Below are 144,179 nucleotides of genomic sequence, written 5' to 3'. Positions count from 1 at the left end.
GGCAGTTCTCAGTGAGCTCTATCAGAGGCAATGGGGGGGATATGTCAGAGACTTACTGACACTCTTGATGTTGGTCCAATTACATTGTTGAGTCACATTGCATTTCTTAGTTATAAAGATTAGAGCTACAAGAAGTAAGTTTAATATAGCTGCACCTTGCTTTACTATAATGTAGGATGCCAGAAGAGTGCCATGCCAACAAGAGCAAATGATTTGTGTGTTGTCTCAAGGTTCACTCCGTAGTATCTTTCTACTAAAGCACAGCTGTGTTTATATAAAAGTTTTGTCTATAACAGTGTTCAAAAAGCAAATATCCTTAAAATACACAAGTTAAATACCATGCAAGGAAACATATATGTTAGTGGGTGAATTGTGCGAATTATGTTTATAAATACGAATTTTGGTGCAGCAAGCTTTGTTGGCACACTCCCCATCTAATCTCAGAATAAAGCAGTTCTGTGGTACGCAACACAAACAGCAAGTGCCTAGATAAAGATCATCCTGTTTGTTTTACACAGGGTCTCACTAAGTAGCTCTGGCTGTCCTCCAACTCACTATGTAGACCGAGCTGCCCATGAACTCACAGATATATGCCTGCCCCATGTTTCAAGTGATTAATAAAGGCATGCATCACTATAACTCCATGGTCCTACTCTTATCTGTTGTTTTTTATTTTAAGTTATGGGAGCACGAATAAATTTGCTTCAAAGGGGCTCAGGGAGAGAAGGGATTCCCCAAGGAAAAAGGTCCCCATGGCAGGTGAGCAGCAAGCCAGGGCAAGACACTCTGGAGAGCATCAAAGACCAAGCTCTACAGTGCCTCCTGTGGCTGCCTGCTGTGCATCAGAGAAGACCAGGAAGCAACAAACCCCTACCTATCCCAGAATGCCTGTGAACTGGAATCTCCAGGCAGTCATTTGAGGTAACAATAAAAGCTGGTGAACACAGTAAGTAGCCACAGTGTGTGTCTTGGGCTTTATTTAGAAGGATGGGACATGGTGGTGAGGGATCCCAGTTGGGAGAGCACTAGGTACCTGGAATCTATGTGAGTGGCTGAGTCCCCAGGGGAGGGTCCAACTGGCCTCTTGAAAGCAGCACAGACACCAGTAGGCAAGATCTTCAGATGGGTGTTAGTACAGGGCATCGGTCATGTCAGAAAGGGGTTTTGCTTACTGACACTGGGCTTCAAAAGGCCTGAGTGGACTGGGATTTAGTGAGAAAGGGGGTCCATGTTGTGGAATAGTAGTTTAAGATGTTTATTCTGTAGAATATTTGTTTAATGATGCAAAGATGTGTTGCATTCTTTTATGTTGCATTTGTTTAACTCTATAAAGCTGTTACTTTGCCTGTCTAAATAAAACACCTGATTGGTCTAATAAAGAGCTGAATGTCCAATAGCTAGGCAGGAGAGGAATAGGCGAGGCTGCCAGGCAGAGAAAATAAATAGGAGGAGAAATCTAGGCTCAAGAAAAGAGAGAGATCAAGAAGTGAGAAAAGGAGAAGAAGAAGATGCCAGGTGCCAGCCACACAGCCAGTCACAGAGTAAGAAGGAAAGGAAGCTATAGAGAATAAAGAGAGGTAAAAAGCCCAAGGTCACTGGGTTGTGGTGGCACACACTTGAATCCCAGCACTCAGAAGGCAGAGGCAGGTGGATCTCTGTGAGTTCAAAGCAAGCCTGGTCTACAGAGTGAGTTCCAGGACAGCTAGGGCCACACAGAGAAACCCTGTCTAGAAAAACAAAACAAAAAAATCCCAGAACCAAAATGTAGTTAAAGAGAGATGGGATAAGTTAGAAAGCTGAATAGAAACAAGCCAAGCTAAGTCTCCATGTATTTATTTGAGAGTTGGGTGGCAGGCCCCCAAACAGGAAAAAAAAAAAAAAAAACAACCAAAACAAAACTACAGGTGCATAACAGCATAACAACATGGAGTCAGGAAGGAGACAGAAAAAAGGAGAAAGTGACAACAGGACTACAAGAAGTCAGTCTGTCCCTTAAAGCCCAGGTAACAGGAGAACAAACTCCTAGAGCATGCTGGTCTTGGTGGTGCATGCCTTTAGTCTTGGCACATGGGAGGAGAGGCATGCAGATCTCTCTGAGTTAACTGCAGCCTGAGCTGCAGAGTTCCAGGCAAGCCAGGGCTACATACTGACATGCTGGCTCAAAGAAAGAAGGTGGGTTTAAATGCAGGTCAATTACGTTGTAAGTGAGAAAATCCAAGGAGATGACACCACTGAATCATCATGCCTATGTCCCTGGAACCAAGGACCACACTCTGGTTGGATGTCTATAGACTCCATAGCCTAGATTCTCCAAATGTATAGCAAAATCTTTTTTTCTCACCACACAGGTTGTGCTTGCTAGTCATAGAACAGGATATTGTTCTGGGTGACCGTATGTGACCCATCAGTTAAGGAGGGAAGATTGGGAAGATCCAGGCCCAGCTTGAACTTCTCTTTCAGCCACTGGCTTCTGTACCTGTCAGGTGCATCTCTCCTCATAGCTTAAATCTATCTTTATTCCAGGAGTGGGCTGAGGCAGCTCCCAAAATGTCCCAGTAATCCGGTGTCATGGGCACAATCCTGGTACTGTGGACTGAGTCTTTTCAATATGTATTAATTATTCTCATGTGTTAGCCAGTATTTTACCCTGAAGAAACTTAATAAAATTAGGCCCATTAGCCTTTTACCTGAAAATAAAAAGGAATTTATGTATTGCATCCTATGTAACAAAATGTGAGAAGCATACCTGTTGTTATATTTGGGATTAGGAAAGTAATTGTGAAGTTTTGTTTTGTTTTGAGGTTTTTTTGTTGTTGTTTGTTTTGAGATGCTTCTCTTGAAGGATGTGTCTGACCATACTAACAAAATACAATTCTTGGACCCACATTTGAGGTACTGTTTAGAGCTTTGTGTGACTGTGGATAAACTGAGGCTCCATCTCCTTCCTGTTCCTGGCATTCTTCCGATTTACTTTGAAGTCCTAGTGTAAAGCTGTTCATGAGAAAACATGACCATCTTCAAAGCTGAAATCCATCAGTACCTAATTATAATTGGATAACTGTCCTCGGGGGTTTTTATCCCCATTGCATGATCTTGCCTTTGGTAACCCAGGGTGTTGAAAGTGTTCTTCTAACTTCTGCATAATGCTACATCATGAACAGTTTTGTCACATCTACAAGTCACAGTTCTGCATCTGCCAGTCAGCAAAGGATCCAAGGGCTGCGTGAAATAGTTTCAGACATGATCCTTAACCAAGGACTTTCTGCCTATTAAGGGCAGGACATACACAGACACACATGGGGTAGTATGTGGTCTGTGATGTCTGGACATCTGGATGTCTTTGGAATGTAGAATAACAGAATACTTCTCACTCAAGTGGTAAACCTATATGTTAAAAAATGTCAGCATGATGGCTCAGCAGGTAAAGGCATTTGCTATCTGGTGGACTGAGTTTTGTGGGTCCCTGGGACCCACAAAAAGGTAGAAGGAGAGAACCAACTTGGAAAAGATATCCTCTGACTTCCACATGAGTACACACACACACACACACACACACACACACACACTAAAATAAAAAATTTAAGTCATGACCATCTGGCCAACCTTTGAAGAATGAAAGGCCTTCTATTGGTGCTAGGGATGGAGAAGGAATTTCAAGCTCTGGACTAATAGGTAATAAGATGCCACTGAAGGGTTTAAAAGAGACATGACATGAGTAGACATGGTTTCAGAGGATGGCTCTGGATAAAGTTTTGCTGTGCAAGCATGAGACCCCAAGTTCAGATCCCTGGTACCCATATAGAAGCCAGTGGTTGTGACATTTATACCACAGCATTAGTGAGACAGAGACAAACAGATCTGTGAGGCTTGCAGTCCTGCCAGATAGCCCAAAGGTGAGCCAGAGGTGCCTTAAAAACAAGGTGGTGAGAATAAGATCTTGATGTTGCCCTCTCTGCAGCCTCCACATGTGCTGATGGGGGTGTGCACATACACATGTACACTAAATGAATAACATGTAAAGGCTTAGAAGGATTACCCAGGTTCCAGTGCACAGGACTACAGAGGAAAGAGAATTTACTGGCAAAGACATGCTCCTTAGAATAGTGGGGACATGGAGATTAGCACTCACTTACAATAGGCTGGTGGCTTTCCATAAACATAGTAATGAGCATAATGAGGTAGTGACTGATACTTCAAAGAAAAATATACTTCAGGGGTTTAAAAATAACTAAAATTTAATGTCTGTGTTACTGGAAAGATGAGTTCATATTTTAATCCACTGGGTTTTGAGGTAGCTGAAAACTTACTCACATAGAAATGTAAAGCAGTGTTGATTATAAAATTATAGATGAAACTAAGACAAAATGCAACCACCCAGTCTTCACCGACTGCCTGCTCTGACAAGTGTAAAGGCGCACTCTAAACCAGAGGCACAGATTCCATCTCGAGAAGGGTATAACACTGGGAAGCCAAAACTGTTAGCAACTAGCTGTGCCAAAAGAAAGGTTAAAAACAGCACTGCAGAGATGGAGGGGGGATCAAAAACACCAGCAAGCAAGACAATCTTGTTCTTGGGATGGAAAGATGAGGACACATACTGCTAAGGAAGCAAATATAGTAAATGCTAATTGTAGAATCTAGATGGTAGGAATACGAGAACCAACTATATATCTATCGTGTCTTAACCTTTCTCAGAGGCGCAGGTCTGTGTGAGACACCTCAGACAACATACACTTGCTTTGTGAGAAAGCCTGTCTACTCAGTCGGCCTTTCTATCTGTAAAGTCCCCAGGTGAACCTGGTGGCACAGATTATAATCCTAGCTACTGGGAAGGCTGAAACATGACAAAATGGCAAGCGCAAGGCAACCTGGATAATTTAGTGAGAATTTGTCTTGAAAAATTAATAAGCAGGCAGAGCCTGGGAACACAGCTCAGAGGTGGAGAGTGTGCCTGGCATATGTGGGGCTCTGGGCTCCGTCTCTAAAAACATCACCCTACCCCCCCAAAAAAATCCCAAATGATAGTCAATAGGACAAAAGTTTCCTCCACTCCCCAAGTAAGGTTAGTTTACTGATGCTGGAAATCTGATCCTGAAAATAGCAGGCTCGTTTCAAGGGAACTCACAGTTGTACAGCTGCCCAGCGTTCTATCAAAGTGTGATCTGAAAATTACCTGAATCAGAAGTTCTTTCAAATCACGTTAAAGTGCAAATTCCTGCATCTACCCTAGATCTCCAAGAGTAGGGAGGAATTCATATCTTGTTTGTTTTATTGAGTGCTGGGAATTAAACCTATGGCTTCACACACATTGGGAAAAAGTACTCTACCACTGAGCCGTCTCCCCTAGGTCTACCTTTTTAAAAATAGTTTCTACATGTACTTATCTATTTGGAAGCAGGACCTGTGCATGCTATGATGTGTGTGTGGATGTCAGACAATGATTTACAAGAGATGGTTCTTTCTTCTCACCATATGGGTTCCAGGGATCAAACTCAGGTTGTCAGGCTTGGTAGCAAACACTTTCACCAACTTTCCCATCTTGCCAGGCCCAGAACCTACATTTTAACAGGTACCCAGGACCCTTACACAGACTCATATGTGAAAACTGATTGTATTTGGAGTACAATTCTGAACCAAGAGTCAAGAGTCCTCTAATTCTGGAGTCCTAGCTCTCCTGTAAACTCTGGGCTACATGATATCTCTAGAATCTATCCTAACAAGGAGGGGATTTTACTTGACAAATCATATGACCCCTTTCAGTCTTAATGCTTTTGGGGAATTAGGAAAACAGAATTGTTTTCTATTTGGAGTTAGTTGTACTTTAATCAAACAAACTGAAAAAAAATGTTAAAATTTGTATTCATTTAATTCAGCTAGAATGAACTTGTAGCTTGTGAATGTTTGTTTGGATTTTAAGGTTGAACCTCAGAAGAAGCTGGAGACATTGCCCACAGCCTTTTGGTGATTTTATAGTTCTGTGTTTTCCCTGTAGTTTAACATTCACATAAGCCAGGCCAACTGGAAGGGCTAACTACCCATCATTCCTCATCCACCGTTAATGAGATCATTCATTTCCTCCTTGATGGGAGATGTCATTATGTATATATGTTTCTCATACTGGTTAATAAATAAAGCACTGTTGGCCAATAGGAAAGTAAGATAGGCGGGACTAGGAGACAAGGAGGAAAGAGGAAGTAGATAGGAGGAGTCAAGATGGAGAGCCTGGAGAGAACAGAACTGCCATTCCAATGCTCTTGGTAAGACCACATGGAAATACATAGAAATGGGTTAATAATTAAGACAGAGCTAGCCAATTAGAAACTAGCACCTGGCCAGATTAGAAACTAGCACCTGGCCAATAGCATTGTATCAAATACAGAGTCTCTGTGCATTATTTGGGGCTGGCGCGGTGGCGGGACAAGACCAGCAGCGGCGGGCGGAAAAAACCATACTCCTAACACCTCCTCCTATTTAAAAACAAACAAAAAACATGGCTTCTCTTTTCCGAGTCTCAGCAGAAGTCATGGCAAGTTTTAAAGTTCTGTTTAAAGTTAAAGATGAATTATCTAGACTGGACATGGTACCTATCCTGTTAATCTTAGCACTTGGGAGGCAGAAGCAGGTGGATATCTACAAGCTGGAGAATAATCTGGTCTCCCCAGTAAGTTCCAGACCAGCTAAGCCATGGCTACTTAGCAAGACTGTGTCTTTAAAAGGGAGAAGAGGAGGAAGAGAAGACCGAGACAAGAAGGAGAATTAATGTCTGGTAGTCCTTAAGTAATTATTAAACTATAACAGCCCTCAGCTACCTTTTTGTTAGCTAGTTCTTTTTTATCACTGTTAGTCAAGGCCTAATCTTAGCCTCCATATGATTTCAGAATATTGTTTAAATTACATCTCAGGAAAATGTGGCGATAGCCCAGCCTATAAGGTGCTTAAGGACTTGAATTCCATCTCCAGAGCACACACTTACAAAAATCTGGACGCGGTAGTACCCTTGTTATTGGAGCTTTTCAGCTGGAGACCAGTGGATCTATGGGGCTCATGACTCAGCAAGCTCCAAGCCAATGAGAGAAGCTGTCTCAAAAACTAGGGCAGATGGTTCCACATGGCTTCAAAGGGCATACCTATTGCTGTAGAAGCGTCCCACAACCTATACATATACTAGAAGAGTCTAAATGGAGTCACCAAATAATAGGGGAGGGAATGCCCCAACTAGACATCTTATGCCCCCAAGTAAAACCTCCAGTGCCAGGAAAGGGTTACAACTTGATGAGTCATTGTCCAAACAGGTCCCATGGAAACCCCCAAATATCACACTGGCTATTTCCAAGGCTACTGGTTACTCTCCACAACCTGTTGTTAAGGCCCTATTGCTCAAGACAACACTTACATATGCCAGAGAACACGGGGAAGTTCATATGGTGCCTAGCTAGCAGCTTCATGCCTGTTGACTAGTGTCTATGGCACTGGAAGGTACACTGCATGAAGAAGAAAAGTAATCATCAATATCTCCAAGACACAGTCCCTGTAGTTATTACAGTGACCTATCTATGAGATATACTGGCACACGTGCTGTGGGAGTGACCAACCAGTGGACTCATGGCCCACTCCATGAGATCGAATCCACACATGACACTGCTAAAGTGGCCAAGAACCTGAGAGGAGATAACTCATGGGCCTCAGGAAAAACCCAATACTACCATTCTTGTAAAGAAACATAGCAATAGGCTGGGCGGTGGTGGCATACACCTTTAATCCCAGCACTTGGGAGGCAGAGGCAGGCAGATATCTATGATTTTGAGGCCAGCCTGGTCTACAGAACAAGTTCCAGAGCAGTCAGGACTGTTACACAGAGAGACTCTGCCTTGGAAAACAAAGAAGGAAATGGAAAGAAGAAAAATAGAAATTAGCAATAAAATGACTCCTGATGACATAACCTATGCCAATATATCAGTAACTTGCTCAAACCACATAACAGAAGCTTCTTGAAGTAGATGGGAATTAATACAGAGATCTACAGCTGGAAAGTGTGCAGAGAATGAAAAACTTTGGAATATTCAGTCCTAAATGGGATGTCTTCATCAAAACCCTCCTGTCAGAGCTAGAAAAACAAACAAACAAACAAACAAGCATAAGAAGTGAGTTGAAAATAGAAGACTCACCAAGCATGGTGGCATACACCTACAGCACTCTGTAGGCAGACACAGGTGGATCTCTGTGAGTTCGAGGCCAGCCTGGTCTACAAATGGCGTTCCAGGACAGCCAAGGCTACACAGAGAAACCCTGTCTCAAATAATAATAATAATAATAATGAAGAAGAAGAAATGGCAGACTAAGTGAATATTTAAGAAATGGCTAAAAGACAATATCAAGAGAATAGCCAAAAAAAAAAAAAAAATGTGAAGAAAAGAAAAAAATTCCAAGAGAATGATTTCATGGACTCCTGAGAAGAGTTAAACTCTAAGTAGCTTGAGTGGAAAAGATCCAATCCACTGAAGACTTGGAATAAAATAAAGCTTTGGTAGGGGCATAGCTCAGTGGTCCAGTACTTGCCTTGCATGTGGAAAGCCTGGGCTCACTGTTTAGCATCAAAGACAGAAAGAGGAAGTAAAGAGGAAGGAGAAAGGGGAAACAAACAGGACACTTGGATTGGTTTTTTAGGAGGTCATTATGAACATTGAGTGCAATTCTCTTAGAATTATGGAAGACAAATTATGTTCACAAATGGAAATTTGAAAAATTTTTTATAAGTATAGATAACCTTTTAAAGATGGTAGCGATATAAAAAGAATCAGTAGCTTTTAGGAAGGCAGTAGTAATGGGCCATACTTTCAAATTTAAAAGATGTGGGGCTGGAGAGATGGCTAAGTGGTTCAGAGCACTGGGGGCTTTTCCAGAAGACCTGAGTTCAATTCCTAGCATCCACATGACAGCTCAGAACTGTCTGTAATTCCAGTTCCGGGGTCCAATACCTTCTTTTTCTGGCATCAAGCATGTATATGGAACATGGACATATATCATACAAAATACCCATATACATAAAATGTTTAAAATTAAAATTCAGAAAATATGAGCATACTTCCAAAGGAAGTAAAGAGAAATTTGAAGGGGAGAGGCAATATGGATCAAAATTCCATATCAAATCCAATGGAGGGATGATTTTGGAACACTTAGGGCATCCTCTGAAGATGGGAGGAAAAGATGGCCAGTCTAGGGCGACTAGGAAGCCTTTGATAATGAGTTCAGATATGAAACCCTCCACTTTTGCTGGAAAAGCAAAATCAAAACCTCAATCATGTGGGGAAAAGGAAAGTAGTAACAGGAGGTCAGGAGTGACTATCCGACATAGCCACTGTGAGACACGTAGGTGAGCCAACCAGCTGAGGCTATGCTATAAATAATTCAGGGAATTTCCTGGCAGTCCAGGAACAGATTGGCAGAAGCAGATGGCTGTGCTGATCCCAACTCAGGGACTGGCAGAGATGCAATGTGCTAAGGTCACAGAGTTGAAGAAGATGAACACCAGTAAAAACAGCATCGAAAAACTCCTGTCACAAACCAGACTGCACAAGGAAGTTTAAAACCAGCAGGGAGCTAACAGGCTACAGGGATCAAAACGCCTGCTGCATTTTGGAAGTTAGAAGGGGTTCCTTGACAGGAGCAGGGGAAGGAGAAAAAGGAAAGCCAGATGCCCCTCCTCAGAAAGCTAGCCTGCAGCCCTTGCAAGTCTCAAGTTTTGGTGAGGCAGCGATTTCTCTGGCAGACAGGTTAGCAGTGCAAGGGAATCCCAATTACCATTCTGAGAGGGTGCCTGTTTGTTTAAACTAACCTACCCTGGGGCCTGAGCACAGGTGACAACTATGGGTCAGAGAGCCTGAATTTAACGTCCTGAGCCTTAGGGTGAGAAACAACCTTGAGAGCCAGTTTTGCAGATCAGGCTGGCTTCAACTCTGAAAAGTCAAAATGTACAGGCAGGAGGATGCTCAACCCAGGCAATAAAGTGTGTAGGGAATGACAGACCCATCTTCGATGACTGGCAACAGGTATCATCAATTGAGAATGACTCAGGAGTTTGATATCCCTAAGCCTGAACCAACCTCCAGAGCCAACCATCTGTTGTAGAACGCTCAGACGCTGAAGCTGCAGTGGTTTACTTAACATCGCAGCAGCATCCTTCCACTAGGATGATTAATACTCAGGAGATCTTGAAAGTATAAAGACAGGTCCTCTGTGCAGACCACACTCACAATGCATTCCAGAGACATCCTACTACACCACTAACCCTACTAGAGGACCCTACTAGAGGAATTAGCCACAAGAGGGAGTACCATCTGGGAAGTCTTGGAGAGAACTTTCCCAGCCTGGACTGCAAAGCTAAATATGTCCAGCAGAGGCTCCTGGCTCACATGGAAGGTAAGACAATAAACATGTAAAGAGAAGACAGCTCTGGTGCACTTGTTCAAAACAGACTGGACAGTGTCATAAACCATAGGAATGAAATTAGTTCACAAGTTCAACTGCCTTCCCCCAGTGCAGCTCACACACATTCTCCAATTTCCAAGGACTCAATGATTCAAATACAAACAGGGCACAGTGGTGAAATCTACATTCTAACATCAAGAAAGGAAGGGAGGGAGGGAGAGAGGGAGGGAGGAATTTAGTTCAACGTGTCTACAATATCCAAGAACCCTGGAATATTATCAAACCTAAGAACAATGGGACACAAAGAGCAGAGATAAAAACTAAAGGCAAAAAGAATCTATTCGATGATATTAGGACAGGAAAGTTTCTAAATCTGGAGAAAGAAATGGATGTTCAAATGCAAGAGGCATTAAGAACCCTCAACAGACAAGACCAAGAAGAACATCTTGGCACATTAAAGACAAGATGTCAAAACACAGCAAGCAAACAATATAAAAAGCTACAAGAGAGAAATGGCAACTTGCAAAGGAAAAAACATTAGATGTCTCTTCAGTGATTTACAAGGCCACAAAAGTGTGGAATGATACATTTCAAGCCTTTAAAATAAGTGCCTGCCAACCAGAATTGCTATCCACAATGAAGCTATCTTTCAAAATTGATGGAGAAATAAGAACATTTCAAGGCAAGCACACACTAACACAGTTTGTGACACCAAGTCAGTGCTGCAGAAGACCATTAAAGGGATACTGCAGCCAGGGGGAAGAAAGATGGTCTCAATGGAAACAGCACAGGCAAGAGTGACTTTCTGGAGAGAACTAGGTTAACAAAGACTAGGAAAAGCCCATGATACTCAATACAGTAACCAACAAACTCCTGATCCTAGCAGAGGAGAAGGAAAACAAGACAACAGCCAACAAGATGTTTGAAATCAGCAAGAATCCCCCAGTAACAACATTATATTTAAATAGCCTCAAAAAAAAAAAAACCACTGGAAATAGCTGATTTGATTAGGAAAACTGGATCCAGATATTTTCTCCAAGGTACCCACAGTCAGAGAGTCAAAAGATGGAAAACAATCTTCATATGAAGAGAAACTGAAAATAAGCTGACATAGCTACTCCAAGACCTGATAAAGTACACGTCAAGCCAGAATTGGTGAAGAGAGATAAAGAAGTCTGTTTGTATTAATAAAAAAGGAATTCATGAAGAAGGTAATTATAAGTACATATGCACTGTTGGGGCTCCCAATTTATGTCAATGTTAGTAAAATATTAGATAGGCCCTAATATAACAATAGGCGATTTCAGTTCCCTAGTCTCATCTAAATACTAAAAACAGAGAAACTTCCACTAAACTACAGCATAGATCAAGCAGATTTAATACATAGATACAGTAGATTTGACACATATACGGAACAACAAATACGGAAAACATCCCACAGAACTCTCTCTTGAATAGACAACATTTTAGTTCACAAAGTAAGCTTTAACAAATATGGAAGAATAAAGATGATTCCTTGTATCTTATTAGATTACAGTAGAATAAACTAGAAATCAGCAACAAGAGAAACTGCAGGAACTTCATAAATACTTGGAAGCTAAACAATGTACTCTTGAATTGAGTGGGTCATTGAAGAAGTCAGGAAGTTAAAATTTCCTAGAATCCATGAAAATGAAAGCGCAGCATACTAGAACCTTTGAGATAAAAGTAAAATTGTTCTAAGAATAAAATTTATGTCTGCTGTGTTGGATATTCTTGGTTTTCAACTTGACTATATCTGGAATGAACTACAGTCCAGAAATGGAGGACACACTTGTAGTCCAGATCTTGAAGCAGGAAGACACACCTTTAATCTGGCCACACCTTCTGCTGGAAGTCTAATGACAATGGAAGAAGGGATTGTTTATTATTCACCTGCTTGCACCCACTTGAACATCCTTTCCTTCACTGACATTGGAGCCCAGCATATACAGAAGACCAACTGAGACACCCATCCTCCTGGGTCTGAATAACTACTGTATTCTTGGACTTTCCATTCACAGCTAGTCGTTGTTGAACTGCAGCCTGTAAGTCATTCCAATAATTGTGTGTGTGTGTGTGTGAGAGAGAGAGAGAGAGAGATTCATTCCTATAAGTTCTGTGACTCTAGAGAACCCTGAGCTGAGTGTAATACATCTACACATGACTTATGTAAAAAATTAGAGAGACCTCCCAGCCAGTTGGCATATGCCTTTAGTCCCAGCACTCAGGAGGCAGAGGTAGGTGGATCTACAAAGCAAGTTCCAGGACGGCCAGCCAGGCTACACAGAGAAAACCTGTCTAGAAAAAAATAATTAGATAGACTTATACAATATCAAGTCAGCCAAAATGCTGGCTTAGATAAGACTTCTCACCTGCTGCCCCACCCCTCACTACAAAGCTATTGGAGATGGGTAGTTGTTGGGGGAGGAAGAAGCACTCCTTTTTTTGAAGTGGCATTGGTGGGCTCCTCACATATATATAGGCAACACTAACTGGATTTAGTAAGTTATCAAAAAAAAAAAAAAAAAAGATGAAGTTGGGAGAGGAGCATTTTGGGGCACATGAAAGGAGTTGAAGGAAGGGATTGGAGAATATATGTGTCCATATTTCATTATACAGGTATGAAATTCTCAAAAACAAAAAAAAAAAAAAGGTAAAAACCAAATGGGGGAAAAAATCATAGAGATCCCAAATGAATAACCAATGATGCATCCAGAGAAACAAAAGCAATCTAATTCCCAAGGCAGTAAATAGTAAGAAGTAGATAATACATATCAGGACAGAAGTTAGATGGAGACTAAAAGAACAATACACTGAATCAAAAATGTGGGTCTTTGAGATCCCATTGCATTCCATTCAGAATGTCTGCCATCAAGAAAACAAAAACCCATCCTCACAAGGGTGTGGAGAAAGAGGAGTTGTTACTCACTGCTTGTGGGGGTGTAAACTGGTAGAAATCAATATGTAGCTACCATATGGCCCAGCTCTGCCTTTTTTTAGGTAAGTGTGTAAAGGACTCTTAATTCTTTAGCCACTTGCATCTCCAAATTCACTGCTGTACTACTCACAATAGATAAGAAATGGGACTAGCCTAGATGTCCACCAGTAAGTGAATGGATAAGGAAAGTGTGGTGCATAGTAACAATGGAATTTTATTCAGCCATAAAGGAAAATAAAGTCATTATATCTGCAGTAAAATGAATGAAGCTAGAAATTATATAACAAACTATCTCAGATGTAGAAAGACAAACAGTGCATGTTTCCTTTCATATGCAGATCCCAGGTGTGTGTGTGTGTGTGTGTGTGTGTGTGTGTGTGTGTGTGTGTGTGTTTCATAAAGCTAGAACGAGGACAATGAAATTGGGGGAAAATCTTAAGGGAACATTGGTGAGAGGAGGAAGAGGATAATAGAATACACACAAAATGAAACAAAAGGGGGGAGAAGGGGGACTATTGAAGGGGAGGGGAGGCAGGGCAAGGGCCTGGTGTAGGAGAAGATGACTAACAAGAATAAAGAATTCATGAAAATGCTATGATGAAACCCCACTTTGTATGCTAATTTTTAAAACTAATAAAAATGAGAAAAACAAACACATTGGAAACAATTGGAAAATCTAGAGAAATGGGTAAATTGCTAGGTACATATTATCTGTAGAAATTAAGAGGCTACTGACAGTTTATACTGAACCATAACAACCATAAAAATCTCCCCACAAATAAAATCTCAGAGTTGAAGGAAACCCATCAAACCTTTAAAGAAGATGCAATGGGAGCTGGAGAGATGGCTGAGTGGTTAAGAGTACTATTGACTGCTCTTCTAGAGGGCCAGGGTTCAATTCCCAGCACCCATATTGCAGCTCACAACTATCTGTAACTCCAGTTCTGGGGACCTGACATACATAGCAAAACACCAATGTATATAAAATAAAAATAAATATCTTTTTTAAAAAGGGGCCAATATCAATGTTCTCTCCTTAAACTGTTCCTTAAGATAGAAAGGGAAGCAACATTACCAGACTCAGTCTGTGAAGCCAGCATTGTCATGATACCAAAGCTGTATAGGAATACAAGAAAAAGAAGAAAATGATAGACCAATTTCCCTGATGAACACACACATGGACAATCCCATCAAAGTACTTGCAAACCAAATTCAAAAATACCTTAAGATCATATTATACAATCAATACATTTCATTCTAAGAGTAAGTGATGGTGAGTTTCCAGCCCTATGTGGGACATCTACATCAATTCCTCCAAGATTCAGGTAACATCTCCAGAGGAGGCAGAAGAACAGATATAAGAGCCAGAGAATGGATGAAAACGACTACTGTAAAATTCTGTCTTCTGGATATGACACGATCATTGTACATGTGTCTCACAATGAATGTGATTACCTGTACAATATCTGCACAAGATCAAGCCACTGGAGAGTCCAGCATGGATGGGGGAGGAGCCTATGGGGCCCCTTTTCCTAGCTGAGAAGCTATTGGTAGTTGATGGCTATTAGGGGTAACTTTGGGCAAGTCCTAGTAAGTTGCTTGTGCTCCACTGGATGGCCTCACAACAATGCACGAACAGGCAATGCTGATTTGATTCACTGGGTTATAAAACAAAAATGGAGACGTGAATTTGCAAGGAAGTTATGTAGGGAGGTCTATGAGGAGTTGAAGGAGGAAGTAGAGATGTATATGATCAAAACCCATTGTATACTTGCATGAAATTCTCAAACAGTAAAATTATTATATTAAAAAAAGAAGAAAACTATGTTCCACAACATTGGAAAACTGAAATGGAGAAATTTATATGTTTATGGCCTAACAAAATTAAAGATGAGACAAAAAATTTAGGCAGACCTATAAGGAGCAATGAGATTGGCCAGGCAGGGTGGTGGTACATACTGTTCATGCCAGCACTTAGGAGGCAGAGGCAGGTAGATCTCTGTGAGTTCAAGGTCAGCCTGGTCTACATAGTGAATTCCAAGACAATCACGGCTCTTAGAACGAGCCTGTTTAAAAAAAAAAGAAAGAAAGAAGATGAAAGAAAGGAAGGAAGGAATGAAGAAAGAAAGAGAGGTGGGAGGGAGGGAGGAAGGGTGGGGGGAAGAGAGAGAGAGAGAGAGAGAGAGAGAGAGAGAGAGAGAGAGAGAGAAAGGCAGCAGCAACAGCAATGAGATTAAAAAATAAAAATAACCTAGCAAAAAGTCCAGGACCAGATGATTCGCTGAAAAAAAGAAAAAACTACTAGTCTTTCAAGTAAGAATTAATACCAAAAAGTTATTGTTTTATCATAAATAATACATAAGAAAATGTCTTTCTTGATTTTGGTCTCAGAATTTCAGCAAGAAATGGTAAGCAAAAGGAGAAAATGTGCAAGCCACTAAAGCATTCTTAATACAAGCAAGGATGACCTATAAATGGATTTGTGCTCTGTCCTGGCAATGCCTGTAGGTTAGTAAATTGAGTTCATGAGTGCATAATTCTATTCCATATTATTAACATTCTTCTTTTTCTTCCTGATGGATGACTCATGGTCTACAATTTAGTGTAACCATATTTCATGAGCAACCTAATTTCTAGCTGTTGTTCATACTGGTCAGTTGAACATTCATACCCAGATAAAGTTCTGCCCCCTAAGTTTTGTTGCCAGTTAAGGAGTCTAACATATAAACTCATGTTTATTGGACTCTGCCTCAAGAATGATGAGCTCTGAAGAAGCTGGAAAATTATATTCATTAATGAACAGTAGTTCTAAACCCTTGGGTACACTTGTTAATTTGTTTTGTTTTTTGAGGCAGGGCCTCTCTGAATTGTCTGGCTGTCCTGAACTTTGCTATGTAGACCAGACTGGCCTTGAATTCATAGAGATCCTCCTGCCTCTGCCTCCTGAGTGTTGGGATCAAAGGTGTTCACCACCATGATTGTTGTGTATTTTCACAATTTTTATTTAGAAGGAGGGGGTCATGTGTGTGATGTGTGTGAATATGAATGAAGGCATAGCAGATGTATGGAGGTCAAAGGACAACTTTCAACAGTTCATTCTCTCCTTTAACTGTGGGTTACAAAGTTAATTCAGATGGTTGGGCCAGCACAGCGAATGCTTTTACTTGCTAATCTAGTTCACTGGCCCTAAACCACAGGTTTTGTTTTAATTATCAGAGAGAGAGAGAGCCCACAGCCCTGAATCATGGGATTTTAAGAACGATGTTTATATACTTTTTCTTTGTATTTGATAATTTGGCAAAAATAAAATTTATATGAACCCTATTCTAAGTTCAACTTCTGAGCTAGACAAATACAATTAATAATCCTAAATTGCATTCTTATGAATTATTTGGGCCTTAATATCATCGTGTGTGTTATTCCATCACATTTGGTTTTAAGTAGATGTTCCTCTGTCATGAGTTTCAAATTCACATGAATCCAGTTGGTAAATAAGATTTTTCTGGGTGCCTTCTCTGCTGCTTGTAAAGAATGAAGTGCTCTTAATAAAAGCACTGACTTAGTTTTAAGCCATCAATACATAAACAAGCAGCTTGCCTGTGGCGCTTGCAGCAGAAGTAGAGGGCTTATGTGATACTCATTATAGTCCTCAGCTCCAGCTCCCTGGCCTATTCCAGTCCCTGGGTTCTGGCTTCTGTTTAGAACGCAGCTGCAAGTGTTATCAAATTTTGTTCTTTCACCTTGATAGATGAACTTCGTGACTAATTTGGCTCAGGATGGTGCTTCCTGTGGTTTCCATCAGGGACTTTGTGGTAGGAACAAACTGACAAGCAGACCAAGGACTATTTTCTGATTCCTCTCAGCCCCACTTTGGTGATGCCCACAGACACCAACATTTTCCCATAGTCTGCTCTGGATCCCATTACCCAGACTGCTCTCTCTGACCACTGCAGCGGTGTTGCTGCCAGGTCCTCCTCTTGCTGCTGGAACTTTCTGTCTTGCTCCTTGCCCTTTTGGGGTCACTTCCTCCCCATCTTCCAAGGTGCCACTGTGGTATAGCTACTTGCTAAAGACCAAAGTGCTCCTCTCCCATTCTTACAGTATCCTTCCTCCTCCTGGATTCTTATAGTCTGAAACTGCTAAGCTACAGAGACCTCCTGCAGACTAGCTAACCCTATGCTGTACCTAATAAACACACAGCTTGCGTGTTTGTGTGTGTGTGTGAGAGAGAGTGAGTGTGTGTGTGTGTATGTGTGTGTGTGTGTGTGTGTTTTCTTCATTCCTGATCCGCCTAGCCAGACTTCCAGGACTCAAGGATCACAGCGTAGTTTCTTTCTTTTATTCTGATTCAAATATCTTGATAAAAAGCAGCATAAGAAGGAAAGGATTTACTTTAGCTCACAGCTCAAGGTGGCAAGAACTTGAAACAACTAGTACCATCTATAGTCAAGAGCAAAGAGAAAATGCATGCTTGCATGCCTACTATTCAACTAATGTTCTCCGTCCACACTTATACAACCTAGGACCAAGGGAATTGTGCTACCCACAGTTCTCTGGGTCTTCTGACATCAATGAACATAATCATGATAATCCCCCATAGATATGCTACAGGCAAACCTGATCCAGATAATCCCTCATTGAGACCTCATCCAAGGAGATTCTAGATTGTGTCAAATTGACAAAAATAACCATCATACCAGGTGTAAGGGAAGAGAAAAATCATAGCTGATTATAGAGCCATTCTGAAGAGCACCTCACTGTTTGTCAATTATATATGTCTATACATAGGAAATGAAGGTTCCCCTTCCCAGTGTATTGATGATGAAATTGATTTTCCTTTCCTGCCAGGCTTATGTGATTAAGTGCTAGCAACATTATATCCATAAAGTATTGTTTATATGATCAATAGCAATGAAATAACTATGAGTCCAAAGTGGATATGCCACATGTACTCACTGTTCACAGATGCGTAAATGTTTAAAGAAAGCCAAATAAGTAGAATGAGTGTCCCAGGGTAGTGGGATTATGTTCAAGTTGATGTTCATATTTTAAAATATTATTCCATGCCTTTAAAATACTTTTTCATACTTAACATTTGAGGTCCTCTTAAAGAGTAGTCAATGTTGCTGTTGTTGTTGTTGGTGGTGGTGGTGGTGGTGGTGGTGGGGTGTGTGTGTGTGTGTGTGTGTGTGTGTGTGTGTGTGTGTGTGTGTTTGATAGGGTTTCTCTGTTTTGCTCTTGGAACTAGCTCTGTAGAACAGGCTGGCCTTGAACTCATAGAGATCTGCCTACCTCTGCTTTCCTATGTGCTGGGATTAAAGGCATGCACCACCAATGCCGAGCATAGTCAATGTTCTTAACCACTGAGATATTGCTCTAGCACTATAAAGACTTTTTAAAAAGCATCAGTGCAATACATTTTACAGAATGTTGAGTACATGTGCTGTGATAACATGGCAAACAGCCAGCCATGAGTCAAAAGGCCTGATTTTAACATTGGAAAACTTTCCTTCTGGAATCTTACTTCAAACATGCACAAATCACTTCATTTTCTGAAATGAGTCTTTCTCTGTCCTGCCAGCCAGCTCCCAAATAACAACACAAAAACTTCTTATTGATTATGAAAGCTCAGCCTGTAGCTTAGGCTTGTTACTAACTAACTCTTAGAACTTAGCATTACCTCTCTTTTGTCTTGCACTTCCTGTTTCCTCTCCATCTGGCTGGTGCTCTGCCTTCCTTCTTCCCAGAGTTCCCTCTGTCCCCGGAAATCCCACCTAACGTCTTCCTAGTTATTGGCCATTCAGCTTTTTAATATGTCAATCACAGCAATACATTTTCAAACAGTGTACAAATATTTCACAACAGCTTTCTGGGCTTATTTCTTCAAAATCACTGCTCCTTCATTTACCTTAAGGAGCTCTTCATGTTACAGTAACCATAGAAACATGATTTTATAAAGTGAAGAGAGGCTGTCTCAGCACAACACGTTCATTTTCCACAGGAGGAAAATTCAAAGATAGAGGTCAAATGCCTTACTTTGGAACAAAATAATAAATTCCATGTATTGTGTACTCTATTCCTTCATCTGATGAGAGATTGAGGGTTGGGAAGGAACCCAAGTGCCTTTAGGATCAAATAGGAATGCATGAGTATATGATGGGGGATGTCCTGATGTATGCTGTGAATATGTTTCTCTTATTGATTGATGAATAAGTGCTGATTGGCCAGTAGCCAGGCCGGAAGTATAGGTGGGACTATCAGACTAGGAGAAGGCTGGGAAGAGAAATGCAGAGAGTCTCTAGGGAGACGCCATGCCATTGCCAAAGGAGTAACATACCCAAGCATTATGGAAAAAGCCACAGCCTCATGGCAATACATAGTTTTATGGAAATTGGTTAATAATTAAGAGAGAGCTATCCTATAAGAAGCCTGCATCTCCAACCAAACCGTTTATGATTAATATAAGCCTCTGTGTGTTTATTTGGGACTAACTCTCTGTGGGACCAGGACAGGACAGAAACTCCTCCTTCAACTATATGCATACTGGTGGACTCCATGAGTACGAATACACAAATATTTTCTAACTGCATCAAATTGATGTGGGCTGGGCAGTAACGTTGCTACCACAGCAGCAAACAAACCTCTTGCTGCAAGATATAATTATCCATTAAAAGGAATGGGGGCTTCTCAAGAAATTGCTGCATTCACCCCAGTGAGCCTGGGATATCTTAATTATGCCAGAAGGTAAAGTTGTGCCAAGAATATGGAGACATGTCTTCAAGGGCACAGAATCTGGATGATGGGCAAAGGGTATGCATAAGGCTTACAATGTGTTATATCTTTTAAAATGTCTAGCCACAGAATGTTGGGAAACAACTCAAAACACAAGGACACACAGAAGCAAGAATGAAGTGCCTACTGAGAAAACTTAGGATGAGGAGGCTGGAGAGTACGCTCCATGCTGCTCTTACAGAGGACCCTGGTTCAGTTCTGACATCAGCAGCTCATGGCTACCTTCAACACCAGTTCTCAGAGCTCCAATGCTCTCTTCAGACTCCCATGGGTATCTGCATGCATGTAAAGACAAGCACACATACGTACATATAAACAAAACAAAACCGGAAGGAATGGAGATAAGCCCTGAGTCATTGTATATTACTAACATGGGCATGGCCATGTCAAGGACCCAAGGCCCATGGCAGTGGCAAAGCCCTCTTCTGGGTGGAGTATTTACTAATGACTGATGAATATGTGAAAAACTAGCAACTGTAGCTGATAATGCTGCCTACAGAGACCTCCAGTGAAGACTAGCTAACCTGTCTCCCTGTGCATAATACATGTGCTAGGTTCCAGTGGGCTGTTGCATAGTTGGTGCCAAACCATCAGAATGCTCACGACCCAACTTACTTCAACTTTTCTGCACCTGGGTCTGTCCTTTCTTCATTCCCTCACTGCCCCAATCAGGTTTTCTAGGACCAAGCTGTATACGATGCAGCACAAAACAAAAAAGAAAGACACTCACTGCTCTTGCAGAGGACCCAGAGCTCACCACTGTTGGTAACTCCAGTTCTGGGGAATCTGGTGCCCTCTTCTGGTCTCTGTAGGCACTGCCTGTATGTGGTGCACATATACTCATGTAGATAGATACACACACTTAAATAAAAATAAATATGAATGTAAATGTAAGTAAATAAATAATAGAAATATACTATAATCAGCTTAATGAAGTGGAAAATTCTGGATCCATTGTTATAAGTTATAAATTTCTAAACAAGGTTATTTCAGGTACCTTGAAATAAGAGAGCTTCAAAACATCTTCCTCAGAGATTACATATTAATTACAAAGATGGAAAACATAACTTTACAGTGCCATTTAATGAGAAGTAATGAAAAACAAACATAGATTCATATTAACACACAATCACTTGTGAGAGTCTTCCAAGATACCTAGTTTAAATCTAATCATGAATAAGCATCAGGCAAACTTAAAATGGAGGCCTTTCTATAGAAACACTGTTGTGTCAAGGTTGTAAAAGTCAAAGAAAGACAAAGGAAGTACTCCAAATTGAAGGCAGCTAAAGATATTAATTGCAAGTTTCTAGAACACTTGTTTTAGAAATGAAGACCTTTAGTATAAAGAACACCAATGAGACAACCAGCAAAACGAATGTATCGAATAAAGTTTGGCTAAGATAGTTATTATGACTATGTAGAAGGTGCTCAGGCACAATGTGGCATAATGTTAGCAACTTAATTTTCAGAACTGTTCAGGGGAATAATGTTTTTGTACTGTTTGCAACCGTTTTGTAAGCTTGTTTCAAAACAAACAAACATTACACTCCTGATTCTAACTGGGAGCCACACATTCTGAGTGCGATCTTCAAACAGTCCTTCTACACTTTCTCATCAAGGTTCTTCAGGATCATATCCTCCTACAGCTCCGACTCTGTCTGAATTTTTCCAGCCTCCTGGAGCGTCTTTGCCTTCGAAGCCCCAAAGCTGCAACCATAGATCCTGACTGGTGACAAAAACAGACGAAAATAGTTGTGGCCGGAAATCTCCGGAGTGCAAGACCTAGGACGCTGTCCTAGCCCCCATCGCTCTCTCGGCGGTGGAGTAGTCATGCCTGCCACAGTGTGCGCTCTCCAGCTCGGCGGGCGGCTGGCAGGCCTGGGCGCGGGAGGGGCCGGGCGCTCCCTCTGGCCGCTCCCGCCGCGCTGTCAGCCCCGCCCGCCCGCCCGCCCGCACGGCCCCGCAGTCGCCTGCGGTGAGCCGGGTGCCGCTGTGCTGTCGCGGAGCCGGTAACGTGGCACAGCCGGGATAGGTGTGAGCTCAGGACATCTCTACAGGCAAGCCGGGGCATGCGGGGAGGCGGCTGGGGGCGGCGCGCTAAGGGGCTGGGGCGGGGCGGGGCGGCTGGAGCCGGCTGGCGCGGGACCCCGGTGGGCGCGGTGCTGGGGACCCGGCCGGGGTGGGACGGAGCCGAGGTCCTCGGGGTCCCGGCAGCAGCCACAGCCCGGACGCAGGGGCTGACTGCGGCGTGGCGGGTTCCCCCCTCTGCACAACAGGTAGGCGGGGACGGCGGCTGCGGGGCCGGGACGCGGGAGGGGTAAGTCGGGGACCAGGTCAGGTCGCCTGCCCTGGGGCCGGGGACCCGCCCCAGCAGCAGGGAGTGGATGTTGCCGTGTGTTGCCAGAAGTTTGCACGTCTTCCCAGGAAGGAAGGAAAGCCTTCGCTGGGGGCGTTTGCGTAGTCCGAGGAAACGTTTCGTTTGTATTTTTATTTATTTGCTAATTTTTATCTTCTGCACGCTAGCAAGACATCATTTCAAGTGATTGTAAATCTTCAGGAACTTCGTAAATCTCCTCGTGGTACTTACTAACCTTAACCTGTACCTCTGGCAAGTTAAGGTAATTTGAACAGTCAGGTCAGATAAATCAATGGCTTGCGGTCCTTCTGGTTGTGTGTGTTTTATATGCATGCTAAGCGCCCTTAAGGAACTTGAACCTAGAGATGTCGAGAAATTTAAGGAAGTAAAAAAGGCCCTATACAGTTAGAAACTTTGAAAAACAATACTGAGAGATTCACTTAAGGAAGGAATCGTATTAGGGCTGGGCTTTTAAATGAACGTGGTCAGAATTGTCTGTGTTTATTTCCCAAGCATCTTAGGAACTATGTCTGAGGATGAGGTTTGATTTACTATTTATTTGTTTACTTATTTATTTGAGACAGGGTCTCAAACCTGCCTCTGGCTCCAGAACATTGGAATTAAAGTAGTGCTAACACACTAGGGCAGAGAATGAGATTTTAGATAGGCATGCAAACTGAGATTTACCTTGTTTTAGAACCTTTGGTTTTTTTCTTTAACAAGTAAAGACGGGAGTCGTATCTCACACATGTAGTTTAGTGTTAGGATGTTCCCAGCCAACCTTGGCTTATGTAGAGGGATCCAGACCAGCTTAGGCTAAGTAGTTTCAAAAACTGAAATCAAGGAGTCAGCTTAATGTAATACTAAGAGTCAGGGAAGTCTGGAAGGTTTGGTTTGTACCTTGGAATGCAGATATTTTACATAGATAGCTGTAGGTTAGGAATAAACTCCTGACTTTAACCTTTGATACTTTTTATGGATTCCAGATTAGGGCACCTTTACTTGCTTTTTCATTATTTTAGTGTGTGGGGGGGGTCGTGTAATAGGCACATGTATGTGCAGGCACTTGTACCCATGAATATAGGTTGAGATCAGAAGACCGGTGTCCTGCTCTCACTTTCACCTGTTTTGAAACAGGGTCTGTCCCTAGACTGGGAGATAAGGATAGTGGCCTATAGGACAATCTTCCTCTCTCTGCCCACCACATTGAAGTTAGAAGTGACTGACTGCCTTCATCCTCTTTTTATATGGGTTTGCACTCAGGTCCTCATTCTTACCCAGCCAGCCTTCTTACCTGCTGAACCATCACCCCAGAATCCCAAAGTACCTCTAAAATTTTTTAATTATCTAAAATTAATCTCATCCATTTAAACTAATGAATGTACTCTCAGTGGGAAAAATTAAGGTTCTTTGTTTTTGCCCTGTGCATTTTAATCTTCTCCCTCCCCCCTTCCAGCTATATGTCTAAAAGGGTAGTTGCTAACAACCTATATTAGCCTTTCTTATGAATAAAATAAGGAATTACCTTCTGGATATTCTAAATTCTTGATTACCTGTTTAATGACATCTAATCTTGTGTGATGCATTAATATTTGCGTGACTTTTCCCTGAGACCATAAAAAAGCAAAAGAAAGCCAAAAGTCCCTTCTGAGGATCCTCTGAATTCTAGGTCCAGTATAGTGCCATGAGGCTATGGCTGTTCTGCTGCAATTACCTAGTTTATGGTTTAATCATTTCAGTTTCTTGGGAGTGAAGAAAAGGTGAGGGGCTTTTTATGTTTTGCCAAGTGATTTTTAATTTTAATTTAGATCTTGTTTGTTTGATTGGTTTTTGTTTTTTAATTTAATCACCAATCTCCATCTCTCTCTCCTCCAGTACTGGGAACTTAGTTCAGGGCCTTGAGCCTCATCCCTCAGCTTTTAATATAACAGTCGTGATGTCTATCCTAAGTTAGTTTTGCTGCAGACTTCCCTCTAGTCATAGCTAATGACAGTGTTGGATTACTAGATCCGTTAGAATATTATTGAAGTGTAAATGTAGACCTGAAATTGAAGGTGTTTTATAGCAAGAATCAAATGGGATTGCTTCTTGGCTTTTTGGCTAAGATCAAGTATAAAGCAGAATGGGATATTACAAGTCTGAGTAAATACTAAGGATTGAAATTGGATGATTCTCTAAAATTATGGGTTTTTTTTAAGCACCTGTTTAAGTACAGAATCTCTCAATGTTAATTTCAAAGTCCAAAAGACTATGAAATTTTTTTTTTTTTGATCTCATTTGTTAGCATGGCTTGAACTGATTGATGTGCTGTTTGTAGTCATTATGTATCTCACTGTATGTGGATATTCTTTTTTTTTTATGCTCAGTTTGATTGATAGAGGGCTTCCCACATCAATGTGGGACTGTATATCTACTCTGTAAGATGGGTGGGCCATGACAGAAGCTGCTGGAAGGCAGAGAAACAAGTTATTCCAAGGAGCTGTCATTGCAAAATGAGGTGTCTTGCTGGACATCTGGCAAGGGAGTGAGAAGCCGTGTCTGCCAAAAAAGCCTTTAGGGAAGTATAGCTCCAAGAGGCCAGACATATGCGAAGTTCTGTGCTGGGTGTTGTGGGCAAGTTGTGTTACAGATGACACTGTGGAACCATGATGCATAACCATGGAACTGTGGAGCCATGAAGATGAGCTGGAATGCTGGACCACACTGTAATAAAGGGTGGATCAGGGTTAACTAGAATAAGAGCTGTAAACAGGGGAAGGGAGAGAGGAATCCTAAATAAACCGCATCTAATGGTGAAACACGAAAGCTCCAAGTGACAGATTGTGCAAGCAGCAAGTACAGGGATAGAGTTTCTGAGAAGCCCTGGCTTGCAGATCCTGCCGTGCTTGGGGATGGTAGCATCTCTTGTACCTTACAGTGCCTTGCTTCTTGCTTTTAAAGGTGCCCTTAGTGAGTAGTGCTCCATTTCTTCCATCACAGTTAGCTGCCTGCTCCGGATTATTCCTCATCTCAGGGGGTTTGCCCTTTCACGTTTAATGTAGTGCACTATTCCACTCTAGCTACAGTTGAGATAACTGGATTATTAATCATGTCCAAATGGAATGAATAGGCTTTGGGGGGTTTATATGTCAAATCTGTGAGTTCTCAAACAATGAATTGCTATTTAGACCTCTTTGGTTTTTTTACTTTCTGGTACTGAATTTTCAGCTAGGTACCAAGTGGCAAGACTGCTGGACACTGACTTTTAGGAGTGGGGGTGCCTTTAGGTTCTTCGATGTCCAGAATGAAATCTTCCATCTCAAAATGAGATGTTATGTGAAATGGAGAATGGTGTGTTTTAAGGAAATAAATATCAAGGAATATTAAAGCTGCACTAATACTTTAAGTGCTTACTGAACTACCGCCCAAGTTGAGACAGCTCTCTGGAAGCTAGTGTCTTTGAAAAACCTCGCACTTTATGAAAAGTTCCAATGTACTGGAGACATAGCAGAGTGAAGAGGAGAGAAAGAACAGCGGGCTATAAAGTTTATTAAGAAGCATCAGCAGCTGTGGTAGTCGTCCTCATTAACAGCAGCCATTAGCAACAGTGTGAAATAGTTAAAGAACATAGACACTGAAACTGGACATAGATGTTACTTTGTTCTACATAAATAGTATTTTAGCTTTGAATAGATGTTCTCCCTCTCCTCTGCCTTGGGAGGTTCTTCCTTCCTTTCCTTCTTTGCTAGTGATCAATCCCAGGGTCTCATGCCCTCTGTAAATGCTATACCACGGGGCCACAGCCCCAGCCTTGAGACAGAGTCCTTAACCCATTATCTTTGTCTATACTTAGAACTGGGCCTGTGCTACAGGTCTGTACTACTGGCTGCTTTGGAGAGCTAAAGAGAGAGTGAGCTGGTTAGCTCTGTCGACTTGACAGAAATGAGACTCAGCTGAATCGGGACCCTCAACTGAAGAATTGTCCTGACTGCTGATCGATGGAGGTGGGCTTATGAACTGTGGCGGTGTTATCCCTAGTGGATGTAGGTTGTATAAGAAAGGTGGCTGAGCAAGCCAGTAAGTAGTATTCCTCTGGGGTCTGCTTCAGGGCTCACTTCCAGGTTCCCTACGTGAGCTCTTGCCCTGGCTTCTCTTCCCTTAGTGATGGCCAGCAATAGAAGGATGAAGCAAATGAATCTTTTTTTCTCCAAGTTACTTTTGGTCAGTGGTTTGTTTGTTTGTTTTTGTTTTGTTTTGTTTTGTTTTTTTCCAAGACAAGTTTTCACTGTGTAGCCCTGTCTGTCCTGGAATTCACTCTGTAGACCAGGCTGCCTTCAAACTCACAGAGACCCTCCTTGCCTGCCTCCTAAGTGCTGGGATTAATGGTGTGCACCTCCACTGTCCGGCGTTGGTCAGTGTTTTAGCACAACAACAGAAAGTAAAGTAGGACAGAAATTGGTACCGGAGGGTGGGATGCTGCTGTGAGGGACCTGACCCTGTGGACTTGTGTGCCTTGGTTGTTTTGTGGAGGATTTTGGAAGTTTGCGTTGGGGAAGCCATTGAGTGCTCAGCACTAAGAAGCTGTTGGGGAATTTAGAAGGTTAGAGTGCTGGGAGGAGTGCAGATGGATAGTGGAGACTGGCTTCTGAAGTTTCCCAAGGAAGTTTGAGAGTCTAAGACTACGAAGGCCACTTGTGTGATATTTGAATAACGAATCTGTGGAAATAACACCTTTGATTAACTGAGACAGTAGATAGTTGCTGGTTAGCTAGGACTGAAAAACCAGCTGTGATCAGCAAGAGACTAGTATTATTGAGGTGAAACTTTCTGGGGAGTATTTCAGAGGGGTTCAAGGCTGCATCTCCAACTGGCAGCTCAACTCAGTGATGTGTGTTTCCTATACAGTACTGGTTTTAGAGGCATGAAAGTACAGGATTGGGGGGGAGCGAGAGAAACTGAGGCTTGGCACTGTTTAACAACAGGTCAGAGTCCCTGAAGAGAGGCTAGGAGGCCATTAGTGAAGGTGCGGTCTCTGGCATATTAGCCAGCATATTAGCAATACCAGTGCCATGGGGTGACCGCTAAGAACATCAGCAGGCATGGAGTGGAGCTGTCCTGCGCCTGTGAGACAGCGTGTGCGTGTGCGTGTGCGTGTGTGTGTGTGTGTGTGTGTGTGTGTGTGTGTGTGTGTGTGTGTTGCCCAGAAGATTGTGAGTTCCAAGTGCTGGACGTGGAGCTAGGGAATTTGCCAGATGTTTCTGTATTGACTCGAGTGTAGCTATGCTTGTTTTTCCCCTGTTGGAATAAGTATCTGACTTATCTTTAATTATACATGAGCCCTCAGTTGAGAAATGTTGGACTTTGTTTTTGAAATAAGTTCTCCTATGTATCCCTGGCTGTCCTATAATTTATTATGTAGACCAGACTGACCTCAAACTCAAAGATCTTCCTGCCTCTGCCTCCTCAGTTTAAAGTACTTATTTTAAAGGTATGTGCCGTGATGCCCAGCTTTTTTTTTTTTTTTTTTTTTTTTTAGGCAGAGGGTCTAATAATATCTCCTTGGCTGCCCTGGGATTTTGTATTGTTTACTTTTCTGTTGTTGTGATAAAACACCACAGCGTAAGACAACTTAGAGAAGGAGAATTTATATGGGATTACATACAGCTTCAGAGCAATAAGAGTCTATCATGTCAGGGAAGCATGGCAGTAAATAACAGGCATGGGGTCAGGAACAGGAAACTGAGGTTCACATCTTAATACAAGCATGAAGCAGCAAGATCAAACTCCGAAGGGTGTGGTGGTTTGAAAGAAAATGGCTCCCAGACTGCCGGTTAGGAGGTGTGGCCTTGTTGGAGGAAGTGTGTCACCGTGAGTGCTCTCTTTTGCTCAGTGTGATACTCTGTCTACTTCCTGTTGCCTGCATATCAACATGTAGCAGCTACCTCTCCAGCACCATATCTGCCAGCATACCACCATGTCCCACCCTGATGATAATAGGCTGAAACTCTGAATTGTGTAAGCGAACCACCCCAATTAAATACTTTCCTTTGTAAGAGTTGCTGTGGTCATGGTGTCTCTTCACAGCAACAGAAACCTTAACTAAAACAAAGTAGCACAAACTTTTAATCTCAAAAGCCCATTCCAGTGTTGTACTTCTCCCAGCAAGGCTACACCACCTAAATCTCTAACAGTGCCACCAACCAGGACTAAGTGTTTAAATGCCTGAGTCTGTGAGGGGACGATTCTCATTCAAACCACCCTAGATAGGACTGGAGAGATGGCTCAGATGTTAGGAATCCTTAACAGCTCAGCGGTTATAACACAAATGAATAAAGACCCAGAGACTGTTATTCGTGTTCAAGCTTCAAGCCCAGTATCAGAAAAGCAAACCAGTTGACCAGTAGCTTCTTACCTTTACCTCAGGCTGAAAGGGCTGATCCTGTCTCCATGAGCTCTCACCAAGCCTCAGACTGTAACCTTTCTTCAGTGTGGCTGGAGAATGAATGCCTCTCTGAGACATTGCTTCTGTCTTATATACTTCCCTAATGTTGGGATTAAAGGTGTGAGATGTAATTCTCTTAGACTGACTCACTCTTGTGTAGATCTAGGTGGCCTTTGACTCTCAGAGATCCATCTACTTCTTAATCCTGAGTCCTAGGACTAAAGGTGTGTGTCACCACCTCCTAGCTCCAGCTGCTGGGATTAGAGATGTGTGCCTGGCTTCTATAACTTGTGGCTGACTTTGCTTTCTGAATCTAAAGGGAAGCTTTAATAAATCATAAATAATATATCACTACAAGTGGTTCATGCCAAGAACCTGGGCTCAGTCCCCAGCATGGTACTCACAGCCATATGTAACTCCAGATCTTGAGTTCCAAGAAATCTGATACCCTCTGTGTGTATGTGGGGTGGGGGGGGGGGAGGAAGGGGAAAGTGTTACTAAAACACTCATACACATAAAATTAAATTTAAAAAGGGAAGAAGAGAAACCACCACAGATTCAATATAGATCAGTCTGGCCTCAAGTTCCCAGAGAGCTGTCTGCCTCTGTCTCCCAAGAACTAGGGTTATCACCCAATAGAGACATTGGATTTTTAAAAACTGGAGGACTTTTAAAGTTGAACTGTGGGAGGTGTGTGTGTGTGTGTGTGTGTAATTTACATGAAGTCTAGGGACAAACAGGAAAGGAAAGGTTATGGTTAAATATTGAAGTGTTTGTCAAGTTGGTAAGTGGTCAGTTGTGCATTTAGTTTTGTCAACTTGACAGAAACTAGATTCACCTGAGTAGGGAGACTCAACTAAAGAGTTGTCCCGATGTAGTGAGCCCAGCCCACTGTAAGTCATAATGCATGACTGGGAGGTGGCCTTAGCTGTCTGTATAGGAATAGTAGCTGACCAAGCAGTAAGCAGCATTCCCTTGTGGTCTCTGCTCCAGTTCTCACCTCCAGGCTCCTTAGTTAAGCACCTGCCTTGGCTTGATGATGGACTGTGGTGGAAAGATGAAGCCAAACCTTTTTTTTTTTTAACCTCACCAAGTTGGTTAAAACAGAAAACACAGGATTACAAATCCCAGGCCTATCTAGACCATAGCGAGGCTAGCCTTAGCATTGGTGAGACTGCCTCAAAATAAAAAGTAAGAGGGCACATTCAGTAGTGTGTTTTCCTAGCATGTGCAAGTCCTAGGTTCAACTCCCAGTTTTTGGTGGTGGTGGTTAGCTAAATTTCAGTGTTAGGATTAAATGATACAGTGTATGTAAAGTTTTAGCTAGTAGATCCTCTAAATAAATAAATAGATAGATACGTGGGTGTGTTTGTTTTGTTTTCATTTTTGTTTTTTTTTTTTTGTTTGTTTGTTTGTTTTTTCAGTTTTCTCTGAGTAGTCCTGTCTGTTCTGGAACTCACTATATAGACCAGGCTAGCCTTGAACTCACAGAGATCCACATGCCTCTGCCTTGAGAGTGCTGGGATTAAAGGCGTGCACCACCATGCCTGACAGACAGTTTTTGTTTGTTTCTCCTTTTTGCATTCTTAGGGTTGGTTCCTGTCACTCAGTCTTCCCCAACCCAGAATACTTCCTTGTACTCATTAGGGCTTCTGTCTGTAATCTGGACAGAGAGTGACCAGAACCAGCTGTCCTCCAGTTGGAATTCCCAGTGGCAGTCTCTCTTCCTTAGATCTAATTTGCCATTTTCTTATCCCTGCCAGTAACATGCAACACGTTGGAAACCAAGAGAAGAAAATAAATTGTGTGCCTACCTTTGGTCCTTTCTCACTCTAACTTCTTTCCCGTTCTTTGTCCATGTGACTCCGTTTCTTTCCTGTCCTACCCCCTTTCTCTGTATGGTGGGCTGTCCCACGGTTCTTGGGGCATTGTGTGTGTGCTGTCCCCTTGCCTTGTGTTCTGAAATGGTGAGAAAAATGTTCTTCCTAGTCCTACCAGGTTTGAGGAAAATCTTGAAGTCTCTGTGTAGCAAATGAATTTTTACTACACATGTATGTTGTTGTTGTTGTTGTTTCATTTATATTAAAATAAGGTCTTTGACATTGGGAGTATGGTAAGAAAACACAGACCTATTTGGTTCCATGGGTGTATATTCAGAATTCAAAATTTAAGTTTGTGATAGCAAACCATTTTCAATTTGGAAAGGGTGTGAACGTGCAGTTACTTTAAAATAGAAATAACAGGATTTGGGGAGATGGATTGGTAGTTACTAGTGAATACTGCTCTGCCTAGGACCCAAGTTTGGTTCCCAGCACCCACTTCAGGCATCTCATAACCATCTTTAATTCTAGCTCCACGGCATCTAAGGTGAGCACCTACATACACTCAAAGCTATATAGCCTTCACACACATATGCATAATTTAAAACAGTATTTTTTTTTTTTTTAATGTACAGACAAAGTGGCTGAAGTTGTAGCCGATTGATAAAGTGCTTGCCTAGCATGCTTGAGACACTAGGTTCAAACCTTGGCACCTAGCAAGCAGGAATAGTACAGACCTGTAGTAGGTGTGGTGGGTCTAAAGTTGTTGCTGCCATTCTTTGATTGCAAAACAAAACCAATTGCAGCTGTCTATTGACAGCTTCTGACTATATCTAAGCACACACAGTTTATTTACTCACTCATGGTTTTGAGACAAGTTCTTCTGTAGCCCAGGTTGGTCTCAAAGTCTGTGTGACTAAGTGTAACCTTGAACTCCTCATCCTCCTGTCTCCATCTCTTTTATAGCAGCTGCCTTAGCAGTATCCTCAGATCTTCCACCTCTGCAAGCCCTTCTTAGAAACCACTCAGAAATTGACTGAAACTTTAGGTGAGCAGGAGTTCAAGGCCACCCTGTCTCAAAACCAACACAAATAAATTGTTTGAAGTGTCAGGGTCATACCCCTTGGCAAATTTACACAGAGTACACATGATAATATTCTGCCTCGTGGCTTTTAGGGTCTCTTTTATTGGCATTTTTTGCACTTTTCCTCAGTGAGGCACAGTTACTCAGTACCTCAACACACAGTCAAGAAGAAAGCACCTCATTTCTCTCTTCCTGGCAAAGCCCTAGCTAATGCCTTGTGTGCCTCGGGAGGTCCTGCTAACAAAACCAGAGAAACTAAAGGCAGAGGTTGACCTGAAGCTTTTATGGTACCTTTTGAGTAGTGAGGAAAGTGTTTGAAATTTAATCCCAAGTGTCATGCAAGACTCAGTCCCTTCTGTACTCGGTTCCATTCCATGTAGGTGATTCCTATTCCCTAGGGAAAACACTGACAGGCCAATCCAGTGCATTTATCTTGTGGCTGATATTCTCCTTGTCATCATTTTACTTTCTCTCAAAATAGTTTTAAGAGACCAAAACAACTAAAAAGAGTATGTGTGTATTTAGGAAAGCTACCGATTTTCCACCTGAGTTTTCTCATTTGTTAAGAGAGGCAATAAAAATAACTACTCCAAGGGCTAGAAAGCTGGCTTTGTGCTTAATTAAGAGTGTGTGCTGTTCTTGCAGAGGGCCCAAGTTCAGTTCTCAGAAAAAGCAAGGGGTGGGGGAGATGGATTGGTGGTTAAGAGTGCATACTGCTCCTGCAGAGGACCCTAGTTTAGTTTCCAGCACCCACTTCAGGTAGCTACAGCCACCCATAACTCTAGCTCCAAGGGATCTAATATCTGTGGCCTCCACAGGCATTCATATGTCCACACAGACTTAAAAACTAATAACTGTTTGAAAAAATAGCCACATCATCAACATTTTTAAGGTTTATGCAAGGAATATCTTTCGCCGTAGTAAGTGATCAAATAATATTAGCAACTGTTAAAATTGCTGTAGGCATTAGAGTTGAAGCAGCAATTTTATTAAGTCGGTTTCTTCAAGCGACTATTAACTGTACTTGGAAAAATAGATCCCAACTAGGTGAGGTGCTATCGGCTATCATCCATGCTACTCAAGAGGCTAAAGTAGGAGGATTGCAAGTTAAAGGCTAGCTTAGGTAGCATAGAGCAGGACTACACCTAAAGAAAGGAAGTATGTGTCTAAACATGTGTTCACTTTCAGTAGATAAATCAGTTCTTAATCACAACAGAAATATGAGTAGAAGAGGAATTAGGAAAGTTCCTCAGTGTATGTAGGGTGTGGCTGAGTTACAGTTTAAAGGAGACAACACTGACTCTGCAGCCATCTTCGTAAAGCCAGACTTCAGGCCAGAGCCTCTGTCTGCACAGTGTGCTCACCTCTCACCTTCAGAGTGCTGGAGTGCGGATCTCAGGTGCAGTGGAAAGGTGAGCCCGCTGGGAATGGCTGCTGCTTTTAAGAGTGGTTGGTGTATATGAGGGCTGCATGGGAGGGAGGCATTAGTGAGAACTTTGTGCCCTGCTTTGGAGCTCGAGCTTTTTCGCTGAATTATTTATTATCACATTGTATTGGCCATTTTTGCTTCTTGATAGATCATTTTACACCACAATATTGCTGCTGTCTGAGGAGGAAAATCGTCTTCTCAGCAGCTCTGTCAGCCTCCTGATGACAGGGTAATTTGATTCTTAAGATTGTCACTTGCCCTGGTGATTACAAGAACATTTTTTTCTCTGTGCACTGAGGTTATTTTTCCCTCTAAGTCACAGATGTGGAGGACAAAAGGACTGTATGCTTAGTAGGTTTCTGCTAACAATGTATTCCTCTAACATTCCCAAGTTCTAGCATTAATTGGGGATATTTTAGCCAGTTTGTTTCGATAAGTCTTTTTCCTTGTGTGTGTGGTGTGCATGTATTATAAGCATGTTTGGGGCTGGGGAACATGTGTGAACGGGCTGTTCAGGCAAATGCCTGAGCATGCCCGTGAAGCTGAAATTTGACTTACCCTATTCACTGAGGCACAGTGTGTCAGTGAACCCAGAGTTCCTCATATGGTTAGTCTGGCTAGCCAGCTTTGCTCCAAGGATCACATTTCTCCCTCCCAAATGCTGGGATGATAGGCAGGTCGCCAGGCCACCCCCATTTACAAGGATAGGTCTGGGCTCCTAACTGACCATCATCACACTGTGTAGCAGATTTACTAGCCACTGAGCCACTTCAACAGCCCCATTTAATTTAACCAACAGAAGAGCTTTTTAAGCAAGAGCTAGAATTCATGTTACTTCTGTAAACATTTTAGCAGCATTGTTTTATTGTTCTTTTTAGTTTGTTTGTTTGGAAACAGGATTTCACAAAGTCCAGGGTAGTTCAATATAGCTGTGTATCTAAGGGTAGATAATCCTTAACTACTGCCTCACTTCCCAAGGAGTGGGGTTACTAACCACAGCACCGTGCCTTGATTTTTGTCTTGTTCTTTGCCCCTTAAAAGTAACACTTCCAAAATGACTCTAGGTGCCATGCTATGGACAACATTAGGCATGTTGGCAGAACTGATTGGGAAGAAGCCACTGATGTGAGAAGACAGTTTTATAGCTGGACAGAGGTGATTTTTTGATCAAGGATATGTCCTGAAGTCTAGACATGGTTCTGTAGCAGCTGATATAAGTAAGAAAAAGTGCGGAGTCTTTTCGCTGGCTTTTCAGATACCTGGGAACTGTGGTGGTCTGGTAGGAAGCACTGAGGAAGGAAGAAGACACCTGATTTTCTACTATATCCTACCGGCTTTTCTATCAAAATAGTTTTGCTTAGGGAAACATGAGGCATTAATTTTTAATATTTTAATTAGCAGCCAGTCTATACTTTTGTGAAACATTGAACTCATTTCGTTTTGATGCCTTAGAGAACTTATCTGTGTATGTTCCTTCACATGTACTTCATGTCGTCACCCCCCACCCCCCACCCCACTCCCATCCCTGCCCCGTGTTGTGCCCTTCCCCCAAACAGGGCTTCTCTGTGTAACAGCCCTGGCTGTCCTGGAACTCCCTCTGTAGACCAGGCTGGCCTCGAACACAGAGATCCACCTGCCTCTGCCTCCCAAGTCCTGGCTTGCTTTGCGGTCTTGCTGTTTCGCCTGCTGTGGCTTTGTCTCCTAAAAGGGGTCTTGCTGTGTTCCTAAGCAGGCATGAGGCTCAAATGATCCTCTCTCAGTAGCTGGACTAGAGATTTGCATCCTCACACTGGAGTAGTAGTATTTTTTGTTTTTGTATTGTTTTGGTTTTGACACCGGGTTTCTCTGTATTGCGGCCCTGGCTGTCTGGGAACTTTCTCTGTAGACCAGGCTGCCCTTGAATTCTTGGAGATCTGCCAGCCTCTGCCTCCCAAGTGCTGGGATCTAAGGTGTGTACCACCACACCCTACTACAGTAGTAGTATTTTTAGTAGAATTAATTTATTTGGTGTGTGTGTGTGTGTGTGTGTGTGTGTGTGTGTGTGTAGAAGTCAGAGGACAACTTGCAGGAGTCAGTTTTCTCTTTTCAAGGAACTGAAATTAAGCTGTCAGGTTTGGTGGCAAATTACTTGTTGAGCTATCTCTCTGACCCTCAAATAGTATTGTGTATTTATTTTGTAGACAGCTCTTAAAAATTACTTGAATAATTTTTCTGCATTTTGTTTGTAATCTTTTTAAAATAACAAAAAATATAGACTAGCTAAATGATCCCTCTCATATCCACTACTTAACATTTTGCCATATTTTACATTTGAGTTGATCATTTAAAAATACATTACTGTAACATCCTTAAGTACAAACTCCTTAGAAATAAAGCCATCCCATGCTATGTCACCTGTTAAATTTAGTGTGAATTTCTGTATGTGGTGAGCCATCTAGAAAGGCTTGGTATGCCAAGATGCCGCTAATGCTGGGTCTGGGTCACACACAGATGTTAGCTGTGCTTTATAGTTCTGGAGAAATACCCCCACCACCACCCCCCTACTCCCCCACCCCCTCCCACCCCCCTTACCCCCCCACCCCCGCCATGAGCCATCAGAAACAACCATACTCCAATAAGCTGACTCTGGTGGTGGAGATGGGTGGTCCTAAAATGCCTCAAGCTGCAGGTGGTAATTGATTGGACAAGAGCAGACAATCCAAATCAGAGTAGGGAAGTGGTCAGTTTGCCTACAGGATTTTAGTAGGATGGCTAGCTATTTGGTTACTTGTTAAATTATCTATGGCATATTTTAATAAAAATGTATTTCGGATGCACTGAATACTGAAAATCTAACCTCAGTTGACCCTGAAACTTGGAGAGCTTAAGTGTATTATCTCTTGGTTTTAGCGATTTTGTTTTGTTTTTGCCTGTTGACAATCTGCCCTCTTTGGCCTGTCTGTCCTTTTGAAAATAGATACTGAATGGGAAAATGAATTTGGGTCAGCTAACTGGAACTTACTGCTGGGACCTTTCTGGGATTCACCCTGCAGCACTTCTAAAGATATATTTAGCTATGCTTTTACTTCTTGTAGAAATTTCCAGCATTCTGCTTGCCTTTCTTCTACTCACCTTTCAAAGTGTGTTGTTTTTCCATTGCAGGTTTTTTGTCCTTGGGTATATTGACTGTGTTTATAAATGAGAAGACCCGTGACCAGCTAAGAGAATCTGCTGCAAGGAATGGAATTAGCTCATAGCCTGCTGCTCAATGAAGAAGCAGTCAGTCAGCTAGGCGAAGTTCAGAAGGCTGAGTTTATTTTTGAGTGGCTGAGATACTTGGAGAAGCTTTTGCTAGCAACCAGCAGGGTGGGTAATATGGCAGAAGCTGCTTTTGTTCTGTAATGTGCCAGCAATGTTTGGTTCCATTAGTTTGTTTTCTTGTTCTGTCTATAGTTACCTATTAGTTTTGTAAAAGGTACAGTTTCTTAAGACTTAGCAGTGAAATGGGATAGATTCCTTGCCCCTTCTGAAATGTCATCATTTTGAACTTTACAAGTTTAAAACAGCAGAAAGAAATTAGGCCATTTTTGTTGTATTTAAAAGTACATGTAACACTTGTGCTGGGAATGTAGCTCAATAGTGGTGTACTGACCTAGTACTTGAAGCCTTGAGTTCAGCCTCTAGTACTGCAGAGTGCAAACGCGCATGCGCAAACTCAACACAGAGGCACAGACACACACACACACAAAGACACACACACAAAGACACACAGACGCACATATACATACAGACACACACACTCATACAGACACACACACACAGACACACACGCACCACTTAATCACAAGCACTGGGTATTGTATTTCATCTTCATTATATTTTGCATCTTGTATTTCTCAAATACATAAAAGCCCTGATGTCCTATGGTGCTAAAGAATCCCATTGGAATTTTACTTTCAAAAGCTGAAAGAAGTGTGAGGAGAATATGAATCAAAAAGCTCTTTTATACTCCCTCTCATAAAGCTCATGAAATAGATGCAAAGAAAGAAAACCAATTTCTCATGTTGTGTGCCTACACCTTTGACCATGTTGCATTCATGGACACTCTAGTACCTATCTAAAGTAAGGACTTTTTATATAATCACAGTGTTATATGTAATACAAAAGTGATATAAACATACTGCTCATGAGGGAGGTCTGAATTGTACATACCAGCATACCAGCACCATACACACACACACACACACACACACACACACACACACACACACACCCACATGAATATGTGTAGGATAGGATTTAACAAACGATACATGTTTGTTAATTTAAAACTGATTTTAAATCATTTAAAAACCCTTTTAGTTATGAAACAATGTGTTTTTTTTTCAGGCTTTATAACAAAATATTTGATAAATTTGCTTATCTTCAAGACGAAATTAAAAGTAGCTTCTAGGTTTGGGAAAATAAAGATAAAATTTGGGGACTGGAAAGATGGCTCAGTGGTTTAAAGCACTGGTTCAAGTCCCAGCACTCACAGGGCAGTTTACAACTGTCTGTAACTCCAGTCCTAGGAGATCCAGTGTCCTTTTCTGGCTTCCAGGAGCCATGTAACATGTGGTACACTGGTACGCATGAGTGCCTGCGTGCAAAATGCCAATATACTTGAGATTTTAAAAAAAGACATCTTTTTTGTTTTTTTCTTTAGACAGGGTTTCTCTGTGTGGCATTGGTTGTCCTGGAACTCACTCTGTAGACGAGGCTGGCCTCAAACTCAGAGATCCACTTGCTTCTGCCTCCTGGGTGCTGGAATTAAAATCATGTGCCACCACACCTGGCTGGATAAAGTTTTTGTTTTTGTTTTGTTTTGTTTTGTTTTTTTTTAAAGATAAAATTCTGTCTACTTATTGAACAAGTACTAACCTGTGTAATTGAGGCCCAAATGAGCACCCGAGTGCCATTAGTGTGGCAGTGACTTTTTCAGAGAGCACACAGGTGAAATAGAGTGACATTGTTAGCATTTGTATGCATCCACTTGTGAGATGGAAGTTGTGCTGGCCTTAGGAAGATTGAATATATCAGGAAGCCACTACATGGTTAGCTCTTGCCTGGGCTTGGAGGCTGCTGCTACCTTACATTGCTCACATAAATGAATGGATGAGTTGGCTCAGTAAGAAGCTATAATCACAAATTGTCTGTCTTTCAAGTAGACTTAGAAGAAACAGAGCCCTGTCTTTTTTAATGGATTGTAGTGTGTTTCAGAGTTTCCGTCTTAGTGACAGCAAAGCGAAGAACCACTTGTTAGTTTAACACAGTGCCTGACTCTCCAACTTACTTGTAACCTGAATTCAGAATAATATAGAGTTTTCCTAGGGAAGATTTGTGCTGGGCAGTCACAGGTAGTTATGTTAACTTTCTATTGTCTTTTTTAATTCCTTTGTAGAGCGATGTGAGGGAGAAGCAGAAGACTCTTGTTGAACAGCTCTTATCCTTACTGAACAGCTCCCCGGGGCCTCCCACACGAAAGCTCCTTGCTCAGAATCTAGCCATACTTTATAGTATTGGAGACACATTTTCTGTTTATGAGACAATCGATAAATGCAATGATCTTATTCGTAGCAAAGATGACTCTCCAAGTTACCTTCCCACCAAACTGTAAGTTAAACATTATAACCTATCTAACACTTATTTTGAAAGTGAGCATAAATTCATTTTGATTTTTCTCTTTTTAATTTTTGTTTTATGAGACAAGGTCTCTTTGTAATCCTGGCTATCCTGAAATTCCCCATGTAGATTTGGCTTACCTTGAACTCAAAGAGGTCCTCTTGTGTCTCTCTCCTAAGTTCTGGAATTAAAGGCCTTTGCCACCATCCCCTGCTTGATTTCTAATCAATAAGAATAACAACATTTATCTGGGCAGTGGTGACATACACCTTTAATCACAGCACTTGGAAGGCAGAGGCAGGCGACTCTGAATTTGAGGCCTACCTAGTCAATAGAGCAAGTTAAGGAGAGCCAGGGCTACACAGAGAAACCCTGTCTTGAAAACACAAAACAACAACAAAAAACCCACAGAATTTTCCTGTCAAGTAAGTCCTTTTAAACATATTTTAGGGGAGCTGTGGAGATGGCTCAGTGGTCAGGGTCTTTGTTGCTCTTGCAGATGACCCAGCTTCCATTCTCAGCATCCATCAACTACAACTCCAGTTCCAGGGGGTTCAGTGCCCTCTTTTAATGCATGTGGGGTACATACATACAAGCTGGCAAAAGACCCATACACATAAAATAATTCTTTGAAGAAATTAGGGGCTAAGGATTTATAACTGAATAGAACACATGCCTAGCATTCAGAAGGCCCTGAATTAAAAAAACAGGAATAAGATGGAATGTCACTCATGGTGTAGCATGCACAAAGGGCCTTGGCTTCAATCCCAGATGCATGTAATTAATAACAACAACAACAACAACAACAATGACTAGTTAAGACATGGCAAGTGTAGCTTTGAGATTGAAAATGTCTTCCTAAATTTTTGGCTGATGAATGTTAAGGATGTATTTCTAGTTCTTCAGGTTTTGTTTATTTTATTAAGTTCTTAGTAGTAAACTAAGACAAAAGAAAATATCAATGAGTGGTACGTCATCACAGTTAAAAGCATTTTAAGGAGGTGGAGAGATGGTTCAGTGGTTAAGAGTGTGAGCTACTCTCCAGAAGACCTCAGTTGGGTTCCTAGCACCCATAGTCAGGCAACTCACAAGTTTTAATGTCGGAGGATACTCCCCAAAAAGTAAAAGTAGAACCACCAGACTGGTAGAAGTCTTAATAGCCACATTTGTTTGCATAGTTTTAAGATGTTTATGCCACCACCTTTCCTCCGTGGTCGTGACTTTGTTTCTATTTAAATGTTGTTTCAGTGCTGCTGTGGTGTGCTTGGGTTCCTTGTACAAGAAGTTGGGTAGAATACTGGCTAACGCCTTTAGCGATACAGTGGGCAATATTCTTAAGGCTATGAAGAGTGCAGAGGTAAGAGCAACTGAAGAACACCATGAGAACATCCTATGTGATTGTGCTTTCTGGAGTTAATAAAAGGTTTTTTATTAAGCATGCAAAGATATCTGTGTAACTTTATCTGTAAATTCAATATATCTAGAATATGTATGAAAATATATTAACTGTTATCCTGGCATTGAGAAGAAATAAGCAGTGTGTAGCTGGAGGGAAAGAGCATGGGGGTGGGGCATTGGGGCCTAGAGGGCCTTTTAACGCCAGGCCCACGGAGTATAGCGGCAGCTTTTTCCTCCTGATACTGCAGCGTTACTCCCCGGAGCACCTTTGGTCTTTAAGGCCAACTAAATCTAACTTCCAGGATCCTATAATCCTTCAACAACTATAGTTTTACCAGTTTTTAAAATTAAATTCATATGTTAATAAAAAATTTAAGTCCTAATATTTAGGACTAAATATTAAATCCCTAATATTTAGGGTATAATGCTAAAAGAGCACAACAGTTATTCTTTCGTTAGAGAAGCTGTCTAGAAAATAGCTCTGAAGTCATTGAGATAGGCTGAGCTGGACGCTGGTGGTGCACGCCTGCAATCCCAGCACTCTGCAGGCAGAGGCAGATGGATCTCTGTGAATTGGAGGCCAGCCTGGTCTACAAAGCAAGTTCCAGACAGCTAGGGTCATTACACAGAGAAACTCTGTCTCAAAAAACTAAAAAGAAAGAAAGATAGGCCAACTTCACATTTCTGAAATGTAACAAGACAAAACATAAGGAAATAAAAAACAAACCATTAAATTTAAGATTTGCACTAGAGTCAAAACCTTAAGGTCTGAAGTCTGCATTAGCAAACTGGTGAGGGATCTACAAGCAGATTACTTCTCAGCAGTGTCTTCCAAGAGATTGATGATGTTTGGGAAGGCTTTCTACATGGATAAATTTGGTTTTATTCATGGAAGGGGAAATGCTTAACAGACCCCACCTCTAGACAAAGAATTTATACAACTGATGAGAGAGAACTCTGAGAGAAGCATTGAACCCCTATTTGTTATCCAGTACCAAGTGTCAGCCCTGACGTCATGCATATGAGCAAGCTCTAAAAGGACTCAGTAGGGTACGTGTGTGCGAGTGTGTTTAAGAGTTGTTTATTTTTATTTTGTGTGTGCGAGTGTTTTGCCTACACGTGTGTATGTGTACCATATGCATGCCTGGTTGGGGCTCTTTGGAGGCCAGAAGAGGGACTGGATCCCATGGAACTAGAGTTATCGATGCTTGTGAATGGGTGCTGGGAACTGAACCTGGGTTCTCTGCTAGAGCACCCAGTGCACTTAACCGATGAGTTATCTGTCCACTCTCCTCCCCCCTCTTTGTGGTGAGATTGAATGCAGAACCTGGTGAATGCTAGACAAGAGTTCTCATCTAAGGTAGAGCTGTACCCAGGTTTGAGCCTCATAGAGTGCTTGGATTCTATTGTATTGAGATGAAATATGTACAGATAGTACTTTTTAAATAGAAAATGGAATGGTTAGTGTTTGGTTTGGTTTGGGAGGGGGATTGTTTTGTTTTGTTTTGTTTTGTTTAAGACAAGGTTTTTCTGTGTAACTCTGGCTGTCCTGGCACTCGCTGTGTAGACCAGGCTGATCTTGAACTACCAGAGATCTACCTGTCTCTGCCTCCCGAGTGTTGGGAATTAAAGATGTGCACAACCACAGCTGGTTGGTATTTCTTAATGTTAGAACAAGTCAGTACATAAAGAAACGTGCATTTTCTTAAATCTAAAATAAGCACAGTGTTTCGTGTACCCTCTGTGTGGAGTTTCCCTGTTCCTTCTGTTCCTTACATTGCTCTTTGCTCCCTGGCAGTCTCAAGGCCGGTACGAGATCATGCTGAGTCTGCAGAGTATACTGACTGGACTGGGTGCCGCTGGGGCACCTTGCCACAGGGATATTTACAAAGCTGCTCGGTCCTGCTTAACAGACAGGTCCATGGCTGTCCGTTGTGCTGCTGCCAAGGTAAAACTGTAACTGCCACTTGCCTAAACTGTGTACGAAGAGAGAAGTCTGCCCTGAAGGCATTAGGCTCAGCCACCTTGGAGTTAGAACTATAGCCTTGGGATTCAGCTCACAGGGTCTGGTGCTGACACGTGAGGAACCGCAAGCCAGAGGGATGGGTGGACTTCCCAAGGTTCACAGCTCTACCGTATGCACTGACAGGATAGGAAGGTCAAGCTTCCACACTCACACATGCATTCTGATTGCATGTGTCCCCTCTCTACATGTGTGAACTAAACATGTTATGTTAATGTTGTTATTGTTCCAGACTATTTTCATTTTTAAAAAGTTATCCTTGACATGGCTGAGTGGGCAGTACAGTGGAGTCATTTATTATTGCTTCAATCACTACCACAGTTGTCATATTTAGTTGACTCTAAAGGTTTTTTGTTTGTTTTTTGGGGGGTTTTTGAGTTTTTTTTTTTTTTTAAATGTGTTCTGGAATTAGAAGGGGATTGTCCACTCACCTTTTTTGTTTTTACTAGCATATATGAGTTTTAATAGTTCTTGGCTTTTCCTATAAACATATAAAATACTGTGAAATTGTGCTTTTATTAAACCATTATATTTCTACAGCTTACACATATCTGAACCTGACATTTATATTTTGTGGGGTTTTTTTGGTTGTTGTTGTTGTTAATTTGCATGCACATTTCCATAGTGTCTTCTTGAGCTCCAGAATGAGGCTGTCTTCATGTGGAGCACAGACCTGGACAGTGTGGCCACACTGTGTTTTAAGTCCTTTGAAGGTTCCAATTATGATGTGAGGATTTCAGTTTCAAAGCTACTGGGCTCAGTGTTGGCTAAAGCTGTACTTGCTAAGCATCCAGGAGCGGGTAAGTTTGTTTAATTATTTTCAGTGTCTTCTTTAACTCTTCTCTGTTGATAAATACAGGTAGCATTACAGCTACCCATCCTTAATATTTGAAAAACAGAATGTGAATCAGGGCAGCTCATGAGCAATGCTATAGGTCTGTCAGTCTCAAACAATTCAGTAAAAAATTAGAGGAAGAAATCCAAACAATGTGTGCTTTACTCTGCTTTAAAAAGGGAATGTTGGCTAGGTGTGGTGCTGGCCTTGAACTTGTTATACAGTCAAGTATCATCTTGAGCATCTGATTCTCCTGCATAGGAGCACAGGCATGTGCCATCATGCCAGTTCTATGCAGTTGTGGGATCAAACCCAGGGCTGTGTGCCCTTGAGCAGCCATGGCCTGACTCACTTTTTATATAATGTTCTTAAAATCTATGCATGTTTTGTCATACATTCCATAATCCTTTTTTTTTTTTTTTTTTTGAAGACTCAATTTTATTCTATTGTGTTTATTCTATTGTGTGTATCTGTTGATGGTTGTTTAGATTGTTCCCACACATATCTTAGCTATTGAGAATAGTATTGCAGTAAATATGAGAGTACTAATCTCTTTGTATTTTAGAGAAATAGATGTGATAAAATAAACATATATATTAAAAAGGGATTTATTAGAGTGGCTTACAGGCTGTGTAGCCTGTGTCCAAGTAGTTCAACAATGACTGTCTTCTAGCAGAAAGGCAGGATCTGGTAGCTGTTCAGTCCACAAGAGTGGATGTCTTGGCAGTCTGGAGTCCCAGGGAGATCCTAGAGAACTGCCAGTTTTCAGTTTACATTGGAGGCCTGAAGGTTCTAACACCAGTGAAGGAAATGGCTCGGCAATAGGGTTGATGAACTTGCCAATAAGAATGAGGGCACACAGAAAGCAAAGCCTTCCTTCTTCAGTGTCTTTTTATGTGGTCTTCCACCTCAAATAATCCAAATAAGAAAAATCCTCACAATGTAGGCAAAGTTTTTCTGTGCCATCAGCTGCTCCCAAATAAGCACATAGAGGCTTATATTACAAATTACAAATTACAAATGCTCAGCCAATAGATCAGGCTTGTTACTTGCTAACTCTTACATTTAAATTAACCCATATTTCTCATCTACACTGTGCCACATGTCTCGGTACCTTTTCTCAGCACGGCTTGCCCATCTTCTCTCTGCCTCTGCTGGTGACACCCTTCTTCCCCCCCAGCATTCTCAGTGTAGCTCTCCCACCTAACCTTATACCCTGTTCACCTATTGACTAGTCAGCTTCTTTATTAAACCAATCACAACAACACATATTCTCACAGGATAAAGGAATATTTCCTATTGCAAGTGTGCCCAGCTACTTGGGTTTTAGTTAATTCCACTTGTAGGCAAATTGACAACCAAGATTAGCCATCATACTTTGGAATCCCAATTGGCTTCAGTTCTTTTAAGTAAATATTCACAAATGGGATGCCTGAATTGTACAGTGCTTCTGGTTTTAGGTTTTTTTTTTTTTATCTTGGGACTTGTGCCCTGCCATGTCCAGTATATCCAGCACTGGGCATGGGCATGAAACGTAGGGCTTTGTCTATGCTAGGCAAACACTGTATCCCTAGAGCCCTCCTTCTAGGTACTTAGTCCAAATTTCATGGGTCACCTTTGACTCCCCTGGCACTGAGCATCTGTTGAGCTGAGCTATAAGTGCATGCAGACTTGAGGCTCTGAGCATGCTTAGTTCTGGGTGGAGCATAGAAAGTTCAGGATGAGCCTTGAGCATCTTGGGCCAAAACCAGGGAGGTTCTTTGTTGTAGAGAGCTGTCTCCTGGTCAGACCCAGGGCAGGGTTAGCATCAAAATGGATAGTGACAGGAACTTACATAACCTGTTGGATAAAGGGATCTATGAGTCCATGCTGAATCTAGGGCAGTTGGGAGAAGGCATGGTGGCCACTGCAGAAGGAAGGAGGACGGAAAGGACTCTCTGCAATTGTAGTAACAGTCAACCCAGGTATTCCCACAGGTTTTTTGGATGGAAGTACTCTCAGACACTCTCATGGTGGATACATCGAGAAGGCTAACTTACTCAGATGTTCAAAGCTAAGCTCCTGAGAGAAACAATTACATTAAGTGCTTCTCTGCCAGAATTCCGAGGAAATACCAGACTTGCTGAAATCAGAGCTATTCTATGAAACAACTGGCCAGAGATCTATTCTTCAAAGTGAGAAAAGAATGAACTATGAGGAGCCTGGGTACAAAGTGTTTGGAAGTTGACTATACCCTTCTTGCAGTTTTCTTCCTTCCTTCCTTCCTTCCTCCCTTCCTTTCTTCCTTCCTTCCTTCCTTTCTTCCTTCCTTCCTTCCTTCCTTTCTTTTAATTTTGTAATTGGAGAGATTTTTAAAAATCAGAATGTCACAGATGTAATCGTCTGAGACCCACACTCCCCTTCCCTGACTCACCTTGGTCCCTTAGCTTGAATTTACAAGTCACGTGTAGTGGTTCTGTCTCCTGGCTGTGCCCTCTCTGTATCCTGGTGTCACCTGGTTCACTGTAGTGATCTACACCGTCAATGAGTTCTCTCTCTGTGCTGTGCTCTCTCCCTGTCTTCTACTCTGACCTTCATGGCTCCATCCACACTGCTCTGCTCGAACTCAGTACCTAAAAGAAAAAGCCTCAAGACTGTTTTCCAGATGTGCACATTTTCACTTTGTTCCCATTGCCCTTTCAGTGAGTCTATCAAAAATCACACCATCGCCTTCTCTGCTCTGTGGCAAGTCACTGTTTGATGGACAGTAGATTGTGTCTTATTTGGACACACAGGGAAGAGGGTTTGTTTTGTATCATTTACTAGTGTTTCTCCAGATTCCAACATAAATTTTCATATGCTTCTGGTAGTTTTCTCTTCTTCAGGCTCTAGAGTAGATTTTAATGAGAGTTAATTTCTCTGCTACTGTATGGTTTGAGTTTATGGGATCTGAGCTTTTTACCACTAGTTTTCAGATGGCAAGAGAAAATGAGTGTTTTTAAGATTTTAGTTTTCAAGATGTTCATAATGAGAAATTCACAAGTATCAGACAAAAGACAGGCTTGAATTCCTGCCCTAAGTGGCCTTTTAATTGTTAAAGCCTAAGAGCTAATTGGGTAGTTGTAATGATAACTAAGATTTTGTTTAAGAGACTGATGAAATAATAAAAGTTGTATTTGCCAGTTGAGAAGTTTTAAAAAGAAAGCTACTTTATGTAAATTTCATTAAAAGTTATAGAACAGTTGAAAAATTCATGTTTTGGTTTCTTTAGTATTTCTGTTTTTTAAAGATTTTTTTTTAAACTTATATTTTTAATAGTATGTTGTATATGTGTGGGAGTTGGTGCCTATGAATGCAGTTCCTGCAGAAGCCGCAAAGGGCTCTGGATCTCTTGGAGCTGAAGTTACTTACAGCCACCTGAAGTAGATGCTGGGAGCCAGTCTTGGGTTCTCTGCTAGAGCAGCATCTCTCCAGTCCCTTCTTAGTATTTCAGACTCTCAGAGCATTAGTGCATTTTCATTTGTGATGATGCATGTTTGTTTATGTTTTCTCTCGTTTTGAGAGAAAGCAGTGGAGCAGGATCGTAAAGTTTCATAGACTGTAGGATGTCCATGAAAGAGCACTTTGAACTTTTTCCTGGGAGCTAAGGATTGAACCTACAGCTCTGCATGTTCTAGACCAGCATTGTACTGCACAGTATATTCCCAGCCCTTCTGGGGCTCATTCTGATGGACCATTAAATCATCACGTGACTTTTTTGTTCATTAATGTGTAGAGTCTGCTGTGGATTTTGCATTACATTTGGATTTTACTTCTCTGTCAGTATGCTTGCTTTTGGCATATAGAGGCTGTGTTTAAATGTAACTGGAGGGACAGCTCAGCAGCAGAGCGTGTGCTTAGCATGTACAAGTCCCTGGATGGATCTCCAGCCCAAACAAATAAAGATTGCACATTAAAATTTAATCTTTAAAATATGAATTGCTGTTTTGTTCTTTGTCATAGGAGCTTTGAGGCAAAATGCTCGCAGAGTCTCTGTGGAGGAAGTTCTGGAATTGCTGGGAACAGGGTTTCTGCGTGGGAGTTCAGGATTCCTTCGAGCCAGTGGAGATATGCTGAAAGGAAGCAGTTCAGTCAGCAGGGACGTTCGAGTTGGAGTTACTCAGGTCAGAGTCACAAGTCAGTTACCCACACATAATCCCGCTGGCCTACAGTGACAGTTTAGTGTCTGACTCCACAGTGCAAGGCTACTAGTTATGCTCATGTTTACAGATAGATGTGGTATTGCTAAAACATTTTTTGAAAACAAGGTTACAAGTGAAGAGAGTCTTGTAATGCAAATATGATTTTAATTTTTAGTAAGGGGCTTTACTTATTTCCTTTAAATCATAACCGTTTTTTCCTCTCCTGATGCTGTCGTGTATCTTATGGCTTAACATCTCTTCCATTGTGTTTATGTATGTTCATGCAGTACGATTTAAATATTAGTACTTATTATTTAATGTGCTAACATAATGTCTTATATGATTTTTTAACTCCTACAAAAGATTATGACATGCAGTCTATATTTTTGCTGGGTGATTTTTCTGTCCTAAACACAAATTTTAAAGCTGAACTCTTGGAAAGGTTTCTGAGAAAAGAAAAAAAAAAAAAAACAATGCAAAGGCACTGCACCCTCCCATGCCATCTTTTCCCTAAGTGTCATGATTTGGGAAGTCCGCGTGGGAGTGGACGTGAAGCTCAGCAAGCAGGGGCACTTGCCTGCCACGTATAAGATCCTTGCTAGATCCCTAAATTTTACTGAGTCCAGCCAAAATGAAGTCAGTGACTGCTGAAGATTTTAAATAAACAATTTAAAATAAATTGTGTCCCGATGGATTGTGCTGTATACGGAGTTCGTGAACTTGCGAGTTCCCCAGTGTGACTATAAACTGTTTTCTTGTCATGTATACTTGAGAAGACTACTGTCTTTGCATCTGGACTACCACCATGAGCCCTCGTAGAGATAAAGGGCAGCAAGATCGTCACTGCAAACTCTCCTTAGGTGTCTAGAACAATCCTTTTGGAGTATGGTATTGGAGTGTAGCTGATAGAATTCAGCCTGCTTCCTAGGAAGGTTAAATAGCTTGAAGCCTTTTTCTAGAAGCCAGGGACGTGTTTTACAAAATCCCTGGCAACATCTGTCTGCTGAACATTAAACAGAGCCTGACCAAAGTAGAACAGAGGTGCAACATGTAGAGTGTGCATTGAAAGACTGTAGCTTCAGTCTTGCCCCAAACAAACAAAAACTAATGCTACACTAGCATGTATCGAATGACTAAGTCAGAAAGGAATACAATGTGTAGGGGAAATAAAAAGTGTTGATTTGTAACTGAAATGATTAAATTTTGAAGATGAAATTGCTTTCTTTTTAGGCTTACGTGGTATTTGTTTCAACGTTAGGAGGAGCTTGGCTAGAGAAGAACTTTGCTATCTTTCTTTCTCATATCCTAAGCCTTGTGTCACAGTTGAATTCTAAAGCCACCCAAACTCAGATTGATGCTGTCTGCTGTCGCCGTTGTGTTTCATTTATCCTTCGAGCGACTATAGGAGGCCTTCTTGGAGAAAAGGCTCAAATTGCTGCTGCAAAGGATATCTGCCAGGCCATCTGGAAGCTGAAGAAAATTGTGGGTATGGATCTGCTAAAAGTCTGGCTTACCAGTAACAGAGGAACCACCCCTTTGAAAAAGCAATGCTGTTTTATTACTGTATCAACACAAACACCTTTTAAAAAAAAAAAAAAAAAAAAAAAAAACAGTTTATTATTTATTCATGTGTATGTATAGCCATGGCCATGTGTGCTGTGTGCACACATGCTTGTGGAGTGCCAGAAGATGGCATTAGATCCCCTGAAGCCTGAGTGGTTGTGAGCCACCCATTGGGTGCTGGGAACTCAGTCCCCTGGAAAAGCAACAAATGTTTTTAACCACTGAACCAACCACCTTTCCGGTCCTGAAACAAAGACCTTAAAGGCTGCTCATGACAGCTCCTCAGAATTCATGTAATGGTTCCTATACAAGTTAAAATTGCTCTTTTTAAGCAGGCTACCTATTTCAGGTTATATATTGTCCACTCTGATCACCCTGAATTTTCCTACACTTGGTCTTAGCTAAAAGATGGAGAAGTGTTAATCCTGAGTTTTCTTTTTCATTGTATAGCTGACAGAGTAACAAGGGATCTGGTCATGTTGCTTGAATCGGATCTTAGTTCAGAGGCTAGAGGGTTGGCTCAGTGGCTAAGAGTACTTGTTCTTGCAGAGGACCTGGGTTCAATTCCCAGCACCCATGTGGTGACTCGTAACTGTCTGTAACTCTAGTCCCAAGGGATCTGACACCTTCATCTGACCTCAGGTGCCAAGTATATGTGTGTTGCAAAATACTCAGATATGTAAGAAAATAAAAACAATGGTCTAAAAAAAATAATTCTTAGATCTGAGTTCAAGGTCAGTTCCTTCTATGTGTGCTTTTGAATTTAAACATTCCACTCACCACCCCAAGGGTCTTCTGCTGATTAGGTAGACATACCATATATTCACTGTGGCTCTTAGGCTTTTCTACTCCTAACACTGACTTCCTATGATATATGTTTATAAAAGGGATGCATAAGTAATTCCTGTGTTTCTGTCAGATGCTGTATTGAGTGATGGTAATTTGGAAACCCGGCTCAGTTCCACGGATGTAGCAGCCAGCCAGCATACACTGGTTTGTGCATTACAGGAACTTGGAAATCTGATACACAGTCTCGGCACTACAGCTGCACCTTTGCTACAGGATTCCAGTACAGGTAGATCTGTTGTTTGTGACCATCTCCAAACTGTTTCACTTGTACTTGAGGAAGAAATCTCCTTCATATAAATAAGCTGGAGCAAACATACAAACAACCGTATCTGGTGACTTACAACCATCTGTTAACTCTAGCTCTGAGGGATCCGGTGCCCTCTTCTGGCCTTGAGGGCACCTGCACATACATTCACACATAACACACACACACACACACACACACACACACACACACACACACACACACACACACACACACACACAAAATAAATCTTGGATGGATGGATGGATGTTTGAGGGACTTTCTGGATTTTTGGATTTGGTGGTTTGTCTTTTTTGCCTTTTTTTAGTTAGTTAAAGGTTGTTCTCTGGCAAGGTGTGGTGAGGCGCACACCTATAATCCCAGCATTAAGAAGGCAAATGTTACCTAGTGAGGTCCTGTCTTTACAAAAAGATAAAAGGGTGGTTTTCTAACTCTCCTCATTCCTCTTTCTGAAGACGTTTACAATAGTGGAAAAACTTCGAGAGAAGAAAGTCTGGCCCTCTCTCCCCTGCAATGGAAACCTCACTATCTGTAGGGTACCTCAGAGATCTTTATTTAACAAGGAGTCTTTATTTCTCTTTGAAAATAATTTTCTGCCTTTGGGAATAATTTGTCAACATTGTGATATCTTCAGATAACAGGAAGTTCACTTCTTTATGCAACTCAGTGGTTTTGTGAGTTCACAGTTGTATGACCACCACCCCTGCTTAACTGCAGGATGTTTTTATCATGCCAAAAGAGAATCTGTCAAAGGCTATGTCCACCAGCCCCTCCCTGCCCCTGATGACTACTCATCTACTCAACAGTTCTGTCAGTTTTCCTACTTAGGACATTTGGTCTCAACGAAATCCTATAAGATGTGGTCTTTAGTGGCTGGTGTTTTTTGTTTGTTTGTTTGTTTGTTTGTTTTATCCTTTTTTGGCTTTATTATTTGTCATTATTCCTGCTGAGTACCTTTGTGTTTACATCATATTTTTGTTTGTAAACTCTTTAAATTTCTATAGCAGTTGGTTCATGTTTCAAAGAAGGTCTGTCTTGAATTGTAATAAATAGAAACGTGTTTGCTGTTCATGTGCTCCATTGTTTTGTGAGTTCCTGGGTTAGACCACTGAGGTCCTGGTGAAACCTTAATTTTCAGATTTGCTGTCAGTTAAAAGCCATGCAGTAGATAAGTATTTTGCCGTGTCTGTAATGTGCTAGAGATATTTTAACTTTTTTAGAGGCATAAGTAAGCTGGAAGATGGCATAGAGGTTAAGAGCATAACTCAAGTTCCATCCCAGCTGCCATGTCAGGCCGCTGACAACTTCCTGTCACTCCAGCTCCAGGGTATCCAGGGCCTCAGTCCTCTGAAGGCACTATGCTCACATGAGCACACACATAATTAAAATTAACAAAAATCATCTTTTTTTTTTAAGGGGGGTAGGACAAGCTATGACTTTTTCAAGTTGGTTTTGTCCTGTATTGGTTTTAGTTCCTAGCACAATACTGAATTACTAATGAACTCAAGGTAAAGTAGGAAAAACATCAAGAAATAAGTTTTCTTTTGGCCAAGAGATGGTGGTAATACACACCTTTAATCCCAGCACTCAGGAGGCAAAGGCAGCCGGATATCTGTGAGTTCAAGGCCAGCCTGGTCTACAGAGTGAGTTCTAGCACAGCTACAGTTACTGCGCGCGCGCGCACACACACACACACACACACACACACACACACAAAACCCAGTTACAAAAAAACAAGCAAACAAAATCAATTACATCTCACATTTTTCACTGTAAATTGGCTTTTCATAGAAGTGGTATATTTTATATACGGGCGGCTATCCAGTGTCCTGGCTGTCCTGTGGCTTAAATGAGTTTTCTGTATACAGAAGCCATGTGTTTCGCTCTGTGCTTGCAGGCCTTCTGGACAGTGTTGTTTCAATGGTTCTCCACCCCAGCATTTCTGTTCGGCTCGCAGCAGCCTGGTGCTTGCACTGCATTGCTGTGGCATTGCCTTCCCAGCTGACACCTCTCTTAGACCGATGCCTAGAACGGATCACCATTCTGAAGTCTTCACCGGAAGCAGTGACTGGCTTTAGTTTTGCAGTGGCAGCCTTGCTAGGTGCGGTGACACACTGTCCTTTAGGAATTCCTCATGGAAAGGGCAAGGTAATGATTTCATTCTCCATGTGGTAGCATGTTCAGATTTTCCTGAAAATGGATTGCTATTGGTATGTGCCCAGTTGAAGTCATGTGGGGCAGCTGTCTCAAGCAGTTGCCTGATTATTCCTAAAGTTGCACACTAGCAACAGTCTCTCTGGAAAATGATGGTTGTCCTCACTTTTCTCAAGGAATATTTTCTGACCTAGAATGGGTAACTCACAGGGAGTATTTGCCTACTGTGCACAGGTCCTGGCATTGACCCCACAGGGGCTTTTATTAGAAGTATCTCTGTGTAATACCAGAATTTGCAGCATGCTAGTCATGCTATGTATGTTTATTTAAAATCCCACTGCATACTCAGGTTCTCAATAGTATATACATCTCTTGCCCTTTAAAATACCATTCACCTGTAAGGCTATTAAAAAAGATCAGGAGTTGGCCAGTGGCCTGAATTATTTAGTGGAACCCTGTCCCAAAAAAAAAAAAAAAAAAAAAAAAAAAAGCAAAGGACAAATTGACTTATGAAAGAAAAACCTGAGTGTCCATTGTCAGTATTGGTGTTTTTACTTCTAAATTAGTTTAAAAATACTTGTATAAAGTAGATAAATAATTTTTATGAGCCAAGAAAAAAGAGCGCTATAGTTATAGAATCAAGAAAGTTAAATAAAAGCCCATATACTAAATTGAAATTATCACTATGAACTTGTCTTACAACCTCATTCTTTCTACTAAATGCCTGAAAAGCGGTACTTACCAGTAGCAGGGAATGCCGTAGTGGTGAAACTGAGACATGAAATGCTTTTTCACCCCCTCCAAAAGGAGTCAGGGTTCTGTTAAGGAGTTAGATAATATATCCTGTATAACAACTTCAAAATTTTCAAACAGATCTTTAGTATCATCAGTGGCATTGTAATAAACGAGTTGACATCTTGGTGAAGTACCTTTTAAATTTTTATCTTATATGTACGAGTGCTTTTCCTATGTGTATATATTCACACCTCATTCATGCTTGGTGCCCGTGGAGGTCAGAGGAGGGTGTTGGATCCCGTGAAGGTGTAGTTATGGATGATTGTAAGCTGGATGTGAGAGCTGGGAACTGAACATGGGTGTTCTACAAGAGCAGTAGGTGCTCTCAGCTGCTGAGCCATCTCTCCAGCCCCTCCTCTTTTAGTTATAATGGGAACTAACACATTATCGTCATTGTGGATTAATTATCCTCAAATCTCATTAATTCTGACTTCAAATGTGAAATTTCTCCTGAGAAATGCCCACTTGTCCTGATTTGACTAACATGGCCATTTGGCCTTCCTTTCAGTGTGTTATCTGTTAACTGTAGAGGCTGTGCTTAGCCTATAGGAACTGTCCTTTAGGAGCTGTATATACAGCTCTTATGCTTACCTCTGTCCAGGGGTGGTTGGTAGCAGATGCTTTCTCAGGCTCGGTATCCTTTAAACATACACACATGTGAATGCCTGGTTATTTCTCTGTTGTTTACACCATTTTATTTAGAGACTTTTAAAATACAACATTTTGGTGGGATCCTGCTCCACTGCTTTTGAAAGGAGGACATTATGAGCCTTTAAGGTATCAAGTTTGAATGTAGAATTTTATTAAGGCAAACTTATGTAATAAAACTTTTTTTAGCTATTACTGACCAAAGAGGTTAATTGTGTAAAGCAAGTAAATGAGAATTCTAGACAGGTACATTTTGAGTAGCCTACAGCGTTGTCACTTGTGCTTCACAAACAATTGTGACTATCTGTGTCCAGTTTAATCTTCTAGTAGTTACCCTTGAAAACTTAAAATTGTTTACTGTGTGCTATCTATCGTGTAGCCTGCACAGTCGGCCATTGTTGTGCTTTATCATCAGAGCCTGTTTTCCAAGAGACTGTAATTAGTTTCTTTCACTTGCCTGCCAATTTGTAAGCTGATTTTTATTGCTTTGTTCTGTATATACACAGATAATCATGGCACTGGCAGAGGATTTGCTGTGTTCTGCTGCTCAAAACAGCCGCCTGTCACTTCAACGCACACAAGCGGGATGGTTGCTGATTGCTGCTCTTATGACGTTAGGTAACAGTTCCTTGGAGGGTTTCTGTAATGATGACATGACTTTGTTTTCTGGATCTAGGGGCTGCTTTTAGTGTATATCAGAATTCAAATAACCACACAAACATTTATCTTATACTGGCTTTAAGGGGGCCGGTGGTGGTGGTGCACCCCTTTGATCCCAGCACTCAGGAGGCAGAGGCAGGTGGATCTCTGTGAGTTCCACAGCAGACATGGCTTCATAATTGCAGGCCAGCCAGGATTTCATAGTGAGACCCTTCCTGTCTGAAAAAACACCACCAAAAGATACCTGACACAAACCAATCACTGCAGCCTAGAAGTAGCCTAAAAGTTCAACAAGTCTGGGCAGCATAGGGTGATCTTGTCTCAAACAAAAAAGTAACCAGGCAAACATTACTCCTTTACTCCCTAAAGTATTTGCAGTCTTGGAGCTGGATAATGGCAGCAATGTGTGGAGTGGCTCAGGAAGTCCAAGGTTTTACAAAAGAGACTGTTGCTCCCTAGAATAGATCATCATGTTGCAATGTTTATTTGGTGATTGGTGCTGTTTCTGCCATGCTGATGGTGCTGATGGGTTAAATGGGAAAGTAAGTTTTTGTTTTATTTTATGTGTATAGGCATTTTGTATACAGATATGTCTATATACCATATGTATGCCTGGTGCCTACAGAGGCCAGAAGAGGGTGTTAAATCTCCTAGAAAAGGAGTTACAGATGGTTGTGAGCTGCTATGTGGGTGCTGGGATTTGAACCTGGGTCCTCTGGAAGAGTGTCCAATTCATTTAACTACTGAGCCATCTCTCCAGCCCACCCTCCAAATAAGTTATTTGCTACTGTATTTTATGTGCATGCTTTTTCACTGTATGTGTTTGGGGGGGGGGGTTGTGGTGTACAATGTACATGCCTGCTGCCTGTGGAGGCCAGAAAGAGGGTATTAGGTCACCTGGAACTGTAGTTAGAAAGAGTTGTGAACCACCACGTGGGTGCTGGGAATTAAACCTGGATCCTCTGGAAGAGCAGCTGAGCCATGTTTCCAGACCACCCACCTCCATTAAGTTACTTAAAATGGGTGTGTGTAGGGGTGCATACCTATGTATGTGCGTGTTCAGATGCAGATACCTTAGTGAACCTCAGGTGTTTTCCTCTATTTTTACCCCTTTTTCATTTGAGGCAGGATCTCTTTTTGAACCTGAATCTTGTGGGCTTTTTGTTGTTAAGCTGGCAGCCAATCAGCAAAACCTGGTGGTGATCCTCCTTTTCCATGATATGAATTCCATCCATGGGGACATTCCCCTCTCTTACATGAGTCCAGGGATTCAAATTCCAACCCTCATACATGTGCAACAAGAACTCCACCCCTGAATTTTCTCTTTGGCTGATAAATTCAGTGTTTTAGTAAAACCTTTTATATCCAGTGTCATTGCATTGAGGAAGGTTATACAATGTTCTTTTCCTTGAAAGATTGGGCCTGGGCTAGTAAACAAGAGTTTAGTCGAAAGAGAGAGAGAGATTGATTTGTACATTGTATTTTATTGTATATTATAATCACTACATAAAGTTATTTTTATGAATATTTAATTACTGTGTTTTCTGGGGCTCTATTTTTTTGTCTTTACCCCCACCTTTGTATGTGTTTATTGGGTTTGTTGTAGAGGAGGTGAGCATGAATGTGGACACTAGAGACTGACATCTGGTATCTCAGCCACTCCACTGTGTCTTTAGAAGCACTATATACCACTGGACCTAGAGCTCACTGTTGGCTGAACTGACTGCCAGCTCCATAAACACACACGAGATCACTCACGCACATTCGTGCACGTGCGCGCGCATGCAAGCGCGCGCGCGCACACACACACACACACACACACACACACACACACACACACTGGTTACACACACCATGCCCAGCTTTTTACATGGATGCTGGGCATCCTAAATAGATCCTTATGTTTGTTATGCAAATGTTAACAACTGAACCATTTCCCTGGTCCATACTCATTTTCTTTGTTATCAGTTTTTAGAATATTCTAAAATCCTAGGGCTAGGGATTTACTCATGGTAGAGAGCGTATACCCAGTACTGCAAAAAAAATAAATAAATGATATCCTAGCAGCTTCTAAAGGAGGTGAGTGATGATTTTGCTTTCTAATAGCATTATAAACTCATGGAATATTATGTTTGCATGTTTCAAGTCAATGCAGTTATTATTCCTTTTGACCAGCTGGATGGAGGACTTGGAGGTTCTGCAGTTTGTTCATATGCACTCTCTGTCTCCCCCCCCCCCTCAAGCAGAGTTTCTCTGTGTAGCCTTGGCTATCCTGAAACTTACTCTGTAGACCTGAAACTCACTCTGTAGATCAGGTTGGCCTTGGACTCAGAGACCTGCTTGTCTCTGCCTCACGAGTGCTAGGATTAAAGGCATGTGCCGCCACCACCTGGCTGGCTACATGTCCTTAATATAAACCTGACATCTCTAGTTGTTAGCATTATAAAATGCCCTAGGCATTGCACATCTCCTTCCCAGTTGATTCTTTTTTTTTTTTTTTTTCAAATCAAATGATTCTTTAAATTATTTTACTTTGAGTGTGATGCTTTATACATCTTTAAACTCAGCACCCAGGAGATAGAGGCAGGCAAATCTCTGAGTTTGAGGCCAGCTGGGTCTTCAGAGTGAGTTCCAGGACAGCTAAAACCAAACAAAACAAAACGTAGAAAGCAAAATGCCAAATCATCATCATCATAATAATTGCACACCAGACATTACATAAGTGCATACCTTGAGCTAGTACTACTATTTACATGAACTTGTTAAATCATGGAAACTCCTATGAAGAAAATACTGTTGTTTCTCTTACTAGAAATGAGGAAACTAAGGCCAAAAAAAAGTTAAGCTATTCATCCAAGTTTACATATCTAAGTGTGCAGAAGCAGAATTAACCAACAGAAGTCTCCTGACAATCCCACTGCAGTCCTCCATACTCTCAATACAGAGAAAGACACACATGCATACCCACCATGGAATTTTGTAGAATACTGTTTGGGAAGAAAAGCTGTGAGTTTTAGTTTTTATGCTTCCTAGGGTGTTTTGTTTTGTTTCCAAATGATATTATCATCCATTGTATATTGCCTTAAGTTGTTTGCTTTATTATTGTGAGGAGTGCACATGTGTGGGGGTCGGAGAACAACTCTGGAGTTGGCCATCTCTTGCCTCCTTCGTGTGGGTTTTCAGGATGAAACAAAGGTAATTTTTGTGTTGTTTAGTAAGAACCTTTACCTGCCAAGCTGTCTCATCAGCCTTTCATTGCCTTGAATTGCTTCTGAATTTTTACCTGGAACAAGTTGTTAATCTGCACTTATCCCTGAGAAGCTTGGTAGGGTGACACATACCTGTAATCTTAGTACTGGGAGACTAGGGCATGAGTTCCAGGCCAGTCTGAGCTCCCAAGTGCACCTCAAAAATAAACTGGAAGGCTAGAGAGATGCTCAGAAGCTAGGAGTGCTTATACTTTCAGAGGAGCCTGGTGCTGTTCCCAGCACCCACATGGTGGTTCACAACCATTTGTAACTGTCTTAGTTATTGTTTCTATTGCTATGGTAAAACACCATTAGCCAGAGCAACTCGGGGAGGAAAGGGTTTCTTTCAGCTTACAGTTTGTGAGGACTTGGTGAAGAGGCCATGCAGGGGTGCTACTTACTGACTTGTTTAGCCTGCTTTCTAACAGCACTCAGGATCACCAGTGTAGGAGTGGCACCACCCACAGTGAACTGGGCCTTTCTACCTCAGTCATCAATCATGAAAATATACCACAGGCTTTCCCACAGGCCAGGCCAGTGGGAGCATTTTCTCAGTTTAGGATCCTTCTTCACAAATGATTGCCTTGTGCCAAGTGATGTAAAACTAGCTGGCACACTCCAGTTCCTGGGGATCTGGTGCCCTTTCTGATCTCAACAGGCCATCAGGCTCTCACCTGGTACACACACACACACACACACACACACACACACACACACAGGCAAAGCACTCACACACATAAAAGTAAATAAGACTTAAAGACTCCTAAATAAACAAACAAACAATAATAGTCAACATTAGGAACCAGATGTGTTAGCATTATACCTCTAGTACCAGCCCTTGGAAGAATGAGGCAAAAGAAGTTATGGGGCAGGAGAGATGACTCAGCATTTAAAAGCACACAGGGACTGCTCTAGCAGAGGACCAGAGTTTGGTTTCCACCTCCCATAATCGGGCAGCTCACTGCTGCCTATAACTCCAGCTTCAGGGATTCAGCAACCTCTTCTGGCTTCCATGGGCAACTGCACTTATATGCAGACCCAAGCACAGGCATACATATATGCATATAATTAAAAAAGAAAACCTTCTGAGGATTGTTACAATGTTACTTGTTGCTATAGCAATAGTACCATGTCTTGAAAGGCATCTATCACAGGAGACACAGTAGCTGAAAGTTAACACCCCAGCCAAAGCTTTGTTTCTTTTTCCCTCTTGCAACACTTCTAATAGTGATTAACTCAATACTAAATTCATCTGGCACCAGAAAACAAAAAAGATACAAAACATCACAGTTGTGAATTAAACTGTTCTGCTTGAGAACTTCAGTCACTTTCTGTTCCTTTTGCAGGCCCTGCTGTTGTCAGTCATCATCTTCCCCGAGTTCTGCTGCTGTGGAAGTGTGTCTTTCCAGTGTCTCCCAAAGATCTAGAAACAGAAAAAAGCCGAGGGGATTCATTCACGTGGCAAGTAACCCTGGAGGGCCGAGCTGGTGCTCTCTGTGGTAGGTTGACTGATATCTCCTCATCTCCTGGCCAACTTCGGGGCTAATTAAATCAAATCCTTACAATTTACAATAAGCCTAGGTACATACCCTCATATCAAGGCGGGATGAGGCAACCCAGTAGGGTCCCAAGAGGTGGCAAAAGAGTCAGACACCCCACTCCCACTCTCAGGAGTCCCACAAGAACACCAGGCTAACAAACATAGCATACATGCAGTGGACCAAGTACAAAGCCAAGCAGGCTCTGTGATTGCTGATTCCGTCTCTGTGAGCCCCTATGAGCCCTGCTAGGTTGAACATGTTCTCCTGGCGTCCTAGACCCCTCTGGCTACTACAGCCTTTCTTCCTTTCTTCCACGGGGTTTCCCCAGCTCTGCCTAATGTATGGCTGTGGGTCTCTGCATCTGCTCCCATCAGTTGCTGTTGAGGCCTCTCTGATGGCGATTGGGTTAGGCACCTACCTGTTCTGGCTAGCAGGAAATTCTTGAGAAAATACAGAGATGGAAGATACTAGCTTTCTTTTTTATGATTAGAGCTTCAAAGATTGCTTTTTTTTGTTTTAAGTACACTTCCCTGTAACCTTGCTGATGCTACACATAATTGAATACTCCTGTCTCGTGGCTGAATTACACTGTGCCGAGTAAATGTCTGTTCTTGTTTTCAGCTGTCAAGAGCTTCATTTCCCACTGTGGTGATCTCCTTACTGAGGAAGTAATTCAGCGTCTTCTGCCACCTCTTCCCTGTGCTGTGGATTTGCTGACTCAGTAAGGATCAGCTGTTCAGACTGGTAGAGTTTTCTAAGAGCAGTTGCTTATTACCCTCTGTATGCTATCCCTAGATACATTGATGAAACAAATTGATATGGCTGGTTCTTTTGCAGGGAAGGCAATCATTTAGATGTGTGACTTTTCTTTTTTTTAGGCTAGGATCTTGAGAGGAAATGCATATTAAAAGGGAAGTGAATAATATACCTTCCATACAGGCAGATTTAACAAGAAATTAAATCCTAAGCCTGCTAACCTTTGCAGGTATGCATTGTATTGATTTGTTAGTGCTGTTCTATGTTCCTAAGAACCAGGCTTCTGTGTGTTTATACTTCTCCTAAGTTAATTTAACATCTATCTGATAGAACACAGTGGGGGAAAGGCCAACAATTTTTATAGTGTGTGTGTGTGTGTAACTTACAGTCATAAGCACTAATTTCCCAGTTAATACAGTATAAAGAAAAATCTTTCTAGAGATTTTTAATGATATACCATTTTATATATAAAGAAAAATACATTTAAGGTATATCCTATGATAATAGAGTAAACATCATTGACTCAAACATGGGTAGAGTAGGGACTATAGACATTTGCTGTTAAGGGCCATAGTAAATATTTTGAGCTTTATAGGCTATGAGGTCTGCATTGAAATTGCTCAGCTCTTACAGCTCAGAAGGAATCACACATGAGCCATGAGTGGAGAGATGGATGTGGCTCTATCCCAGCACAACCTCATTTACAGAGACAGACAGCTGAGCTTGTCTAACACCCAGTGAGAGCATGAGCTACAGGCATGCCTTTGAGCTGATGACTTTGCCTTTTAGGTTGGTTTACTATGGCTATTCATTAAAGTACAAAGTGAGTTCCAAGACAAGCTCCAAAGCTACACAGAGAAACCCTGTCTCAGATAAGCAATCAATCAATAAAATACTAAACTAAAATACTTTTTAATAATATGTTCTTAATTTAAATGTCACATCTTTTTACTTCTTAGTTGGTGTTGTTTTTTCTTTTTTTTTTTTTTTTTTTGAGGGAAGGGTGTTGGTTTGGGTGTTTTATTCTTTGGTGTCTTAAAACAGGGTCTCTTTATGTGTCCCTGCTGCCCTAGAACTCTGTGTGACCAAACTGACCTTGAACTGAGATCCATACCTGCCTTTTCTCTGAAGTGCTGGGGTTCAAGATGTGTGTCACCACATCAGCCCCCATCTTATATATTTTCCCTTTGATTTTCTTACATTTCAAGTTTTACCTTTCATACTTAAGTTTTTAATCCATCTTTAGTTGGATTTTCTGCCTTAGTGTATTTATACTGCTGTGACAGATATCCCAGGTGATTCACAGAGACCAGAAATGTATGTTTGCAGTTCTGGGGACTGAGAGTCTAAGATTTAAGTGCTAACAGAATAACAGCTGATAAGAGCCTGTTCTTCATCTCCAACATGGTACCTTCCTCCTCCATCCTTTGAAGATGGTGGATAATGGGTCCTCATGTGACAGAAGGGATAGAAAGGCAAAAGGGAACCAAACTGCCTTTGTCAAACAATTTTGTAAAGTCACTCATCATTCATGAGAACAGAGGCAAAAGTCCCAACCATCCAACGGCTATGGATTAGGGACTAAGTTTTTATTAATTGATTTCTTTGGGTTTAATGGATAGCATTTTTTAAATCAACTACCTCTGTGTGGCTTTAAGCCACCAGGACACATTTAATCTTCTCTCACCTCTCTTCTCCTGGAGAATTTGAAACCAGAAGTGCTGAGGCTTGCTGTAATCCCAGGGATGCAGAGGCATGTGGACTTTGAATTTAAGTCTGGTCTACATAGCTACTTCCAAGGCAGCCAAGACTGCATGGTGAGATTCTGTCTCAAGGGAAAAGGAAAAAAAAAAAAAAAAAAATGGACTTCATGATGAGGCTGTTTCTGGAGCTTCTCAATCTCTGGAACTTTACAGAAGTCTAGTCACGCCATATCAGCAGTGTAGTGCCTCCATTCTTGTCCCTGGTAACATTTGCCCTTATCTGCTAACTGACCAGTGCCCACAATTTATTGAGGTTAATGGCAGAAGCTATGGATCCTCTTCAGTAGGAATGCCTCATAGCATCTTCCTCAAAATCACCTGGCTAATGCTTGTCAAAACTGATGCTGATGATACATAGCATTCCTCCAGCACCTGGTTGCATCCAGTGTTTGCAGGTGTGGCTGAGGCTATCCTCTTTCTGGACCGCATGTCCACTGCCGAAAAAGGCAGGGATTGAGTAGATGTTCAACACGTGAGTTTTCAGGACAGAAAATTCAGACCAGACCAAGGTCCAATTTCATTTTTCTTTTTTCATGTGGAAAGCTCACTAGTGCTTTATTTTAACAGTCTACCCTTCCTTCTGTGATTACCATAACTTATCTCACTATTACATCCCTAAGTATTCGTGATTCTGTGTACGTCATTGTTACCATTGGTCTGTTTGGCTGCCTCTGTGACAACACATTATCTTTATAATACATTATACCTTAAAGCAAGCTCTTTAACCTGAATTTTGGCATCCATATGCTTTGGATCACCTGCTGTTAAAGTTTTGTAGTCTATACACAAATTTGAAGAAAATTTAAATTTTTATAGTACTATGATGTAATGTTTCTCTATTTTCAGGGTGTCTTACAAGATAAAAACTCAGTTCCCAGCTACACTTTTTTTTTTGTTGCAGTTATTAAGTGGTATGTGTATATATGATCTGTTCATTGCTACTGTATAAAAATGTAACTGAGCCAGGTAGTAGAGCCAGCACCAGGAGGTAGAGGCAAATGGTTCTCTAAGTTCAAGGTCAGCATAGTCTACAGAGTGAGTTCCAGGTCAGCCAAGGCTACACAAAGAAACCCTTTCTCAATAAATAAGTAAATAAATAAATAAATAAAGTCAAAGAATGCAACTGATATTTTGCCAGCCGCCTTGCTGAACGCTTCTATGTACAGAACAATTTGTAGGACTGGATAGATGCCTCAGAGGCTGAAGCGTTTGCTGCATAAGCTTGAGAGCCAGAGTTTGGATCCTCTCACTCCATCCTAAAGCCAGGCAGGCACACTCAGGAGACAGAGATGGGAGATCCTAGGGACAAGCCATCTAGTTAGACTAGCTGGAAGTGGCAAGCTCTGGGTCCAACATTAGACCTGCCTCAGTAAGGGGACAGTAAGAAAACATTTGATGACAACTTTGGGCTTCTATAGACTATGTGCACACATACCAGTGTACCCCCACATGTGCTGACACACATGCCATACACACACAGTTAAATCAAACACATAGGTAGCAAAAGGACCATCACAAATTCAAAACCAGCCTGTACCACAAAGCAAACTGCAGGTCATCCTGACATACATAGTTGACATTATGTTTCTAAAAAGCATATAAGTGTACTGGAGATGGTTGAGCAGTCAAAAGCACTGGCTGCTCTTCCAGAGGACCCAGGTTCAATTCCCAGCAATGACAGGGCAGCCTGGTCTACAGAGCGGGTTCCAGGACAGGCTCCAAAGCAATACAGACAAACCCTGACTAAAAACCAAAAAGGAAGAAAGGAAGGGAGGGAGGGAGGGAAGGAAGAAGGGAAGGAAAACTTACTGATCAATTTTATAAGCTTCTGGATGTGGTTTTGTTATGGGTTTCTTTATATTTAGTCATAGGTATTCTGTCCTGTTTCTTTCTTATACTATCTTCCTCATGAAGTAGTGAAGTGTTGTTAACCTCTTAGAGTAATGTTTCATCAAGAGAGTAAGTGTGATTGGAGTGATCTGCCATGTGAGACCATCTGTCTGAAATCTCTACATGATTTTCTTTTAAATGCTGCAAAATCCATTTCTTTGTTTCTGACTTTGTGGGGTCTATTTGGGAATGTTCTGTGCTCTTTGTTTAAGTAAAATTTGTCAAGTAAATTTTTCAAAGAGTTTTCCTAAGACATCCTTATCTTTGGAGGCTTTAGCCTGCATTGTCTTTTAAAATCTTACCTTTAACGTTTTCTATAACTGCAGTGTCCCTTCATTCTGGGGAAGTATTAATTATGCTTTTTCTTGTCTTTCCTGTTGAGTCTCACTAAGCTTACCTGTTAAGCTTTGTGAAAATTAGCCTTGCTCATGTTGAAATTTGTTTTTTATATCATTATTCTCTATAACTTCTTTTTCTTGAAGTATTGTTCTTTTTTAAAACCTTAACATTGACTAACCTTTCCCTCTAATGGAAGCAAAACCCAATAAAAACAATTTCCTAGATTCTTACTTTGTTCTAATCTGAGTTTACAGGAACAATTTATAATCTCTAAACTAAATTGTATGTATTTAAACCAAGTAAACGATGCAAAGTTCTAAAAATATAAGGGTCATTTTTTAACATATAAATATGAATGGAATTAGCTATAATTTTTTGATCTGGCTTTAAGGAAACTCAAATATAATGGATTAGCTTAATTTGCATAACTAAAATATTCTACATGAGGCTTCAGAACTGTTCTGTCATGATTATCAAGCTGAAGCTTGTAAAATAGAACCAGTATTTATTTTACTTTATTATTTATTGAGTTAATTTTCTACCTAATAGATTTTTGTTTCTGGCAAATGCCAAGTAACTTGAAATTTTATACTAGGAGTTTAGGGTTTCCATTATAATAAATATTTAACAGCCTTTGAAATGAAAACTGACTTTATATTTTCACTTTATAAAGTATGTCAGAAAAATGATTGTTCTTGTTTTATTTGATTGTTTTGTTGGCTTGATTTCAATGCCAGGAATGAAACCCAGACCTCATATGTTAGGCAGGTACTCTATGCCTGAGCTTGTTCCTAGAATCCCACGTGGACTTACGAGGCCACCATATTTTAAAAACATAGATTAGCACTAATGTTCATTAGCTTGTGGTTATATGTTGACCTGTTCTGTGTTTGTACATTTCCATATAACATACACACTTAAGATTCGCTTTTTCTTTTGTTTTAAGGCTTTCTTCAATACTAAAAACATATGGAAGTTCTTTGAAAACACCATCAGTAGTTTATAGACAGAGGCTTTATGAACTGCTAATTTTGTTACCTCCTGAGACCTATAAAGGTATGTGCCTTAAACCAAAATATTTTATTGTTTGTGACTAGTTTGATATCTACAAATCAATAGTTGTTAAACCCTTGCCTGAGTGAGTGAATGGTGGTGACTATTGTTTTTTCTTATATGTTAGAGTACTGCCTTAATCCTCAGGCTCACTGTTTTATACTAAATATACTGTGTTTTTTATAAATCTAACTTCTTACTAAGTATGGCAGCACACACCTGTAATTCTAATACTTTGGAGACCTAGGCAGGAGGATTATTAGTTTGAGCTCCATGAGTTCCAGGCTAGTGGTGTGAATTACACCATACGTCTCTACCCCAAAAGGAAGAGGAGAAGGAATCTAGTTTTTGTGTCTTTTCATATGTCATTTGCATCTCCCTTGGGAAAAGTACCTGTGGTCCTACTGTGCACAGGCCTAGTCACAAAGACTCCAGTATTTTTGTTTGCAAATTTTATAGTGCAAATCTATTATAAATTTGACTCTTGGTTTCCTTGTAGAATGCTATTGATAGAACATATTCCTTTCCATTTTTCTATATTATATTCCTAACTCTTTTCCAGGCCAAGAATAATGTTTACTACTAAACCACCAATGTAGAATTTATTTTACAAAGTTTATAATACAAATTTTGTTCTTATTAGGTTCAAAAAATGATTTTGTAAAAGTGAGATTCTGCAATTGATAAGATTACCTTGGGTTTTTTGTAGTTTGTTTTGTTTGCTTTTGACAATTTCATATAGCCCAAGGTAGCCTCAAATTTGCTATGTATGTAGCTGAGGAATGACCTTGAACTCCTGATCCTCCCGCTTCTGCTTCCTGTGTGCTGGGATCACAGGTTTGTACTATTGTGCCTGGTGTAAAGCATGGTGCTAAGACAATACATTGCTTCTCTAACTTAGTAATTGAAGGTATTTATTCTAGAAGTGGAAACTTGACATTTGGAGGAAAGTTATAGTTATAACTGTCACCCAGGCCTGGTGGCACAAACCTGTGAAACTGAGTCAGACTGCCTGGGCTATAGATTGTGGTCATGCTAGCCTCAGTAATTAGTGAGACCATGTCTCAAAATAAAGTAAAATGTGGGTGGGGACTACAATTCAAATGGCAGATTTCTTCCATAACATGTGCAGGCCCACCCAGGGTTTAGTTCACAGCACTGCAAAACCAAATGGAAATTCTCCATAGCAACTTCAGTGCACCTTCAGTAAATGAGAAATTCAGCCCAGTGGTTGGCTCTGGTTCAGCCCGGCTGCATTCTCTCTGGCAGTAGTACCCTGTTCCTATCTGCTCATCTGACCTCAGAACATTTCTCTTTTGTTGTTGTTGTTTTGTTTTTTTTTTTTGTGTTTTGAGACGGTTTCTCTGTGGTTTTGGAGCCTGTCCTGGAACTAGCTCTTGTAGACCAGTCTGGTCACGAACTCACAGAGATTTTCCTAGCTCTCTCTCCCAAGTGCTGGGATTAAAGGTGTATACCGCCATCTCCCAGCTCTCAGAACATTTCTTAAGAGGCTCTTTTGTAAGCTGGTAGGACATTTTATAGCACCTATTGTCTTTAACTCAGTCCCTGATTTTTGTTAAACCAGTCTCTTCCTGCCTGTCTACCTTTCTTTTTCTTTTGAGATGAAATTGTGTAATGTCCAAGAAGGCTTCCATCCAGGTCCTGGGCTCAAGCAGTTCTCCTGTGTCAGCCTCCTGGGTAGATGGGACTATGGGAGTATGCCATCTTGCGGGGCTAAATTCTCCTTCCCTGGTGCTAATGAGTGAATCTAAGGACTTAAACATGCAGAGCAAGTGCCATACTACTAAGCAACATACCCAGCCTTGTTTAGTTGTTTTATTTATATGGAGACAAGGTCTATATAGTCCTGGCTGTCTTAGAGCTCACTATGTAGAGTAGGCTTGCCTTGAACTCACAGAGATCCTCCTGCCTCTGCCTCCAAGTGCTGGGATTAAAAGCATGTCTCACCATACCCTGCTAGGTGTTTTGTTATTAGATGCTTAAGGCATGAAAGAATTGTACTTCATTACTTTTATCTCAGTGGTAACCAGTACTTACTGCTTGCTATAAGTGTATATATACTTCACATTGTCATTTCACTGTCCTTAGCCTTGGGTGTGGTGGACACAGCTGAGCCATTCCTGTGTAGTATGGTTACCAAAGATGAAAAATAGAGTCTGTAAAGTTGGGTCACCTGAGCTTTCTTTTATCCCATAAAAGCTAGTACTAAATCGCTAATTGTTCTTTTCCTCTGACTCCATAGGGAACCTCAGTGCTATCCTCAAAGAGCTGGCTGCTGAACTGACTGCTCCTGACACCCAAGCAGCAGCTTCTGCATGTTTACTTCCAGCCCTTTGTCACCCAGATGACCTTTTGATATTAAGTCCTTTGCTGCAAGAGACTGACCATAGGTTTATTGAAGAACAGGTATAGTAGTTTTAGAATAATTCTTGAGGAGGTTTTGTCTTGAATGGTTCTTTTCAACTGTTAACTTCCTTTCCCCCCCTACCCCCCATCTAGCTCCTGCTTGGTAATGGTGTTGCTTGTGGAAGTCTAGAATATGACCCTTACTCTATCTATGAGAAGGACGTAGAAGGAGACTCTGTGCCTAAGCCCCTACCCCCAGCACTGTCAGTTATTAGCTCCGCATCCAAGCTCTTCGGGGTTGTCTGTGCTCATGTGGGAGAGGCCCAGAGGTAAGTCTCTTAAGTAACTGCTTTCCTGAAGTGTGTTCTGTCTAACAAACACATTGCTGGTGGGCAAGAAGGGTGCCATCAGATGACCTCATTAGCCTAAGAGTGTCACCTGGGACAGGTGAGGTTAAGCCTGTTTTCATGTAATATTGATAAGAAATTGCTAAATGCATCTGCCATAACCCTGGCACACAGGAAGAGGAGGTTTTGAAAATACCAAAGGCTGCCGAGCGGTGGTGGCTCACTCCTTTAATTCCAGCACTTGGGAGGCAGAGACAGGAGAATCTCTGTGAGTTCGAAATCAGCCTGGTCTACAAGAGCTAGTTCCAGGACACTCCCCAAAGCCACAGAGGAACCATGTCTCGAATAACTAAAAAAGAAAGAGAAAATACCAAAACTAATGAGTGATTTCTCATTTAAGATGCCAGGTTCTTACCTGATGACCTGGACATACACCTATGTTAGGGATCAAAGTCCACTACCTAGGAAATAGTGTTCTCAGAAACTAAATGGCTGCACTGATCATGAGTTTACAGATTAGCCCCATTTATCCACCAGTGTTCTTTCTCCTTCCCTTTTTGCCCCTAACATTTCACTCTAAAACACAACGCATTTGACTTAGATCATGGTTTTTATTCTGTCATTTCATCTAATCATGTCTCCTAGTGAATAGCCATTCAATAGGAATTTTATCTCAGTCCCTTAGTGAAAACTTAACAATAGCCTGGTTATGAAGATATTTCTGAAGCAGGTTTGGTACAGTTCACTTATGAATAACCACATCTTCTGCAGGCCTTTTGATAAAAAGATTGTACTTCCCTTTACAGAAGAATGACATTTTTCTTGTAGACAAGTTTCTGATCTATTATCTAGTTAGATGTTCATGATGTCTTAATTTTATTACATTTAATGAAATTTAAATTGTGCTCATCATTTTCCTTACCTAGGATATAATAATATAATGAATATTCAAGTATTTGAAAGCAGGTTTTATTTGTTATAGTTAAAATGTTCAGGCATGACAAAAACAACCTGTTATTCTGTTTTTATTTTTTCTGTTTTGATTTTAAGTGAATAAAATGTCAGGTAGTAGTTTGAGGTTTTTTTTGTTTTGTTTTGTTTTGTTATTGATTTTTTAAAGGAAAAGGCATTGCAGGATCCCAGAAGCAGAAAGTAAGCCACTGTAACTCAGCAGCCTCTTGAGGGGGTCATTAGAGAACCAGAGAAGAGAAGCTATGTGAATAGAGTATCTATCTAGTCTCCTGTTGTCCCACCTTGAGCTCTTAGTCATGACAGGTCTGACTGGGTTCATGTGCGTGTGTGTATTGGCCAGAGGATAATCACTGTGCCAGTTTTAAGGTCACAAGCTACCTTAATTTAAGTCTCTCGATGACCTGGAACTTCCTGTCTCTGCCTTTATCTGCTGGTTACCTCATGGGCCTGAAATTTTCTTTCAAACTAGGCAAGTCTCTGTATTCTGGCTGCAGAAATCTAAAAATAAGAGTTTGCATTGCTAGTATTAAAGCACAAATGTTAATGATTAAAGGGGTTTATGGGGGTGGTTTGTATTGTTCATTTTAAGAGAATCTTAAATCTTATACAGTCCTGACTGGCCTGAAGCTTACTGTGTAGCCCCAGCTGGCCTCAAACTCAGCAATTCTCCTGCCTCAGCTTCCTGTGTGCTAGGATTACAGGTACCTGTTTATGTACCACCATAAACAGCAACCATATTTTTAATAAGAAAAATTACAAATGCCCTAAAGATCTCAAACTAAGGAATTGACAAAATTAATTATTATATTCATAGACTAGTGCTAATAGTTATTTAAAGTGTTTCTCTGTAATCATTAATAAAATGGGAAAATGTATGACAGTATGCTTGAGAGAGAGAAAGCCAAGCCAAGTACACTGTAGGCCCAGTTTTCTGAAAATTATTTCCATAATCCTGGGGTGGGGGTCTGAAAATAAAATCAAAGATTCTGAAATGTTAATGATAACTCTTTCTAGATGCCAGGGCTATAAGTGAACTTGAGAGTAGTGAGATTCTCTCAATCCTTCATGACCTGCCATTTTTATTATACCTTTTTTCCCCATCAAACTTCTTGCACTATTGTGCTTTTAAAAGGAGCAACACCCATATCTCCTTTGCTTTGATAACAAAATTGCTACTGGACAAAACTAAGTCCTGTGTCCTCAACATTGTGATAGAGATCTGGCCTGCAAGATGGCACAGTGGGTAGAGGCTGCCATACTGATAACCAGAGTTGATCATGTCAGAGTGCAAGAAGAGAGCCTGAAGGCTGCTTCTCTGACTATACACATGCTGTGACAGACACATGCACTCCCTAGGAAAGAAACAAATGGTAAGAGAGAACCTACTCCATAAATTTGTCTCCTGACACCCCCCCTCCCCAGACACACACACACACACACACACGGAATTTTTAAAATGCTAGAGATCTGATTCAGCATTCAGGGACATTGGATTGGGAGTGTGCTGGAGTCATGTAAAGCATGCCTATCTGCCTTCTCCGCCCCCCCAACCCCCTCTGTACACTGTTTGTTCCTTCCTGATCCAATTGTTCTTTTTTGCTGGTGTGATGGATACATTTGACCGCCTGCCACATGCCTAACACAGGGTACTAGACATTTCAAGGTACTCTTGTTGACATCTTAATTCACAGCCCACAAAATACTCATTAGTGTTGTCTCTGCTTTCTTAATTTAAATGGGGAGAAAGTACTAACCTCAGAAGCAGAGTCTTAAGAGAAAATTGATGGACAGTGGTATGGCTTGTCTCACAGGTAAGTCTTGAATCTCTACATAAGGAATTAAAACCCTCTGATTTTAAATGTCATTAAAAAAAGAATGCAAAACTTTGTGTGATTGTCAACACTGAATATATATGAATTAGGATATTCTCAAATAATAGTATTCAGTTTATCAGCTTTCTCTGAACCTAATAAATAATTGTGATAATCAGTTTATAATCAAGAAAGAGTTATTTTTGCTCACAAATTTAGGGCTTCCAATGAATAGTTGAGCCGGCAGAGGGATGTCATTTTGGGACTGACTGCCAGGGCAGAACCACCCACCTCACAGCCAGGAAGCAAAGGATATGGAGACCCAGTGGCCCAGAAACCTCCCAGTAGTCCCTACTTCACCTGGGCTCTGAGCTAGGGACCACAAGGCCCTACCACACAGCCTTGACAGCACCAGTTCCTGGATTGTGTTCTCACAATCACAGCTACCGGGGTAACTCAAGGAATACAAAGTATGTGTTATACGAAAAATAAAAGACCCAGAGACTGATACTGGGATTCAAACTTCAAGCTGAAGAACAGAAAAGCAAAGTAGCAGGCCACTATCTCTTACTACTACCTCAGGCTGAATGGGCTGACCCTGCTGCCTCTCCTCAGCATGGTGGGAGAACCCTGAGACTGAATGTCTTTCTATCCTCAAGGTGGCTGGAGAATGAATGCCTCCTATCCTCAGTGTGGTTGGATAATGAACGCTTCATACTGAGCCCTTGTTCCTGTCTTATATACTTCCCCAATGCTGGTATTAAAGGCATTTGATCCCAGGTGCTGAGATCATCTTTGTGTGAGCTGTTTGTCTTTAGGACTGTACCAATCCTGTATAGATTTGGGTGGCCTAAGACTCACAGAGATCCATCTACCTCTTAAACCTGAGTCCTAGGATTGAAAGTGTGTACCACCACCTCCTAGCTTCTGGCTATTGGAATTAAAGGCTTCTATGACTTCTGGCTGACTTTGCTTTCTGAATCTTCAGGCAAACTTTAATAAATCATAAGTATTATAATCACTACAAGTATGATTTTCGAAATGCTAAGAACTACTGTTTCTTAAGAGTGTTTGCCCCATGATTCAGAAAGAATAGACTGGAAGTTAGGAGAAGTGGGCAAAAAAAGTTCTGTAAACTACAGGTACTGAGGTAGCAGAATATTCCCAAGAAGAAACAGACTTTGGTAATGTTTTTCATAAAATAATGCTTTCTTCCCTGCTGCTGGAATGGCCATCAAAAAGAAACATTTTCCTATTGGTTGTGGTGTGTGTGTGTGTGTGTGTGTGTGTGTGTGTGTGTGTGTGTGTGTGTGTGTGTGTGTGTTTCTTCTTAAGCTGTTTAAAGGTATTGGATAACAGTTTCTCATCTTAGTAGTTGCCACAAAACACAGTAACAGGAGAATCAGCAGAGGTGTTTAAATGCTCTGCGCTGCGTTTAACTCTTGTGGCTCTTAATTTCAGGTTTCAGATACTGGAGCAGCTTTTGAACAGCATAAAGCATACCAAAGGAGCTCGTCAGCAAGCAGTTCAGTTGCACGTTGTTTGTGCTGTTTCTAATTTATTGAAGGTAATTTTACTTTTTATCTTCTAAGTAAGTTTGAAACTAAGTAGGCTTTATGCTGATTCTTCTAGAGAAATTCATTATTCATTTTTCTTGATCTCTGATGAATATGTTTCAGGATTGGGAGTTGTTCTTTATTTTTTTTTCTCCATATAAAACTTATTAGCATCTGACCTTGGCTTAGTGCCATGCCTTGGCTAACTAAACAAGATATTCTAGGACAGGTATCTGTGAAACAAATCCAACTGTGCCCTTACAACGTCTTACTGTTTCTCAGTAAAACATGATAGTGTTCATTAGTCATTTGTTTCATGGACATCGTGAGTAGTGATTTCTGTGTTCTGTGTTTTTTAAGTGATGAACATACTTGATTGACAAGAATATACATCTTAAACTAGATCAGAACATTTGCTGTAATTGTGCGTTTTAATTGTTTTCATATACTTTAGTATGTGGCTGGCTCTAAACGAAGTTTAGGTCCTGAAGTAAGAAGACTTGTCCTAACACTAGTGCTGGGAGCCCTAGAAAGTCCCAACCCCCTTTTGAGATGTGCAGCTTCGGAAGCATGGGCTAGATTGGCCCAAGTGGTTGATGATGGAGTTTTTACGGCTGGATTAGCCCAAGTTAGCTTTGACAAGTAAGTGAATTTCTTAGTGGGCTGTTAACAAAAATGGGATATAGTTTGCTATTTTTTGGAAGTAATAAGAATGTTCTGCAGTTTAACTGAAAAAGAAAAATTTGATGATGTGGATGTTTTCAGATGAAGGAAACCCTCTTGGTCTCTGTTATATGGATGTTATGTTATAGTTGGACATATATACTCAATAAATAGAGTGGGACAGTTCTGTCATGTAAAGTACATAAGATAAGTAGCCCAAGCAGTCTGCAGGAAGGGAAAACTGTAGACTACAGACCACAATACCTTTGTAGCTTTGGGGAGGTCACTTAGTCCTTCCAGCTAATTGTCTCAGACTATTCTGAAGAGGTAGTCAGTAATGTGGTCCTACTTATTTAACTGTTTAAGGGAAAGGGCTAAAATTTGAAAATAATACTAAAACAATTACAGATAAAGTCCACGATTATACCTGCTATGGGAGCACATACTCATTCTCAATGAACAGAAGCAAAATTGCCACTGGTTTACTTTTGAACCAACCTGAGCTGCATAACAAGACTCCAAAAAAGTGCATGCTTGTAGGTTTAATGTAAACACAATCAATTGGTTAGTAGTTGTGATGGTAATGTGAGTTCTTTGGCCCTGGTTCGAATCTCATCTCTACCATATTACTCTGTGTTACTCCAGCTGTCCTTTTGAATCACCAGTAAAATGCGGCTGTTGGGGGGGATGAAGAGCTGAAGTGCCTAATAGCACTTAGGACATTACCAATAAATAATAACTTCTCTTATAGTTTTAGTCTCAAAGTTCTTGAAGTAAAGTGAGGGAATTAAAATGTTACCTAATAATAAAATAGTATTAGTGCCAACCCTATACACTATGTGTGTATACATGTATATATCACATATAATGTATATTTGTATATGTCATATGTAGTGAGTGTGTGAATATATGTCATGTATTATATATATATATATATATATATATATATATATATATATATATATTTTTTTTTTTTTTTTTTTTTTTTTTTTTGGGTTGTTCGAGACAGGGTTTCTCTGTATTGCTTTGAAGCCTGTCCTGGAACTTGCTCTGTATACCAGGCTGGTCTCAAACTCACAGAGATCCTCCTGCCTCTGCCTTCTGAGTGCTGGGATTAAAGGCATGCACCACCAACGTCCAGCTAATATATATTTTAAGTAGTATGTGTGTATCTCTGAAATAGTATAGTGAGAAAATCATAGAGTATGGTGGTGTGGTGCACACCTTTAGTCCCAACACTTAAAAGTCAGAAGCAGGTGAATCTCTGTATGTTCAAAGCCAGTCTGATCTATATAGTGAAAGTCTCTCTCTGTCTCTCTTTCTCTCTCTCTTGGAGTGGGGGAGAAAGGCTTTTTGAGACAGGGTTTCTTCATGTAGCCTTGGTTGTTCTGGAACTAGCTTGTAGACCTACTTTGAGTACTAGGATTAAAGGCATAGATCACCACCGCCCATCTTGAGACCCTGTCTTTAATAAGTTTTTTTAAAAAAGGAAAATGAAATGTCTTAGGGTTTCAGTTGCTGTGAAGAACACCATGACCGTGCAATTTTTTATAAAGGAAACTATTTCATTTGGGTGGCCTACAGTTTCAGAGGTTTAGTCAGTTATCATCATGGTGGGACACAGTGGTGTGCAGATAGACGTGGTGCTAAAGCAAGAGCTGAGAGTCCTAGATCTTTCACAGGCAACAGGAAGTGGTCTCTCTCACTAGGCTTGGCTTGAGAATATATGAGACTTCAAAACCCACCTGCACAGTGACATACTTATTCTAACAAGAACATACCTACAACAAGGCCACATCTCCTAATAATGCCACTCCCTTTGGGGGCTATTTTCCCTCAGACCACCATAAGATACATTTCTACTTTTCTAACTAGTCTTGTGAAAAGTTTTGCCTATGTAGCAAGTTACATGTATTGAAATATATTTATTTTTTATGTATTATCTATGTTTATACAAGTGTGAGTAGTGCACATGTATGCTTGTGATTCCTCATGTATGTGTGTAAATGCATATGCAAGGGTATGTACATGCATATATATCTATGTGGGTGTTCGTGTATGCATATGGTAGTATGCAAGTATGTGTGTGGGTCTGCATGTGCCACAGCATGCATGTGTGTGCATGTGGAGCTCAGAAGACAATTTGTGGAAACAGACCCTCTCATTTTATAGATTGAGTCCTAGGGTTAGACATGGGTAGTCAGCCCTCACAAACTGAGCTGCTGCGTGCATGAGTTCTGTTTGGGTTTAATCTTTTTTGTCCTTTTTTATTTCTATAATTGCAGATTGAAGTCAGCAAGAGATGTGGTTACAAGAACAGGCCACTCACTGGCTCTGGGATCCCTGCATAGGTACTTAGGGGGCATAGGTCCTCAGCACTTGAGTTCTTGTATTGGAGTCCTTTATACTTTGTCTCAGGACAGCACTTCTCCTGATGTGCAGGTGAGTCTCCTCACATGACACCTTCCTTGAAGTCTGTGACTTATCCATGATTCAGATTCTGCTTTCACTGACAACTAATACTCCATGTTAAATGGCAAAACTGTTGTTCCGTTTGATAGATTTTTAAAAATTCAAACCTCTCTTCCACTCATACTCAGAGTGCTCGCACTCAGTCCGATTCGGTGTCCTTTCTGAAGATTGGAGCATTAGACCGATAGATAGCACCTGAGCTTGTTAGGCACCAGGCACTGTGCAGTGCTCTTCTAAACACACTGGCATAGTTGGTGCTTGTAATCATGTAGGGCAAGAAGTCCCTTAGAGGGCGTCTGAGGCTTTCAGAAGCCAAGTACTTCTTCATGGCTGAGAAGCTAATTGCGAATGAGATTTTAAAAAACAAACAAACAAAAAAAGAAATCAGGTTAGAGACCGAAAACCCACTTTGACTACTGTACCATCCATTTGTGTGTGACTGCTGCTATCAAGTTCACCGTTCCTCTGGCATCTAGCTAGAGTGATTCTGTTCTCCTAATGATTGCTTTGTTTTGTTCTGGTTTCTTTCTTTCTTCCTTTCTTTCTTTCTTTTTTTTTTTTTTTTTTTTTTTTTTTTTAGGCAAGGTTTCTCTGTGTAACCCTGGCTGTCCTGGAACTCACTGTGTAGACCAGTTGGCCTAGAACTCAGAGATCTACCTGCCTCTGCGTTCCAAGTAATAGAATTAAAGTGTGTGAGGTCATGCCTGGCTGTGGTTTTTTTTTTTTTTTTTTTTTTTTAAAGACCGTACTCCATTCATACATCCTTAGGGTCTCTTTGTTTGTTTCATTTTGTTTATAATAGTCGTACTACATAGTTCTGCCTGGCCTCAAGCGTGTAATCAATTATGCTGCCTCAGCCTCCTAAGTATTCTCCTATTTTGTTTATTTTCCTTATCTCTTCCCACTTGTACATATATCCCTAATTTTTTTACAGTAGCCTCCTAAAAGACTTTACTGTTTTCTCATTATTTTTCTTTCCAATCTTTTCTAAATGTGAAACCAGATTTGTTTAAAATGTATTATTTTGCAACCTTCTTGCTGAAGAATTTGTTGTGTTGCCCATGGTTTTGTTTGGTTTGGTGTGTTTTGTTTTTTTGTTTTTTCAGGTGGGGAATTGAACCCAGGGTCTTGTGTATGCCAGCAGCCAAGTCCTCTGCCAATGACCCACATCCCCAGACTCTTGTTACCTTTAGATAGGAACTCACTAAGTTCCCCAGCCTGGCTTTGAACTTGTTACCCAGGCTGGCCTCACTGCCTGAACCACCAGAAAAACTGAATTTACAGGCTTGTGCTATCACCTTGGCATTTTGTTTCATTTTACTTTGTCTTATTTTTATTTTTGAGGTGTTGCCTTACTGTGTAGCCCAGGCTGGCATCAAACTCATGATCCTCCTACACCGCCATGCCCCTCCTAAGCAGCTTCCCAGCTGACCCAAGACCCATCTCTGCTATTGTCCCCCCAAAACTGACTTCTGTAGATGACCTGCCTGCTTTGCTCCTGTCACTTTCTCATCTTCACTTCAAGTTTTCCCTTTTGTTCTTCCTCCTCTTATCTGATAACCCAAGTCCTTTAGTGTGCATCACTGTGTATTAATTTATATCATGATTGCTTTGTTGTGACATTTTTCAATTTTCACACATGTATATAATGTATGTTGATCATCTTCGTTCCCTTTTACCATCTCTTGTTCCCCTCATGTCCTCCTCCTCTTCTTCTTCCTCCTTCTCTCTTCCTCCTCCCCTTCTTTCTTCTTCCGATGAGTTTGATTAGGGTTGCCAGCAGGAATAGGATGAGGGTTGTTAGAGAAGGATGAGCATCTTCCACTGGGGTAAGGTGTCTTTTCCTCCCCACTAAGTGTTAGCTGCCTATAGAGACTCTGGCAGTGTGGGAGGTCCAGTTTAACTGTCTTGACAAATTTCAACATCTATACTCTAGTTATATTATCATATTCTGTGTAAAATTCTCCACATCATGTAATGCTTAACTGAACTGACAAACTTTCCATTTTTCATCCATCTATGTAGCCAAAGCTGATCTTGAACTGGTCCTCCTTGCCTCCTCCAAGTGCTGTTAATTACAGGTATGTGCTACCACATCCAAGTCTTCAACTATCTTTAATTATAGTACTTTGCCAAGAATAGTGCTGGGCACCTCTGCTCTTGGTGCTCAATCATGAGTTACAGGCCAACTTGGATTGTATAGAATGTAAGGCCATCTTGGCAGCAAGACTCTCTCAAAAGCACCAAAGCACAAACAGCCAGGCTCTATAGCAGTTGCTTAGGTAGAAAGATTATGGATTCAAGGCCTGCCTAGGCTATAGGATAAGTTCAAGGCCAACCCAAACAACTTAGTGAGACCCTGAGTCAAAGAGAAAAAATTTAAAAAAAAAAAAAAAATTTGGTTTAGAGATATAGTCCATCCATTGAATGTCTGCCTAATATGCATGAGGTCCTAATCCAATCTCTAGTATTAGCACAAGAATTAACAATATTATGTGTTTTCTCTGTTAGAATTCTTTTCACTCTTTGAAAATATCTTTTCTAATGTACATAGTTTTATATTGATTTTATGCTGTTTGATGATTAATTTAAATGCTTTTTTGATGATTTTTGTCATCAAACTCAAGTCATCTTTGGGTTATGTACAGCTCATTGGTAGAGTACATCTTTGTACAGTTCATTGATAGAGTGTATCTATTTACATCATTGGTAGAGTGCATGTATGTACAGCTCATTGGTAGAGTGCTTCTGTGTACAACTCATTGGTGGATAGAGTGCATCTATATCCATCTCATTGGTAGAGTGCATCTGTGTACAGCTCATTGGTAGATTGAGTGCTTCTGCTCATTGGTGGATAGAGTGCATCTGTATACAGCTTATCAACAGAGTGTATCCATATCCTGCACAAAAGAAAACTGAGTCTTTATGGGTTGCTCTTACCTCCCAGCTAACAGCTAGGGACTCATTTTTGTAGCATTTAGGCTTTGTAAGAAATAGATAGCCAATTGATGTGTTGATGGAAGGAGAAATGTCTGGTTCACATCTAACAGAACTCTTTGTTCACTTCATGTAATGGAACAGTCAAGCATTCATGAAAGTAGAGAAATCCTGTGGTGTGCCAATTCCTTATAATTCAAGTTCAGAAGTTAGCGTGACAAGGCCACTTTTGGTTTACCTAAACTAGAATATGCATTGTTATATGCAAAGGTTTTAGTGTACGTATCTATGAAGAAAATGCATAGACTAAAAACCCATCACACACACCTAGATCAAAACGCTAAACATGGCGTGCCCTGGACACTGTTGATGCTGTCTTATAGTGCCTGTGCCACAGAGATAACTACTACCCTGTGTGAGACAGTACAAACTAGCTTTATCGCCTTTTATATTTTACATAAATGGAATTATACAGAGTATAATCTCTGATGCCCAGCTTTCTTCATTTTTATTATTTATATGAATAGTAAACAAACTAAATTTATGCAAGCTGTCTTTGATATTCTTACTGCTCAGCTATCTCTAGATGGATCATTCTGAATTTGATGATTGTCTGAATTAGTTTTATATTTGATATTTAAAGATAAGGATGTTCTTGGCTAGAGAGATGGTTCAGTGATTAAGAGCAATTGTTTTTCTTGCAGAGGACCTGGGTTCAGTTCCCTCCACTCACAACCATCTATCACTCTAGTTCTAAGGGACCCAACACCTCTTCCAGCCTCTGTGGTCACCAGGCATGCACGTGGTACACATATGCACATGTACACAAAACATTCATATACATGGTATACAAATAAATAATATTCTTTAAATGAATTTTCTTTTTTTAAAAGATTTATTTATTAGGTATACAGTGCTCTGTCTACATATGCCTGCATGCCAGAAAAGAACACCAGATCTCATTACAGAAGGTTGTGAGTCACCCTATGGTTGCTGGGAATTGAACTCAGAACCTCTAGAAGAGCAGTTAGTGCTCTTAACCTCTGAGCCATCTCTGTAGTTCCTAAAAGAATTTACTTACTCTTTCCAAATTAGTAGTGACATACCCAATGCTTTTCCTTTTTTTTTTGTCCAGACAGGTTTCTCTGTGTGGTATATATATAAAACCTTGGCTGTCCTGAAACTCCCTCTGTAGACCAGGCTGGCCTCAAACTCACGGAGATCCACCTGCCTCTTGAGTGCTGGGATCAAAGGCATGCACCACCACAGCCCGGCTCCAATGCTTTTTAATTTGCTAAACAAAGAGCAGTTTAGTGCTTTTTTATGTTTTGTGGTGCAGCTGTGGCCTGTTTATTTCCTTTTTGTCTTTACAGACCTGGGCACTGCACTCTCTCTCCCTGACCATTGATTCTGCTGGTGCACTCTATCACGTACATGTGGAGCCTACCCTGTCCCTCATTACCATGTTGTTGTTAAATGTGCCTCCAACTCATGCCGAAGTTCACCAGAGTCTTGGCCGATGCTTGAACGCCCTTATTACCACATTAGGTCCAGAGCTACAAGGTATGCAGAGGTTGCTTTTGTGGTGTTTTACAGGAAGATACACACATGGAGATAAGTTCATGTATTGGTCTCTGTGCTTAGCGTGTAACAGGGGTTCATTATGTCTTGCTAAATGAAGACTTCAGTTCAGCCAGCCTGTTGTCTCCTACCTTGAAAAAATTAAAGTGGCAGACATAAAGTACACTAGCATAAAGAACTCTGCTCTCCAAGAAATAAATAAATCCAAACTTTCAAAGAGTCAAACCTCTTGAAATCATTTGGTATATGATTATAACATATGAAAATAAACCTCAGATAATGCCAGCAGAGCTAAGTTGATTGGCAATACCTAGTTCTACTTTTTACCAAATCTTACTTTTCATGAATATTTAATAACACTTGTAAATAGTTTTGGATTCTTCTAATAAACATTTCAGTTAGAACAAGCTAATTAGGCTGATGAGATGGCTCAGCAAGCAAAGGCACTTCTCACCAAACTTAGCAACCTGAGTGTGAGCCCTCAGATCCATTTGGTAAGAAGAGAAAACCAACTCCTGCCAAGTTGAACACTGACCTCCACACACTTGCTGCTGCATGCTCACACACCTACACGCATACACACAAAATAAGTAAGGAGCAATTTATTTATTTATTTTGGTTTTCGAGACAGGATTTCTCTGGCTTTGAAGCCTGGCCTGTAACTTGCTCTATAGACCAGGCTGGTCTTGAACTCACAGAGATCCGCCTGTCCATGCTGGGATTAAAGGTGTGTATCACCACTGCCCAGCAAGAGTAAATTTTTAAAAAAGTTTTAAGAACAAGATAATTTATAAGCATGTCACCTTACTATCCTTCCCCTGAAGTAAGTGTGGGGGGGGGGGCACGCTCACTCACTTGCTCGCTCATGTGAGAGGTACAAAGGCTTCCCACATATTGAGCATATACTTAACCACTGACCCATGTCCCAGTCCATCTCTGCTCAGATTTTATTTTGACAAATCTATAAAATGATCTTAATGAACTTTAAAGCTTCATATATATTTAAAGACTAATGGTTTTATAGGCCAATTGTTAAAAGCTCTGGCTTTTAATAATTTCAGGTAACAATACTTCTGTGTCCACCTTAAGGACCTCGTGTCTGCTGGGTTGTGCCGTGATGCAGGACAACCCAGGCTGCCTGGTTCAGGCTCAGGCCATCTCTTGCCTTCAGCAGCTTCACATGTTTGCTCCACGACATGTCAACTTGTCAAGTCTGGTCAGCTGCCTCTGTGTGAGTATTAAAGTATAAGTGAGATCCTAGTTTCTGAGACTTCAATTTATTCCAGTTTATTTTCCAGCCTATGTAAAAATTGTGCTGTATGTATGACTTTTCTTTCAGTCTGTTTTAGCAAGGGGAAGGACCACTTTCATCTGCTATTAGTGTTGACCCCAAATCCTGGAGAATTTATTCATGAACCAGAACACTTACTGAATACTTACACTATCGGAGTGTCTATATAATTGCTGGTGGACCTGCAAGTGTTTCTTGTGGTCCTATCTATTTTTTTTTCTCCTCCTCTAATTCCGTCAAAAGTTCTGCACAGATGGATAAATGAGTTTGGAGATGGCTTAGTGGGTAAAGGTGCTTACTATGTGAGCATGAGGACATGAGTTCAGCTCGCAGCACCCACTTAAAAGCATAGCTATAACTAGGGTGTAGAGACAGGTAGTTCCTGCAAGCTCGCAGGCCAGCCAATGACATTGAAATATCAAAGTCTAGGCTCAGTGAGTCTCAAGGGTATCAGGCACAAAGTAGTAGAATAGGACACTGGAAACCGTCTTATGATCTCCACAGCTTTTGCATGCCCACTCACACACACAGAGACAGAATGAGAAATTAAAATGCCTTTTCTTAACATTTGTATTAACACATCAATATCAGGGTCTTTATAATATATCTAACAAATGTAGAAAAATAAAGCCAGCCAACCAAAAGTTCTGATGAAGTCACTCATAAACCATCTTCACTTTTATGATTTTCCTTGGGCATGACCAGTATCTGTCTAAACTTGCCTCAAAAAATTGAGCTCTGGTATATCTATAAATGTGGTCCAACACAAAATTGGAAACCTACCTAAAATGTTATGTGTAGGTTCTTTTGTTGTTGGTGTGGAGGGGTGTTGTTTGTTGTTGTTTTGTTTTTAACTTAATTGTGTAGTTCACCAGCATGAATGTTGTGGGTGATGTGTCACAATGCTTAACCTGTTGGACAAATGAATAGGCAGGCCTTTAATTTTAAAGCTTAAGGCAAAATAAGTAGTATTTCAGAGCTTAAAAGATGCATCCAAAACTGTCAAATTATCCCACCTTTTGTAGAATGTTGTTTGTATCATTAAAGCCAGTCGTTGAAAGATAGTCTGATTAAAAAAAAGAAAAGATAGTCTAAAGACACAGCCTCAAGCAACTTACTGAATGTAGTCATGACTTAGTGTAATCTCCTCTCTCCTGAATTCCTTGCCCAGTTGCCATCTTCATTATTTTATTACTGCCCTTGTAAGTTTTATGGCTTGACCATAGCCATCCTTTTATCACTCCTAGTTGTGTAATCTCCCATAACCTCTTCCAAGCTGGGCTGCTTCATTTGTTAAATCAAGGATCACACAGATGCTGGATATAGTGACACATGAACCACACATTGAAATAGCATTGATGTGTCTTAAGCAGTGCATAATATTAACTATTGATGCTAATTATCATATAAAACCTTAAAAACATGATATAGTTAGCTATGAGTTGAGTCTGTTGTGTGTTAGGAGGAACAGCAAGGGGAAAGATTTTATATTCACCACTCAAAGACAACTTCTCCCAAGATAGTAATTTCTACATTTGAAGAATTTTTGCAGAACTCAGTTACTCAATAAAATATTCCATTCTATTGCAAGTTGATCTGACTTTAAGAAAATAGTAGTGCTGCTGTATTTAAATGGAAAGTAAGTTTCCTTACCAGATAACGTGAACTCACTTACTGACGTTTACTGAGAAACAGGATAAGATTAACACCCACTAATCCTTGACATATAAGATCTCATAAATCTGTTACATTTAAAGTAGAAATCATATTAAAATGGTTTTCATTATATTATGCTACAGTGTTTTAGTAATTTGATTAGCAATTTATCCTAAATCAATAGATTGAGTTTATTATATTTTACAATATTTCCCTAAGTAAAGAATTTGTGTGTCTTCATTGGGCAAGAATCGTACATTAAAGGCTCCCTGCTAACCTTCGCATTATCTCGCTTCTGTCTGAACTTGGACTTAGCAACACTAGCACTTCTGAGCACTCTATTTTAAAATTTTAAAAAAATCTATAATTGATGTGAGCTGAGGTTTATTGTAAGCACAGCCCAGCTTGCTCCTCCCACAGATATAATCTACTGGGCCTGCTCTGGATCTGAGGCATAATAAGAGCTTCAGGGAAAGCCTCATTAGTCAAGTGGAAATTCAGTCCTTGCCTGGTTCTTTACATCCTGAAATTTGTAATTCATTTATTTTCAAGATCTTAGCTCAACTCTTATCAAGTTAGAAAACAGAATGTTTATAACTATGCTTTTAGACTGAAGCTAAGCCAATTTGAAGGATAACTCTCAGCCTTTATATTTGAACGATTAGCTGATTGTTGTCATAGTCGTCCTAATATTTATCTTTTGATTTTGTCATGACCAGTCTGTCATTTGTTTTTTGTGCAGGAGATCTTGTTGGATAATTCTGTGTTGGTAGGTCCCTGACCCCTGACTCCTAACTTTGTTGAGGTTTGCAGTGCTGTTTTTTTTGTATTGTTTTTGGTTGCAGATGTTTTCCTCTGCATCTCTGTGTTTAAGCTAACCATTAATGCACAATCCAGTATGCATAGCATGTTTCTTGGTGTTTATTTAATACTGGTGTCAACAAATCCTTCCTAACCTTCTCCAGCTGGTGCACTTGCTCCTTGCACTAAATTTTGCAGTATTTTGATTTAATGTATTCATTTCAGAAAGAAATTATAATTGTGGCTTTATTTGATGTCTGTGTTTTGCCTGCTTTGTTTGCCTGCTTTAACCCAGCCTACATTCCTTTCCCCAGTTGACATGCTGGAGAATGACACAGAGATGTGAAGCCTCCCATTTGCTCTGTGTGACAGCCCCCAACCTCTTTTACCAAACACATGAAGAGTATTTCTAAGCATGCTTTTCTTTTTTTAAGGATTGTTTAACTGATGAATGCTGCACCTTCCTTGTGTTACGTCCTTGTAAAACTTTAATCAAAATAACTAATACAATATTCATTTTCATTTAAATTTTTCACGTAGAATGCTGTTTTTAATCATTGATATTAACTACACCAATAATCTTGAGAACTTGCTCTTTATATGTTAACTTTTGTGTGATCCTATATACTAGTTCCTAACAATAGAAGTCTTAAACCTGACTGGTAGCATTACCTTGAGGAGTCTGTGAATTGCATTCTTCTCCTCCACTTTTAAGTTTGAAACATGAGTGTCTAATAAAACATACTTACAAAGCAGATCCCATCTTGTGTTTCACCTACCTAATATCTTCTGCTTACAAATGTAGAACCCACCCTTTCTTGCATGTGTTACCTTATACAGTGGACAATACCTGCTGCCACCTGTTTTGTTTTTCTTAGACTTTAGCCTCACTTTCTGTAACAAATTCACCTTCTACAGGTCCTGTTTTTCTCGTATATACCAAATCATCAGATCGCTATCATAGCTATGCCATGTTTGTCAAGTTTTAACTTGACAGTCATTGTGGCAATGGGTAGTGTGGGCTAAGGCGAAACACTGTAGAAAACGAATGTGAGGCTTGGGTTCCATTCTTCCACTCCTCAAAAGAAATATATAAATTATTGTAGGCCATACCGAATTGGTTTTTGTTATCCTAGTTAAAGGAAAAGTAAATTTTATATCTAAATTTTATATTGCTTAGGAGATCATTAAGTGAGACTTTGTATCCATGGTAGTATATGTCTATAATCAGGAGGCTGAGACAGGAAAATTGTGAGTTTAAGGACAGCCTGGGCTAGATAGCAAAATTCCCACTTAGAGAACAAAAATTAGCCTGGTGGTTGTGGTGCATGCCTTTAACCCCAGCACTTAGGAGGTAGGGAGAGATGGATCTCTCAGTTCAAGGCCAGCCTGCTCTACAGAGCTAGTTCCAGGACACCCAAGGCTACATAGAAAAACTCTGTCTCATAGGAAAAAAAAAATGAGGAATTTGTATCCAGAGACTTCTGACTTAGAATTATTTGAAGTACACTGCCAAGCTTATCATTTGCTATAGATAAAGCTGCTGCCAAACCCATTGTGATTTACTTGTATTATGTGTAAATATATGTTGCATGTATGTAAAAGTAGCTGTTCTTTAGTGTTACTAAAGAATTTTCTTGAGAAGCTAGAAAGGTGGCTCAGTGGCACTGGCTGCTGTACCAGAGACCCGGGTCAATCAATTCCCAGCACCCTCATGGCAGTCACAGCTGTGTTTAACTCCAGTTCCAGGAGACCCAACACACTCACACAGACATATGTGCAGGCAAAGCACCAGTGCATATAAAATAAAAAGAAATGAGTAGTTCTTAAAAATAATTTATTTAAAGAATGTTTCTGATAACTTTTCTGTGTGAAATTTATTTGAAAGTATACTTTCCCTATAATCTTCCGAGTAAAATAACTGTTGGGAGGAGTCATATCCGTAAGTCCCTGAGTCTGTGAGTGTCCCTGTTTGTGGCTCCTGTGGCCAGCTCTTGGCAATAATTCTGTGAAAGCTAAGATCCAGAGAGGCTAAACATCTTGCTCAGGCTCACACAGCAACTGATAGATGAAGGGTTCACACTGAGGCTTCTGTCTAGAGCTTCCCACTGAACCCGTACACTTTTTTGCCTATATCACTGTAGTTGTGTTCATTTCATAGAGAACCATGAACATAATTGCATGAGTACAATGTGTAAGTCCTTTCAGTTGTTTCTTTTATCTTAAAACTATTTTTATCCAAATTCTTTGTCTTCTAACTTTGTCGAAACTTTTGCTTGTCTCTGTGTATATATAATACATAATTTAGTACGCATATTATTTGTTGAGCTGTTTCTAGTTGTAATTTTAAGTGTGTTATAGAACAGTTGAAATAGTTTCAATGTATTTGATAAATTGTGTCCAGCCTACTAATGAATTAAATGGAATCAGGAGAAAGTCCAGTGACTGTGTACTGAGTGCCACCAAGAGTCTTATATGTGTTAGACCTACTGAGTGCCACCAAGAATCTTAGCTTTCATTCCCCAAATCTCATCTTTCAGGGGAATCTTTGTAGCCCCTACCTGTTGCTGAGAAGAGCAGTTCTGGCTTGTTTACGGCAGCTGGTGCAGAGAGAAGCCGCTGAAGTTTCAGAGCATGCTGTCCTGCTAGCCAGTGACAGCAGGGACCTGGCTGCAGGTGATTCTTCTTTTCAGTATTAAGAATGTCCATACATACATGAATTTTTTAAATGATGAGTGTCTCGGAGTGTCTATTGCTATGAAGAGATACCATGTGAGAACTTGTTAGAAATGCCTATTAGAAGGGAGGAGCAATAATATGAACAAAGGAGTCAAGACCATGATAGGGACACCCACAGAATCAGCTGCCCAAAGCTAGTGAGAGATCACTGACTCAGGTCTGGCAAATGGGGAATCTGCATAAGACCAAACTACACTCCCTTAATATGGGTGACAATGGTGTGACCAGGACAATATATGGGGCCACTGGCTGTGGGTCCAAGGTCTAACAGTAATGCACAAACTGACTTAGTGGAGCCCATTTTATATGGAGAGATACCTTGCCCAGCCTAGACACTGGGTGTGGGGTTTGGATATGTGCCTTGGTCCTACCTCAGCAAGATGATGAAGCAGACTTAGTAGACTTCCTAGGGGAGGCCTTACTTTCTCCAAAGAGCAGATGGGAGTGGGAGGAGAGGAGGGAGGGAGAACAGGGATTGGAATGTAAAAAATAAATTAATTTTTAAAAAAGATAAAAGCCCTGCAGTTAGGGTCAACAACAACAACAACAACAAATGCCTATTAGTTCTTACCACAGCTATGAACTTGAAATCTGGGAGTCAAAGTCTAGCAAGCTGTGTTTCCAGGAGTTGTTTTTACAGCCTTTCATTGATAGTTCAAGGATCCTACTCACCGCAGCAGTATGTCTGAGCAAAAGATACTTGCCATCAAGCTTGATGACCTGAGTTTGATCCCACAAATTGTCCTTTGCCTGCCACAAATATTCAGTTGTGCCCAAATACCACTAAGCAGACAAACATTTAAAGCATTTGTAAAAGATACAGGATATAGTCATTTAGTCCTAAAGTAATTTTTCGTATGTGTGTGCCTTCCTCCAAAATAACATTTTAATAAAATGTAGATATATCCTGCTACATGTTAAAAGATTTTTTTTGTTCCTTCTCCATTGTAGAGCAGAATTCAACATTGCTTAGTAAAAATTGTGTTTTTTCTTTTTTAATTATATGTATAATTGTATGCCTGCATTTAGGTGTTTGCACATGTAGGTGCAGGTGCCTGAAGGGTTCAGAAGACATTGGACTCCTTGGCAGTAGAATCAGAGGTGGTTGGGAACAAACCCAGGTCCTCTAGAAGAGTGGCAAATGCTCTGAACTACAGAGCCATTTCTGTACCCCAGTAAAATTTAAATATATATCCAGTTTTAGTTTGTACTGTGCTAAGAGTAGAAGCCAGAGACTCAGGCATTCTAGACAAGTGCTCTATCACTAAGCCACATTCCTGACCCATATCCCTCCCTTTAAAAACTGATAAAAGAAATTCAAACGGTCCTGTAATTTTGACTATAAGGCACAATGTTGCCATATTCTTGTATGTATAATTTCCAAAGTCACAGCTTTTGCAAAGCTTCTCAGCCTAAAGCTGTCAGGCATATAATGTATTATCATGTCAAAGAATTTCCTGTGTAGGTTATCCTATTAAAACGTTTGTGCTGGAGGAAGGTAGATCAGAAGGAATTAGGAGGAAGAGTGAGAGGCTGAGCATAATCAAAATCATTGTGTGTGTGTGTGTGTGTGTGTGTGTGCTGGCCAGTTTTACATCAGCTTGTCACAAGCTGAAGTCACCTGAGAGGAGGGAGACCTCGAATGAGAAATTATCTCCATAAAATCCGGCTGTGTGAAAACCTATAGAGCATTTTCTTAATTGGGGGCTCCACCCATTGTGGGCGGTGCCATCCCTGGGCTAATGGTCCAGGATGCTACAAGAAATCAGACTGAGCAAGCCAGTGAGCAGCTCCCCTCCATGGCCTCTACATCAGCTCCTGCCTCCAGGTTCCTGCCCTGTTTGAGTTCCTGTCCTTACTTCCTTCAGTGATAAATAGTGATGTAGAAGCCAGGTAAACCCTTTCCTTCCTAACTTGTGTTGGTCATGGTGTTTCATCACAACAATAACCCTAACTAGGGCAGCATATATGAAATGCTCAAAAAGTTTAAAAAAATATATCTTACATTTTGGAAAAACTGCTGGCTTAGGTTACCCAACATGACTGTTAGTACAATAATTTGGTACTAACCATCAAGACCTTTCCCCAAAGGAACTTTTCAATTTTTGTTTATAACCAACATTATCTGTATCTATTTCTTTAGGTTTTGGTGATGTAAACATGTTTTTAGAAGTGTTGAGATATGTAGCTGGAGAGATAGCTTAGAGCTTAAGAGCACCAACTGCTCTTCCAGAGGACCTGAGTTCAATTCCCATCAATCATAGGCATCTATAATGAGAGCTGGTGCCCTTTTCTCTTGTGAGACAAACATAATAAATAAATATTAAAAAAAAAAAAAGAAGAAGAAGAAGTATTGAGTTTTTCACACAGAAGTAGAAACTTTGTTTTTGTTGTTTTTCAAGACAGGGTTTCTCTGTGTAACAGCTCTGACTGTCCTGGAACTCCCTCTGTAGACCAGGCTGACCTCAAACTCCCAGAGACCCACCAGCCTCTTCCTCCTGAGAACTGGGATTAGAGGTGTGTTCCACTACCTGGCAGGAAGGCAACTATTAGTGAGCAAAACTCAGGAAGAAAAGAAGGGACTGGCAATATGGTCACAGCATGTTGTATACACATACATAGTCATCACGTAAAGGACTACTATTTAAACAATCCGACCAGTTCTCTCTTAAAAATTTGTGGGGGCTACAGAGATGTTTCAGACTGACTTGGGGAGGACCAGGTTCCATTCTCAGCACCCATATGATGGGTCGCAGCCACCGTAACTCTAGTTCCAGGGACTCTGACGCCCTCGTTTGGCCTCCCATCTTTTGCGCCCATATACTTACTATACATAAAATCATGCGGGAACATGTACCTAATAAATGAGCGAATAAAATACTCTGAATTGATGATTTTAATAAATATTGTCAAACTATTTTCTTTTTTTTTTTTTTTTTTTTTTTTTTTTTTTGAGACAGGATTTCTCTGTGGTTTTAGAGCCTGTCCTGGAACTAGCTCTTGTAGACCAGGCCGGTCTCAAACTCACAGAGATCCACCTGCCTCTGCCTCCCAAGTGCTGGGATTAAAGGAGTGCACCACCACTGCCCAGCTCAAACTATTTTCTAAAAGGCATTAACAGTCATTCATGAAAATCCTTTCCTTGTGTTACTGACAGTGGTAGGTATTTTTTTTTTTTTCTTTCTTTCTAGCTTTCTGTTTCATCTGATCTAAAAGGCCAAGAAGCAGTATCATTTCTAACAAATTTTGACACTCCAGTAATAACACCTTACTACTAGATGTAATATTTTTTTAACTCTTTAGACCCTTTAGCTGGGTTTGGTGGTACAGGCCTGTAATTTGCCTGCTTGGGAGACTGAAGCAGGAGGATCTCAAGTTCAAAGCTTAGCCCAGATTCATTCCCCATTGACACCCAACAACAAATCAGAGCCTGTTTACTAGAACAAGGAAATGTATTGGTCATGTTTATTGATTTGAATTTAACCGTAGACTGAAAATCGAATTCCAATACAAAAGTGTATGTATACATTCTGCATTGCTGCATTGAACATTAATTAGATAATGTTTATCTAACTGAGGTAACATTAACAACATCTTAAATTTTTCATTGCATTTATTTATTGTGTGTGGGCTTGCACACATGTGAGGTCATAGTAGTCAGCTGGTCCTGCCCTTTCCATCATCTGGGTCTCAGGGTTGTCAAGCTTATCAGCAAGCATTATCCACTGAATTTTCCAGATGACCTGATATCATGAACTCATAAAAGATTTAATAAGTTTCCTTTTTTTTTATTTTTAATGGCTATGCAGAATTGTAAATAATCCCAGAAGTTGACTGTGAATTAATCTCAACTTCAGTATATTAGGGGAAATATCTAGGCTTATCTTTAAAGTACATTGATTGTGTTTAGTGACCACTGAACATGTGTGTTTCTCATGTAGCAGTTCTGTTCCCTGTGTTACTTACATCATCTGCTTTCTTCTCGCCAGATGCTAACATCAGAGAAGTGGGCCTTGAAGGGGCACTGCTGGCCTTACTAGATAAAGAAACAGACAAACGCCTATGCCAGGATATCAGAGAGACTCTACATCATATGCTGACATCTATGGCAGTGGAAAAGCTCTCCCTTTGGTTAAAGCTTTGTAAAGATGTGCTTGCTGCATCGGCTGGTGAGTACTGGGAATCGCCGGTTACAACAGTAAAATCAGAAGAAATGTAGAACCATTGACAACTGGTTCACTTACCTGTTTATTTGTAATTATTGTGTGGCCATTGCTTTCTTCAAATGAAGATTCTACTTCTATATCTTTTTAGAATTCTTTGGAATTTACACAACATAAATGTAATGATTAGGTTTTGTTTTTTTTTTTTTTTTTCCTTCGTCTTAAATATAATTTTTTTCTGTGACAATTCTTTCTTGTCTTTTTGAAAAACTATGTATATGTGACTGTGTGGTGATTTGTGCACATATGAATACAGTGCTCTCCAAGTCCAGAAAAAGGCATTGAGTTCCCTAGAGCTGGGGTTACATGTGGTAGTGAGCCACCATATGGGTGCTGGTAAGCAAACTTAGACCCTATGCAAAAGTAGCATGTGCTCAAACTGCTTAGCCTTCTCTCCAGCTCTTGTTCTGCCTGTTTTTTGTTTTGTTTTGAGAAAGTTTTAAGATGTAGGCTGGTCTCACAGAGATCTGCCTGGTTTTGTCTACCAAATGCTTGGATTAAAGGTATGTACCACCACAGTTGACATTTTTTTTTTTTTTTTTTTTTTTTTTTTTTTTGGTTTGTTTTTCGAAACAGTGTTTCTCTGTGTAGCCTTCACTGTCCTGGAAAAGCAGGCTGGCCTCAAACTCAGAGCTCTCTCCTGGTGCTGGGTTAAAACTGCCTAGCAGCTTTTTTTTTTTTTTTTTTTTGCTTTTAAGCAGAATTTTATGTTCTGCAGGCAGGCTTTAATCTATGTGGCCCAGAATGAACTTGAACTCCTCACCTGCCTCCACCTCCCACATACAGTGTTATGGGAATACACCACCATGCACGGTTCTTCTATAATGAACCAAATAAAATGCAGTTACAGTATAAACAGCATAACTTATAGTTTCTCTTAGGGTTTTATTGCCTTGAAGAGATACCATGCACATAGCAACTCCTATAAAGGAAAATATTTAATTGGGGCTGGCTTACAGTTCAGAGGTTTAGTCTACTGGGAACATGGCAGTACACAGGCAGGCATGGTACTAGAGAAGGAGCTGAGAGTTCCACATCTTGATCCACAAGCTGCAGGAGACTGCTACACTGGATATAGCTTGAGCGTATGAGATCTCCAAGCCTTCTCCTATGGTGACACAATTCCTCTGACAAGACCACACCTACTCCAATAAGACCATACCACCTAATAGTGCCCCTCTCTGTGGGCATGTAGGAACCATTTTCTTTCAAACCATCACATAGTTATACCATTTCTTTGCACATACTATAAATGATTGAGAGGTTGCTACATATCAACATAATAGAAAAGTTACCATAGTTTTCATTCTGTGATGCTGAGGTCTTGCACTGTACAACAAATTAACAGCACCAACATCTAATTGTGGTTGTTGGAATTTTTTGTTTGTTTTACTCTTTAGTCTTTGGGGGACCTGCCACCCAGATCCCAACTAAATCACATGGAGAATTATTCTTTCTTATAAATGCCCAGCCTTAGTTTGGCTTGTTTGTAGCCAGTTTTTCTTAAATTAGCCTGTCCACATAACTTATAGAATGAATCTATATGTATATCTAGAAAGGGGATTTACTAGAAAGATTTACAGGCTGTGGTCTAACTAATCCAACAATTGCAACCTGTGAACCAGTAGTCCAAGAATCCAGTAGTTGCTCAGTCTGTGAGTCTGGATATCTCAGCTGGTCTACAATATATGCTGGAATCCCAAAGAAGTAGGCTCTAATGCCAGTGAAGAAATGGACTTGCTAGCAAGGTGAGAACCTGCAGGCAAAGAGCAAAAGCCTCCATTTTCCATGTCCTTACATAGGCTGCCAGCAGAAGACATGGCCCAGATTAGATCTGGACTAAAGAAAAGCATATCTTCCTACCTCAAAGATCTGAATTATAGGTAGATATTTCTTCTTCAAATTAAATAGAAATCCCACACAGGTGTGCCCTCCATTTTTGGGTTTTAGTTAATTCTATCTTCCTGAAGATTTCATAATTTCATTTTTCTTTCCAGCTGAATAAAACCCCATTGTGTATATATACCACATTTTTCTTACCCATTCATCAGTTAACAAATAGCTAGGCTGACAGCAGCGGTGAGCATGGATGGTCAGGAACCTCTGTGGCAAGACATTGAGTCCTTCAGGTATATGGCTGGGAGTGGTGTAGCTGGGTCATCTGGAGTGTGCTCTTCTAGCTTTTTAAGAAACTTACATGTTAATTTCCATGGCACCTATCTGTTCTTACCTTTGCTGACAGTGGACAGGGGCTCCTATCCCCACACGTGTGTAAGAGTGGACATTAAAAAAATGCGGACTCAGGTGAAAAGAATACTTAGGGAGCAAATTGCTGGCACAGTGACACAGAAAGCTGAAGTTCTAAGTCTGGTTCTAGCAGGCTGCGCTTGGCGCTGTGTGAGGGGTGAGTGGGCACCCATGTACACTGCAGCCTGCGTTTGTTCTGTATGGTTCCTCTGGTATAAAGAAACCTCTGGTGGTTTCTTTAGATGCCTGTATTCTACCTTGACCTCTTTTGATCCTGCAGGTCTGGTTTAGTCTGTCATTACACTTTTGGGGTTTGTTTTGTTGTTTATTTGTTTTGGGGGTTGGGGTTTCTTTTTATTAATACTCTGTACTTTCACTCCATCCTTTTTTATTAGGAAAATATCTTTCAATCTCTGTAGACTTTTTTTTTTTTTTTTTTTTTTTTTGTGTTTTAAGATAGTGTCTTACTATGTAACCCTGGCTGACCTGCAACTCTCTATTGATAAGACTGGCCCTGTACTCATCTGCCTGTCTCTGCCTTTAGTGCAAAGAGAAAAGGTGTGCATCACCTTTTCTGGTTTGCAGACTTCTTATTCAATGTGTATTCGTTGATGAAACTTTCTTAGTGAGTTCTTTGCTATTCTAACACACACCAAAAACAAAAAAAAAAAAGTTGAAAATATAAGATACAAAATAGTTTAAGAATAATAGGTTGGTTGATTTTATGACATTAGTTCCATTTAGTTTATGAGGCTAACAAGTTAACAGATGTAGTTATGATGGCATATGTCTTTAATCCCTAAGGTCTTCAGGCAAAGGCAAGCAGATCTCTAGGAGTTCAAAACCAGCCAGCACTGACCCTGTCTCAGGAAAAAAAAAAAGTTAATGATCAATAAGAGACAGCCTTATTGTTGAATCGTATTAAGAACAACCATCTTCATGTAGGGATTGATCATTATAACAGTATGTAGTAATTTTATCCTCATCATCATTATTGTTATTGGTGTGTATGTGAGAGTGTATGTGTGTGTGAGTGTATGTGTGTGATGGTGATGATGGGAGTACACATGTATAAGTACATGTGTGTGGAAATCAGAGTGACAACCAATACTGTTGCCAGCTGTTATGAGACCTATTTTATGTTACTATAAAGGTGTATGGAGTTGTGTTTTGTGTTCTTTAATAGCTGTGTCTTCCAATTAGTTGTAATTACTTATGTTTTCCCTTGTTAAAGATTTTGCAGCTGTAACTTGCATAGATACAATGCAAGAGGAAGAAGGAGATAGAGGTGATGATGCCTCGGTTTTGACCAGCAGAAGTGATGGAAAACCACACCCTTTCAGTAATCCTCGATGGGCCACCAGAGTCTTTGCTGCTGACTGCGTCTGTAGAATAATTGACCAGTGTGAAAATGCAAACAGCGCCCATTTTGACATTGCTTTAGCACAAGAAATGAAAAAAAGTGATTCAAGAAGTAAGTGGCATAGGAGTGGACTAGCCAGATGATGGAAACAGAGTGCTGACTGCTTGGGTTTTCATTTTAAAAATAAAGCTATAGTATTGACAGGTCTTATTCTAGTTGTACAAACCTACCTTCTTGCAGTGTACCCAACAAGCTGTTAAATAATAAAATGAACTAAAACACATGTACACACACATTAGTAAATGTAATTTTTTAAAAACTTTTTAAATCAAAATATTGGTATAGCCAATCTGAATATACATTTTGTCTAGTAGTTTTCAAGCAAGAATTTTATTTTGTCTTCTAGATGATTTTTTGGTGCTCCATCTTGCTGACCTAATTCGAATGGCTTTTATGGCTGCTACAGACCACAGTGACCAGCTCCGTTTGTCTGGCCTGGACACACTCTTGGTTGTTATCCGACGATTTGCAGATATTGCAGAGCCAGAATTTCCAGGTCATGTTATTCTGGAACAATATCAAGCCAATGTAAGCAATATCTGTTAGAACTCTCCTGGTTCTAATTACTATTAAACAACACTGATAAAAGTTGTGAAATCGTGTCATAAAGACTCACTCTTCTAGCCCATGGCCCTTAACATCAGTGCACAGAAAATACATGTATTTGTAGAACAAATCTAATAACTAGAATTTTATAAAGCCTCAAGTAAAAGAAAAATTATATATTTAAAACAGTAGCTTACACTGTTAAGGGTTTTTTTTATAATTAAAACCTTTTTAATTTACAGGAATAGAAATCTTTATTAGGAAAATCTTTTGCAAAATGTCTGACTTAGCTACATAACAGTAATCAGGCTGCATACATGCTTTACCTTCATTACTCCTAGATTAGAATGCTGCATGCAATCTCCTTCAGGAGTTTTTTCTAGATTTAGGAAAGGACCCAGTTTTATTCCTGGTTTTATGATTTTTTCTAACTGTGTTTAATTGTCCAGGGATGGAAGTAAAACCACCTATCTTGTAATGTATCTATTGATTGACAGGCAGTTTGTGACGCTTAGAAATAAGAAAACCCACTAGAACAGTTCCCTAGGTGGTTGGCCAGCTCTATCTCTTCTTCCCAGCAAACAAAGCCATTGTATGCATGGGGATATAGCCAAAGGAAGGGGCCAAAGTACATGGAAACACCATATTGGAACATACTGTAACAGCTTGGTCAGGCCAAGCTCTTATGTTTCTGCCCTTGCAGAACTACAGGCACAAAAAAACACAGTTTGGCAAGAAAATGGGGGATTCTCCACAATGACTTTACTCTGAACACCCCTCCCCCCACCTCTCTGATTGGTAACAAGTTGATTCTTCCCACACTCAGGTCTTTACAAGCAAAAGTCTTGAGATTTGAGTACCTGGTGTGGTTCCCTGGAGCCAGTTACTAGCTGCACAGCAACTCTGCAGACTGGGGGTGGGGGGTAGAGAGGGAGCTTCCCTGGAGGCAGAATGTGCTGCCACACAGGACAGACTGAAATAATGGTCCATGAAGCCTATCCCTAATGGATGATTTCCATCAGGTTAAAGCCATGCTCCCTTGTTGATGTTTGTTGAATCATGTGATTCCTTGTCAGGTTGGAGCAGCTCTTAGACCAGCCTTCACTTCAGAGACACCACCTGATATCACTGCCAAAGCTTGCCAGGTAAGTAGATACAAAGTCACAGCTTAAGTGACAGCCTTAGACAGGCACTTGGGGAGGTGGGGGTCAGGAAGCTTCCGTGAGTTCAAAGCCAGCCTGCGCTGCACACTGAGCTGCAGTCTCAAGGTTCTTCCTTACCGACACAGTCATATCAGCACGCCTTTTTCCTCTCCTTTTGACATTTGGGAACAGCCCTGCTTTTTACCCATGGTGTTCCAGTCTGTGAGAGCCCCTGTTACAACAATAGTTTATATTGGTGAGCTTGTCAGTGTTTCTTCTGTTCCTATTACAAACACTGCCACAGCTGTGTGTGGTGGTTCACCCCTCTAATCCCAGCACTCAGGGGAAGGTGGATCTCTGTGACTTTGAGGCCAGCCTGGTCTACAGAGTGAGTTCCAGGACAACCAAGGCTACACAGAGAAATCCTGTCTTGGGGGAAAAAAAAAAAAAAGAAAAGACATGGTAACAGGGTTCTGTATCAATAAATCTGTAACACTTAGAAAATGCATGTAGTGCTCCAGTACCAGCCACTGCTCCTGGACACCTTGGCCATAGCAAGTGAGTTGCCCCCCCATTGTGTGGTGACTGATTAGGACTGTGGTTTTCTGCCTCCTCCCAGAGTCACAAGAATGGATTTGTACTCCCTGTCAGTAGAAAGTGCAGCTTTTCCTAACTTACTGCCTTTGCAAATAAAACTAGGAAGTCCAAGAAAAGCTGTATATGGACAAGGGCAAAAAATATTTTTCTCTAGTAAGAGAGCTACCATGGCATCTAGAAAAGCACAGAATCCCTAAAAATGTAGTAAGCTTTAGGCATGGCAGATTTTACCCCTTTGGTTTTGTGTTGTGGTGGGTTTGTTGGTTGGTTAGTTTAGAAACAGGATCCCACTCTGCAGCCCTGACTGACTTGGGCTTACTATGTAGTCATTCTGGCCTCAAACTCACAGAGATCTTCCTGCCTCTGCCTCCTGAGTGCTGAAATTAAAGGCATCTACTAACATATCTAGCTTCCCTTTTGCTTTTCAGGGACTGGAACTGTTATAGCCCTGGCTGGCCTTAAACTAGCCAAATCTGTCCTGAAACTCCTGATCCAATTGCCTCTGCCTCTCTACTGCAGGGATATAGGCATAAGCCACTGCATTGCAAATATATATTGCTGCTTTTTGTGGTAGTCTTGATTTGTTTTTTAAATAAAAGTAAACCATCACTAGAAAGACCAAAATCTTTCTTATAGGAGTATAGCTCAGTTAAAAACACTTGCCTGGCATACTTGAGACTCTAGGTCCAATCCCTAGCACTGCAAAAAAATAAAAATAAAACCTTGTTTTGTTTTGTTTTGAGACAGGATCTCACTGTATAGTTCTGGGTGACCTGGAACTTGCTATGTAGACAAGGCTAGCCTCACAAAGATCCCTGCTGAGACTAAAGGCATGCACCACCATACCCAGCTTTCTGTGGGTTCTAAATGTTAAGTCTTTGTCTTTTAACTAAGTCATATCAGTTAACCACACAGTTTTCTTAATTTTAAGTAATGAGATAAGATACTCAAGATTGGAATGCTATTTAAAACATATTAATGCATAGTTTAATTTATGCATATTGATATCTCACATTCTTCATCTTATACACTAAAGGACACTGTTTTCTTTCTTCAGCCTTAGTCTCTGTTCTTTTTTTTTTTTTTTTTAAGATTTATTATGCATATATATGCCATTAGAGGGCACCAGATCTCATTATAGATGGTTGTGAGCCACCATATGGTTGCTGGAAATTGAACTCAGGACCTCTGGAAGAGTAGCAAGTGTTCTTAATCTCTGAGCCATCTCTCCAGCCCTCTGTTCAATTTTGAAGTCCTGGCTTTTGAGTCTTTGTCTGCTTCTTGGTTTAAAAACTAAAAAGATTTAAAAAGAAAAGAAGAAAAACACTAAAAAAAAAAAAGTATTTCTAGGGAGATGGCTCAGTGATTAAGAGCACTGTCTGCTCTTCCAGAGGACCTGGGTTCATTTCATAGCAGCTCACAACTGTCTGTAACTCCAGTACCAGGGGATCTGACACTGTCATACAGGCAAAACATCAATGTACATAAATACATTAAGTACATAAAAAATAAAATGAATGGTTTAAAAAAATTATTTCCGTGGCTAGGTTCCTGAGATTTGGGTGGGCTCTGCTAAACTCACTAAGAAGAACAACAGAATTTTTAAATCTAACTTTTGGTCTTCTTAAAATCAGGTCTGCAGTGCGTGGATAGCAAGTGGAGTTGTAAGTGACCTCAGTGACCTCCGCAGAGTTCATCAGCTGCTTGTCTCGTCGCTAACAAAAGTACAGGCTGGAAAAGAAGCCCTCAGCCCCCTGTATAACGAAAGTGCTTCCACCATGGAGATCTTGGCTGTGCTGAAAGCCTGGGCAGAGGTTGGGGCTCTTCGTTGACCATGGGAATTATGGGAGATATTAGACACCATAAACACTGCAGGTTGCAGATACAATTATACAGAAGTACTTTTGGCAGGGGAGGGTTTTGTTAGTATGTGTTTGTCAAGGATTGAACCCAGGTTCTTGATTGAACCAGGTGTGATAGGTAAGGCCTGTAACTCTCAGCCATTCTCTAGCTTTCCTTAAATTTTGGGGTTTTTTTTTGGTTGGTTGGTTGGTTGGTTGGTTGGTTGGTTGGTTGGTTTTGGGGTGTTTTGTTTTGTTTTGGTGGGGTGAGGGTTGGAGACAGGGTTATTCTATGCAGTCCTGGCTGTCCTGGAACTCCCTTTGTAGACCAGGCTGGCCTTGAACTCACAGAGAGATCACCTGCCTCTGCCTCCCAAGTGCTGGAATCAAAGGCATGCTCCGCCAACACCCTGCTGGTTGTTTTTTGCGGAGCTGGAGAGGTGTTTTGTTCTCTTTTTTGTTTGTTTGTTTTGTTTTTGAGGCAAGGTCCTCCCATGTAGCTGAGGCTGGCAGTGAAATTGTGATTCTCTTTCCTCCACCTCTCAAATGCTAACATCACCAACTGTGTCATGGTACTAAGTAACAGTCCATTTTCAAGGTAAACCAAAGAATTCCAAGCGAGAATTTTTTTATATATTAATTGACATTGAGCAAGCAGTCTAAAGAGTCAAGCAGGAACAGTTATGAATTAAAGAAACTGTGTAAGCATTTGGGAGGCAGAGGCAGGTAGATTTCTCTGAGTTCAAGGTCAGCCAGGGCTACATAAAGAAACCTTGTATTTAAAAGACAAAAAAAAAAAAAAAAACCAAAAAGAAAACATCATTTTCAAATAAAACTTTCTATTCAAAGGGTGTTATTTGTAATTTAAATCTCCTTATTTTTCATTAAATGCATTACCTTCTCTTAGTGTCCCCTCAGATAACAACTGATCAACATGTTCTGTGTAATAGAGGTCCCTAATCCCTGTCTGAAGTCCCTGGAGTCAGATACATTTAGAATTCAAGACTAAGGGAAAAATAATACAGTGTGTATTCTGTGTATCTGTCTTAAGAAGTCAGGGCAATAACAGGGACCCTATAATCAAGCATATTAGCATAACTGTAGTAAAGTATTTGAGTGTTCATACTCTGCTGTGTATAGAAACTGATTTAAATTTCCAATTTTGCCATTATTTTGACCTAACACAACATATATATTTCAGAGGGTTTTCATTTGTTTTGTTTCAAAGTCAGCTCTTTCAGGTTTTAGAGTTATAGAACTAAAGTTATTCTTTACTCCATGAATCTATTTAAGTAAACCTTTTTATAGTGGTTTGGTGGTAATTTAGCTAAGTGTATTTTCAGTGCCCACAGTTCGTTGTAAAATGTCTGTCTGTCTGCAGCTAGCTGGTGAGGTGAATTATTAGAATAACCTAGAGTTCTGTCGTTTGTAGCTGCCATGGCTATCAAAGTACATAGTGGCAGGATGTTTTCCAGTATTTATGGTCTCTGAGACATCTCAAGGGATTATTTTTTATTTCTTCTTAGAGTTATTTACTTAATTATCTTATGGGTATGAACGTTTTGCCTGCATGTGTAAGTGTACACTGTATACGTGCCTGTTTGTAGGGGTCAGAACAGGGCATCAGATACTATGGTACTGGAGTTACATGTAAGTTACCATGTGCCAGGTGCTAGGAATTGAACCCAGGTCCTCTGCAAGAGCAGCCAGTACTCTTTAATTGCTAAGCCATCTCTTCTTCCTCCCCAGAGATGATTTTTTTTTATCTTTCTACAATCTGTATGTTTATACATACATGCCTTCTTTTTTTCTTTCTTTAATAATTTTTACTAGTTATATGTTGTGAGTATGTTTTGAGTGTGTGCTGCCAATGTATGTGGTAGATGCCAGAAGAGGCCATGGGATCTGCTCACTCACCTTACAGGCAGCGGTGAGCCACTTGATGTGAGTGTTGAGACCTGAACTCAGGACCTCTGGAAGAGCAGCAAATGCTCTTAACCGCTGAGCCATCTCTCCAGCCCTATATGCCTTAGTGATACCACAGTGCATTTCAAGTTGGATGTTCTCAAAGGCAAGCCTACGTCTTGAGGAAAAGCTTGAAAACATTGTATTGTTTCACCAAACACAATATTTTTCTTCTACTTACAAACTGTTAACAGGTCTACATTATTGCTGTACAAAGACATAGAAGTCACAAACAAACTTTGAAGACTGCTATCAAACCAGAAGACAGTATGAGAAGTGGGTCCCCTCCGACTGATGGTCTTCTTGACTTAGTCAGTGCAGACCTGGGCACACTAAGCAGACTCTGGCTTGCTGCACTTCAAGATTTTGCTCTCTTAACTTTGCCTGCAGAGTTTGCCTCCCAACTTCCTGTTGAAGGTAAGAAGGTTTGAACTCACTGTGACTCACCTGCCTGTGCCTGGGATTAAAGGACACAGGTTTTTTTTTTTTTTTTTGACAACCAGAAGTTTTTAATTCCCCAGGTCATAGTCATCTGTCCTCACAAGATAGGATACTAAACCTAGTACTCACCATTTCTGCTGGTGTAGCTGGCCACTTTGCCCCAGAAATCCACCTCTTGAGTGCTAAGATTGCAGGCAGCCACCACGTCCACGCATCCTTTCTGTTTGTGTCTAGGGATGGAAGTCCAGCCCTTATATTTGCATAGTAGGTGCTCCACGGAGCCATCTCCCAGCTTCTTCTTAGATCTTCATATGTATGTTCTGGTACATATACATGTCCTACACATACTTTCTCACAGTCGTGTGTGTGTGCACGCACACACGCTTAATTAATACAGCCAGTCGCTTGTGATTTTATGTATTACCTGACAATGTTTTTAACTTAAGATCATAAATACCTATAAGCTTTGTAGCTTTATCTGTTAATTGAACATTAATGAGACTTATTTTGTAAGTAGAGGTAGGGATCTATCTTCTGACTACAAGGATTACTGTGCTGTATGTGTTAGACAGTGGGTAGCCACTCTTAATCTTTGTGTCCTCTCAGAATATCTTGACACTATTACCACTTCTTTGTTATCTGATCTACTTAGGGAAGAGGTTGAAGAAAACAAGGCAAAATGTTAATGTCAACTTTGGGACTGGATAATATATGTCAGTACTCATTTTAAACATGTGCATACTGTTTGTTTTAAAACATTTTATAGTCAACTGCCTAAAGGTGAAGAAACTGGGCTGAGCAGCAGGCTTAGTTAGCAAAGAGTTTATCTTGTATGCATGGGGACCTGATGCCTTTAAGAATCCACATAGAAAAGGCCAGGCCAGAGCACTTGACACCAGCTCTGGGGAGGCAGCCACAGGCAGATTCCCTGAGGCTCACAAGCTGACTCACCTATCCAACTTGGGGAGTTCCAAGCTGAGGAGAGATCTGTCTGGGAAAGCATGAGGTGGCTAGTACCTAAGGAATGATACACACATAGAAACACACAAAAGAATTAAACATCAAGGCCAGCGAGATGGCATAATGCCACCAAGCCTCATGACCTGAGTTAGTTCCTGTGACCCCATAGTGAAAGGAGTGAGCTGATGCCTGAAATTTGTGTTCTGACCTCTGTGTAGGCAGACGCCTTGGCACATGTGCAGGGCTAGAGTAGAACCTCAGATGTTGACATGTTCCTCACCTTCCCACCTTGAGCCAGGATCTCTCCTGGCTGACCCACAAGTTACTGGGAGTTCTCCTGTGTTCCTGTCTTAGTCTCCTGTCTCCCCATAGGAGCTCTGGGATTGCAGATGTGTGAGCTACCACATCCAGTATTACATGGGTTTGGGGATCTGAATTCAGGTCCTCAACTTTTATGACAAGTCACAGAGCCATCTTAACAATCCTTTCTCTAATTTTTTAGTTGTATTTTCCTCTCTCTCCCCTACCCCCACCCCGTGTGTGTGTGTGTGTGTGTGTGTGTGTGTGTGTATCTGTCTGTCTGTCTGTCTGTCTGTCTGTTTGTGTCTGTGTGTCTGTGTGTTTATTTGGGACTAAATAGCTGTGGGACCAGGCAGGACAGAAACTTAAGTCAACACCCAACAGACATCACCCCAGGAGAAATCTGACGTTAGTAACAGAATATTGATAGCTTAGCAACATGAGCAAATGACCAGCAATGTGGGGCACAGTAAGATGAGTCACAGACAAGCAAACCAGAGAAAAGGTCCATATATGTCGAGCCCAGGAACAGACAGCACCTCTGTGCTGATAAAGTCAGAAAGCACTGGTCTGGGGGGTGGGAGCTGCCTAGAGGGGTTATGAATGCACTTTGTGAACAACTGAGGTTAGCAACACCCTTTACCTGTGAAAGAGAGCACACTGGGAGGTTGTGTCTTCAGTGCCCACTGACTGCTTCCTCCTCTGGCAGGTGGTGCTTTCTACACAGCAGAGACCAGCGAAAATGCAAAGCTGCATTACCACAGCTCCTGGGCACTCATCCTGCACGCCGCAGCACTGTGGCTCACCAGCACAGGCTTCACTGACCCGGACGAAGGAGCTGCCAATCTCTCAAGGCCTGTAACTCCGACTTCCATGTGTCAGGGCTCATCGTCGTCTGGGGCTGCAGTCAAGTCGCCAGAGGATGTCTACACTGACAGGTTCCATCTGATTTTAGGTCAGCAAAAGAGCTTATAGTACTAGAGGGCTTATCCTTGAGTTGTACCTTACTGTCTGCCTGCTCCTGGTGAGGTGACTGCCACCTCATTCTTTGCTGGTTGTTAGTGACATCATTAATGAAACTAGGTATTTTATAAGGTTACAAACACGGCTCTGGGTTCAGTCCTCAGCTCTTGGGGAGGGGGGGGGTTGATTGATGGGAGAAGGGCGTTGTTTTGTGGCAGGATCTCAGTATGTATCCTAGGCTGGCTTGGAACTCCTGCCTTACCCCCAAGTCTGACATTACAGAAGTATGCTACCACTTCCAGCATTCCATAGTTTTGTTTGCTCTGTTAAATATGTATACGTGTGTGCCTGCTGTGTCTATATGTGTATGTGAGTATAGGTGCCCACTGTGGCCAGAAGGAGGCTTTGGGTCCCATGGAACTGGTGTTAGTGCCAGTGTGGATGCTGGGAGCTGAACTCAGTGCTTCTGAAAGAGCTATGTGTATAGCCAGGCATTGGTGGCACATGCACTCAGGAGGCAGAGGCAGGAGGATCTCTGTGAGTTCAAGGCCAGCCTGGTCTACAAGAGCTAGTTCCAGGACAGGCTACAAAGCCACAGAGAAAGCCTGTCTCAAACAAAAAAAAAAAAAAGAGCTATGTGTGCCCTTAACCACTGAGCCTTCTCTACAGCCTCAAAGGTTCCGAATTTCCTGGTATTAAAAAAAAAATAGGAATGTGCTGGCATGTTTTCAATAGATTGTTCCCAAAAGTTGTAGGTTTCAAGAACATATGCCCAATGGCTTCCTAAAAAGAAAATCAGGAGGTTACATGGTTAATAGCTGTTGCTGCTCTTCCAGAGGACCTGAGTTCAGTTCCCAGCACCAACTTCAGGCCACTCAAAATAATCACCTGTAAGTCCAGCTCCAAGGATTCAACACCCTCTTCTGATCTCTACATGCATGCACATATACACACACACACATACCTTTACAAGGTCAGCCTTTACATGTCACACAGACACACACACACAGATCTAGAACTGTATTATTATTTACCTGTACTATCTTTTGCGAAGTTGCTGTGTTTATCATATGGCAGTGGACGCATCTAGCACTCTGAACTGAGACTCTCAGAAGCCTCTTCTTTGCCTTTCCAGGGATCAGTGTAGAGTTCCTGTGTTCCCTGCGCTCAGATGCCACCATGGAGAGCCTCACCGCTTGTCTGCATGCGCTGCAGGCCCTTCTCGATGTTCCTTGGCCCAGATCTAAAATTGGCAGTGACCAGGTGATGGACTGAGCCTGAGCAGGTTTCTGTGGGCTTCATAGGACAGAACTGTATTCAGGTTACTGCAGCGAACAGAACTGAGCAAAGATTACAAAAGAAGGAGTGGCAGAGCAGTGTTCTCTGCCTTCTTCCATGCTGGAAGCACCTGCGTTGCTGTGTCCAGCACAGTAGCCATTGTTCTTGTGTAGTGACCATTTCTTTTCTGTGAACCCGTACTTTGCACTCATCTCTATCTTACTTTGCATTTCCTCCAAGAGACAATGTACTTGATGTATATCTCTTGTCTATTACAAAATATCCTGTTGTCTGGGTTCTCTTCCTGGTCTGGCTATGGTACAAGGATGACTGCAGAGTGTGGCACATCCTCTGACTTCTTAGAGGAAATGGGGGTTAGGGAGGCACTCTTAGCAGAGCGTATGATTTATCTTATCGTTAAGGCTGGTTTTAAATGAGTTCTGTGATTTCCTAAGTTCTTATTTAATCAGCACTATCTCTATTTAGGCTTAAAGCATTAGTTGGGGTTCTAGCTGAGTTGAATTGACATTGACTAAATTATAAACTGTGTTATGTATGATTATTTCCTTTTTCTTTTTTCTGGTGGGAGGGGATTTTTTTTAAGACAGGGTGTCACTAAATAGTCCTGGCCATCTTGGAACCCATTATGTAGACCAGGCTGGACTCAAACTCGGAGATATACCTACCTCTACCTCTGAAAGACATGTGCTTCTATGCCTGGCTATTTCAGCATGAGTTCAAACAGTTTTTTTGTTTTGGGGGTTTATATATATATATATGTGCTTGTGCCTATGTATATTTGCATGTTCCTGAGGGAGCCTTCAGAGGTAACTTCTGGAGCTAGTGGTTTAGGCAGTTGTGAGCAGCCCAGTTATAAGTGCTAGGAACCAAATTCCAGTCCTCCGCACCTCCTAAAAACTCTCCCTCTCCAACCCTCAAATTCACTCAAATTTTTCAAAAATAAAAGAAAGTGCCAGGTGGTGGTGGCACATACCTTCAATCCCAGCACTTGGGAGGGAAAGGCAAGTAGATATCTGTGAGTTCAAGACCAGAGCAAGTTCCAGGAGCAAGTTCCAGGACAGGCTCCAAAGCTACACAGAGAAACCCTGTCTCAAAAAAAAAAAAAAAAAAAAAAAAAAAAAAAAAAGAAGGAAGGAAAGAAGGAAGGAAGAAAGAAAGAAACAGAATAACTAATGAAAAAGAGAAGGGAGGCAGCTGGAGGGGTGGCTCATTGTTTAGGAACACTTGCTCCTCTCGTAGAGGATCCAGTTAACCACCTCCAAGAGATCTGATGCACTCTTAGTATAACTTCTCCTTCATTCTTTGTTAGTACAAGAATACATTAATATTTGTAATGGAATCGACATGTCAGCCTTTATGCTCTCTTGGTTATGTCTCCAGTATCATTTTAAAACTTGGATGAAAATGGTCTTTTGTCATAGTACCATCTCCCACCAAAATGAGCCGAGAAATGTTCTGAAATCGGATAAAATATTACAAGCCAGACATGGCGATACACCCCATAAGTTCCAGCACTGTGGGGACAGAGGCTGGAGAATCAGGAGTTTGAGTTCATCCTTTTCAAGTTTGAGGTCTGGCAGGACTACAACAAAAATAAGTGTTGATATATATCATTATTGCTCTGGCAATAAATTTATTTTTTAAAAAGAATTTATTAAATTCTTTTTCTGAATTTTGTCATGGCATTTAGCGTTGCTGTTTTTACATACACACATATACATACACACACACACACACACACACACACACACACACATACACATGTAATTTCCAATAGTGTCCACTCTGTGTTTTCTGACAGGACTTGGGTATTGAATTGCTGAATGTACTACACCGAGTAATTTTGACCCGGGAGTCCCCTGCCATTCAGCTGGCTTCACTTGAAGTGGTTAGGCAGATCATCTGTGCAGCTCAAGAACACGTGAAGGAAAAAAGACGAAGTGCAGAAGGTGAGTGCTAACTCTTAAGGACATAGCTTCTCCTTTTATTCCAGTTCTGGAAATGAAGTGGAGGGCTTCTACATGCTAGCAGGCACTGTACCACCCAGGCCTGAGCACACCGCAGTGCAGCAGTGTTGCTTTTGGAAGTACTGCTCAGGGTAGCTGGGCAGTCTTGATACTGTCATAACAAGGGCAAAGGGGACATGTGTACATAAAAGTAGGAGTGCAGAGGTAGGCACTGGCAGCAGGTGTGCAGCTTTCAGTGGCATCAGGGACCTGCGTTCTGATCACAGTGCCCAGACATTGCCAATCCGTGAGATGACAGTGTCACTGTTGGAGCTACTGCCATCAGGGTCCCATTTGTAACAGCAAACAGATAAGTTCAAGTTGGCACTATTCTAAAGCCGAATGGGTTATAAGGATTGTTTTTGTTTTGTTTTATCCATTGCAGCGGGAAGTCATAATAAAAACAGCCACCTTTAACTTCAGAACTGCTTTTTTCCTCCAGCTTTTCACACCTAACACTTGAGCCACTAAATGATTGCCCTTCCAGAAATGAACTAAATTGCCATCTACTTGAAGCCAAACAAGCAGCATTTCTCAAGCATTGTTCCCTGTCTTTTAGTTGATGATGGGGCCTCTGAAAAGGAAACCCTGCCAGAGTTTGGTGAAGGGAAGGACACAGGAGGACTTGTGCCTGGGAAGTCACTGGTCTTTGCAACCCTGGAACTGTGCGTCTGCATCCTCGTTAGACAACTCCCAGAACTAAACCCTAAGTTGACAGGTGGCCCAGCAGTAAAAGCTGCAAAGCCACAGACTCTGTCGGAGGAAGCAAGTAAACTGGTCGCGGCTGCCTTGGTCATCCTTGCTGAGCTGCCTGCCGTCTGCTCCCCTGAAGGTAAGCTGTGCAGTGCACTTGACCCCGAGCAATGCTCTCAGCCTTCCTATTGCTGCAGCCCTTAGTACAGCTCCTCATGCTGTGCTGGCCCCCAACATAAAATCGTTTCATTGCTCTTTTGTTACTTACTGTTATGAATTACAGTGTAAATCTGATGTGCTATCACCCAACGAGGCTGTGATCCACAAGTTGAGAACCACTGCACTAAAGGGTGGGAAATAGCCTAGTTGTTGTATTGAATGACTACAGTCCCAAACATTTGAGTCCTTTTTATAATCCCCTAAGATTAGTTTTACAGTCTAATATAATCTGTTTCACCAAAAAGACGAAAGTGAAGTACACAGCAAACATGCCAGCTGAATGCACTTTCTGTGATTGCTTTGTTATTCCAGTTCTAGGCATTAAACCCAGGCTTGGGGCATGCCAGGATGCGCCCTGACCAGCTCTGTAACATACTGTCTCTAACTGACAGTACATTAGAGCAAGTAGTAGCGCTTGGCCATTTTTTTCAGTGTACGATATCTGGAGGATAGTTCTGACTCCGCAATGACAAATATGTCATGACGCCCTGCTCGGTTGCAGACCAAATCCATTCAATTCTTTCAAATAGCTTTTAGGGCTCTGCTGAATCCACTGTGTCCCAGAAGGCTTCCTATTCATCCTGTTGTTTGCAGTCATTTGTGCTTTCTGAGAGCTGAAACGACCTAATTCTGGGTCAGGGAGTCCCACTCTGTCACCACATATGTACTGCTCAGAGAGCAACCGATGGGAAGTCGGTTCTTCCTAATCTGTTTGGAGGCAGTGTCTGTTGTTTCTGCTACTGTGCTGCATCCTACCACCTCCCCATAGGGTTGTTCAAATTACACGATCACCACTATGTCCAGCTTTTGTTACCATTCTAGGGATTCAATTTGGGTCACCAGGCTTCTACAGCCCATACTGCATGGAGCCAGATTTTTAAATGGTTTTTCTTCAAAGTTCAACTTCACTCTCACCATGTCAGAAGTTGTTTCCCTAGAAGCCTGCTCGTACTGAGTTTCTTTGCTCATATATATATAATTTCTATATAAAGATATGTAGTTTTCTCCAGCATGTGAATACATTATATGTAACTATTGCATATAAAAGATAACATGTGTGTAGATATATCTTATTTCCAGATAAAATATATATTCTGTACAAAACCTAGCACAGGAACTGAAATGATGGCTCAGTTGGTAAAGTGTCCTTCGTGCAAGCATGATAGTTTGTATCCCCAGAACCCTCATAAAAGCTGAGGATGGCAGTGTATATCAATAACTCCAGTGCTGCAGGAGAGGACGAAGAGATTGCTAAATATTGTGAGGCCGCCATCCCAACTGTTGATGACCTCCAGGTTCAGTGAGAGACTGCCTCAGGAAATAAGATGGAAAGAGGAGAAGAAACCCAATGTGACTTGTGGGCTACATGTACGCACATACACACACAAAGATATCTTTTAAATCTGTCACATGGTGTTGGTAAAGGTGCTTTCCACCGAACCTGACAACCCTGAATTCAATACCAGAACTAATTATTGCAAGTTGTTCTCTGACCTCTATATACACACCATGGTGTGTGGGTGCATCCCTACACATAATAAATAAATAGAAAAGACTTCTTATTTCACAGATAGAAGAACTGGGCAGTGGTGGTACACACCTTTAATCCCAGCACTCAGGAGACCGAAGCAGGGTTCTCCAAGTGTGAGGCCAGCCTGGTCAACAGAGTGAGTTCCAGGACAGTAGCTAGAGCTGCACAGAGAAAACCTGTCGAGGAGGAAAAAAAAAAAAGGTAGGTGGTAGACAGACAGACAGACACAGTTTTGCTAAGTAATAGCCAGGAAAATTAAACTTGTTTATTCCTGCCTGGTACTATAGGACTTCATGTTTTTGATATATATATATATATATATATCCAAGTCCATTTAAATGAAAACAAACATTTATAGACAATATTTGGGAACTTGGGCGTTGTTCTTTCCAAACTACTTCCTGCTGGTAAGGGGCGCTGTCATGGGGGATTCGAAGAAGATTCAGAATCCTGGCTGTAGTCTGTAAGGCTGCTTTGTCCAGCTGTTTTGAATGTAGGATCACCTGGTACTCTGTTTCAGGTGGTCTGGCATGATCAAACCACATTAGTCTGGAAGGAATCCACATATTTTCATTTTCTGTGGAAACAAAAATATAAATCCTTTTCCCCAGTAACTTGTCCTTGAACTTAAATTTTGGAGTCAAAGCAATTTTTTTAATTAATTTATTATTTTACATGTCAATCCCAGTTCCCTCTCCCTCCCTCCCTCCCTCCCTCCTTTCCTCCCTCCCTTCTTCCCTCCCTTTTACCCTCTCTGCCCTCTCACATGCACTCTAACCACCCTCCCATCCCACCACCCCAATCCCATATGTAGGGGAATGCCATACAGTGTTGGGGTCATGTAGGTCTGACAGGTCATGTGAAGTAGGGACTAGGGCTTCTCTCCTGTCTCTAGATTAAGGCAGTTAACCCTCCATGGGGGATGTGTTCACAAAGTCCTTTTGTGCACCAGGAATACATCCTGGCTCCACTGTCTGAGGTCCCTTAGACTGCTCAGTCCTTCTGGCTGAGACCCATATTCAGGGGGGCCTGAGTCAGTCCCATGCTGGCTTCCCAGCTATCAGTCTGGTGGCCTGTTAGCTCCTCCTTGTTCATGTAAGCTGTCTCTATGTGTTTCTGCTGCCTGGTCTTGTCCTCTCCATCTGCATCTGAGTTCTACTTCCACTCAGTGTTTATGTATGGGTGTTTGCTCCTGTTTCCAACAGGCATTAGTTGAGGGCTCCGTGGAGAAGTTAGTTGTTGATCTCACTCTCCAGGAAGGGCATTTATGGTAGCCTTTCCACGGAAGCTCAAATTGTTAGTTGGCAGCAGTCTTGTAGTTCTCTAGACCTTTCTTTGTATTCAATTTTATCTTCAAACCAATATTGGCTCCCTCTTTTATGCTCTCTCTCTCTCTCTCTCTCTCTCTCTCTCTCTCTCTCTCTCTCTCTCTCTCTCTCTCTCTCTCTCCTGTCTTCTATTCCTAACCAGGCTCAATCTTCCTGGTCACACGTTTTCCTTTCCTCCCCCTCATTTTCTCCTACTTCTCTCCCCATTCGCTGCCCCCCCACTTCCCCTGAGCTCTGGGGGACTTGTCCCTTCCCAGTTCTGTGAGGGACTTTATATGAATCTCTTAGAGTACACCTTGTATCCTAGTTCCTCTGGTGATGTGAATTACAGGCTGGTGATCCTTTGATCTAGGTCCAAAATCCATATATGAGTGAGTACATACTGTGTTCCTCTTTTTGTGACTGGGTTACCTCATTCAGGATGGTTTCTTCAAGTGCCATCCACTTGCCTGTGAATTTCAAGATTCCATTATTTTTTTCTGCAAAGTAGTATTCCATTGTGTAGATGTGCCACATCTTCATTAACCATTCTTCAATTGAGGGGCATCTAGGTTGCTTCCAGGTTCTTGCTATTACAAATACTGCTGCTATGAACATAGTTGAACAGATGTCTTTGTTGCATGGATGTGAGTCATTTGGATATATGCCTAAGAGGGGGATTGCCAGGTCCTGTGGTAAACTAATTCCCATTTTCCTGAGGAACCGCCATACTAATCTCCAAAATGGCTGTACGAATTTGCACTCCCACCAGCAGTGAAGGAGTGTTCCCCTTTCTCCACATCCTCTCCAACATGAGTCATCATTGGTGTTTCTAATTTTAGCCATTCTGGCAGGGGTAAGATGGTATCTCAAAGTTGTTTTGATTTGCATTTCCCTGATATCTAAGGATGTGGAGCATTTTCTTAAGTGTCTTTCAGCCTTTTTGATTTCCTCTATTGAGAATTCTTTCTTCAGTTCTGTACCCCATTTTTTAATAAGGTTATTTGGTGTTTTGTTGACTAGTTTCTTGAGTTCTTTGTATATTTTGGAGATCAGCCCTTTGTCGGATATAGGATTGGTAAAAATCTTTTCCCAGTCTGTGGGCTGCCGTTTGGTCTTGTCCACTATGTCCTTTGCCTTACAGAAGCTTCTAAGTTTGAAGAGGTCCCATTTATTAATTGTTTCTCTCAGTGTCTGTGCCCCTGGAGTTATGTTCAGGAAGCAGTCTCCTATACCAATTTGTTCAAGAGTACCTCCTACTTTCTCTTCTAAGAGGTTCAATGTGGCTGGATTGATGTTGAGGTCTTTGATCCATTTGGACTTGAGTTTTGTGCATGGCAACAGACATGGGTCTATCTGCAGTCTTCTACACACCCTCATCCAATTGTGCCAGCACCATTTGTTGAAGATACTGTCCTCGCCCCATTGTATTCTTTTAGCTGTTTTGTCAAAAATCAGGTGTTCATAGGTGTGTGGGTTAATATCAGGATTTTCAATTCGATTCCATTGGTCTACCTGTCTATTTTTGTGCCAGTAACAGGCTGTTTTCAGAACTATAGCTCAGTAGTAGAGCTTAAAGTCAGGAATAATGGTGATGCCTCTTGAAGTTCTTTTATTGTTTAGGGTTGTTTTGGCTATCCTGGCTCTTTTGTTTTTCCATATAAAGTTGATTATTATTATCCTTTCAATGTCAATGAAGAATTGTGGTGGGATTTTAATGGGGGATTGCATTGAGTCTGTACATTGCTTTTGGCAAGATTGCCATTTTTACTATGTTTACCCTACCTATCCAAGAGCGTTGGAGATCTTTCCATTTTCTGGTATCTTCTTTAATTTCTTTCTTTAGAGCCACAAAGTTCTTATTATATAGGCCTTTTACTTGTTTGGTAAGCCTTACACCAAGATACTTTATGTTGCTTGTGGCTATTGTAAAGGGTAATGTTTCTCTGATTTCTTTCTCTGTCTCTTTGTCGTCTGAAAAAAGTAGGGCTACTGAATTTTTTTTTTTTAGTTTATCTTGTATCCTGCTAGTTTGCTGAAGGTGTTTATCAGCTGTAGGAGTTCCCTGGTAGAGTTTATTGGGTCATTTTTGTAAACTATCATATCATCTGCAAATAGAGACAGTTTGACTTCTTCCTTTCCAATTTGGATCCCCTTGATCTCCTTTTGTTGTCTTATAGCATTAGCTTGAACTTCTAGTACGATATTGAAGAGATATGGAAAGAGAAGGCAGCCTTGTCTTGTTCCTGATTTTAGAGGAATCACCTTAAGCTTCTCTCCATTCAGTTTGATGTTGGCATTTGGTTTGCTGTATATTGCTCTTATTATGTTTAGGTATGTTCCTGTTATCCCTGACCTCTCCAAGACCTTTATCATGAAAGGGTGTTGAATTTTTCGAAGGCTTTTTCCGCATCTAGGGAGATAATCATATGGTTTTTCTTTTTCAGTTTGTTTATATGTTGGATCACGTTGATGGATTTTCGTATGTCAAACCATCCCTGCATTCCAGGGATGAAGCCTACTTGGTCATGGTGGATGATTTCTCTGATGTATTCTTGAATTCGGTTTGCCAGTATTTTATTGAGTATTTTTGCATCGATGTTCATCAGGGATATTGGTCTGTAGTTTTCTTTCTTAGTTGTGTCTTTGTGAGGCTTGGGTACCAAGGTTATTGTGACCTCATCAAAAGTGTTTGGCAATGAACCTTCTGTTTCTATCTTGTGGAACAGTTTGAGGAGTATTGGTATTAGTTCTTCCTTGAATGTCTGGTAGAATTCTGCATTGAATCCATCTGGCCCTGGACTTTTTTTGGTTGGAAGGCTTTCGATAACTGCTTCTATTTCATTGTGGGTTATAGGTCTATTTAAGTTGTTTGTCTGTTCTTGATTTAATTTTGGTAAGTGATAGTTATCCAGAAATTTGTCCATTTCCTTTGATTTTTCAATTTTTGTGGAATACAGATTTTCAAAGTATGACCTGAAAATTGTCTGGATTTCTTCTGTGTCTGTTGTTATGTTCCCCTTTTCATTTCTGATTTTGTTAATTTGCATGTTCTCTCTCTGCTTTTTCATTAATTTGGATAAAGGTTTGTCTATCTTGTTGATTTCCTCAAAAAACCAACTCTTCGTTGCATTGATTTTTTTTATTTTTTTTATTTTATTTTTTTTTTTTTTTTTGTATTGTTTTCCTGGTTTCTATTTTGTTGATTTCAGCCCTCAAGTTGATTATTTCCTGGCATCTACTCCTATGGGGTGAATTCACTTCTCTCTGTTCTAAGGCTTTCAGTTGCGCTATTAATTCTCTTATGTGACTATCCCCTGTTTTCTTCATATGGGCACTTAGTGCGATGAACTTCCCTCGTAGCACTGATTTTGTTATTTGCATGTTCTGTCTCTGCTTTTTTGTTAATTTGGATAAAGGTTTGTCTATCTTGTTGATTTTCTCAAAAAACCAACTCTTTGTTGCATTGATTTTTTTTTTTTTTTTTTTTTTTTTTGTTTTTGTTTTCCTGGTTTCTATTTTGTTGATTTCAGCCCTCAAGTTGATTATTTCCTGGCGTCTACTCCTGCGGTGTGAATTCGCTTCTCTCTGTTCTAAGGTTTTCAGTTGGGCTGTTAATTCTTTTATGTGACTATCCTCTGTTTTCTTCATATGGGCACTTAGTGCAATGAACTTCCCTCGTAGCACTGCTTTCAAGGTGTCCCATAAGTTCGGGTATGTTGTATCCTCATTCTCGTTGAATATTAGAAAGTCTTTAATTTCTTTCTTTATTTCTTCTTTGACCCAGGAGTGGTGCAATTGCACATTGTTAAGTTTCCATGAGTTTGCAGGTTTTCTGCTATTTGTGTTGTTGTTGAATTCCAATTTTAAAGCATGGTGGTCCGATAAGATACAGGGGACTATTCCTATTCTCTTGTATCTGTTGAGGTTTGTTATGTCTCCTAGTATGTGGTCGATTTTAGAGAAGGTTCCATGTGGAGCAGGGAAGAAGGTATATTCTTTTGTCTTTGGATGGAATGTTCTATAGATGTCTGTTAACCCCAGTTGAGACATAACTTCTGTTAATTCTTTTGTTTCTTTGTTGAGTTTCTGATTTGTGGTCCTGTCTAGTGTTGAGAGTGGTGTATTGAAGTCTCCCACTATAAGTGTGTGAGGTTTTATATGAGCTTTGAGTTTTAGTAGTGTTTCTTTTACGAATGTGGGTGACTTTGTATTAGGGGCATAGATGTTCAGAATTGAGACTTTGTGTTGATGGATTTCTCCTGAGATGAATATGAAATGACCGTCTTCATCTCTTTTCACTAATTTTGGTTTGAAGTCTAACTTGTTAGATATTAGGATAGCTACGCCTGCTTGCTTCTTATTTCCATTTGATTGGAAAACCTTTTCCCAACCCTTTACCCTGAGGTAATGTCTATCTTTGACGCTTAATGTGTTTCTTGTATGCAGCAGAAGGATAGATTCTGTCTTCGTATCCATTCTGTTAGCCTGTGTCTTTTTATAGGTGAGTTAAGACCATTAATGTTGAGGGTAAGGACCATTAATTGTTGATGCCTGTTTGATTTAGGTTTGTTGTTGGCAGTGGTATTGTGAATATATTAGTTCTGCTTTACCCTTGGTTTCTGGTGTAGTTGGATTATCTGTTGCCTACATTTTTGTGGGCGTAGTTACCTTCCTTGGGTTGGAGTTTTCCTTCCAATACTTTCTGTAGGGCTGGATTTATAGATACGTATTGGGAAAAATACGTCATTAAATATCTTGTTTTCTCCATCTATAGTGATTGAGAGTTTTGCTGGATATAGTAGCCTAGGCTGGCATCTGTGTTCTCTTAATACTTTTAGAACATCTATCCAGGACCTTTTGGCCTTGAGGGTTTCCATGGAGAAGTCAGGTGTAATTTTGATAGGTGTGCCTTTATATGTTACCTGTCCTTTTTCCTTCGCTGTTCTTAATATTCTTTCTTTATTCTGTATGCTAGGTGTTTTGATTATTATATGTTGAGGGGTCTTTTTTCTTTGGTCCAGCCTACTTGGGGTTCAGTGTGCTTCTTGTACTTTCATGGTCATGTCCTTCTTCAGATTTGGAAGGTTTTCCTTGATGATTTTGTTGAATATGTTTTCGTCACCTTTGAGCTGGGCTTCCTCACCTTCCTCTATGCCTATTATTCTTAGGTTTGGCCTTTTCATGGTGTCCCACATTTCCTGGATGTTTTGTGTTAAGGATTTATTGGATTTATGATTCTCTTTGGTCAATGAATCTATTTCTTCTAGTTTATCTTCTGCACCTGAGATTCTCTCTTCCATCTCTTGAATTCTGTTGGTTATACTTGTGTCTGTAGTTCCCGATTTTTTGCCCAGTTTTTCTATTTCCAGCATTCCTTCAGTTTGTGTTGCCTTTATTTTCTCTGTTTTAGTTTTCAAGTCTTGAACCATTTCCTTCACCTGCTTAATTGTTTTTTCTTGGCTTTCTGTACTTTCCTTAAGGAATTTGTTCATTTCTTCCACTTTTTTGTTTGTTTTTTCCTCTATTTCTTTAAGGGATTTTCTCACATCTTCTTTGAGGGCCTCTATCATTTTTATGATGGTAATTTTTAAGTCGTTCCCTTCTGCTTCCTCTGCTTTGTTGTTGTGTTCCGTTCTAGTTGGTGTAGATTCCCTAGATTCTGGTAGTGTCATGCTTGCCTTTCTGTTGTTAGGTGTTTTCTTGTATTGCCTTCTTCCCATAGCTTCTTCCAGTAGGTGTTGGTGGGGTCTCCCCTTCTCTCTATGGTACTTCCCCGGTGGGCTTATGTGGGTCAGAGATTCAATGTCTGTAGCTTTGTGTGGTCCAAGCTCTCTAGGAGGTCTCTCAGCAGACAGGGACCCAGGGATGGGGTCAGGGCTAAGGATCCAGTAGAAGATGCCAGCAGGAACTCACAGTGGTCCCGCAGAGATAGGCAGATATCTGGGAGGGGCCCAGGACTCCAGCAGAAGACTAGATGTTGGGTCAGAGACCAAGCAGGTGGAAATTACGGGTGGTCCCGCGTGGATAGTCAGGTCTCCTTTGTTCAGAGTTGCTCCGAGAAGTCTCTGAAGTAGGGTGGACTGTTGGCTCCACCCTCTGTCCCAGTGCTCAGCCAGAGTGGCAGGACACTGGGCAGGGTAGGGCACAGGGTAGGGGGGCAGGCTCACTGTGGGGATGGGTGGGGGTGTATCAGAGCTCCAAGGGTGCTCTCGATGGGGACAGGAGACAGGAGCAGCAGGATCAGGGGCCAACCCAGGGCCCCTGTGAGTCGGACTTCATGTTTTTTGAGACAGATACCTGACCATTGAGATATATGCCTGTCATCCCCACCCTCACCCCCCCCCACCCCAACCCCGTTTTGTTGAGGTTGTTTATTTCTTTGTTTTACTTACATTTTAAGACAGGATCTCGCTAACTTGCTTATGCTGGTCTTGAACTTTGTCTCCAACTTAGACTACAGAGATTCTGATACATCAGACTTAAGTAGCCTGTGCCCCCAAGCATGGCATCCATTTTAGCATTAAACTTACAATTGATTCCAACTCTTTAGTGGCTATGAAACTTTTTTTTTCTTTTTTGTTTGTTTATCCAAGACAAGGTTTCTCTGTGGTTTTGGAGCCTGTCCTGGAACTTCTCTGTAGATCAAGCTGACCTCGAACTCACAGAAATCCGTCTGCTTCTGCATCCTGGGTGCTGGGACTAAAGGCGTGCATGGCCACCACCTGGCAGCCTCAGCAAATTTTATAAAGGAAAACATTTAATTGAGGTGACTTGCTTACAGTTCCGAGGTTTGGCCCATTATCATCATGACAATGTGCAGGCAGACTTGGTGCTGGAGAAGGAGCCCAGAGTTCCAAATCTTTATCTGCAGACAGCAGAAGCACCTGTGTGCCACACTGGGTGTAGCCTGAGTACAGGAGATCTCAAAGCCCACCCCCACAGTGACACACTTCCTCCAACAAGGTCACATCTCCTAATAGTGCCACTCCCTATGAGCTTATGGGGGCCAAATACAGTCAAACTACCACAATCCCCAAAACAAAAGATATTGTAAAAATATTTTAAATAAATGGAATAGTGGTGAACCTACATAACATTGTGAATATGCATAGAGCTACTGGATTGTATACCTCAAAATGTAAAGATAGGCATAGAGATGCACACCTGTAATACCAGCACTCCAAATCTGAATCAACAGTTCAAACCCAGCCTGGATATACAGTGATGTCTGTCTCAAAAACAATTGAAAAGAAACAAACTAGAACAAATAAGATTGGAAAAGCTTGGCTGTGATGCACGCCTTTACTCGGGAGACAGAAGCAGGAGGATCTCTGTGAGTTCTAGGATAGTCAGGGCTACACATGGAAACCTTGTCTTGGGGTGGGGGATGAAAATGGATAGATCATGTGAGAAGTTTAATACTAAAGTGATGCAACCAAAATAACATTTCCTGTTATAACTACCAGAATTTGATCCAACTATAAAAATCTTAATTGATGGGGAGATGGTAAATGGATTGCCTTGAAAGCTTAAGGACTTGCGTTAGATTCCAAGAAGCACATTAAAAAGATCTGAGCGTGTTCACACACAGTTGTAGTCCCAGTACTAGGGAAGACTGACTAACCAGTGTGGGCCTAGGGGAAACCCTTGGGCTAATGACACTCTTTGTTGTTGTTGTTGAGTTACTGAATTCTCTCAATAGTTATAATTTATGGGAAATGCTCTAGGGTGTTTTCTGAGGGTGGTGTTTTGGAGAGGATGAGTTGGTGCTGAAGAATGAACCCACAGCACGTGGGCAATGGTACAGAAGAGATGTGCTCTGAGCCCAGAGAAACACAGCAAACACTGGAAGCCTCAAACACTGCTTTCCTCCTTAACAACTTAACTTCTTTTTTTCTAGCTGCATTTATTTTATTTTATGTGTATAGGTGTTTTGCCAGAACATATGTGTGTATGACGTGTACATTCCTGGTTCTCACAGATGTCAAAAGAGGGCATTGTCTCAGGTCTTCTGCAAGAGCAGTAAGTGCTCTTAGCTGATGAGCCATCTCTCCAGCCCTGCTTGAGAACTTTAGAAAACATGCCTGCTGAAATGCAGTTTTACTTTTATCTTGTAGGAAGCATCTCAATTCTCCCTACCATATTGTACCTTGCAATTGGAGTCCTCAGAGAAACTGCTGTGAAGTTACCTGGGGGCCAGTTGTCCTCAACAGTCACGGCCTCCTTGCAAGCTTTGAAAGGAATCTTAACTTCCCCAATGGCCCGAGCAGAAAAGAGCCACGAAGCTTGGACCAGCCTCCTCCAGAATGCTCTAGCAACTGTGCTTGACTGTTGGAGTCCAGGTCAGCAAGACTGTTAGCAGGTTTTAAAGGGAGAGGCATGGCCTTTGTTTTTAGGATAAGCTATTCCGTTGATCATATTGGTAGCCTCACCTAGAAGAGAACGAATTGTGGATCCAGTGGATATGTAAGGTGTTCAGATAGACCTTACGAACCCCTTTCCTTGTGCTCTTTACAATTGGCATGATTCACTCTATTTGAGTTTGCACTGCAAGAGGACCCAAATCATGATGAGAAGAAAGTCGGAAGAGTTCCATCACACAAGCCTAAGAAAAGAAAGGTGGTGCACGCCTTTAGTCTTAGCACTCAGGAGGCAGAGGCAGGTGGAGCTCTGAGTTCAGAGGGCAGCCTAGTCTACAAAGCAAGTTCCAGAAGAGCCAGGGCAGTTACACAGAGAAACCCTGTCTCAAAAAAACAAAAGGAAAAAAAATTAAAAAGAGGCATAGTAGATTGTCAAGCAGGGTGTGCTTTGGTCCAGATGAGAACTAAAGACAGATGGACTCCTCCTGGACAGACAGACCTTGGCAAGAAGTACAGATAGGGTCAACATATTGTTGTTTTCACAGAGACACCCAGAATCATGCTGTGTACCCAGGATTGCTTTGAGGTCAACATCACCCTAGTCCCTAGTGCTAGCATTACAAGTCCATGCCATCACCAGGCAAGGTTTTATTTTCAGAGGGAAGTGGAAAACGGGCAGAGTCGGGATTAGAGCAGCAGGATGGAATAAAGTACAGCACAATTTGAATAAATTTACAGTTATCCTCTGCCAACATCAGGGAGGAAGAGGAGGTAAAGATAGAGAAGTATTAGTTTTTATGTTGTCCATCATAACAAACTTCCCTTTCTTCACGATACACAATATGTTTGGTCTCGGTTGTGAATCAAGCCAGGACTTGCCTGTTAGACCAATTACTAACATACATTAATAGGAGCTGATCATAAACGAACAGTAAATGTTCGCAGGTCACCTCCCAGCTGGACCTGATGCTGGTGTCATCCCAACATTTGGCAGTAGAAGCAGGAAAATCAGGAGTTCAAGGCTATCCTTTGTTACATAATGAGTTCAGGGCCAGCCTGTCTCAGACCCTGTCTCAGAAAGACAGACAAAAGAACCTAGTGGCATAAAAGAGGAAAACATTTATTACCTGTTAGTCTCTGAGGCCCAGGACTTGGCCTGTCATGAAGTTAGTACTAGGACACTGGCCGGGCTACAGCTAGTGGATTGGATTCCAAGATGACTCAGTCAGACAGCTGTTGGCAAGGGGCTATTCTTTACTGTTTTACTGCTTGGGCCTCAAGAGAGGCCTACTGCTTATGCACACTTTTCATCCATCCACAATAAATACAGGGGCAGTTAAGGAGATTAGGAGAAATGGGGAGAGAGGAAAGTATTTGTACTGAACTAACTAGCTGAGTGTGCTGCAGATAACTTTGCTGGAGAGGAAGCAGAAGAAGCCTCCTGGAACTATTGTATTTTCTGGACTGTCCACTTTCCAGACTTCAGGTGTGCTGGACAAATGACCTCATTTCCATTTCTTATACATACGGTGCTGCTGGCTGGTACAGGGCACTTAGGCACTGCTGTGTGGTTTGCTTTGTTACCTGTGTGCCAACTGTCACTTATTCGGAGTCACTCTAGGGTATTTTATGTGGTTTTAGCTTTTTATTTGTGAGGTAAGGTCTCATGTAGCCCAGTCTGAGGTTGAATTCTCTTGCAGAGGCTCCTGCCCCAGCCTCCCAAGTGCTAAGCTTGTAGATAGACTTGAGCCACCACATTCCTCCTTTCTATAGTTTTGTTGTTTCGTTTGGTTTTTCAAAACAGGTTTTCTTTGTGTTCTAGAACTAGTTCTGTGGACCGGGCTGACCCCAAACTCACTGAGACAGAACCTACAGGGCTTGTCTTTTTTTTTTTTTTTGGTACGTTTTTATAGTCATGGACCTTGTTACTAACTAAACATAAATTCTTTATTTGATTCCCACTTAATAATGAAGTTGTGTTCTCATTACCTAAGAGGGCTGGCTGGCACATGGGTTTTAAGTATTTACTGATGCTACTGTTCATGCATGTCATTTATTTATAAGTAATAACCATCTAGTGGGCTGGGTATGTACTCAGCTGATGGAGTATTGTCTGACATGCACAAAGCCCTGGATTCTGTCCCAGTACTGTGTACACTTGGCATGGTGGCTCAGCCTGTAAGCCCAGCACTCGGGAGCTGCAGGGGAGGAAACAGCAGCAGCAGCCACATTAACAAGTTGGAGGCCAGACTAGCTATTTGAGACACTGTTTCCTTATTTTGTTGTTGTTGTTGTTTTGATTCATATCACTTGATCTTAGCCAGAAGCCCAAGGTGGGAGGGGGACTTAGTAAGTTGAGTTTGTTTGCCACCTTTCCTTTTTAAAATAATCCATAGCTGCTTTATTACAAATATTTAATTAGAATATCACTTTGGAAAATGAAGGTAACTTATTCTAATAGAAAATGGTTCCTGTATATAATCCTAATCCAAACACCAGGAAATTGGACAAGAAGACCACTGAAAATTTGAACCCAGTATGGTCTGTGTAGTGAGGTCCAGGCCAGCCAGGGTTTCAGAGTGCAACCATGTCTCAGAAAAATAAACTTAAAAAAGTAGGCCACAGATGTACCCTAGTAGGCCAGCATGCATGGAGACCTGGGTTCTGTCCCAAGAACATATAAACTAGGTCTGGCGTTATACACTTATAATCCCAGCATTTGGAAAATGGAGGCAAAAACATCAAAATTTCACGCCTTTAATCCCAGCACTCAGGAGGCAAAGGCAGGCAGGTCTCTGAGTTCAGTGCTAGCCTGGTCTACAGAGCTAGTTCTAGGGCAGCCAGAGCTACACAGAGAAACCAGGTCTTGAAAAAACAAACAAACAAAAATTCAGGGTCATCCTCAGCTACATAGCAAGTTGAAGCCAGCTTATGCTGCAGAAGACCCTGCCTCAATAAAAAAAAAAAAAAAAGAAGAAGAAGAAGAAAAATTCATTGAAACCAAGGTATGACCTCCACACTCTTTCAGGCGTTTCTCTACAGTTGAGAAGTAGATATGTAGACGGAGTGCTAAGATATTTACCTGGCACCAATGTTAACAAAATCCGAAGTGAAAATAGCAGAACAGTGGTGAAAGCCCTTCCATTGCACCTAATGCAGTGACACAGACTGTGCACAGTCATAGTGTGCACCACTATCCCAGCTAGGCAGGAAGAGTAGCAGGAAGGTCTACTGAGGCCAAGAGTTCAAAGACCTGCATAGTCTGTCTGTCTCAAAAACAAAACAAAAAAAAAAAATCACAACTTAAAGAGCTAATACATGTGAAAGCCACAAGTACTATGTATCCTAACTTACATGTCCAAAGTCAGGCAGTCTCAAATGTGTTAGTCCACCCTGCTACACACACCTGAGAGGCTGAAACCAGGAGCCTTGCATGTGCCAGGAAGTCCTCTATCAGAGCTGCATCCCCAGCCCTCAGGGGAGTCTGTTTATTTGTTTTTCTGAGACAGCTTTCTCTGTAGCTTTGGAGCCTGTCCTGGGACTTGCTCTATAGACCAGGCTGGCCTCGAACTCACAGACAGCCGCCTGCCTCTGCCTCCTGAGTGCTATGATTAAAGGCGTGCACCACTGCTGCCTCCTCAGGGATTCTTAGAGTCTGGGGAAGAAGGAAAAAAAGTCAGTAACCAAACTACTGAGCTTTGCACAGAGACGCACCAGTAGATGCGACCCTTCTAACACTCATTTCTCTTCAGTTGACAGAGCACATCAAGAACTTGATGACGTCAGTCTGCTTACTGCCATCACGGTGTTTATTTTGTCTACCAGTCCAGAAGTGACGACTGTCCCCTGCCTTCAGAAGCGCTGCATTGAGAAATTTAAGGCTGCCCTGGAGAGCAAAGACCCTGTGGTAAATGTCTTTTAGTAGAGTCTGTTTAGACTTGCAAACTTTGTCTTTATGGTTGTCGAACATATACTGTGCTTGGTGATTTTGCTTGTTCCTACAAAAAGTATCCAGGGACTGGGTTTGTGGTTCAGTATGTATAGTGCATGCCTAGCATCCCCAGGCCCTGGGTTTGATCCCCAGCACTGTATAAATCTAGCATGGTAGTGTAGGCATGGAATCCCAGCACTAGGGGCTAGCGACAAATATCAGAAGTGAGTTTAAGGTCAACGTAAGCTACATGAGACTGTCTCAAAAGAAAGAAAAAGAAAGCTAGGCAATAGGGATACACACCTTTAATCCCAGCACTCAGGAGGCGAAGGCAGGTAGATCTCCGTGAGTTCAAAGCCAGCCTGGTCTACAAAGCAAGTTACAGGACAGCCAGGGCTACAAGGAGAAACCCTATCTCTAAAAAACTAAACAAAAACAAAGGAATTGGTATAACAGTGGTGACTATACCTGTAACCCCAACACTGAGAATGCAGAGATGGAAGAAATGCACACAGGTCAAGTCAGGATCATCTCAATAGGGTGTTTCAGGCCAACCAGGACTAAGGAGTGAAAACTGTCAGAAAGCAAGGAGAGGTGGCCTCGCAGTTTACAGCCATTTGTAACTCCAGCTCCCAGAGATCTGAGGCCTCCTTCTGGCCCCCCTGCATACTAAACACACAGAAGCACACACATCCACATAATTAAAGACAACGTTGTTCATATGTCTATATAGCACAAGGGGTTTTTATGATCATTTGTAGATTGTCTTTAAAGAAAGAAATAAGGAATGATAGATTGGATTAGATTAAATGTTTGTTTTATCGTGTGTTGCAAAATTAGTTTGGAGCCCATACTCAGAAACATTTCCAAAGATATAGGAACCAAATTTTCTCAGGGGAAAAAAAATAATAATACTGGTGCTTAAGATACTAATTCAATCTAAAGAGGTGACGAGTGGACGAGATGTGTAGTCGTTGTCCTTTATCCCTCTGTCTAGTTTGTCAGCGGCCACCTGCTCAAGTTGTGTAGCAGGCTCCAAGTGGTGACTGACAAGCAATGACACCTTTAGACCATGTCATGTGGACATCAAATGTGTAGAATTTTGATACAAAACATTTTCTGAAAACAAAAAATTAAGTTCAAATTTGTCTCTGTTTTGTTGGTTTGTTTGGGTTGTTTGTGGGCAGGGGTTGTTTTTTAGTGTTGTTGCTAGTTTTACACATTATAGAGGGACCCAAGAGAAGGTTTTAACTCAAAAAAAAAAAAGTTTGCAGGAACATTTGTTCTTGTGTTTCTTTGTTCTAGGGGCTTTTTAAATTTACAGTTTAAGCCGGCATTAGTGGTGCACACCTTTTTTAGTCCCAGCACTCGGGAGACAGAGGCAGGCGGATCGCCATGAGTTTGAGACCAGCCTGGTCTACAAGAGCTAGTTCCAGGACAGCCTCCAAAGCTACACAGAGAAACTGTCTCAAAAAGCCAGGAAAAAAAAATTTACAATTCATTCTTGTCTTGCCCCATTAGGTACAAATGAAAACCTACCAGCTCCTACATTCCATTTTTCAGTATCCAAATCCAGCCATTTCCTACCCGTACATTTACTCTCTAGCATCTTCCATTGTGGAGAAGCTGCAGGAAATAGACAAGAGAAAACCTGAAGACACTGCCGAGCTGCAGATCTTTCAAGAAGGAATAAAAGTCTTGGGAGCTTTGGTCACCATTGCTGAGGAACAGCACCGTGAGTGTCAGCGCCTAGTGCTTGCTCTCTCCCCAGTGTCCATAATCACACCGTGTCTCCATCACTTTCGAGCGCCTGGGGCAGCGGGATCTCTTAGGGTTTGTCAGAGCGCTGCCTCAAAAACAATAGACAAACAAAAAAGATCACCAGGTATGGTGGCACACTTCCGTAATTCCAGCACTTTTGAAGTGGAGACAAGAAAACCACCATGAATTTGAGGCCCATTTGGGCTACAGGGTGAGCCTGTCTTAAAAAAGAAAAAGACAGGGAAATCTCATGGGACCCAAGCCTAGATGAAGAACTACAAGCAATTAATAACTGCTGAGTACACTTGGTCTTCCCTAGAGATGAGCCCCCTAATTGGTTATCCAAAAGCAAGTGGTCAGCCCTAATAATCATAAACGTATTAGCAACATTAAATCCACTCAGCAGGTTGTGCCTATGTAATATTTTTGTATGTACATGCTCACACAGAACAATTAAAAAAAAAGAGGTCATGAATTTGAAAGAGTTGGGGACATGGGAGGGGCTAAGAAGAGGAGGGAGAAATGATGTGAATATAGGAGACATATATAAAATGGTTTAATTTTTTAAAAAGCGAGCTGGAGAACTAGTTCAGTCAATAAAGTTCTTGCCTTGCCAGAACTTTATTCAGTCATCAGAACCCAGTAATCCCAGCACTCAGGAGATGGTTCAAAAGGAAGGATAGGAAGTTTTCACATTATCCTGCATGAATTTGGAGCCAGGCTAGTCCTAAGAAAAGAAAAGGCTAGGGACTGGAGAGATGGCTCAGAGGTAGAGGTTATGACTGCTCTTTCAGAGCAGAGTTCAAGTCCCAGCAATCACATAGTAACTCACAATCATCTGTAATGAGATCTGGTGCCCTCTTCTGGTGTGCAAGCATTTGTGGAGGTATAGTGCCATATACATAATTAATTAATAAATCGAGAGAGAAAAAGATGAAAAGGTTGGGTGCTATGTTGGTGATAATTTGCTTGTAATCCCAGTGGCAAAGAGTCAGAAACAGTGTATTCATAGGGTTTCCTGGCCAGCCTAGCCTACATGGTGAGCTCTGGCCTCCACCTGGATTCCTGCATGTGTTCAAAACATACGTGCATACACTCACACACGGGCATGAACACAGTAAGCAGGTATGATGATGATCCTAGATATAAGTGAAGAGTTTACTTGAATGAAGCTCACTAACCTCCCTGAACTGTGCCCTTTCTCACCCGCAGGCTCTCAGCTGGTGGCTTGCCTTCTGCCCATCCTCATTTCCTTCCTTTTGGAGGAGAATGCTCTGGGATCAGCAACCTCAGTTATGAGAAGTCTGCATGACTTTGCTTTGCAAAATCTCATGCAGATCGGGCCAAGGTATTCCTCAGTGTTTAGGAACGTCATGGCTTCCTCCCCAGCCCTGAAAGCCCGGCTAGAGGCTGCTGTGAAAGGCAATCAGGAAAGTGTCCGAGCGGAGCCACCTTCCAAACATGCCAAGAACCTGGGCAGGAACTCAAGCATCCAGTTAAAGACGAATTTCCTGTGACACTGCTCTTCTGGAACACTGAGCACCATAATGTAACACCTGATTGTCTCCTTGCTTTGGGGACAAAAGTGAAACTTGAGACACAAGTGTGCTTGGAGATCCAGTTGATTGCTCTAATTTCAGGAGTGATTGAGACTTAACATTCTTGCTTATTTTGGTTTGGTTTTGTTTCCATTGACTAAGATCATGCAACTGCCAGATTTCTTGCCGGGCATTTCAAGAAAGTGCCAAAGATCCCAATTTACTAAGTAATCCACTGTTTTGAGAATGGAGGGATTATCTGTAAGGGTCTGCACATTTGACTCTGGCAGACGTCAGTGTACTATAAAGTATCAGCACTCACCCCCACATCCCAGTTGCTAATGTAAATCCTGCCATATTCAGTAGTAGCATTAAACTTCATGCATTTCTCAAGCAACATAAATGATTAGAGCTGGGAAGGGTAACTGAAGAAACTGAGGCAGAGTGGTCACCAAAGTTCTACACCAGCCTGGTCTACATAGAAAATTCCAGAGCATCTGGTACTACACAATAAGACTTCTGTCAAAAAACAAATTAGTTAGCAAACAAGCTAAGCAATATTAATAATGCCAACAGTAAGTAAATGATTGGAATGCTATTTAAGAACCAGATCTAGCCAGGCAGTTGGTGGTGCATGCCTTTAATCCCAGTACTCGGGAAGCAGAAGCAGGTAGATCTCAGTGAGTTCAAGGCAAGCCTGGTCTACAGAGCAAGTTCTAGGACAGCTAGGGCTGTTACACAGAGAAACCTTGTCTTGAAAAACCAAAAAGAAACAAGAACCAGACCTCGAATTACCCAGCATACACTAGGACAGACTGCTTCAGCCTCACTATACAGCTTGAGGCTGTGGCCTCTTGTACAGTACATCATGACTGTGTCCTTTAAGTGACTATTGCTGAGTGCACAGAGTGCTTTTATATAGAATAGACCATCTCCAACCTTCTATTCCTCAGATGGATTTTCTGTTACCTCTATTCCATTTTGTTGTTTTTATTTGTGGAAATCATTCATCTTGAGAGCTTCATGTAGATCCGTGTCTGTATCGATGTGGGATTGTATGAATGCCAGATTTAGTACAACAGATTTAGAACTTCGGTGAATACAAATATGTTTTTTTAACACAGAATGTATTTTAATATAAAAAATATAATGACAAAGTCATATTGGTTGGAAACTATTTTTGGCTGTGTTCATGATCACTGTCTTCCCCCCACACACACACACTTCAGTACTATACTGTGTGAATAGAGCACTATGTCAAAGCAATGCCGCTTCCTATCCTAATTTACACACTGCAGGGATAGAGGCATGTTCAGAATTGAGAAGGACTGATTAGAGCAGGAACCACGTGATGGACTCTATTTTATTATGTTTGTATGTAAATACTCTTGTAAAGCTTTCAGATTGGAAAACATTTGACAAACTAACACTACAATCAACTTTTCTATATTACACAAATAAAGCTAATTTTCTTTAATGTCCTTGTATCTTGAATTATTTCATCGAGGAAATGTAGCCAGTTTTTCTCACCGATCTGCACCAGTCCCCCTTAACTTGGCTTTGGTTCTCTGAGCATCCTCTAGAGTGGTTTAGCATGTCTTTCTGTAGAGTTTGAGTGTTTCACTGTTCTTCTCATCTGAAATGCCCTCCCTCTCCCCAGTTCTTTCTGAGCCTGTGGATTCCATCTCCTTTTGGGCCTGGACTAAGTGTTGATAACATGTTGTACCACCAAATTTAATTTCTGCCTCATTCATTTGTGTTGCTGTAGAGTTACTACTACAGTGTAGTGCCTAACATGTTCTTCAGTCCACTGTATTGCCAGCTTACTTCCCTTTTAGATGGCTCCCTCAAAGTGAGAGTTTGTGTCCAATAGCCTTGCCTCTATGCCTTCAACTACAGGCATCATTCTGAGTGATGAGTGACCACTAACAGCAGCCAAGTTGCTCTGGTGTGAGCCAGAGTGTACCTCTTTACCAAGCAAAACTCAGCCCTGGTGCGCTCTGGATATAATCTACTAGTTGACTATTAGAAGCTGTCTTAGTGATTGTTCACTTGCCGTAAAGAGACACCATGAGCAAGGCAACTCTTATCAAAGAGCATTAAACTGGGGGCTTGTCCATTAGTTAGTCCATTAATTAACCTCTTGGCATGAATCGGATAAGCATGGACTGGAGCAGTGCCTGCCAGATCTCCAGGCAGCAGCAAGCAAAAAGACTCAAAACCTACCTCCCAGTGACACCACCAACAAGGCCACATTTAATCCTTCCAAACAACTCATCTACTGGGGACTTCAGTGAGCCTGGGGGGGGTGTTATAGGGGCTTTTATTGTTTTATCCATTTTTAATTGCTTCATTTGGTTGTTAATATTGATCAAAGAACTCAACGTAAATCCAGCCACACTGAACCTCTTAGAAGAGAAAGTGGGAGGTACTCTTGAACAAACTGGTACAGATACAGAAGACCACTTCTTGAACATAACTCCAATAGGACAGACACTGAGATCAACAATAAATGGGACCTCCTCAAACTGAAAAGCTTCTGTAAGGCAAAGGACACAGTTCACAAAACCAAATAGTAGCCCACAGACTGGGAAAAGATCTTCCAAAACACGCCAAGAACTTAAGAAAATAGTCACCAAAACACCAAATAGCCCTATTAAAAAATGGGGTACAGAACTGAATAGAAAACTCTCAATGGAGGAAATCAAAAAGACTGAAAGACACTTAAGAAAGTGCTCAACATCCTTAGCTATCAGGGAAATGCAAATCAAAATAACTCTGAGATACCATCTTACTCCTGCCAGAATGGCTAAAATTAGAAACACCAATGACAACTTATTATGCTGGAGAGGATGTGGAGAAAGGGGAACACTCCTCCACTGCAAACTTGTACAGCCATTTTGGAGATCATATGGCGGTTCCTCAGGAAAATGGGAATCAGTCTACCACAAGACCTGGCAATCCCCCTCTTAGGTATATACCCAAATGATCCACATCCATGCAACAAAAACATGTATTCAACTATGTTTATAGCAGCATTATTTGTAATAGCAAGAACCTGGAAGCCAACTGAAGAATGGCTAAAGAAGATGTGGTACATTTACACAATGGAATACTACTCTGCAGAAAAAAAACAATGGAATCTTGAAATTCACAGGCAAGATGGAACTTGAAGCAACCATCCTGAATGAGGTAACCCAGTCACAAGAGGAACATGGTATGTACTCACTCATATATGGATTTTAGACCTAGAGCAAAGGATCACCAGCCTATAATTCACACCGCCAGAGAAATTAGGATACAAGGAGGATTCTAAGAGATTCATGTAAGGTCTCTCACAGAAGGGGAAAAGGGGCAAGATCTGAGTATATTGGGAGTGGGTGGGGGGACAGTGAGTGGAGAGGGAGCTAGGAGAAAGAGAAGGGGATGAGAGGAAGCACGTGGGAATAGGAAGATTGAGTCAGAGGGGGAATAGACAGGAGAGAGAGAGAGAGAGACCATAAAAGAGGGAGCCATTATAGGTTTGAGGAGAAAACTGAATCTAGAGAAATGTCCAGAGACCCACAAGACTGACCCCAACTAACAATTTGAGCACCAGTGGAAAGGCTATCATAAATGCCCTTCCCTGATAATGAGATCGACGACTAACTTATCCACCATCATAGATCCCTCAAATAGTAGCTGATGGAAACAGAAGCAGACACCCACAGCTAAACACTGAGCCAAATTGGAATCCAGATGCAGAGAGGGAGGACAAGACCAGGCTACCGAAACACATAGAGACAGCTGACCTGAACAAGGGGAAGCTCATGAACCCCCAGACTGATAGCTGGGAATCCAGAACGGGACTGACTCAGACCCTCTGAACATGGGTCTCAGTTAGAAGGCCTGGGCAGTCTAAGGGACCTCAGACAGTGGAACCAGGATGTATCCCTGGTGCACAAAAGGACTTACACATCCCCCATGGAGGGATACTCCCTTAACTCAGAGGCAGGAGGGAAGGCCTAGTCCCTACTCCAAATGACTTGACAGATTTAGATGACCCCTCCTGGAAGGCCCCACCCTACATGTGGAGTGGGGGGATGGAAGGGGAGGGAGGCATGGGAGAGTGGGAGAGAGGGAAAGAGGGAGGGAGGGAAAGAGGGAAGAAGGGAGAGAGAGGGAACTTGGATCAATAAGTAAAATAAAAATAAAAAAGTTTTAAAATTTAAAAAAAAACTTTAAAAAAAAGATTTCTGTCCATTTTCATGGCATAATGTTTTTAAATCCATCATCTTATTTGCCAGTGTTAAATTTTTAGATATTACCTGAGATATTACTGATAAAAAAAAAAAACTGTTACTGGCTGGGGATTTGAACCTGTCATTCCCATCCTGGCATCCACGATAAAGACTTACAGACAGCCTGACTCCGTTAAGCTAAGGCTTCCCTGTCAAGGCAGTGGCTCTCAACCTGTCTGGGTCATGATCCCTTTGGAGCCTAATGACCCCTTCACAGGCATCACATACAACCATCAGAAAACACAGGTATTTACATTATGATTCATAGCAGTAGCAAAATTACAGTTATGAAGTAGCAATGAAAATAATTTTATGGCTGGGGGTCACCACAACATGAGGAACTGTATTAAAGGGTGGCAGCATTAGGAAGGTTGGGAAGGAACTATTGTCTTAGAGGCTTGCTCATTCCTTGTTGAAGGGACTTTCAGCAAACTATCTCAGGCAAACTCTTCGCTTATAACCAAACCCTTTCTACTAATAAAGTAGTTTGCTCTATATAGCCCATTGCTTAAAAGTTTGTCATGGAGAGGGTTAGCATTGGGCATACGGATTTCTACTAACAAAGCATGGAAACAGAATTGCCACCAACTTGTGAAAAGAGCATAAGGCACTTCAAAAACGAAGGGAATGGGGCTGTGAAAGGCTTTAGTTTGCAAAGAAAAAAAAAAAGAGTAAGAAGTTTCCCACAGGTCTTGGCCACAACAAGGAAATAGGCCGCAACCCTGGAACAAATGGTTCCAGATGAGCAGCCCTGTCTGGGTCACACCTGGCCAATGGACAGTCTGGGGACTTTCCAAGGTACATTCTGTGGTTTTTCCTTTGAAGAAAAACAGGTGATCTCTCAAACATGAAATCATACTTTGTAATCAATCACCTTGTGCCCCATGCATGTATGCTGATTTGTGGTTTTTCTCTATAAAAAGAGCCTGGAACCTTTGAGGTGCAGCTTTCCCCAAGATTGCTGACACCCGAGTGCGCACTCGTTCAATAAACATCTCTTGTTTGTTGCATCTCCTGGTTTTGGTGTTTGTGTTGCGGGGCTCTCCCATCAGCCCATCAGGACCCCAAAATTAGGGTCTTATTGCTGGATACAATGGTCACCTTTAGTTCCAGCACACAGAGACAGAAATGGGAAGCACTGTGAGTTCAGGCCAGCCCGGTCCACACATCCAGTCCTAGGCCAGCCAGGTCTACACAGAACAGCAACAAAAGAAAAGGGGCTGAGGATGTAGCTCAGTTGGCAGATCGCCTGCCCAGCATTCATGAAGCCCAGGGTTCAGTCCCCAGCCCAACATAAACTTGATATTGTGGTACATTCCTGGAACCATAGCAACATAGATGGAAACAGGAATATCAGGAGTTCAAGGGCATCCTCAGATACCTAGTGACTTAGAGACTACTGGGAGTATGTGAAACCTGTCTCAAAAACAGCAAAAAGGGGCTGGAGACAGGGCTTGGCAGTTAAGAGCACTGACTGTTCTTCCAAAGATCCCAAGAGCAATTCCTAGGACCCACATGGTGGCTCACAGCCATCTGTAATGAGATCTGGTGCCCTCTTCTGGCATGCAGGGATACATGCAGGCAGAACACTGCATACATAATAAATAAATAAGACTTAAAAGAAAAAGAAAAAAAAAAGAACAAAAGGCAATGGTGGCACACACCTTTAGTCCCAGTATTCCAGAAGCAGAGGCAGGGGGATCTCTTGATCTCTAGGCTTGTCTGATGTACCCCACCCCTCCCCCCCCCAAAAAAAAAACAGCAGAAAGAAATGTATAGAGGCTAAGCATAGTGCTCTGCCAGGCCAGAAAGGAAACTAAGCCTCCCAGTGAAATAATCCGTAGGATTGTCAGGCTTAGAAAATAGCACTTGGTGCAATAGACTCAAAACCCAAGAGCCTTTGCAACAGTTTGGAAGAGAATCCCCTTTGATTTTTTCTTTCTTCCTTTTTCTTTTTTCAAGACAGGGTTTCTCTGTGTAGCTTTGGAGCCTATCTATCCTGGCAATCACTTTGTAGACCAGGCTGACCTCGAACTCACCACTGCCCATCAAAATTCTATTCTTAAACGGATACGAAGACTCCAAAAACCTATAAAGTTAAAATGTTGAATTAGGAGCTGAAGAGATAGCTCAGTGGTTAAGAGCATTGGCAGCTCTTCCAAAGGACCCAATTTGAATTGTCAACACCCAGGTGGTGGCTCACAATGGTCTATAACTTCCATTCCATGAATGAAGAGCCCTCTTATGGCCTCCTTGAGTACTGCACACATGTGCACTGCCTTCTATTTGTAGTTTTACTTATTTATTTTTTACATTTATTTAGTGTGCGTGTGCATGACCAGAGGTCGGAAGACAACTTGCAGGAATCAGTCCTTTCTTTCTATCATGTAAGTCCCAGGGAGCAAACACAGGTCTGAAGGGAGCAGGCAAAAGCTCTTGCCCTTGGTCTTGTCATTTTGTTCTCAGACTCCATTTAACCTGTAGGGTGAAATAAAGTTCAGGTTCCCAAGCCCTAGGAGAGCTGAGAACTATGCAATGGCTGACCATTCTCCTCCCCAAACCACAGAAGTAGTCACTAGTTCTCTAGAAATGGTATGGCTGTTCCTAACATCAGAAGGGAAAAAGGCATCTGATTGGCTGGGCTGAAAGGTTTGCATTGTACGTTGGTTGACAATGGTGAACACACAAGGAAAGTCCCAATCTTTGATTTCTGGTTGGTGAAAATTGTAACTGTAAGTTGGCAACAAACGTTTGTGAGTTTTGTGCTTGTAAACCATGCTCCCGCCCCTGCTTAGTGTTAGGTATTAGATCCCCGGTTTCTGGGCTCCTCCGCCACAGATGCAATAAGCCAAATCAAACCAAATTAATAAGTTCAGATTTAATAAATAGGGCAGTGCCAAGCAGAGCACCCCTGGGTGACTCCTGGGGGAGGCAGGAGAGAGAACATTAACGCACACGTTGCAGATTTATGGGCAGAGTCTTAAGTAGCTGAGAGGAACCCCCAAAGGCCAGCTTTCCCCAAGCTGGATATTCCACACTTGGAGCTGCCAGGAGAAACAAGGTTCCTGCGTCTTTGCCCTGGAGCCTTCATCAATCAGGGACCCGCTTATGTGGTGATTATTAAAATCTTTGGAAATCTAAGTGTTGTCTCTCACCTTCCTCAGTGTACAGTGGGCTAGGTGTAACAAATGTCTAGCCAGGCAAAGCCTTCTGTTTTATAATCAATCAATCATGACGGAGGGCGGGGGGGTAGAGGCTCTCCACTTCTTGAGCTGATATAGTAAGCCATTTCCACATCCTCCCAGTGACTGACAAGTACTAGACACAGCATTTAGCCCAAAGCTTTTCTAAAAATAGATTGTCTAGCTTAGGGAATGGCTTTTGATTTGATAATGAACAGGCCCATTGTGGCCTAGCATCAGTGGAAACCAGCCAGGCCCGCCCTTCCGTAGGGAGTGCTATGGCTCTGCTTGCTGGGCTTACAGGGCTCTTCGTTAACAACCATTTTGGCTTATAGTCTTGGGGAAATTTTATAGAAACTAGGTGGTGTGGCTCATGCCTGCAATGTCAGGACTTGGGAGACTGAGGATTGGGAGGATCACTAGGTTCGAGGTTAATCTGAGCTATGTAGGAAGACACTGACTCTAAAAGCCAAATATTATTTTAACATGTAGATTGGGTGCTTGGTTTTTGAGAGACAGGGTCTCACTGTGTCACCCTGGCTGGCTGGGAACTCATATATAGACCAGGCTGGCTTCGAACTCACACAGCTCTACCTGCCTCCCCAAATGTTGGTGCTAAAGGCAAGGTGAAAACGTTGTGTGTATAAATCTGTATTGCTTAGAAGTCAGTTCTAGCAGCAAGCAGATAATATACTCAGTGATGCTATTCCAATTCTTAACACAAGCACGCCTGTGTTGCTTTTCTACGCCTGTTAGCCACAGTATGGTGCTGAGGCTTACTATGTGACCTCAGGGAGCCACCTTCCCATCTGGGTTTCACTTTTCTCATCTACTGACTTAGATTCCATGACCACGGCAACGCTCATAAAGGAAGACATTTAATTGAGGTGGTAGCTTACAGTTTCAGAGGTTCAGTGGGGAGCATGGCAGCATGCAGGCAGACATGGTGCTGGCTACATCTCGACCAGAAGGCAACATGAAGTTACCTATGACACCGGGAGTAGCTTGAGCACAGCAGACCTCCCCTCCCACACTTCCTCCAACATGGCTATACCTACTCCGACAAAGCCACACCTCCTAATAGTGCCCCTCCCTGAGCTTATGGGGCCAATTACATTCAAAATACTACATCTACAAAACGTTTTTCCATGTTCATATTTTTTTTATTTTTTAATTTGTTTATTTATTTTTACTCTGTATGCATTGGTGTTTTGCCATGAGTGTTGGATCCCCTGGAACTGGAATTACAGACAGTTGTGAGCTGGCATGTAGGTGCTGGGAATTGAATCCAGACCCTCTGGAAGAATAACCACTTATCTCCTGATAGAGGTTGTCCTTCTGTATATTCATTGGTCAATGAATAAAACACTGTTCAGCCAATGAGGCAGGAAGATGAGTGGGTCTAGGAGACAAGGAGAACTCTGGAGAGGTAGGCAGAGTGAGCCCACCAGACAGAGTAGCGATGGGGCCAAAGGATTAACAACATGCCCAGGAATTACCAGGTAAGCCACAGCCTGGTGGCAATACATAGGTTGATAGAAATGGGTTAATAATTAAGACAGAGCTAGCCAATAAAAAGCCCTAGTCATCTGCCAACAATTTCATAATTAATATAAGTCTTTGTGTATTTATTTGGGGTGAAATGGCTACAAGAAGCTCCAAAACACTCTCCAGCCCCCCATGTTCATAATTTGATAGTGAGGCTCTCCTGAGATAGTTAGTCTGAAAATACTTGCCATCCAGCACTGGAAACTTCGCCTCCCATGGCATTGAACTAGAGTTATCTGAGTTGGGCTGTACTTAGAAGGACTGCAGAGCCCCATTTATTAACATGCCTAAAAGGAGCTTCAGTGCCACCCCATCCCACCCCCTACAGAAGACACATCTGGATCCAAAGATGCCTGAAACAGCACACTGCTGACCATGTATGTCTACACATATACCTACAATGACTTATAAACTAGACTCGGTGAGATATTAACAGCAATATTGTAGAACATTTACAATAATGTAATGGTCACTGGAAATGTACAAATTGTTTCTGTAGGACCAATGAAATGGCTCAGCAGGTTAAAGCAATTCCCACCAAGTCAGAGGTCATGAGTTTGATGCCTGGAACCTGTAGAGGAGAAGAAAGAATGAACTTTTGACATTTGTCCTCTGACCTCTGCAAACCAGCCATCATACATGTACATACACAATAAATAAATGAAAAAGAAAAAAATTTAATGTCCATTGCATGGTAGTTTATGTCTTTAATCCCAGCACTCCAAAGAGAGAGGCAGGCAGATCTCTGTGAGTTCGAGTCCAGCCCGGTCTTCAGATCAAGTTCCAGGACAGTCTCCAAAGCTACAAAGAAACCCTGTCTTGGAAAAAAAAAGTTTATTTCTAGAATTTTCCTTTTAATATTCTCAGACTTGTCAAGTGTAACAAGACATGGGAAACAAAACCTGGGTGCAGGTAGAATCTACCTTACTAGTTACAAAATATGGATCTTAGGCTTATGAAGCAGAGCTAATAAATAAATAAATAAAGCAGAATATTCAGGAAAGCGGGTGAGACTCTCTTTCCCTCTTGTTGGGTTGTTCTGGTTTTGCTTTGCTTTCATTGTGACAGTCTCTTCATGTAGCCCAGGCTCAAACTCCAGATCCGCCCAAATGCTGGGATCAGAGCCCAGGTTCTCACATGACTCCTGGGATCCCAATTCTTCCCCATCAGTGCTTGTTTAAACTCAGTATGCCTGGGAAGTATCAAAGGCTTAGTTCTTTGTGTGTGTGTGTGTGTTTGTCTTGGATTTTTATTGCTGTAAAAAGACATCATGCCCATGGCAACTCTTACAAAGAAAACATTTGACTGGGGTGACTCGTTTACTGTTTCAGAGGTTCAGTCCATTGTTATCATGAAGGGAAACCCGGCAGTGTACAGCAGACATGGTGCTGGAGTAGCTGAGAGTCCTACATCTTGAAAGCAACAGGAAGTCAACTACTGTCACAATGAAGGAAGCTTGTGCAAGACACCTCAAAGCCCACCCCCACAATGACACACCTCCTCCAGCAATACCACACCTCCTCTAACAAGGCCACACCTCCCAATAGTGCCACACCCTTTTGGACCGTTTTGTTTCAAACCACCACAGTGCTGGTGGGTTCCCCCCCTCTCTCTGTCTGTCTCTCTGTGTCTCCATCTCTCTCCTTTTCCAGAAAATATCTATCTGTGTAGACCTGAAACTGGACAGTTAGCCCCAAATTACCTCAAGCTCAGAGCTGTGCCTGCCTCTACCTCCCAAATGTTGGGATTAAGTGGATGCACCAGTATACCTGACTGAGGAATCAGTTCAAATGAGGACAGATTTATATGGCATTAGTGTTTCCCACTGATTTTGTGTGTATGCGTGTGTGCAGTGGCTCACACATGGAGGGAGTGTGGGGACAGAAGCATCCTTTGAGCTCTCTGCTTCCACGGTGGGTCTCAGGTCAAACTCCACTTGCCAGGCTCAGCAGCCAGCCAGCATCTTTACCCTCTGAGCCACCTCACTGGCCTAGATAGTTCCTTTTGAACTTATGGTTTAAGAATAAGGCCCTTTGTGGCAAGGAATCCGGGCAACATGAGCACAAGGCTGCTTGCAGTAGATCAGGAAGCAGAGAAATGGATGAGAGTGGGCTACAAACCTCGAAGTCCCCAACAACCCATTCCGTTTATCCAGTCTTTCCCTCCTAAAGCTTTCACAGCCACCCAAAACAATTCTGTCCACTGGGGATGGGGTACTCGGTCAAATGCAGGAGCTGTGGGGGGCATTTTATATCCAAACCACAATACTCTGAATGAATGATGAAAAGGAGCAAACCCACCCCACCCACACTCACACCCACACCCCACCCCATCCTCATACCCCATACAGAGTGCTTGGCTGGAACCTCTAGCTCACTCCTGCTTGGTCCAGAAACCCCCATTCCTCTTCTCCAAAGCCTACCCCTCAGAGACTCTAAGAAAGAAAAGACACCAAAAAGCACAGTCTGTGTTCTTGGTGGATAAGGCAGCTCCTCCCCTGAAGTTGCCAGCTGCCCACGTCCCTGCCCAAGCATTCCAGCTTTTGACCATACTTGGGCACAAACCCAGCTTGTGTCGGATACTCATCACCCCTCTCTACAAGCTATGAAAGCTCCCTGCTTTAGTTCAGGTGTGTGACTTCTCCTGCCTCAATTTCTGGAGCTGGAGAACCCACCCAGGAGTTGCTTTGCTCAAATAAACCGGTTCCTTTCCTTTTTTCAGTTCAGCTTCATCTGGCTTACTGTGTCAGCTGAGAGACCCATTATCGGGATACAAAAACAAAACAAAACAAAACAAAAAAACCTATGAGGATTTCAAATCTCATATAAACCTTTTGCCCTCTAGGGGGCGACACTTTGCTCCACCATTTAAACATTGGTTGCACTTGGAACTGTTTCTGGGAGAGTCCATATGGGAAAGGCAGTGACATGAGCCAGGAGGGAAACGTCGGACTGTGTGCCTCAGGTATTAAGTCATCGGCAGCAGTGGCAAGCCATACTGGTATGCACTTGGATATGAGAACTGCACTTCCCTTGTCTTGTCTTCTTCCTGATAGCCCTCATCCCCAGCACAGTCATGGAGAAACACTGGGCAAACAGGAAGACCTAGTAGCACAGACCTCTAATCCCAGATACTTGAGAGGCAGAGCCTTACAAGTTCAAGGACAGTCTGGACAAATCAAAATCACAAGTGTTCTGGGGATACGGCTTATGATTGTCCTGGTTAGCTTTGACAGTGAACCTGGCACAGCCTAGGGCCATCTGAGAAGAGGGCTTAGATCAGATAGGCCCATGGGTGTTGCTATTAGGGGTTGTCTTGAGTATTTACTGATGTAGGAGAGCCAAGCTCTTTGCACACGGCACCATCCCTAGGCAAATGGCCTTTAACTATACAAGAAAGCCAGCTTTGCTAGTACGGTGGCTAATTCCTTTAGTCCCAGCACTTGAGAAGCAGAAACAGGTGGATCTTTGTGAGTTCCAGAACATCAGAGGCAGCAAGGTGAAAGAAAAAAAGGAAGGAAGGAAGGAAGGAAGGAAGGAAGAGAAAAAGAGGGCTAGAGAGGTGGCTCAGCGGTTAAAAGCACTGGCTGTTCTGGAGGTCCTGAGTTCAGTTCCCAGCACCAACATGGCAGCTTACAACTGTCTGTAGTTCCAGTTCCAGGGGACCTGACACCCTCATCCTCACACAAACATGAAGGTAGGCAAAACATCAACACACATAAAATAAAAATATATAAATCATTTGAGAGGAAGAGAAACTGGGCAATGGTGGCTCCTGCCTTTAAATCTCAGCATTTGGAAGGAAGAGGCAAATGGATCTCTGAGTTCAAGGCCAGCCTGGTCTACAGAGTGAATTCCAGGATAGCCAGGGCTATGCAGAGAAACCCTGGCTTGAAAAACAAACAAACAAACAAACAAATAAATAAATAAATAATAAAAGAAAGGAAGGAAGGAAGAAAGAAAGGGAAGAAAAAGGAGAAGAAGAAAGCTAGCCGAGTATCCGAGTATAACTGCGCCTGCAAGTGAGCCAGCCAGCAGCATCCTCCATGGTCTCTGCTGTACTTGTTTGGGAGCAAAATGAGTTCCTTGGTTAGAGGTAATGTGTAGAATAGCATGAAGTCCAGCCTTCAATTCATGCTTGAGTTCCCTCACTGATGAGCTGTGATCTGGGATTGTAAATTGAAATCAACCCCTTTTCCCTCTAAGTTGCTTCTTGTCGGGGTTTTATCACAGCAACGGAATGAAACTAGAACAGTGGTACGGCCTTTGCCCACCATGCATAAAGACTCTGGGTTCTACCTTCAATGCCACCAAGAAAGGAAGGGAGGGAGGGTAAATAAAGTGAAACCCTTGACTAAGACACTGCCAAGCTCATCAAAAACAAGGATGGGAAGCAACCTGAACATCTGCTGTATCCAAGACAAGCCGCCAGAGGACACGAGGGCTCCATGTAATGCGGTAGGATCAACGGAAGGGGGGGCAGATCTGAGCAAAGCCTGAGCATCAGTTCAAAGGAGAGTACCATAGGAGCGTGAGATGTTAGCAGAAGAGCAAGCAGGCAGATGGCATATGAAAAAGTAAATTATCATCCAATTTCCTTTCTTTCTTTCTTTTCCTTTAGTTCTAGGGAGGGAAGGCAGTGCTGTGCACACGCTGCCTCTGCCACTGAGCTATATCCCAGCTCTTTCCCATTTTAAGAACTCTCCTTGAGTTGCCTACACTGGCCTTGAATTTAGAATGGTCCTTGCCTCTGACTCTGGAGTAACTGGAATTTCAGGAGTGTGCTATTAAAGCAGCTCCACACAGCCTTTCTGCAAACCTAAAACTATTCTAAATTAAATACCTTGTGGGATTTTTGTTGTTGTTTTTTAAGTGCTAGCTCAGCATACAGGTTGCATTCTGCTGCACTTTACCTCACCATTCATTTTCCATCTGTCTTCCCACCTCACTCCTCCAACACACACACACACACACACACACACACACACGCACGCACGCACGCACGCACGCACGCACGCACGCGCGCGCGCTAGGAATCAAACTTAGGGCCTGGTGCATGCTGAGCAAGTGCCCTATCCCCAAGCTACACCCCAGGCCCTATGTGCTTGTGTTAGGTCATCCCAAGTCCCACTCTTTTTAATGCTGTTGGTAGGTTCTACAACAAATGCGGTGTAGCCCAGGCTAGCCTCAACCTTACTGAGGAGGACTCTGAACTTCTTGCTTCCATCCCTGGCACTGGATTGCAGGAGTTCGCCACCACACCCAACTCCGTGCACGATTCCATTCTTTAATTACTGCCCTAAAGTCCGTGCCCAGTCTAGGCATCAACCCAAAGCCGAAAAGCTGCCTCCTAAGTTCACTGATTGACATCATCACATGTATCTGCAAAGTAGGTCAGCTCAGTTTCTGTTCGCCTGCCTTTTCAGAGGTTAGTCAGAACAGGTAACCTGTTTCAGGTCACCAGCAGGAAGAGGTGTGGTGGGATGGAAAAGGAGGTACCCCACTTCCACTTGAGGAGTAACACCCAAAACAAGAGGCAAAACACCTTAGTCACTTCCATTTTGTTTACACCACTCCCTTTAGACGTATCTCTTCCTTGGACTTGCTCCCAAATAAAAGAGACCGAGTGCCAAAGCACTATAAAAAGTTTGTTCCCGACCCGGGGTTGCCAACAGACTTCTCCAGTTTTAATCCTCAGCGGGTCACATTTCTAATGCCTTGCCTTCTCCCTCGTGCACGTGGCACCGTGCCTCTTCGGGCAAACAGATAGAACACGGGCACAGCATCTGAGAGACTCAATGGTGCTCCGTTAAGGGATGGGAAAGAGTAGTGTGTGCATAAGAGATTAACCATCCCTACGAATCCGTGCTACTTTATGAAACCTCTGTGTCTCGGGGAGAAAACTGACACAGTTAACAGCAGACCTCAGACCTGGAGGGACAAAGTACTGCTGGGTTTCCCGGCAGACTGCTGAAGATGCATGCATATGAATGTCAGGTGATAACCATTTCTCAGTAGGTGGTCGTTACCACATGGGGGTGTCTCCATGGTTGCCTTTCTTCTCTTGTCAGCAGAACTATAGTGTTTTTCTGTTCCCCTTGCTTTTCCTCTAAGGACAGGAAAATACTTCCTTGTCTTTGGTGTTTACACCCTATGCCATTATTCCATGGCGTTACTCAGTCTGCACAGTCCTGTTTGCTTACCCACTGTTGTCATCACTCCCTGGGCTTCCTGCTTCTCACACTATTTTGTTCAGAGTCTAGAAACAGAGCCTGATCTCACCATTGATTAATGAGTACCTGAGTGAGGTTCATCGCTAATTAGGGATGAGTATATCTGCGATAAACATGGCCCTGGATGCAGAAAGCAACCAGGAGTTTTCTACATGAGCCCCTGTTCTGTACAGTGCCCTATTGAAATACAGGAACATTCCATGATTACAAAGAACGTGAACCCCATCACCCTGGGATCTGGCCTCTAATCCTAGGTCTGTCGATGACAATTTGTGTTAGCATGGGTAAGAGTGCCTTCTAGCTTTTAGTTTCTTCTCTGCAGAGGGATTGAAGGCTGATCAATCCCTTCAGGTTCCTAGTTTTAGCACTAAAAGGTCTGTATGTTCCAAGGACTTTCTCAGTCCCAGCTAAGCTTGCTCTGGGCAGTTCATGCATCCGGTTCCACACAAGCAGAGTCTTTCTGGTTCTGATTCTGGGGAATCTAAACCACAGATGCTTCTCCAGGCAAGCTGTGCATGCTGTTGAGAGATGGACTGACTCACAGGGAGGAGGTTTGGTGGCTGTATGCAAAAAACTTGGAAGATGTCCTGCCTCATGACCTCAGACTCACTCGAGGCAGGACACCATTCTTAACATCTTACAGGAAGAGATCAGTGAAGAATGAAATGCTCAGGCCAAAAAAAAAAAAAAAAAAAAAAAAAAAATGTCCTTGAGTTTCCCAATTGAAAAGAAATTCAAAAACAGTTGACTAATATGTTTGTAACAAATGTGACTGCCAGCATCCTTGCAAGTGATCCAATAACTTCAGAAACTCCATCTCCAACTGGCTGGTCCCTTGGCCTCCATCCCATGAAGGACTGTATTCAGATGGCTTGGTGGTTAAATCTAGCACCCCAGATACAGATGTGTTCCAGCATAAAAGATTCCTAATGGAGGCCTGAAGAGACAAGACAGGCAAGTGAGGGTTGGCCATAGTGTTGACAACTGAATCTGTTATCCTGTTGACAAGACCTTCAGGAGGAGGAAGCTCTTTGGGTGCCTTGAATCAAGAGGCAAGACAGCTGAAGTCAGGGCTTGAGTCGATTTTCCACATTGCAAGGAGCTATGGAGCTGCCAGCTGGCCCTTCTTTGACTGGAAGAAATATGGCTTGCTTTGGATTCATATTTAATTTAGAAGCAAACTTCATAATCATCTTTTTCATTTTCTTTGTGCCTGATTTAATTTTGGCTTTCTGCTTAAGTCAACTCCTATTTCAATCTCACCTCCTAGAATAAATCTGGCCCAATCCGCTCCTCAGATGGTCCTTCAGCAGCTGGGTCCAAACAGCTGATTATTGAGCAGTGATAGAAACACTCAGGGAGAACTTGTCGAAAGGACGAGATTAACAGCCGCTATTTAAGGAACCAAGCAGCAAATGGAAGAACTTCTGTAACTCAGCAAATTAAAGTGCAGCTATTTAAAGTCGCTGCCCACTCCTGACCAATGTGAAATAGTTAAAAAAGAAAAGAAAAGAAAGGAAGAAAGCAAGTCAAACTGTTTCAAATATACAGTCATTTCAAGCCAAACTGGTTTCAGAAGCACGTCGAGTCATAATATTGTCCCTGAGCAGATTTTCCTCCTCTCCTTTTCTGTGGGTTCAGCGTTAACAAAATCTCAGGCTGCTAACAGAGGAAACATCTAACCACCAAAGTCCATGAGTTAATTATCTGGAGACCAATTATGACTCAAAAGAAAATTCTTGTTTACACACAATCAAGGGTTAGTCCAGAGGATCTCTATAGACAGTTCCTTCCATGATCAGCACAGGAGAGACTAGCTAAAAGAGCATGCTGCAGGCATTTGACTATAAATTCTGGCATAGTCTGTTATCTAACGGACTGTGAACATATTAAAAGGTACAAGTTCATTGTTCACATGCTCTGCACACCCAGGCAGGCTGCCAAGGGTCTCACTGTTGGCGATATGGGGCTGCCCTCTGCTCCCTCATCCTGGAGCTTTTAATTCCTCATCTGTGAAGAGACATCTTTAAACCCCTCTTCAGACCTGGGAGGTAGTGGTGGTGCACACCTTTAGTCCTAGCACTCAGGAAGCAGAGGCAGGCAGATCTCTGTGAGTTTGAGGCCAGCCTGATCTACAGAGCGAGTTCCAGGATAGCCAGAGCTAACCCTGTCTCAAAAAACAAAACAAAATGGAAAAAAAAAAAAGCCTCTTCAGTCAAATTTCTGATAGGAAGTTAGAGGACTGAGCAACCCTGTTGGGGGGAGCTGCTCACACACACACACACACACACACACACACACACACACACACACACACACCCTTCTTAGCCCAATATCCCTACACGAAGATAAGTGCTGTGGCTCTCAGCAGTAATTCCAGCACTCAGGAGGTACAAACAAGAGAGCCAGAAATTCAAGGTCATCTTCTGCTATATATTATATATATCAAGGCTAGCCTGGGCTACATGAAACTCTATGTCCAAAAAAAAAAAATGTTACAATGAATGGGTATAGTTTATTTTAAAGGATAATTTTTAATATAAAATAGAAACTTCCTGTAAAATTGCAAGGTGCAATGTGTTATAGTGTAGCTCAAAATGTGTTTTCATATCAAATAATCCTTTTTATAACCATTATACTTAGTAAAATGCAGTCTTCTAACCATGCGTAACAATAACTTAGGTGTTATAATATTGGGCAAAGGGGACCTTGGTGGATTTCATGGCGAGAGAGGGACAAACATGCCAGGCAGGCAGAGCTTTAGTGAGAAATTTTATTAGAAAAGGAAGGGAACTCAGACCCCCTGAACATAGGTCTCAACTAGAAGGCCTGGGCAGTCTAAGGGACCTCAGACAGTGGAACCAGGATGTATCCCTGGTGCACGAAAGGACTTTGGGAGCACATTCCCCATGGAGGGATACTCCCTTAACCTAGAGGCAGGAGGGCGGGCCTTGTCCCTACTCCAAATGACTTGACAGATTTAGATGACCCCTCCTGGAGAGTATCACCCTACATGTGGAGTGGGGGTGGGTGGGAGGGGAGGGTGGTGGTGGGGCATGGAAGAGAGGGAGAGAGATGGAACTGGGATAGATATGTAAAATACAAATAAAAATTTAAAAAAGATAAATAAAAAAGAAAAAAAGGAAGGGAATGGAGTAAGGGAAGGAAGAATGGGGAGAGAAGAGAAAGAGAGGGAGAGGGAGAGAGATAGAGAGGAGAGGGAGGCAGGAAAAGTCCTGTCTGCCCCTTCAGAGGAACATTGGGAAAGAGAGCTGAAATGCGTAGAGTTTTTGGGTTAAAGAGCCAGGTTACATACACCTGTCATGTGCAGGTGAGTGAGAGGAGCAGCCAGGTTTGCCCCTTTTCCTCCAAAAGACTGGTGGCTCCCAAGCTACACAAAGAAACCCAATCTAGAAAAACCAAAAAATAAAATAGGCACGATTACATCCGACACTCAGTAGTCTGAGGCAGGAGGATCATGAGTTGAGGCCAACCTCAACAGGTTTGAGGAACTTAAATGAGATCAACACTGTTCATACTTTTTGGTTTCAGAATTCAAAAAAAAAAAAAAAAAAAAAAAAA

General features: G+C 41.6%; 1 protein-coding gene across 2 annotated transcripts; it reads left to right on the top strand.

Annotated features, from left to right (window-relative positions):
- The first annotated feature begins 36,436 nt into the window (after nucleotides 1-36,436).
- Heatr5a (HEAT repeat containing 5A) lies at nucleotides 36,437-126,832 on the top strand. Of its 2 annotated transcripts, XM_051195818.1 has the most exons (36): nucleotides 36,437-36,631; nucleotides 38,706-38,917; nucleotides 40,175-40,283; nucleotides 42,123-42,272; nucleotides 42,973-43,147; nucleotides 47,164-47,324; nucleotides 48,573-48,828; nucleotides 49,825-49,980; nucleotides 51,917-52,167; nucleotides 54,123-54,234; nucleotides 58,871-59,023; nucleotides 59,687-59,786; nucleotides 64,760-64,869; nucleotides 67,130-67,293; nucleotides 67,387-67,562; nucleotides 71,825-71,930; nucleotides 72,374-72,561; nucleotides 74,868-75,024; nucleotides 79,365-79,554; nucleotides 80,634-80,803; nucleotides 83,262-83,288; nucleotides 85,861-85,996; nucleotides 90,049-90,228; nucleotides 93,764-94,003; nucleotides 94,299-94,480; nucleotides 95,575-95,643; nucleotides 97,872-98,051; nucleotides 100,238-100,460; nucleotides 102,454-102,699; nucleotides 103,843-103,970; nucleotides 105,808-105,955; nucleotides 106,572-106,844; nucleotides 117,883-118,107; nucleotides 121,878-122,032; nucleotides 123,578-123,791; nucleotides 125,030-126,832. In XM_051195818.1, exons 1-36 carry the CDS (start codon nucleotides 36,506-36,508, stop codon nucleotides 125,332-125,334), a joined length of 6,153 nt encoding a protein of 2,050 aa, XP_051051775.1. In that variant the 5' UTR covers nucleotides 36,437-36,505; the 3' UTR covers nucleotides 125,335-126,832. The 2 variants fall into 2 exon arrangements, with proteins under 2 accessions (XP_051051775.1, XP_051051777.1); XM_051195820.1 differs by lacking the exon at nucleotides 83,262-83,288.
- Nucleotides 126,833-144,179: the final 17,347 nt, after the last annotated feature.

Source organism: Phodopus roborovskii, unplaced genomic scaffold, assembly GCF_943737965.1.
Source record: "Phodopus roborovskii unplaced genomic scaffold, PHOROB, whole genome shotgun sequence".
Lineage (NCBI taxonomy): Eukaryota > Metazoa > Chordata > Mammalia > Rodentia > Cricetidae > Phodopus > Phodopus roborovskii.
Note: the sequence above shows the minus strand (reverse complement) of the source record. Positions and strands in the feature narration are given on the sequence as shown.

Excerpts from the sequence above, each read along its gene's own strand:
- Heatr5a (XM_051195818.1), top strand. The coding sequence starts at position 36,506 with ATGGAATTAGCTCATAGCCTGCTGCTCAATGAAGAAGCAGTCAGTCAG. Across the intron at positions 52,168-54,122 it reads TTCCTCATGGAAAGGGCAAG|ATAATCATGGCACTGGCAGA; the intron begins GTAATGATTTCA and ends GTATATACACAG. Across the intron at positions 105,956-106,571 it reads AAAAAGACGAAGTGCAGAAG|TTGATGATGGGGCCTCTGAA; the intron begins GTGAGTGCTAAC and ends CCTGTCTTTTAG.